Source organism: Hemitrygon akajei, chromosome 10, assembly GCF_048418815.1.
Source record: "Hemitrygon akajei chromosome 10, sHemAka1.3, whole genome shotgun sequence".
Classification (NCBI taxonomy): Eukaryota; Metazoa; Chordata; class Chondrichthyes; order Myliobatiformes; family Dasyatidae; genus Hemitrygon; species Hemitrygon akajei.
Genome location: NC_133133.1, coordinates 158,186,552 through 158,330,730, shown reverse-complemented (window position 1 = coordinate 158,330,730; position 144,179 = coordinate 158,186,552). Strand labels below are relative to the sequence as shown.

Here is a 144,179-nt window from a genome sequence, read left to right as displayed (position 1 = left end):
GTATGTTGGCTCCTCTTGTTCCACAGGTGATATGTTGGTGGTAGTTGTTCAGAAATTTCTTCAAGCTGGCCTGGTTGAAATCTTCTGCAGTGACAGGGAAGGCATCAGAGGGTGCGTTTTCATGCCTGCTGATTACGTTGCTCAGCTTCTCCAGTGCCCGCCTGATGTTGGTCTGAGATGGAATGTACATCGCTACCAGGATAATGCAGAAAACTTCCTGGGCAGATAAACTGGATGACATTTGACTGCTAGATTTTGCTTGTCGGCTGATCAGGACGGAGACAGAAACACCACGATGAGTTAATCATAAAGCATACTCCACCTCCTCTGCCTTTGTGGAGAATGGTGAGGCCATCGAGCTGCAGCACTGTGTCCACAATGGTGGGGGATGTTAATTACTGATGCTACCCTGACTGGCCCTTGCTGAATTGATACATTTCTTCCAGCTCTCTTTCTCTTACTGACTACAGCAGTGCAGCTCAGCACCCTGAACCCATAGTGTATCTTAGCCCCCAGAAACTGGTCTGCAGTTGAGAAAAATCAGGTATTTACAAAGTCAAAGACTAAATCCTAGACTTTGAAAAAAGGTAAAAGATTAGCTTTATTTGTCCCAAGTGCATTGAACCATACACTGAAATGCATCATTTGCATCAACAACAAACCGTCTGAGTAGGTGCTGGGGGCAGCCCACAATTGCTTCTAGCATCAACCTAACATGCTCACGACTTACTATCTCTAACATGCACTGTATGTCTTTGGGAGGAAACTGGAGCATCCGGAGGAAACCCATACGATTATGGGGAGAATGTACAAACTCCCTACCAACAACATTCTGCTCTGATTCTATTCATCTTTAAGAAGGTTAAATAATTTTGAGTAGCACTGCCATTGATGAATACTTTGCTGACAGGTGGTTTACTTACGGTCGCATCCTAATTTTTCTACTCTGCAAACCCTTTTTCACATTTTTGCCATTCTGACTCACTTCTTTTTAAATAGTCTCCTGAGTTAAGGGAAAATTAATTCTCTACTTCAATTCCATACATTGTGAGGTGATTAATGAGGCCCATGTGGGAGTGCGATCTGTACACTTGACCATAAATGAGGTGGGAGCTGATTGACCAAGAGGGCCAAATACTGGGGGTGTGGGGTGTGATTTTGGAAGTGTTCACTGAATATTTCATTGAATTGACTTGGAGATGCTTCCTCCTTCCCTTTGAGTTATCACAGGCAGTTAGGTTGCTGAAGATGTTGTCTTTTCAATGAGCCTTTGAGAAGCCCCTTATGTGTTTTACTTGGTCTACTGGAAATCCCTTACCACAATGGAGTTTTACTGAAGCCTCTTCCACAGTCTGATATGATCATGGCCGAACTAGCCTCAACTCTTCTTCAGTGCTAGTTCCTCAATTCTGCCATCTTTCAAATGTTCCTCTACCTTCATAATAAATATATCTAATGATCTGTTGTTCACCACCCCCAGCACGGAGAATTCCAGAGGTTCATCATCCTCTGAGAGAAGAAGTAGGGAAGCATCTAATTAGTCCTACTTTTTCTTGGACTATGTGGAAAATTTCCCATTGTTGATCCTAACAACTGAAACTAGATAAACGGTTCTTCCACCCACATCCTGTTTTGAAGTAAATCTTGTCAGCCATTTCCACAGGGCTGTGTGCTTACCCCTGCTCTGCCCACTTGATACTAATGATTGTGTGGCTAATTATTAATGCTGTGTTTAAGTTTTTTGACGGCACCACTATTGGAATCAAAGGTGGTGACAAATCGGCATTTAGGAGGGAGGTTGAATGGTGCCAAACAACAACTTCTCACTGAATGTCAGGAAGACTAAAGTACTATTGACAACAAGAGGGAGAAGCTGGAGCTCCATGCACCAATCATAATAGGGTGGTGAAAAGGGTCAGTAATTTTAAATTCCTTGGCGTTAACATATCAAAGGACCAACACCCAAGTGTCATCACAAAGAAGGCACAAGAGGTCCTCTACTTTCTTAGAAGTTTGTGTAGATGCTGTATTTCACCAAAAAAAATGACAAACTTCTATTGATGCTTGATGGTGCATCAATTTTATTGACTGGAAGAATGAACAACACTACATCCTGGAGAATGAGGCCGGGCTCAGGCCTCAATCGCCTTTGTACAGGGGTCTGTGAGAGGAGCCACAGGAGCAGTCCAGACAGGTATATGTAGTTCACCACAGATGCACAGTGGGGAGTATCTTCACTGGTTGCATCATAGCCTGTTATGGAAACACCATTGACCAGGAATGGACAAGGCTAAAGAAAGGGTTGGACTCAGCCCAATCCATCATAGGCAAAACCTTCCCCAGCTTTGAATACATTTGCATGGAGCATTGCCCCAAGAAAGCAACATCCATCATCAAAGACGTCCACCATCGAGGCCATGCCCTCTTCTCACTACTATGATCAGACAGGAGGTACAGAGGACTTAAATCCCACACTACCAGGTTTGGGAATCTGAACTGGTGTGGATATATTCAATCACATTACCTGAACTGGTACTATGACCTACAGACTCACTTTCAAAGACTCATATTCTCAGTTTTATTTTTTATTGGTGCAGTATGCTTTCTTTTACAGTTGCTCATTTTTCAGTCTTTATGTACAGATTTTCCATAAAATTCTATTGTATTTTTGCCCTGTAAATGCCTGCAAGAAGATGAACCTCAAGGTAGTATATGGTAACATACACTTAGTATGATAATACATCTATTTTGAACTTTGAACTTCTTCCGGCTCATGGTCCATATCTTTCCATGTGCCAATCTGAGAGTCTCTTGAATTCTTCTTATCATATCTGCCTCCAAACCACACTTAGCAGTGCATTCCAGGCACCCATCTTTATCTGTGTGAGAAAACTCACCACACCGATCTCCTTTGAACTTTCCCCTCTCACCTTGAATGCATGGTATCTGGTAGTGGCCAAGATAGCTCTAAGAGGAAGATACTGGCTGTCTACTTTATCTATACCTCTCAGGATCTTAGGGCCTCTTGTGCTGCTAAGAAAGCAACCTGAGATTTTCCCACTTTTCCTTAAAGCACATGCCCTTTCATCCAGGCAGCATCCTGGAAAGCCTCTTTGGGACCCTGTTCAAAAACCCTGCCCCTCCGTGTAACAAGTGACCAAAACTGAATGTAGTACTCCAGATGCAGCCTCACCAGAATTTTATCTAAAGCTGCTTTATAACTTTCTGACTTTGAACTCAATACCTTGACTGGTAAGCATGCCGTACGCCCATTTTTCATTGAATAAACTCACTTTTCTTATAAAAATAAGTTTATATATCCACCTCCGCCTGATCTCCAATGTTAAGAAAATGAATTTCTTGTACTAGAATACTTTGTATACTGACCTTTGATTCCTTTATCCAAAGGTAAAACACTTGTTATAGAAGCAGGATCCTTTAGCTTCAAACAGAAGCAAACCTAAAATTTTGATTCCGTCAGTTTTAGTACACACGCCTTATATCATTTTTTTCCTAACAAGTCTCACCCCCTGCAGCTACACAGTAAAGTCTTCTCCAGCTGCTACATTGCAAAGAATTGAATTTGATAAATAATGAAGATCTGACCATTAAGTTTGTAAGGAACGGAAGAAATAAAATAATTAGTGTTGAAAAGAGCAAATCAGTAGGTGTGTAGAGTTTAAAAGGGCACTTGGGCCTGCTGAGCTGCTGAAAGATTTCTCTGTCTCTAAAGAAAAATACTGCTTAGTATTTTCACCACTGTGTGACCAAAATAAGGGCTGCAAATTAGTTCATGCTCATTGAAGCTGTGTAGCACCATGCAGAGGTCTGTCTTTGGGAACATTTTAATGAGCAGAGAAGGTCATGAAAGTGTGACACCATTTTGCAGAGTCCCTCAGGAAGGATGCAGATTTCCTGTCCAGGCTGATTAACAGCAAAGGGTACCATTCTGCCACACAGCGGTGCGGTGTAAGTGTTTGCATCCTGCCACTGGCATAAAGGGTTTGTGTTACTGAAAGTGACAGAGTTATTTTTATACCACTTCTTCTCAGTTATATCAAAAAAAAAAGCCACCGAAAATGTGAGCTGGGTGAAAAGAGAAGCAGGACAATGGGCTCTACTCCTCACTGAAAGTTCTTTTTCTTTCAATCTGTTTAGACTCCAAATTCAATTTGAAAGGGTCAGCCTCATAGTTTGTACAGAATATTTCAAATTTATAATGATTTTGCCTATTAAAGAAGAGAGGCCAAATGAATTTTCAAAGTATTTTAGAAATATCTGAAGACCCAGAAACAATAGATTACAGTTAAATACTACTTGTGGTATTTGGCTGTCCAAGAGTGAGGAGACTTTCAAGTTCTTGAGTGTCAATATCTCTGAGGATCTAACCTGGACCCAACGTATCAATGAAACTACAAAGTAGGCACGACAGGAGCTATATGGAGCCATATTTCATTAGGAGTCTGAGGAGATTTGGTATGTCACCGAAAACACTTGCAAATTTCTACAGATGTGCCATGCAGAGCATTCTAACTGGCTGCATCACCATCTGGTGTGGGGGGGGAGGTGTTGGGTGTGTGTGTGTGGGGGGGGGGGGGGGATGCTACTGCACATGATTGAAGTATGCTGCAGAGAGCTGGAAACTTAGTCAGCTTCACCATGGGCACTAGCCATAGTATCCAGGACATCTTCAAGGATCAATGTCTCAAAAAGGTGGCCCCCTATCACCCTTTCTCCTTGCTAGCATCAGGAAGGAGGTACAGGAGCCTGAAGGCACACAGTCAATGATTCGGGAACAGCTTCTTCCCTCTGCCATTTGATGGACATTGAACCCACAGACACTACCTCACTACTTTCTTTATTTATATTTTTGGACTATTATTTAATTTAGCTATACATATACATACACTCTCTCACACACGCAGTGCAATTCACAGTTTTTATTCACTATTATTATGTATTGCATTGTACTGCTGCTGCAAGTTAACAAATTTTACGACATATGCTGATGATATTATACCTGATTTTGATTCTGACAGTCACATGCTGAGAAGGTGGGACAACTCAGGGAGAATTCTTCTTGATCCCAAAATGGAGTAGTTGCTCTCCTCTCTAATCCATGTTATCTTGAAACAGAAATAAAATTGGGCATTTTTCGAGTCATAGAGTCATAACAAAGTATGACTATGGCTTTATGGCCAACACGAGAGGGCACAGTTTTAGGGTGCTTGGAAGCAGCTACAGAGGAGATGACAGGGATATGTTTTTTACGCAGAGAGTGGTGAGTGTATGGAATGGGCTGCCGGCAACAGTGGTGGAGGTGGATACGATAGGGTCTTTTAAGAGACTCCTGGATAGGTACAAGGAGCTTAGGAAAATAGAGGACTATGGGTAACCCTAGGTAATTTCTAAAGTAAATACATGTTCAGCGCAGCATTGTGGGCCGAAGGGCCTGTATTGTGCTGTAGGTTTTCTATGTTTCTAAGTACAGCACATAGACAGGCTCTTCAGCTATTTTTAGTCCATGCCAAAATGATTTAAAGTTGCCTACTCCCATTGAATTGCACTGGGACTATAGTCCTCCATATCCCTACTATCCATATACCTATCCAAACTTCTCTTAAATGTTGAAATAGAGCTTGCATTCACCACTTGTGCTGGCAGCTCATTCCACACTCTCACAACCCCTCATGTTCCCCTTAAACTTCTTACCTTTCACCCTTAACCCATGACCTCTGGTTGTAGCCCCTCCCAACCTCAGTGGAAAAAGCCTGCTTGCAATTACCCTGTCTATACCCCTCATAGTTTTGTATACCTCTATGAAACCTTCTATGTTCTAAAAAATACTGTCCTAACCTATTCAATCTTTCCTTATAAATCAGGTCCTCCAGACCCAGCAACACCTTAGCAAATATTCTCTGTACTCTTTCAACCTTGCTTACATCTTTTCCCTAGGTAGATGACCAAAACTGCACACAAATTAGGCCTCATCAACGTCTTATACAACTCGAACATAACATCCCATCTCCTGTACTCAATACCTAGATTTATGAAAGCTAAAATACCAAAAACTTTCTTTACAACCCCATCTACCTGTGACCCCACTTTAAATGAATTATGGACCTGAATTCCCAGATCCCTTTGTTCTACCACACTCCTCAGTGCCCTGCAGTTTACTATGTAAGACCTACCCTGGTTGGTTCCACCATAGTGTAAAACCTCGCACTTGTCCACATTAAATTCCATCTGACATATTTCAGCTCATTTTGTCAGCTGATGCAGATCACTCTGTGAACTATTATAGCCTTTCTCACTGTCCATTACACCCCTAATCTTGGTGTCATCTGATCTAGTTAACCACATTGTCATCCAGACCATCGAATTGAATTGAATTGTATTGACTTTATTACTTATATCCTTCATATACATGAAGAGTAAAAATCTTTACGGTACATCTCCATATAAATGTGCATTGTGCAATTTATGATAATTTATAATAAATAGTGTGTACAACAGGATCGTCAGTATAACATAGAATTGCAGTTGTGTCAGCACGAATTAAGCAGTCTGATGGCCTGGTGGAAGAAGCTGTCCCAGAGCCTGTTGGTCCTGGCTTTTATGCTGTGGTACTACTTCCTGGATGGTAGCAGTTGGAACAGTTTGAGGTTGGGGTGACTTAGGTCCCCAATGATCCATCAAGCCCCTTTTCTACACACCTGTCCTTGTAAATGTCCTGAATCATGGGAAGTTCACATCTACAGATGCGCTGGGCTGTCCGCACCACTCTCTGCAGAGTCCTGAGATTGAGGGAGGTACAGTTCCCACACCAGGCAGTGATGCAGCCAGTCAGGATGCTCTCAATTGTGCCCCTGTAGAAAGTTTTTAGGGTTTGAGGGCCCACACCAAACCTCTTCAATCGTCTGAGGTGAAAGAGGCACTGTTGTACCATTTTCACCACACAGCTGGTATGTACAGACTGTGTGAGATCCTCAGTGATGTTTATGCCGAGGAACTTAAAGCTGTTCACCATCTCAACCCCAGATTCATTGATGTCAATAGGGGTTAGCCTGTCTCCATTCCTTCTGTAATCCACAACCAGCTCCTTTGTTTTTGCGACATTGAGGGAGAGGTTGTTTTCTTGACACCACTGTGTCAGAGTGATGACTTCTTCCCTGTAGGCTGCCTCATTATTATTTGAAATGAGGCCAATCAGTATAGTGTCATCAGCAAATTTAATTAGAAGATTGGAGCTGTGGCGACACAGTGATGGGTGTACAGGGAGTAAAGGAGGGGGCTTAGTACACAGCCCTGAGGGGGACCTATGTTGAGGGTTGGGGGGAGAGGTGAGGGAGATCACTCTTACCTCCTGCAAGCGATCTGACAGGCAGACCAGGATCCAGCTGCACAAGGCAGGGGGAAGGCCGAGGTCTCTGAGCTTCTTGTCGAGCCTGGAGGGAATTATGGTGTTGACTGCTGAACTGTAGTCCAAGAACAGCATTCTCACATAAGCATCCCTCTTCTCCAGATACGTAAGGACAGTGTGTAGAGCTGTGGCTATTGCGTCATATGTCGATCAGTTGTGTCTGTAGGCAAATTGTGGGGGGTCCAGTGTGGGTGGCAGCATGCTGCAGATGTAATCCTTGACCAGCCTCTCAAAGCATTTGCTTATTATTGAGGTGAGTGCGACAGGACGCCAGTCATTCAGACATGTTACCTTGGTCTTTTTATGACAAACAGCAAAGGACCAAGCACTGATCTCTGTGGCACACCACTAGTTACAGGCCTCCAGTCAGAGAGGCAACCTGCTACCACCACTCTCTGGCTTCTTTCATAAAGCCAATGTCTAATCCATTTTACTACCTCATCTTGAATGCCGAGTGACTGAACCTTCTTGACCAGCCTCCCATGTGGGACATTGTCAAATGCCTTGCTAAAGTCCATGTAGACAACATCTCCGCCTTGCCTTCATCCACCTTCCTGGTAGCTTCCTCAAAAAACTCTATAAGATTGGTTAGGCATGACCTACAATGCACAAAGCCTTGCTGGCTATCTTAATCAGTCCATGAGTATCCAAATATTTATATATCCAGTTCCTTAGTACACCTTCCAATAACTATCCCACAACTCACTGGCCTATAATTTCCTGGTTTATGTTTAGAGCCTTTTTCACACAGCTGAACAACATTTGCTATCCTCACTCCTCTGGTACTTCCCCCCTGTCACTGAGGATGACTTAACTATCTTTGCTAGGGCCTTGGAAATTTCTGCACTTGCCTTCCACAGGGTCTGAGGGAACACCATGTCAGGCCCTGGGTATTTATCCATCCTGATTTGCCTCAGGGTAGCAAACATCTCCTCCTCTGTACTCTACAGGGTCCATGAAGTTGATGCCACTTTGTCTCACTTTTATCGACTCGGTGTCCATCTCCTGAGTAAATACAGATGGAAAGAACTCATTTAAGATCTCCCCCAACACACACAAAATGCTGGTGGAACACAGCAGGCCAGGCGTCTGACGAAGGATCTCGGCCCGAAACGTCGACAGCACTTCTCCCTATAGATGCTGCCTGGCCTGCTGTGTTCCACCAGCATTTTGTGTGCGCTGTTGTTTGAATTTCCAGCATCTGCAGATTTCCTCGTGTAAGATCTCCCCCATCTGTTTTGGCTCCACACATGGTTTACCATTCTGGTCTTCCAGAGGACCAATTTTGTCCCTTGCAATCCATTTGTTCTTAACATATCTGTACATTCCCTTTGGATTCATCTTTACCTTGTCTGCTAGAGCGACTTCATGCCTTCTTTTAGCCTTTCTTTTTTAAGTGCTTTCTTGTATTCCCTATACTCCATAAGCACCCCATTTATTCCTACCCGCCTATACCTCCTCTTTTTTCTCAACCAGGGCCTCAAGGTCTTTTGAAAACCAAAGTTCCCTACACTTGTTATCTTTATCATTTGTTCTGACAGGCACGTACAAGCTTTGTACTCTCAAAATTTTATCTTTGACAGCCTCCCACTTACCAAGTATACCTTTGCCAGAAAACAGTCTGTCTCAATCCACACTTGTCAGATCATTTCTGATACCATCAAAATCGGCCTTTCTCCAATTTAAAATCTCAACCGGCAAGGCCAGACCTATCTTGTTGCATATTTACTTTGAAACTAATGGCATTGTGGTCACCGTATGGAAATTGTTCCCTCACACAAACTTCTGTCACCCGCCCTGTCTCATTCCCTAATAGCAGATCCAGAATCACGTGCTCCCTTGTTGGGACTTCTACGAACTGATGAAGGAAACTTTCCTGAACACATTTCACAAACTCTACCCCATCTAGTCCTTTTACAGCATGGGATTCCAATCAATATGTGGAATGTTAAAATCACCTACTATAACAATGTAGTTACTATGTAGTTTCTTGCAAGAGACTACAATCTCTTTACGAGTTTGTTCCTCTAAATCCCTAGGACTGTTGGATGGTCTGTAATATTGCCCCATTAACGAGGTCATACCTTTCTTATTTCTCAGTTCCACTCACAGTCCATGCTGACAGAGCAATACCGTGACATTTTCCTGACTAGTCATGCCACTCCTCCTCTTTTAATTCCTCCTGCTCTGTCACGTCTAAAGCAGAGGAACCCAAGAATACTGAGCTGCCAATCCTGCCCCTCCTGCAACAAAGCTTTACTAATGGCATCAACGTCCAGGTGTTGATCCATGCCCTGAGATCATCCGCCTTTCCTACAATACTTGCACTGAACTACAGCAAGGTGTGGATGGTAAACGGCAGCTTTCTTCCAGCCAGTGCTAATGTCTGCAGGGACATCTGGGCGGGAGTGGAATGGAATACAAGTCCAAATATTGAGCCAGATCAGCAGTCACCAGTGGGGTTTTGTGGAAATGGCTGAATCTTTATTGAATTACTCAAATTAGCTTAGTGAAAATTATTTTGAACAATTTGAGATGCCCATTTAAGAATCTGGGAAGCTCTGTGTGCTTGTCTCTGAATCGATTCAAAGTCCTCATTTCAAACAAGACTCATTCCTTGCAGCACCACAGAGAAGTCTTTCATAGCTGCCAGAATGCGCGGAATTGAATTTGTTGAATAACGAAGTTCTGGCCACTAGGAATGGAAGAAATTAAGGGGGTGCTATAAGACCATAAGACAAAGGAGCAGAAATAGACCATTCAGTACATTAGGGTCATTTTGTGTGTGTTTCTCTGGACCAAGGTACACAATACAGCTTACAAAACTCACACACACAAATCACCACAAAAAATTAACAAAGGATTGTGACATAATTTGTTCTAACATGGTTACAATTGCACTATATTCAAACAAGTTATACCAAAGTTCAGAAAAGAAATGAACTTTATAGGAAATTTTAAATGTAATTGAAATCTTTGCATTTCAATTTTTAGTCGCGACATTTTAGAAAATGTTATCCAGAGCTATCATGTTATTAAGCAAAACGGTCCTTATCCAATACCTTGTGTCCATTAATTTATGCATTGTTGGTGGCAGATAATTGAAATGGAGATAGATAAAAGCTGTCTGACTTGCTGAGTTCCTCCAGTGTTTTGTGTGTGTTGCTGATTAAACTGGTCCTGATACTAAGGATCTGGGCAAGGATCTAGGAAATACCAGGAAAATGAACATCCTACCAAATTTAACAGTGAGTGCACATTGGGTGGTTTTGGTATTTTAAATGTTCAACTTGGTGTCAGATTAAGTTGGTGGAGAGGTGCCAGACAAGAAAGGGGAACAAAAAACTGAAGATCTGTTCTGGGGCTAGGTGACATTAGGGACCGTGTCACTGAGGGAGGAGAAAGTGTTCAAATCAAGAAGGAACCATCTGATTTGAGATGGATATGAAATTGAGAGGAGTATTACATCAAGGGGGTGGAGAGTTAAACATCACCCTTATTGCCCTTGTGTGGGACTGGGACTGGAACTTTGAGCAGCTTGATTTAAAAAGTTGCACTCATCTTTAATGAGGCAATCGAAATTTAATTTAACCACAGCCCAAATTCTTGGTTAAAATTCTCTTTCATTTTCCTTCAAGCTACAAAGCTTTCACTGGACAAAAATCAGAATGCAGTCGCAAACTGGATATTGGTTTCCAGAATGCCAGGAAATTTGGAAGGACCCATGGCAACACTGGACGTCTTCTCAGTCCGTTCAGCAGCAAATTCCAGTCTTGTCCGCAGCTCATGGATTCCAGGACATTAACGCATGGAAGTCGGCTCGGATACCAAAGCATATTCTTAAGGTAATTCAGAATTACTCTATTAGGAAAAATCGGTACAGTTTGGTTCCTGATGGTTTTATTTTTGAATAGTTATTTGTAGTATAATTTGACTTGATTCCACTTTCGCAGTTCTGAAAGCAGTTATTGACAAGACTATGAAATAGACCTAAATGTTTGCTTACAATCATTTTATTTATTACTATTTCAAATTACTTGGAACTAGCAGTGGATATATATTATTTCTGTGAATTTATTTATGAAATCAGTCTGTGGAATGCATTGTTGTTTGCCATGTTTAAAGGTATCATTGCTCCCTGTGACTGAAACATGTTCTTTTGTATCTGAAATCGCACTCAAATGTCAACAGATGTTTCCAACAGAACACTAAATATAGAATTAAATTTTAATTTCAACTAAAATGACTGCTCATCTTGTGATCACCCTCCACCCACGTCGTTCTAATCTACTTGACATTTACAATAATGAAATAAAAAAAAACAGGAAACACTGAAAATACTTCGCAAGTCAAGTGGCATTGATGGGGAGAGAAACAGAGTTAATGGCTCAGCTTGATGACTTTCCTGAAGATTTCCATCTGTTTGCTTTTGATGCAGACGTTACAATTCCCTTTTTTTAAATAAAAAAATTGAGACACCTAAGCGTAGTAATCCTAACAATGTAAAAAGGTACTTACTGAGGAGACACACCAGCATGGAGTTATGGGCTGGAAACTTCTGTTTGCTAAAACTTTACAAGAACACTCTGCATGAAAAAAGGTCATCTTTGGTAACAATAGTACATTACATTTACATCCCCATCAAAGTTCTCACTCTCTGTATCTTTGGTGGAAACAGACCAAATTAAGCTTGATATAATGAGTGAAACCTGACCCATCTGAAAATTTGGGTGTATAAGGGTAAACATTCCACCAACACTGGAATCCTTGAAAGTTCAAAATTGATTGGAGAAATATTCTTCTCTATTCAAACAACCTCCTGACGAAGGGTCTCGGCCTGAAACATCGACAGTGCTTCTCCTTATAGATGCTGCCTGGCCTGCTGTGTTCCACCAGCATTTTGCCTGTGTTGTTTAAATTTCCAGCATCTGCAGATTTCCTCGTGTTGGTTCTTCTCTATTCATATAGTTACAGGGCTTATAATATTATCTGTGATGTTGCAAACATTACATACCTCTCCTTGAGACTTTGGGATGGGGCATGTGACGTGTTGTAGCCGGGACCATCTGATGACTGTCCTTTTCTCCTTGAAAAGGATCTCACGTCTGATCACATCCACCCCGTCCACAGAAGGCTACAGAAATTTGGCTCGTCCTCGTGAATCCTTACCAATTTTTATTTACGCACCATAGAAAACATTCTATCTGGACGGATGATGGCTTGGTATGGAAACTGGCTTGTATGTAACCACAAGAAATGGCGGAGAGTTATGCACACAGCTCGGCACATCGCAGGCACCAGTCTTCCCTCTGCCTCAGTAAAGCATACAAGATAATCAAAGAGTCCACCCACCACGGCCATCCTCTTTCCCATTCGGCAGAAAATACAAAAGCCTGAAAGCACATACCACCAGGCTCAAGGGCAGCTTCTTCCCCATTATCATTCGACTCTTAAACACACCGCTTGTATGATAAGATGGACTTTTGACTCATAATCGACCTCATTATAATCTTGCACTTTGATTTTGAACACCTGCACTGCACTTTCTCTGTTGCTCTAATGCTCTATTCCGTATGATTATTGTTTTACCTTGTTCCAAGTGAATGCACCGTGTAATGATTTAATCTGGGTGAACAGTATGAAGGTCAGGTTTTTACTCTATCTTTATATACGAGGGGTAATTGATAAGTTCGTGGCCTAAGGCAGAAGGAGTCAATTTTAGTAAACCTAGCGCATTTATTTTTCTTACATTTACACACTTAGTCCAGCGGTCGTGGAGCATACGGATCCCTTCTTTGTAGAAGTCGGCGTCTTGGACTTCCAGAAGTGGTCCACAGCATGGGGTGATTGATAAGATTGTGACCTAAGGTAGAAGGAGTTGAGTTATACAGCTCTCGTTATAGGCACATGTAGTTCAACTCTTTGAGTGAAAATGCAGAAAATTTGAAGTTAATAACTCATCTCCTTCTACCTTAGGCTACAAACTTATCAGTAACCCCCGCTGTGGACAACTTCTACAAAGAAGGGATCCATATGCTCCATGACCGCTGGACTAAGTGTGTACATATAGGAGGGGACGGTATTGAAAAATAAATGTGCTAGGTTTTCTAAAATTGACTCCTTCTGCCTTAGGCCACAAACTTATCAATCACCCCTCGTAGATATAACAATAATAAACCAATGCCAATATCAGGAGGAAATACTTCTTCACACAGAGTTCAGCAGGAAGTTGTAACACCCTCCCTTAAAAGGCTGTTAATACCTAGTAAAAAAAAAACTATCTTTTATCAGATTTTTCCAGTGATTGGTGTTAACTGAAGTCACAATATAGATCTTGTAAGATTTGAAATTTGACTGAATGTCAGAACAGAGAGGGGGCTGATTTGTTGTCTTTGCTCATTTGCATTCCAGTAGAAAATGGAGCAAAAGAGATATCAGGGCACAACAAAGGTTCAGTTGAAACCTCCAAGTATTTTGAATGTTCTGCTAGATTCTGTATTACTTGTGCCAAATTTGTAAAGAATCTCTTAACTCATCTGGCAGTTGCATTCACAACTGGCTGAACATATGATTGCGACTTTATAAATGCTGAGAAGCTATGATTCCCATACTGAAGCCACCAGCACAGTCCACCTGCCATTGATGACAACGAACACAGAAGGATGACATCTATTCATGTCTTTGTGTGCTTCAGTGCAACAAAATGTGGCCCTTAAATGGACAGTTTATTATTTAAAACTATTTGGATTAATGGTCATGGTAAAAATCAGACACATCAACGTGGATATCAGACAAAACTCAACTGAATTCTTTTTTGAAATAGGAACAGCGGAGAAATTACACCTGGGTATCAGGGGGAACAGTTTTTCCAAATTTATCCAGTTCATCAAGAGATGTTTAATTAATTTAAGTACTGTTGAAAAGAAGTAAGACTTTAACTAACAATACTTCAATAGAGAACAGAAATGAATCATACTCTGGATATTCTATATTAATATGTTGGTCTATAGCTGTAAGTTTAATCCTGCTTTTCCCTCGGAATGCCTCTGTGATGGTTCTACTCCATTGTAAATGGTTTACAAGTTGTCTCTGTTTTTCTGTTATGTAGGAAATTAATATTCTCAGATCAGAATATATCAAAGCCACAAGGTTAGAGTTATTTAGAATGTACTGATTCTGACTAAAGAGTATGTATTCATTATGGTCTCTCCTTGTAGCTGGTGAAAAGCTAACTTTTTCTTCCAGATGGGACGGACGGTTGGTATTTTGTAGAATCGTCACTGATTCTCTAGATTTTGCAGCTGTCCGGACTTGCTTCACCGTGCTTGATTACCAAGGTGTGAAGCCAAATGGAATCAAAGAGGGCAGATGATACAATACCAATCTATAGTTTGAAAAAGGGTCACTGATTCTGTTCTCAATCACACATTAAATGCAACATTAGATAGTGACCCATTCTCATCCACGCGTTTAAAATGATTAAGTTAGAGCCTCTCCTGCAGACATTGTTATGAATATTGAATGACATAACATGATTAATTCTCTAGAAATATGCAGGCCTGCTATCTATTCTATATAAGATGGCCTCTCTGGGCTTACCCAGGAATGTTCTTATCGTAAGGCCCTGAAAGGCCTCACTGAAGAGAATTTTGCATGAGGTTTTCTAGAGGTGCTAGGCCTTTAGGGAAGAATCCACTCTATTGTTGAAAAAGCTTCAATGCACACTGAAGAATGTAAAGTCTATGTTCCTTAATCAACGCACACAAAATGCTGGTGGAACGCAACAGGCCAGGCAGCATCTATAGGAAGAAGTACAGTCGACGTTTTGGGCCGAGACCCTTCGTCAGGACTAACTGAAAGAAGAGATAGTAAGAGATTTGAAAGTAGGAGGGGGAGGGGGAAATCCAAAATGATAGGAGAAGACCGGAGGGGGTGGGGTGAAGCTAAGAGCTGGAAAGGTGATTGGCAAAAGGGATACAGAGGTGGAGAAGAGAAAGGATCATGGGACTGGAGGTCTAGGGAGAAAGAAAGGGGGAGGGGAGCACCAGAGGGAGATGGAGAACAGGCAAAGAGTGATGGGCAGAGAGAAAAAAAAGGATGGGGAAAGGGGGAATAAATAAATAAGGGATGGGGTAAGGAGGAGGGGTATTAATGGAAGTTAGAGAAGTCAATGTTCATGCCATCAGGTTGGAGGCTACCCAGCTGGTATATAAGGTGTTGTTCCTCCAACCTGAGTGTGGCTTCATCTTAACAGTAGAGGAGGCCATGGATAGACAGATCAGAATGGGAATGGGACATGGAATTAAAATGTGTGGCCACTGGGAGATCCTGCTTTCTCTGGCGGACAGAGCGTAGGTGTTCAGCAAAACAATCTCCCAGTCTGCGTCGGGTCTCACCAATATATAAAAGGGCACACTGGGAGCACTGGACGCAGTATACCACACCAGCCGACTCACAGGTGAAGTGTCGCCTCACCTGGAAGGACTGTCTGACTGTCTGGGGCCCTGAATGGTGGTGAGGGAGGACGTGTAAGGGCAGGTGTAGCACTTGTTCTGCTTACAAGGATAAGTGCCAGGAAATTGGTGGGAAGGGATTGGGTGGTCTCCCTTGTCCATTCATCCCCCCCATCCCTTCCCACCGATCTCCCTCCTGGTATGAACATTGATTTCTCTAACTTCTGTTAATGCCCTTCCTTTTTGTAGGCACTTCCATTCAAGGGCATTGGTGTTTCCATGCCAGGTTGTGATGCAACCAGTCAATATACACTCCAACACACATCTATGGATGTTTGTCACCGCTTTAGATGACATGCTGAATCTTTGTAAACTTCTAAGAATTTAAAGGTACTACAGTGCTTTCTTCATAAAGGCACTAAGGTTGCTGGACAGAGGGCAGACCCTCTGAAATGATAATACTGATGATTTTAAATTTGGTGACCCTCCCTACTTCTGATCCCCTGATGAGGATTGGCTCATGGACCTCTGGTTTCCTCCTCTTCCAGTCAACGTCAGCTCCCTGGTCTTGCTGACATTGAGTGAGGCTGCTGTTCTGGCTCCACTCAGCCAGATTTTCAATCTCCCTCCCATATGCTGATCCATCATCATCTTTGATTCAGCCAGTGACAGGGGTGTAATCAGCAAGCTTAAATATAGCTTTGGAGCTTGCTTAGTCTCACAGTCATAAGTATCAAGCGAGTAGAGTAGAGGGATAAGCACACAGCCTTGTGGGGCACCTGGGCTGACGGAGATTGTGGAGGAGATGTTGTTACCAATCTGAACTGACTGGAGTCTGCAAGTGAGGAAATTGAGGATGCAGTTGCACAACGAAGTATCGAGGCCAAGGTCTCGGAGCATATTAATTAGTTCTGAGGGGATGATGCTATTGAATGCTGAGCTGCAGTCGATGAAGAGCATCCTGATGTATGCATCTTCACTGTCCAGATGTTTCAGGGTTGAGTGAAGAGCCAATGAAATGGCCTCTGCTGTGGACCTGCTGTGGCGATAGGAAAAATGGAGTGGATCCAAGTTGTTTCTCAGGTTGGTTTCATCACCAACCTTTCAGAGTGCTTTGTCACAGTGAATGTAAGTGCTACTGGACAATAGTTATTGAGGCAGGTTACCACTTCCTTCTTTGGCACCAGTATAATTGAAGCCTATGGTACACTGCAAAGGTGATCAATTTAGGCAGAAGAAACAAGTATTGAATATTTTCTTAAATAGTGATGAAATTAAGATGCTTTCTATTTGTTCATTTAGGTATATTTTATCCAGCTTACTTTCAGTGAATCTCTTCTTGGCTTCCTTCTGTTTATACAAGTGTGTAGATACCCATTCCTCAATCCCTGTCAGCATACTCAACAGCTGGCAAGGGCACAGTCTGCTCAGGGTACTCTTAGTTACGACTAAGTGGGTACAGCTCAAACTATGAAAATTGTCTACAAGACTATGCTCTTAATATTTCAGACAGCATATTTCCTCTCACCCACTGAATAACATGCCTTCATGTAATTAATGCTTTTTTTCCCCTCAGTAAGTGTAGTGAAAGTGAAAGTGAATTTGCTGCCCACGTTCTCAATAGAAAATTCATACAAAATGCTTCATTTTTCATGACCAAATGCTTCTCTCTGAACTACATCAGAAATATACCTTCTGCCTAGTCTGTGCAGTTGCTATAGGGGTGTCCCTGGCACCCCCATAAAGCAGACATTTTACTTCTTTTGTGTGCTAATTGCACCTTAGTTCCTGATTAAGACCCAACTAGATATTGGCTTGCTCTGGCTGTAGCAAAACAAATCCAAATTTCTACTGCAAATTGTCGAACAAATAATTCCTAAATGCTATTACCTTACTTGAATAGGATAGATGTTTATAAGAATATGTAATTTCTGCATATTTTTGAAAAAAGATACTTATTTCTGAAAAACATGTAATTTTTTTGAGCTTAGAAAGCACCATAGAGAGTCCAAAAGATGTCAAATCCAATACGGTTTAGATACTTCTCAGAGAACAATCTATTACTGAGTAATTTTCTATAAATTAAGTTATTCTATTAATATAAAGTGATGGATACCAACTGCTTTAATGTTTTTCCAAGTTGTAATGCTACCATTAAAGATTTTGTACCTACTGTAGATTCCCAGTTCTATCAACTCTGCACTCTCTTAGTGTTGTACCTTTACATTACTTCTCCTTGGGTTAAAATATATTTCTTTACACTTCCTTCATTTAAATTTTGTCAGTGCTGTCTATCCAAATTACCAGACTTCCAAACACACCCCTCAAGGACTTATTAAATCCACCAGTTTGAACATGAGACAACAGATAATTTTAGAGTTCATTTTACCTTCTAAGCAAGGATGGAGGAGGACTCTTTTTAACAGTACTCCCTAACTAATTGTGAGACACGTGCCAATGTCAAAATCAATGAAAGGCCACTTAAAGTCATGGGAAAAGACAGTGAAAAGTTATGGTCTAATTTCAGGGTGACCTCATGGACATGGTGGCACATGACGTGTGGCATAATTTGACCAATTTCGTTGTGTAGAAAAGATTACTAGGCTTGTTAGCATTCTCAAATGACAGACCATTAAAAGCACGTTGTTTTTGGGATCACTGAACAATTACTTGTGTCTTACCTGCTTAGTCATCATCAGACAATAGATCATACAGTTTTACTTTACATCTCAACATCAAGTAATGTTGCAGGAATAAATGAAGTTCGATGGCCCAGTCTTTTGGTGCCAGAAGGATTTCCAATCTGGCTCACTCTTATATTGTAACTTGATTTAGTGTAACAAAATTTATCCTCCTTTCTCTATCAGATTAATAATGTACCATGTCTTGTTAGAATATTTTATATGAAGTAAATGAGAATTTGAAGCAATGTGTGCTGTTTCTACGGATATACTTTCAAAGTTTAGTAATAAAACAAAAGTATAATCTTGATTACAGTGACCATTGTCCATAACTCAATCGTATTAATATTGGTATTAGTTTATTACTGTCACATGTACCAAGATACAGTGAAAAGCCTGTCTTACATACTGTTTAAACAGATCAAATTATTACACAGTGCATTGAGCAAGAACAGGGAAAAACAATAACAGTGCATTCCAGGTAAAGTGCAAGATTGTGACAAGGTAGATTATAAGGCCAAGAGTCCATCCTATCACACAAGTGATCCGATCTATTCAAGAGTCTGGTAACTGTATAGAAGCTGTCCTTGAGTCTGGTGGTATGTGTCTTCAGGCTTTTCTGTGATCTCTCTGATGGGAGAGATGAGAACGGAATCTGTCCGGGATGGGTGGGGTCTTTCATTATATTGGCTACGTTACTGAGCAATGCGAAGTTTAGACAGAGTCGAAAGAGGGGAGGCTGGTTCCTGTGATATAATGAGTATTTTGGTAGAATACCATAGACTAATGGTAGAACTTTCTGCAGCTTTCTCAGGTCCTGTGCAATGGCCCTCCAAACCAGATGGTTATGTAATCAGTTTAAATGCTCTCCACAGCACACCTGTAGAAATTTGTGAGAGTCATGGACAATATTTCTGTCTTTTCACAGAATGTAATGCTGCTGGCAATGTGCCATTTGTTATCCATCACTAATTGTCTCTGCACTAACCAGGCAGTTAGAAGTCAGCTTTAGGTCTCATCTTCGACAGATTAGGTATGACCTGAAGGATTAAGTGAACCGGCTAGAATTTATAATCCGGTAGTTTTATGGTGACTGTCTTTGAAACTATGCCTACTGTTGTGAAATTCTGGAGTTTATTTAATTGCTTGACTTTAAATTCCCCAGCTGCACTGGTAGGATTCTAATTCATGACTCTAGATCAGTCTTACAGACCTCTAGCTGCTTGTCTAGAAAAAACGAACCACAATGCTACTGGATGAGGTTGAAGTGAAGCATCCAGAATATCACTGTTGCTGTTTTATAATATTTAATTGTCTAGTTGGATGGAATCCTACTGGAATGGAGTTGTGAGCTTTTTGGAACAAGTATCTGCAACCCTCCAACTATTATTTCTTGCCAGACTTTCAACAGCATTTCTGATTCCGGCAGGTCACCATTTTCTATTATAGGGCGCTGGCAGGGTGAATGAGGGGGGTTGGGTGGATTGAGGTTAGGTGAGGAAGCTGCATAAGTCACTTTGTGTAACTTGTGACTGATGATGTATGCTATCATGGACATGATATTTTCATAAAATTACCCAAGTATGTAGGATTTCCTTGAAGTAATGTGCAGCATGCAAATACCCCCGTACTGTGTCTCTTACATTCATTTAACAAAATACAACGCATCAGCCGGAAAGAAGGAACGCAAAGAGTCACAGCAAACCAATCTGCTTTTTAAAAAAAGACACTTGTTTAAAGGTTTTGCTTCTTTATGAAATTTTCTTGAATGATGGGAAAGTACACAATAAATTCTCACAAGTTCAACCGATATAATTTTGGTTCATTGGTCGAATTTGCATTTGGGGATTCTGCCAATTCTATATCCAGTCAGAAAAAGAATTAGATTAACTACCACTCTCTAACGTGATGTGAAATTTCTTGTTTTGAAGCAGCAGTAGAGTTCAAAGACATAAAATTAATATAAAATTACAAAGTAAATAAATAGTGCAAAATAAAGGGGTAATTAAGGGACTATTCATGGGTTTCTCCTTCTGTCATTAGACCTGAGATCTAACAACAGAAGGGAAAATCCTATTTCTAAATCATTGAGCATGGATCTTCAGCCTCCTGTGCCTTGCACCTGATAGTAGTAATGAGAAGAGGGCATGTCCTCGATGGTGAGGGTCCTTATTGATGGATGCTGTTTTTCTGAGGCAGGCACCTCCTCTGGAAGATGTTTTTGATGGTAGTGAAGATTGTGCCTGTGATGAATTTGGCCAAGTCTGCAACCCTCCGCAGCTTCCCGTAATCCTGTGCATAGGATTCTCCATACCACGCGGTGATGCAACTGGTCAGAATGCTCTCCATCATACAAGTATATATTGGTAATCAGAAGAATTTCCCAGAATATTAGTCGAGAAGCAGTGATTGATAACTTACCCACAAAAGAAGTTGATGAATTAGTAATCATATTTGGACAAACTGCCATCCCCCGGTAAAATAGTTGCCTATAATGTAACAACCAAAAAAGCGCATTTGAACAGTTGTCGTTCCCCTTTTGAATGCAATTGCTACTGTGAGCAGAAAGAATCCAAATTTATTATCAGTTAATAGCTGAAATATTGGTTGGGCGTAGCGACACAGACCTCTGATTCCTTCCCTTTGTGTTATGGGTATATTGACCATACATTTGCAATGATCATAGTACTATGTGTGGATGCTCACACATAATCAAAGCAGTTTTAAACAATGAATATTACATTTACAGAAAGTGCAACATAGGTATAAAAGTTATGACTAGTTAAAATGAATACAGGACATTTTTTAGCTAAAATATCCAGTTTTACACAATAACAGGCACACAGAGAACTCTTCTATTTTTTTTAATCAAATTCTTTGGTATTTAAATAAGAAAATATATATGTATACATACTTCACTACTTGTATTTTCCTGATGTTTTAGCTCTCCAAATATATTGTACTTCCTGCTAATAGTTATCTGAGGTAAATTTCTAAACCAGAATTACTCTTTGCAGCAGGTGCTTGTAAAAATGCCTTCTCTTCAAGTCTTCAGTTCATTATCAATGTTTTAATCCTATTACTGCTAATTGAGTGAAGTTCGAAGTCTTTTTCAATGATGTTAAGTAAAATTTAAGTCATAATTAGAATCAAAGGGAAATACAGAACCCTGTTAATGCCAGTACTAAGCTCTCATCATTTTATTAACTCCTCTTATTTAAAAGAAAAATCATTCCCTTAGATTTTTGGATTAAAGAAACATAAATCTTATTTTTTTTGTGAAGTTTACAGTTAGATTTGTAGCATTGAATCAGAAGTAATGAGGCTTAATGTGTGCATTTGCCATATTAACAATGCATCAAATGCTTGAGAGTAGATATGAGCCAACAACCAAGCAGAGTGAAAGTTGTCAGAAGTGATTAACTATTCAAAATATCTGTCAGGAGAACGAGTCTAAAATAGAAATGTTTAGTCTGACACCCTTTTACATCTGGGATAATTACATTGTACCAGTTTTGTCTCTGTAAAGTTACTGTGCTGTTCCATGCAAGTGTAATTTTTTTAATGTAAAATCTGCTCAGTCAGTGGAGGGTCTTCTCCAAGAGGTTGTGCATGATGGTTTCATTTCATGCCAGTGGCAGTATAATTACAGTCTGGCATGAAAAAAATATGTTTAAGAAGTTCTCTGATCTCTGCTGATGTGAACACTTAAGGAGGATTTGGGTGGCAGTTTGCCTGGTTGACGTAGATTCAACGGTATTTTGAATCTGCTAGAACTGTTTTCAAGTGGGCCGTTTAACTGTATTTTCCTTTTACATTAAAGGGAAGAAATCATATTCAGTATAACCTAGTTACAAAAATTGTTCCTGGAATCAAGTATGGCTAAAGCAGAGTACTTTTTTTTTCAAAAAAAGAAATGAAATCTAATGAATGCCTGGTTTAAAATAATAATAAAGAAAAATGCCACTGTGGTTTCTGTTCTTCACCATTTTCACCATGTAAAGAAAGAAAGTGAGGATGCAATATAAGGAAGAGTATTGAGAGTGCGTATTGTAAAATGGGATGAACTAACAGAAGAAAAATCACGGGGTGTGGTCAAGATAGTGAATGACACAGGTGTGAAATTTGAGCTTGACACTGGGTGCTGTGCTACTATATAGTTGGAATGCCGGAAAACGTGAGGCCTGAACTTACTGACATGACAGTGAAATATCAAAGACAGGTTAAAATATTACCACAGGCCAGATCAAGTACTGTGGTGCTAGAAAGTTTGTGAACCCTGTAGACCTAAAATGGGATCCGATCTTCACATAAGTCCTAAAACTAGATAAAGAGAACCAAGTTAAATAAATAACTCAAAAATGTTATACTTGCTTAATTATTTAAGGAGAAAAATGATCCAATATTACATGTATTTATTGGAAAAAGTATGTGAACCTCTGGGGTAATGTCTTCCAAAAAAGCTATTTGGAGCCAGGTGTTCCAATCAATGAAATGAGATTGGACAAGGGGGTTGTAGAGGTGCCCTTCCTTATAAAAAAAAGACACACAAAATTAGTTATTGACAGAGCCTGCTCTTCTCAAGAAACATCTGTTTTTGTGTACCACGTACACAAAAACAACTTTCTGTAGACTTTAGAAGAATTGTACAGATGCACAAAGCTGGAAAAGGCTACAAAAGCATTTCTAAAGACATAAGTGCTCATCAGTCCACAGTAAGAGGAACTGTCTTTGTTGTGTATGTGTCCTGGTTACACAACAATACTATTAATAAAAACGCTGGAGACGGGAGCTAAGGTTCATGATTCTTTACTGGCAGATACCAAAATCGGCACACACGTCCAGATCAATACGCGCCTAATAGCTCATGCAGCAACATGTAACTAAAACATAAAGTAGTCCCTTATTATAACATAGGCTATACAACACAGTCTACAAATGGAGGAAACTCAATACTATTGCTACTCTCCCTAGGAATGGGCATCCTGCAAAGATCAGTACTGGGTCCATTGTTATTTGTCATCTGTACCATTGATCTGGATGATAATGTGGTAAATTGCATCAGCAAGTTTGCTGATGATACAAAGATTGGAGGTGTAGTGGACAGTGAGGAAGGTTTTCAAAACTTGCAGAGGGATTTGGACTGGCTGGAGAAATGGGCTGAAAAATGGCAGATGGATTTTAATACAGACAAGTGTGAGGTATTGCACTTCAGAAGGACAAACCAAGGTAGAACATACAAGGTAAATGGTGGGGCACTGAGGAGTGCAGTAGAACAGAGGGATTTGGGAATATAGATGCAAAATTCCCTAGAAGTGGCATCACAGGTTGATAGGGTCGTAAAGAGAGCTTTTGGTACATTGGCCTTTATAAATCAAAGTATTGAGTATAAGAGTTGGAATGCTATGGTGAGGTTGTATAAGGCATTGGTGAGGCTGAATTTGAAGTATTATTTGCAGTTTTGGTCACCAAATTACAGGAAGAATATTAATAAGGTTGAAAGAGTGCAGAGAAGGTTTACAAGGATGTTGCCAGGACTTGAGAAACTGAGTTACAGAGAAAGGTTGAATAGGTTAGGACTTTATTCCCTGGAGCGTAGAAGAATGAGGGGAGATTTGATAGAGGTATATAAAATTATGATGGGTATAGATAGAGTGAATGCAAGCAGGTTTTTTCCACTGAAGCTAGGGGGGATAAAAAACCGAGGACATGGGTTAAGGGTGAAGGGGGAAAAGTTTAAAGGGAACATTGGTGGGGGGGGGGGGGCTTCTTCACACAGAGAGTAGTGAGAATGTGGAATGAGCTGCCAGATGAAGTTTTGAATGTGGGCTCACTTCTGAAATTTAAGAAAAACTTGGACAGGTACATGGATGAGAGGTGTATGGAGGGATATGGTCCAGGTGCAGGTCAGTGGGACTAGGCAGAAAAATGGTTTGGCACAGCCAAGAATGGCCTAAAGGCCTGTTTCTGTGCTGTAATGTTCTATGGTTCTATCACACCAAGAGCACAATATGCAATGCTGAAGGAGATGAAAAAGAACCCAAGGGTAAGAGCAAAGGACCTGCTGAAAACTCTAGACCTTGCTAAAGTCTCTGTTCATGTGTCCACTATAAGAAAAACTCTGAACAAGAAGAACATTCATGGAAAGATACCATGGAGGAAACCACAGCTCTCAAAAAAAAAACATTGCTGTATGTCTCAAGTTCGCAAAAGACTCACCTGGATGTTCTACAATGCTCTGGGACAATGTTCTGTGGACAGAATAGATAAAAGTTGGACTTTTTGGCAGAAATGCATATTGCAATGTTTGGAGGGAAAAGGACACTGCATATCAACAACAAATCCTCATCCCAACTGTGAAGCATGGTGGAAGGAGCATCACAGTTTGGGGTTGCTTTGCTGCCTTGGGGCCTGGACAGCTTGCAATCGTTGAGTGAACAATGAATTCAAAATTGCATCAAGACGCTTTACAGGAGAATGTCAGGGTAGCAATCTGTCACCTGAAGCTTAATAGAAGTTGGATAATGCAACAAGACAATGATCCAAAAGACAAGAGTAAATCAACAACAGAATAGTTTTAAAAGAAGAAAATTCGTGTTTTGGAAAGGCCGAGTCAAAGTTCTGACCTTAATCGTATAGGGATGTTGTGGAAGGACCCGAAGTAAGCAGTTCATGCCCACCGACATCCCAGAGTTGAAGCAGTCTTGTAAGGAGGAATGGCCTAAAATTCCCCCAAGCCGATATGCAGGACTGATCAACAGTTACCGGAAACGTTTGGTTGAAGTTATTGCTGTACAAGGGCGTCACAGCATTTACTGAAAGCAAAAGGTCCTACAAGGTTCACAGACTTTCCAGCACCACTGTGTGCCATTAAGATGATAGCTGAAAGAAGCTAGCCTGAACGAGGATGCATCATATTTAGATGATTGAGGTTGGAACATCTCAGGGGGTACTGTGGTTAAGAGTGAGGAAATTTCCAAAAAATTGCTGACCACCTTGAATGGCCTACATGCCAAAATTCACATTGATCCTTATTCTTCATAAAAATTTGTCAGGTTAGCGCTATTCGAACCTATTAAGGAATCTGGATGTGCAGCATCTAAGGTGCGAGTATTAAATCATGGTGGATCCTTCAGGTTTGTGGAAATTGCAAGATGATTGTTAATCCCATCTCATCCCTGTAACAATGTCTCATTCTAAGAATTGAGGACGTTGCAATATGGCCCACAGAGCAACGTTCACTAAATTGGTCATGAGTCATGAATGTTAACAGATAGTGTTAGAGGATCAGGATTTTGACTGTCGACATACACAAGACCTTGTTCAATTATAATTCAGGGAATTCCACAGGCATATGCTTTTTCAGGTGAAAAAAGGGGCCAACAGCTATCTTTTCATCTCTAAAGAAATTTCTTTTTCTGAGCAGAATTTAGTAGGTCAAGTAAGCCCTTTCAACAACTCATCAACACAACCAAGGAAAAGGTTAAAAAAAAAAGACAGAGTTTTTAATGCAAATATGATAATTAGATTGCTCCGAGAAGCTATTGTACCACAAAATGACTCGTCATGTTTGCTGGTCCAAATGCGTGTCAGTTCTTTGTTGAGCCACAAGATGGAGCCTTGAACAGATTTGTTCATTTTGAACAGGAGAGTGAAAGGTGGGTGGTCTGACAGTCCAAAACTAGAAATAGAATGTAGAAATAGAAATCAAAAAGATTATTTCCTTTGGGCATCTATTTTTCAGCAACAATTGTTATGATATGCTCGTATGACATGAAACAGGACTATTAAGAATGTGTCACACTTCTCTTAAGCAAAATCTGTTGTCAGGTAAGAGAATATAAGTTGAAAGAATTCTTTATGTGAGATGTTATATAACTCCAAGTTATCTAATTGCTTATAATACCTCTCATTTATAAGCACTGCAATATTCGTATTTTCTTCATTGGCAAAACAATGTTAAACATGACAAAAGCTTCTGCCAAATATCAACTATGGTAAGACCACAATGTAAGAAATAAAATATTCTCCTCCCCTTAAAGTAAACTCGCTTTTTGCTTTTGCCACCAGCAAGGAGGTTTAAGAGCTTCAGGACGCACACCACCAGGTTCTGGAACAGTTACGCTGGACAACAATTCTTTTCCAAAGTGTTGCTTCCTCAGAATGTTTTTCTTTTGTTTGTGACAGACCGCTTGAAGCTGAACACAAAATATATTAAAAGATAATTTCAGACTAGTGCGTCACATAGGAATTTGGCGAAACAGGAAATTAACTTTTATTGAATATAATACATTCAATTGCATAACAGTGTTGATACTTTGCAATAGTTCAACAAAACTAAAAATGTTTTGTTGACGATTTTCATTTGTATTCAGTGTCTGATGCTTCTTGCTTAAGGGTCCAACAATAATTGGCCAGCATTGATGGATTCCAGTTGCCCTGATTAGTTTCTCCACGACCACAATGTCTTGGTGAAACCTTTCACCATGCTTGTCATTGACAGCACCAAGCAGGAAAGAAGTCTAAATGGGAATGCAGAAAATTAACCTTAAGTGACATGTTGTCCTTCACGGTTTTGCATGATTGAAGCATGTTCTCAACCAGCTGCACATGGTTTGGTGCTCTGTAGTTGCTAAGAAAAATTTCAACAGCATCCTTGAATACCTTCCATGTGATTTTCTCCAGATCCTTTAGAAGTTCTTCAAATTACCTGTCATTGATAAACTGTTTGATTTGTGGACCAGCAAAAATGCCTTACTTAATCTTGCCACCAGTTATTCGAGGAAACATCTGTCTCAAACATTGAAATCCTTCACGGAAATTTATAGCTTTTCTAAAACCTGTCCTGCTATGCAGCATCCACCCTGCCTAAACTTGTCCAGGCATGCCTGGACAGGATAGAAATTTTTCAGTTTACATTGTGGGCAACATTTTAATGAACTTGAATTATGAATTGAATTAACAAATACAGGTGATTTCAGAAAAATAGTGCAGGATAGGGAAATTTCATCGTGATTTTCGTGTACCTTACACATCAGAAATATTCAGGAAGCAAAATCTTTGTTGTCCAATGTTATTACCCCTCAATCTTGAACCAACAGAGATAACTTCATTCAACTTTACTCGTCCCATCAATGAACCTTTCCCACAACCTATGGACTCACTTTCAATTACTCTTCCTCATGTTCTTGATATTTATTGCATTATATATTATTATTATTTATTTGTTTTCTTTTGTATTTGTGCAGTTTATTGTGTTTTGTACATTGGTTGTTTGTCTTGTTGGGTGTGGTCCTTCATTGAATCTATTATGGTTCTTGGATTTATTGAGTAGATCCCCAAGATGATGTATCATAGGGCTGCATATGATGTGTGTGTGTGTGTGTGTGTGTACATACACACACACACACACACACACACACACACACACACACACACACACACACACACACACACACACACACACACACACACACATATATATATATATATATATATAAATACTTCGATAATAAATTTACTTTGAACTTCGGTGAGCAAGTGAATTTGGATCCCGACAAAAACTTAAAGGTAAAGATAGTCACTCATCATACCAGATTTGGGATGTAAACATACTTCAACAACAAGCCCTGATTGAAACAGGCCACATTAAAAGTTACTCTTTGCTCAAGGCTGTTAAAGATGCGTTACACTTGCATTGCATCATACTGTAACTTGAGGGAATGTGTATGATGCTAGCACTTCATTTTGAACTCGCCATTCCAGGTAATGCCTTTCTTTAGCCCTGTGCAACTGAACTAATTCTGGAGCAGAGAGAGCTCTATCCTCTCCACAGCCTCTCTGTCAGTCGTATTCAAGGAGGAAATCAACAAGTTACAAATAACCTGGTGTTCGATTGCTATTATCTTTTGCTCTGTTTGGTACATAGAGAAATTAGAAAAGACGTGGTGTGGTGAACTAGATATACCTGTCTGACTGCTCCTGTGGCTCCTCCCAAGACCCTGCTGACTGCCTCTGTGGCTCCTCCCACAGACCCCTGTATAAAGGCGACTGTGGCCTGCTGCTCTCCCTCATTTCCCAGGATGTAGTGTTGTTCTTCAGTCAATAAAAGCCGATATCTCACTTCCTAAGTCTCGGCGTGAGTTATTGATGGTGCATCAATTTTATTGACTGAAAGTTACAACATGGAAACCGCTTTACGCCCAGAACGCCTAGACTTGGACCCCCAAGACCCTGGAGCAGCTCTTGCCTTTGAACACTGGCTGGTGTGCTTCCAACCGTACTTAGAGGAGGTTCGTGCCACCGACTCGGCTGTTCGGCACAAACTTCTCTTCTCGAGGGTCGCCCCAAAAGTTTATTCGTTCATCAGGGACATATCCACCTACGAGGAGGCGCTTGCCGCCCTCCAAAGACAGTACCTGCGGCCAGTAAATCCAGTTTATGCACGGCACCGCTTGGCAACACGAAAACAGCGGCCTACGGAGTCGACTGCTGAATTTCTCCGCGAACTACAGGCACTCGCACGGGCTTGTGACTGCCAAGCGCTCACAGCAGAACAGCATAAGGAACTCTTGGTCCGAGACGCTTTTGTGACTGGGGTCCGGTCAGTGTGTATCCGCCAGCGGCTGCTGGAAAAAGCTGATCTTACCTTACGCTCCGCGATAGAGACGGCCGATTCGATAGAGGCTGCGCAGCGGTACGCCGAAGAGGTCCAGCCGCGCGATTCCCCGGTTCCGAGTGAATTCGCCAACGCCGCTGCCAGTCGCGGTATCTCAAACCCCACGAATTCGCCAGGTATGAAACTCTGTTACTTTTGTGGGCTTCTGAAACATGCCAGAAACAGCTGCCCGGCGCGCGAAGCGACTTGTTCCAGCTGTGGGAAGAAGGGCCATTTCGCCAAGGTCTGTAAGTCTAAACCGCGCCCGGGGTCGAGCAGCGCTGCGTCTGAGACCTGGGGGCCGCCATTTTGCATGACCGGATGTGGACAACCATCTTTGCCGGCGTCACCAGGCCCCGCCCCCGCCTCGCCATCTTGCATGCCCGGATGTGAGCGGCCAACTTTGCCGGCGTCACCAGGCCCCGCCCCCGACACGCCCCGTTCCACGCTGGCTTCCGTGACCCTCGACCAAAGCGCTCCGCACCAGCTCGCAAGGTCGATGATGGACATCCTGGTGGAGGGGCACAGGACTAGCTGCCTGTTTGACATGGGCAGCACTGAGAGTTTTATTGACCCGGCCACAGTGAAACGCTGCGGACTCGTGACAGGGCCGGTCCGTCAGAAGATCACCTTGGCTTCAGGGTCGCATTCCACAGACATCCGGGTGGGTTGTGTAGCGACATTGGTGGTGCAGGGCACAGAATATCGGAACTTTGCGTTCCTGGTCATGCCTCGGCTGTGCGCACTTGTGCTATTGGGGCTGGACTTCCAGAGCCATCTCGAAAGTGTGACTATGGCATATGACGGGCCTCTCCCACCGCTCACTGTCAGGAATCCTCAGTTTGGTGGGACTTCGCCATATACTCCGTTACCACACACACATACACACCGAACCACACATCCCGCCCAGCACCATGCCGATAGCTGTGCTGCTGACACTATTTGCAACCTCTCCACCCTCAAGATCCCTCCCCCATCGCTGTTCACCAACCTGACCCCCGACTGTAAACCTGTGGCAACTAAAAGTAGGAGGTACAGTGCGGGGGACAGGGCCTTTATTCATTCAGAGGTGCAGCGGCTGCTCAGGGAGGGGATCATTGAGCCAAGCACAAGCCCATGGCGGTCCCAGGTGGTCGTTGTTCGGACTGGGCAGAAAAATAGGATGGTTGTGGACTACAGCCAGACCATCAATAGATTCACGCAGCTTGACGCGTACCCCCTACCCCGCATCGCGGATATGGTCAACCAGATAGCTCAGTACAAGGTGTACTCGACAATTGATCTGAAATCCGCTTATCACCAGCTCCCCATCCGCCCAGAGGACCGCCCTTACACCGCCTTCGAGGCGGGTGGCAGGCTCTATCACTTTCTGCGCGTCCCATTTGGTGTCACAAATGGGGTCTCAGTCTTCCGGAGGGAGATGGACCGGATGGTGGACCAGTACAAACTGACGGCCACATTTCCCTATCTAGATAACATCACCATCTGTGGTCGCGACTGGTCGGACCATGACGCCAACCTCCAACGTTTTTTCCAGGTGGCCAATGCTTTGAACCTCACTTATAACAAGGACAAGTGTGTGTTCAGAACCACACGACTCGCTATCCTTGGGTATGTCGTGGAGAACGGGGTCATTGGCCCTGACCCCGACCGTATGCGCCCCCTGTTAGAACTCCCTCTTCCCACTACTCTCAAGGCCCTCCGGCGGTGCCTGGGTTTTTTTTCCTATTACGCCCAATGGGTTCCCCATTACGCGGACAAGGCCCGCCCCCTGGTCAAGTCTACCACCTTTCCCCTCTCTGCCGAGGCCCGCGCGGCCTTCAGCTGCATTAAAGGGGACATTGCCAAAGCAACGATGCATGCGGTAGACGAGACCATTCCCTTCCAAGTAGAGAGTGACGCCTCTGATGTCGCGCTGGCTGCTACCCTCAATCAGGAAGGCAGGCCAGTGGCGTTTTTTTCTCGTACCCTTCAAGGCTCTGAACTTTGGCACTCCACGGTGGAGAAAGAAGCCCAAGCCATAGTGGAAGCTATTCGGCACTGGAGGCACTATCTCGCCGGCAGAAGGTTCACCTTGCTGACCGACCAGCGCTCGGTTGCGTTCATGTTCAGCAGCCAACAGCGGGGCAAAATCAAAAATGATAAAATTTTGCGATGGAGAATAGAACTCTCCACCTATACTTACGATATCCTGTACCGGCCTGGCAGGCTCAATGAACCCTCTGATGCCCTATCCCGGGGACCGTGTGCTAGTGCCCAGCTCGACCAGCTGTATGCCCTTCATGCCCAACTTTGCCACCCGGGGGTCACCCGGTTTTATCATTTCATTAAAGCCCGGAACCTGCCGTACTCCCTGGAGGACATCAGGACGATGACCAGGGACTGCCAGATCTGCGCTGAGTGCAAACCGCACTTCTACCGTCCTGACACTGTGCAGCTTGTCAAGGCCACCCGCCCTTTTGAGCGACTGAGTATTGACTTTAAGGGCCCCCTTCCCTCCACCGACCGCAATGTCTACTTTCTCAGTATTATTGACGAGTACTCGCGATTCCCCTTTGCCGTTCCCTGCCCCGACACTACTACCACGTCGGTCATAAAAGTCCTGCGCCAGCTCTTCACTCTGTTCGGATATCCCTGCTATGTCCACAGTGATAGAGGGTCCTCCTTTATGAGTGACGAGTTGCGCCGGTTCCTGCTTGCTAGGGGCATAGCTACTAGTCGCACCACGAGTTATAATCCCCGGGGGAATGGCCAGGTGGAGAGGGAGAATGCCACAGTGTGGAAGGCCATACTTTTAGCCCTTAAGTCACAAGGGTTGCCGGTCTCCCGATGGTAGGAGGTCCTCCCTGAGGCACTCCACTCTATCCGCTCCCAGTTGTGTACGTCCACTAATGCCACCCCTCATGAACGCTTATTCTCTTTTCCCAGGAAGTCTGTCACTGGGACCACCCTGCCAGTTTGGCTGACGTCCCCGGGGCCAGTGCTGCTGCGTAAACATGCGAGGAGTAATAAGTACTCACCACTGGTCGAGAAGGTTCACCTCCTGCATGCTAACCCCAGTATGCCTACGTGGTCTTGCCTGATGGGCGGGAGGACACGGTCTCTGTCCGCGACCTGGCGCCCGCCGGAGCAGCAGACCACTACCCCGAGCACTCCACGGTAACTATGCACCCTGTACCCGAGGTGACTCCGCGCGCACCGTGCCCCACACAGACTCCGTATGCGTCTGTTCCAGGGACCTCGCTCACACGCGAGGGATCCCTGACACCTCCTGTTGGGACAGAATTAACCCACTCTCAGCCTCCGGAGCACACACCACCTCCGGCACCTGTGCCGTCATCACCTCCGGCTCCTGTGCAATTGCAGCCGGAGCTACGTAGATCGCAGCGAACGATTCGACCACCTGATCGACTTAACCTGTAAATATGCTTGGGAATTTTTTTTTAATCAAAGGGGGGGTGAATGTGGTGAACTAGATATACCTGTCTGACTGCTCCTGTGGCTCCTCCCAAGACCCTGCTGACTGCCCCTGTGGCTCCTCCCACAGACCCCTGTATAAAGGCGACTGTGGCCTGCTGCTCTCCCTCATTTCCCAGGATGTAGTGTTGTTCTTCAGTCAATAAAAGCCGATATCTCACTTCCTAAGTCTCGGCGTGAGTTATTGATGGTGCATCAAGTGGTAAGGTCTAAGACATGGGATCCATTGACATTTAGCTATGTGGATTTAGAATTGGAAGCCAGAGGGTGGCAGTAGATGGACTGTATTCTGCCTGGAGGTCTATGACTGGTGTGTTCCGCAGGGATCTGTTCTGGTGATTTTTATAAATTACTTGGATGAGTAATGTTACGTCCGTGGCCCCCTCCTTTTTGAGAATCGCAAGATCACTATTAAGTCAGTTCAGGAGACCCAGGAAATGAGAGAAAGACATGCGAATCCACAAAGAGTTTGGAATGTGTCCTGGCCTCCGAGAGGTGGAACCATTGATATCGGCTATTGTCTCTTGGAGACGGGATTGTGTATTGAATACTGTACGATGCATCGAAGCCCCTAGGCAATGAACCGAGGGGGGGTTGGTGGAGGGATTGCATCATCCCAACCTGATTGACATCTGAGACCCTGTGAGTCAGGATAAAAGAGGGTCTGGGGAACAGCCCCTTTAGACGCACCAGAAGAAACGCTAGTGATCCCGTAATAGCAAAAGCCGGTGGGAAGGCCACGTGCGTCCCTTTCCATTTGCCCCGGAATCGGTGGGCCTTTACCACGGAAGAACGGTTTTTAGCTAACAACGGGGAAATCAACTCCCAACAACTCTCGAAGGATTGACATCATAAAAGGAATGGGCAAGTTTTAACCCATCTTTCTCTCCAACCAAAAAGCTGCAGCTTGAATGAACTAAAGTGACTTTTATATTTCCATCGGACAATACATTATCCCCTAGACAACGATAGAGCTATTTCTTATTGATTATTATTATACCCGCGCTTTTAGATTTAGTATTGACAACGTATATTATCTGTATGTTTGCATTGATATTATTTTAGTGTATTTTTATCAATAAATACTGTTAAAATTAGTACCATCAGACTTCAACGGACCTCTCTATCTTTGCTGGTAAGTGACCCAGTTACGGGGTACGTAACAGTAAGTGGATGGTGAATTAGTAAGTTTGTAGACGACATGAAGGTTGGATGCGATTTGGGTAGCATAGAAGCCTGTGGATAGTGCAGAAAGTTGTCTTAAGGGTATAGGTAGGATGCAGAGTTGGGCAGGGATGTGTCAGATGGAATTCAGTTCTGAAAAATGTGAGATAATACACTTTGGAAGATCCAATATGAAGGTAGAATACAAGGCATGGTCCCAAAGGACTGGAAGATTATAAATATCACTCCACTCTTTAAGAAGGCAAAAGAAAGGAAATTACAGGCCAGTTAGCCTGATGTCAGTGGCTGGGAAGGTGTTGGAGTTTCTTTTTTTATTAAGGATGAGGTTTTAGGGTACTTGGAGACTAATGATGAATTAAGTCAAAGTCAGCATGGTTTCTGTAAAGGGAAATCTTGCCTGACAAATCTGTTAGAATTTTTTCAGGAAGTAACAAGCATGGTAGACAAAGAAGAGGCAGTGGATGTCATTTACTTAGATTTCCAGAAGGCATTTGATAAGGTGCCTCACATGAGGCTGCTTAACAAGATAACATCGAATGGCATTAAGGAAAGATACTGGCACCGATAGAGGAATGGCTGACAGGCAGGATGCAGCGAGTGGGAATAAAAGGGGCCTTTTCTGGTTGGCTGTCAGGGACTAGTGGTGTTCCTCAGGGGTCAATATTGGGATAGTTGCTTTTCACATTATTTCTCAATGATTTGGATGATGGAATCGATGGCTTTGTGGCAAAGTTTGCGGATGATGATATGGAGGTAGGTGGAGGGGTAGGTGGAGGGGTAGGTAGTGTTGAAGAAGAAATGCAATTGCAGCAGGACTTGGGCAAATTGGAAAAAGAGACAAAAAAGTGGCAGATGATATACAGTGCTGGGAAATGTATGATCATGCATTTTGGTAAAAGGAACCAACAGGAACAATAATGCAGACTAGTATCTAAATGGGGAGAAGGTTCGAACATCAGAGGTGCAGAGGGACTAGGGAGTCCTCGTGCAGGACTCCCAGAAGGTTGACTTGCAGGCTGAGCCTGTGGTGAAGAAAGCAAATGTAATGTTAGCATTTATTTAAAGGGGAATAGAATATAAAAGCAAGGAGATAATTCTGAGGCTTTATAAGGCAACAATCAGGCCACACTTGGAGTATTATTAACAGTTTTGGGCCCCATATCTCAGAAAGAATGTGTTGTCATTGGAGAGAGTCCAGAGGAGGTTCACAAGGATGACTGGGGGAATGAAGGGGTTAACATATGAGGAGCGTTTGGCAGAGGTAGAATGGACAACCAACAGCTTTTTCTGGAGGCTGGAGTGGGCAGTGGCCAATACCAGCTGACTTCCTTTCAAACTGAATGGAGGAAAGTTTAAGGGATGTCAGAGGCTTTTTGTTTTACACAGAGGTGGAGGGTACCTGGAACGCGATGCCAGTGTGGTGGTAGAGACCGAGACGACTGGGCCATTTAAAAGACTCATAGATAGGCACATCAATTGAAGAAAAGTGAGGGTTAATGGGCTGTGCAGAAGGGAAGTATTAAACTGATCACGGAACATGTTTAAGTAGTTCAGCACAATATCATGGGCCGAAGGGCCCATACTGTACTCTACTGTTTTATGTTCTAAAGTGCTGGAAATACTTAGAATACCATGCAGTGTTAATATTTCAGACTAACAACCTTGACTCAGAAGTTCATAGAGATGTTTTGAAATTGTTGTTATTTAAAAATACCATCTTGACTCCAAGGCAAAGTTGTTACAGATGGATTTACAGACATTCCCCTTAGATGACAGGAAGCTGCAGGTCAGGTTGCCAGAGAAGGGGAGGAAGAGACTGAGAAAAGTCTCTCAGTAGGATATACAACCCCCTCCACCCATTGAGATAAGGAAGCAGTTCTCCTCTTTCAACCTGCGTTGGAATTGTCCTTGAGATGTCTACACTTCAATAAGGATATTCTCACATGAAAGTCTCTATCCGCTGCACCGATAACTGCAACTCCAGTGGCAATGAGTTGCAAAGCCTTCAGTTCCCTGGTATTGTACCCCAGCATTTCTCACACTCCCTATCGGAGAGCAGAGTGTCGAATTGGCGTGAAGCCCTGCAAGGTTCTATGAGTGTCGGTAACCAAAACCACAATAGCACCAGTCTGGGCCTCAGTAGTCAGATTATTTTGCGATATACCATGAAATGTTGTGCTCTTTATCATGGTTAGGTACACCGGTATACCAGTGCAGTGCCACCACTTCTATATCTCCAAAACCCATGCAAGTTTGTTGCTGGACTCTTCTTATCCATGTGTGGATTTGAAGTCCTCAACTGAATCCTTTGCAGCGGAACTCAATTGCAACCTTGCCCTCCATAGAGAAACCTGGGAAATACATGCTTACAGTCTGCCTGCACTGCACTTTGCCTATCACGGTATAGTTTATTCTCCAGCTGTTATTGTTTCCCCTTGTGCTACCTCAATGCACTGATATGATAAAATGATATGTACGGATGGGATACAAAACAAAGTTTTTCATTGTGCCTCAATACATGTGATAATAATAAAGCGATTTACCAATTTAAGCTGCAGATTTGTTGAGGCCAATGGTTTACTACTTACAGATCTCCCATTTCAGAGTTCATCGAAATTACGATGAGTCAAATTCCAAGTATGCGACGTTAAGTGATAGGGCAACGTATCTTCCTCTTCATCTTCTTGCTTTTTAATCTCATTGTCACTTCTGAAAATGGAAAAAAATACTTAGCTGAGTCAGAGGTGCCTAGCTGCACATCTGCACTGTGAATTTGATGAGACTGTGAGGGTAAGCAGGCCCGGTAGACAATTAGTTGTGAAAATATGCTAACTGTTTTATTTTCAGCCCTGTCATTGTTCACCATTGCTGTAATGTTTGCTCCAGTCTAAAGAGTTTGCAAATTTGATTATATAAAATCTTGTCCTGCAGGAGAGAGAGAGGGAAGTGTGACAAGTGTCAGGCTTTGATTTATCAAAGACTGCAAATATGCAAAACATAATATGTTTGGAACTAGCACAATGAAAACTTGGAAATACTATTAACAGATGCATAAGAACTTAAAACTTTTGACATAAAGACAATGTCCAAAGGTACCCGGCCTGTAAGGCTATTTTTTTAATATCAAGATTAACTTACTAAATGATACACAGGGGAATATATACTGTACTTCCCTAAGTTAATATATATTTTGAATTTCTTGGTAATATAGACTGAGGAGGCCAGATTTTACAGATCATCCACTTCAGTTGTTTAATTCGTCTTTCTGATGGGCTCTTGATGCACTACAGAGATCTTCATTCCTTTGAAATTTTACATATCTTACACATGAATAACTTCTCAAAAAGCAAAAGTTTAATTTTCATTTCTCTGAAGAACAATATTTGTCATACAACAGTCTTCTAAAACTTACTAAAATGTTGACTTATACCTTTTGCTTCCACCAGTGCTGCTTATCCCACTGAGATCTTCCAGCAACCTTATTTGTTGCAGATTCCAGCATCTTTCATCTTCTAAAACCTATTTGGATTTATTATTATCACCATCACCCTTGGTTTTTCTTTTTTTACTTAGCAAAACTTAGTAACATGTTATCTACCTCTTCCCTGTGACCTTCATACTGGTCAGAAAGTGGTATTCCTACAACCTTCAGGTGGTAATTAGTGGCAAGGATTGTCTGCATCGTCTGTCATTCAGGGCTGTTAATACCAGTTAATTCACAGGATGCACTGCAAAGATGGGTTCATGGTTTATTAGGCTGGCAACTTTAATTCTGACTGTTGAACCTTTCAGATGGCAGCTGTATATTTCCACAACAGATAAAACCATATAAGGAGAGATTAAGGTGGAAGTTAGAATGGGGGAAGTAGAGGGCATGGCCTGTGCCAAAAAATTGCCAGGATCTCGAGCTCTGCCCAGTAACTGCTTTCTTTTGCAAGAAGCAGTCCAACATTGACAATGTGAATTGCCGACTGATAGACCGGTTGGGGCAAATAGCATTAATTAATCTATAGGGAGGCTAGATAATCTCCCGATGAAGAAAGAGGATACCTTCAGGAAGTTGGGTGATGGGTAGAAGTTCATGTGAAGCGTAAACACTTGAATGGAGTCACTGTAATAACTCTTCTAATTCATTGATGACAAAACACCAGCCAATTCAAACTGAGGAGTGCTCCTGCAGATTTAGCAGGAGCCAATTTGAGGGAAGCATGCAGGACAAATGAGCTCACTCAGCACCTTATGTAAAGGTCACTGTATTTTCTTCAGAATTACATTTTGTGGTTAAACTGATACATTTTTTTTTAAAAAACTGAGCTGCAAAGTGTGCAATAACAGCAAAAGTTGGATGGTTCCTCTTTCAATCAGTGTCACTCATTCTGTGTGTGTGAGGAAACGTAGCTCATGGACATCTTCCAGAGTTGCACAATACTCGGTGTGGTATACATTTAGCAGCCACTACTTACTTATAAGACCGTAATCCAGGAAGGATTCCAGTGGGTAAGGGACAACATTATTTTTTTAAAGAGAGCCTAAAAATATTCCTTTTTGATCAAAATGGGATGAAGCTCCTAATTTTATATAAATAATAATGGTGCTTCTGTGTGAATAGACAGCTGTTTTCAGTTTGGGTTAAAAAAAAACAACTAACAATGAAACTGCAGCAATTTAACTGTGGGTGTCTGGGTGTCAACTGTGGCTTGATTGGTAACCATTCTGAGCCTCTGAGTCAGAAGACTGTGGGATTAAGTTTCATTCCAGAATTTTAGAATCAACATCTAGATTTATGCTCTCCAGTGCTGCATATCTCCAGTGCAGATTGAGTCACTGCCTTTCGAATGAGATGCTGTCCTTGAAATTCTACATGATTGAACTTTATTGAAAGCTCAACTTTTACACATTAAGCATATAAGTTTAGGTAATACCGTGCATATGAATTGTGGTTGCTGGGCACATATCATGACATCAGTTGGTAGGTAATGCTAATTCAAAATGCTTTTGAGAGAGTTTGCAGTACACAAACTGTACAGTCGTGGATTGTGGAATTACTCCAACCTTCACTGCACTTTCCAACCTTCTCCCCCTCAAAGTGATCTACTCTTTCTTCCCATGGATACCCCTAAATCATCTAATCCTCTCCTCATAACCCTATGATCTCTTTGGACTTTCTCTTCCTAATTATCCCCTCACAACACTCACTCCTCACTTTTCTATACCACTTACTGTTGATATTCCCCTCTCCTTCATTCTTTTACAACATCAATTAATTTCTCCCTTTGACATTCCTTGAAGTCCCATTTTCATCTTTGGCTTCAACCAGTCCTCTGCCTAACTTCTGGACTTACCTAACCTTGAATCTTTTACTCTCTATGCCATATTGATGATCAAGGAGGCACGACCAACCATACGATTGCTGCAAGTATGTGTGTCAGACCCAGGAGCAGAGTTTCTGAAGCATCATGCTTGTAAGAACAATGGCAGCAGCGGCCTTCAGCTAAACTAGCATGAGTTCCTCACAAACAGGAGAAAACCTGCAGATGCTGGAAAAGCAAGCAACACACACAAAATGCTGAAGGAACGCAGCAGGCCAGGCAGCATCCATTGGAAAGAGCAGTCCGGCTGAAGGGTCTCGGCCTGGAACGTCGACTGCACTCTTTTTCAAAGATACTGCCTGGCCTGCTGAGTTCTCCAGCACTTTGTGTGTGTTGCATGAGTTCCTCATACAGCACCACTTCTACTTGCTCATTAAACTAAGATCTTCCCATCAGAAGGAAGCTGTTAAATTTAGTGGTTGTTTTAATAGAGGGCAAAGCTCCACTCTAATTCTGTTTTCTATCAAAGCCCATCAAGCATGTACTTTTTTTACTGAGTTAAGTATTGTATGTAATTAGTTTTGCTACAACAAGTGTATGGGACATTGGAAAAAAAGTTGAATTTCCCCATGGGGATGAATAAAGTATCTATCTATCTATCTGGTGTAGAGCTTCCACATTACATTATGCAATGATGTTCAGGCCTTCCTGCCCAAACTATGCTCTCAAGTGTGGACAAGTATAAACTTTAGTCAGTAATTATGGAGGGCCTGATCCAGCAGCACCTGTCCCATTGAACTAGATTACCATAATTTTTCAGAAGTCAAGTAACTAAGTTACACAAACTTTCACTCATTCAGTAGTAAACCTGTTCAGTTTATTGTGCCTTTATAAAGATAAGTTGAAACATTTCCATTTGGTAAGAGCGATCTGAGGTTGCAACTCAAACTAATTTTAAAAAAAGAAATGTATAGATTCACCAAATTATAGATGAAGAAATTTCTTCTCATTCTGTCCTAAATAGCAAATTATTTACTTTCAGATTTCAGACATCAATTCCACATCCACTCTATCAAGCCACAAAAATTTTGTATGTTCTAATTGGTCTTCTTTATTTCTGTTAATAACAATTTCTCCATCCCACAAATTACTATGGTGAACTGCTGCTGCACTCTCTCTTTAGCAAGCATATTTTTCATTGGTGCGGATACAGACCTAATCCCTATATTGCAGATGGCGCCTCACCAGGAAACTATACAGGTATACTGAGCATAAGACTCTCCTAATCTTGTAATAAAATCTACTGATTAAAGACCAGCAGATGGCTTGCCTTCCTAATTGTGGGTGTACTTGCATTGTAACCCCCGGTGATTTTGAGTACAAGAGCACCTAGACCTGTCTGAACATCAAATCTTTTCAATCTCTCATTATTTAATTAGGACAAAAGAGATTCTGCAGATGCTGGAAATCCAGAATAACACATACAAAGTGCTGGAGGAACTCAGCACGTCAGGTAGCATCTTTGGAAAGGAATGAACTGTTGACGTCTTGGGCCGAGACCATTCATCGGGGCCTGATGAAGGTGCTCAGCCCAAAATGTCAACTTTTTATTCTTATCTGTAGATGCAGCCTGATTTGCTGAGTTCATCCAGCATTTTGTGTTTCAGTTTGGAAGTGTGCTGCCACTCACACATTATCACTGGGTTGAAATTCTGAAACTCTGCCTGGGACTGCAGCAGTTCACCATCACCATCGTGTCACCTGCAGAAATTCTCTGATGACTCAGCAATAGTTAGGTATAAAATGGGAGGATGGGATGATGAATACAGGGCCCTGGTGGAGGACATTGTCAAATGGTACAAGCTGAATCATCTGCAGTAAAACAAAGGAGATGGTGACAGAGTTTAGGAAGACTAAGCCTGCACTGCTCCCTGTTACAATTGATGGTGAGGATGTGGATGTGGTGAGGACCTACAAGTACCTGGGGGTGCACCTGGATAACAGACTTGAGTGGAGCACCAACACAGAGGCTGTGTACAAGAAGGACCAGAGTCGCCTCTACTTCCTGAGGAGACTGAAGTCCCTTGGAGTTTGCAGGCCTCTCCTTTAAATGTTCTACCAGTCTGTTCTCACCAGTTCAACCTTCTCTGTGGTGGTCTGCTGGGACAATGGCATCAACACGGCTGATGACAACAGTCTCAATAAACTGATTACAAAGGCTGGCTCTCTTCTACAAGCTAAACTGGACATACTGGAGGTTGTGCTAGAACAAAGGACCCTCCGGAAAATCCTGGCAATTCTGGACAATGTTTCTCATACTCTGCATTCCACCTTGGCTGAACAGAGGGGCACTTTTAGTAATAGACTATGACAACTGCACTGCTCCAGAGACCACTATATGAGGTCATTCTTACCCTCGGCCATTAGGCTCTATAATGAGTCAACTTACATCCAGGAAAGTGATGATCCCCTCTTGTTAGGCTGTTTGAGGAAACTTATTTTTTATTCTCTCTTTTTTCTTCTAATATTTGTATATATGTATATCTGTACACTTGTAATGCTACTGTGACACTGGAATTTCCTTTGGGATCAATAAAGAATCTGTCTTCTCAGCAGTAATTGTGGATTGGCTATAAACACTGGTCAGATCAGCAATGTGGATCCCAGGTTTAAATAATAAATAATCAGTTTCTTTTTAAAATAACAGAATATCAGGGAAAGGATATGAGGAATCAAATTCTTTTTTGGGGGGTATGATATGGTTAATTTTGCAGCTGAAGAATAAGGAGTTAAATACAATTTAATGCACCATTGCAAAATGATGGCTTTGAACGTAACATGCTTATAATCAAAGAGAAAGCTGTGTGATTGGTGCCTTGACTGTGAATGCAGTGCAGAGGATGGGCAGTTGAACATCATCACTTGCCTGACAGGGCAAAAAGTCTCAACAGCAGAGAAGGAATTTTGGCATAAATTTGACTTGGACAATTCATCAGTCTCCTTCTTATCTATGCTTTTGCTGGAACCTTGAAGGAAACATTAGAGAAAAGAGTAAAAAGAACCTGGGATGGTGTACATAAAACACCCAGAATTAGATTAATTGGCATGGCGTTAGGTGGCTGGGCACAGTTGGGGAAAGTGTCAGTCTTGGAAGAATCCCCACCAAGTACAAGTGTCCATGCAATTAGCTGTTTGAACTCTAACCCTTTCAGAATAATTAATGAATAACAGAGGGGATCCAGGACAAAGACGTAAAGTGATTTGGTGAGTCCTTAGCAAGTAATACATCAAAGAATGTTGGTAATTGGCCCTGCGGCTTTCATTCTTTGCCCTATTTCTTTCAATTCATTGACTCAAAATAATGGGTTCATGTTCATTATCAACAGGTTTAAGCACTAAGATTCCCAACACGCCAACAAAGCTCTGATTGTGGTTGAGCTTGTGTCTAAGTAGCATGTGTAGACCTGAGTGGACATGCTTGAAAGGCAAACTGGTCGCTTAATAGCAGGCTTGAATCTCTTTGCAAGTTAGACCGCTAAAGTTCAAAATCTCTTCTTAGCCAAGATTTCCTAAACTTAATGATGTTGGAATACAGTTGGTATGGGCAGGTAGGTGTTGTTTCGAGAACTTGTCTGCATTTTAACAAAGCTGTGTGGACCATTCCTTATTAACTCATAGGAGTCTCCAGTGATATAATGTGCACTTCTCTGAACAAGCTATCTGTTGCTCTGTGAAGGCAATGTATGTAGTCTAATTAATTTTCTAATCGAAGGATATACAGAGTTTCAGCTGAACTTGGATTTTGCGTGGATCTCAGCATTTTATCTTTCTGCTGCTCTTGCACAAAATGCTCTGTGTGATGTGCGATGGTGAACAGTTTTACAGCTTCTCATTTTGCAAAGCCTCTTGTGGATTTGTGGTAAGGTGCAGTTTTGTAAGATTATCTCAGAAGAGTGAGAATATAAAAATTGGAACAGTTACAATTTTTGAATAAATGTTAATACTGAGAAGTAATACAAGTTAGTACCATTATCTAGGGATGGGTACATGATGCAAACCCCTGTGGTTTCAGTTTAATAATGACTAAACCCCCCTTCTGCAAACAATATATCACTGTCTGAAAAATAATATAAGGAAAACTATAATGCATTGCAGACTTTTTACGAGTGTTATAAATTAATTAGTTTTGGACTTTTAAAAACTGTCAAGGGTAAGAGAAGGAAACCTTTTGGTTACAGCTCTGCACATTTCTGTAGGGTCCAGAAGTATAAGTTCAGGATATTAGTCAATGTATAGACTCACATAATTTTAATTCCAGCTTTGCTATATTTTTCAGTATTCACCCAGGAGAAATTGCTAGTATTTTTATGTTACACCTTCTACAAATTTCAGTGCCCCAAATTATTTTACAGTTACTGTAATTCCTTTGCAAATATTAACTTTTGTAATGTAGGAATTGAAAATTAAATATATTCAAATAATTATGCATCTAAAGTCAGTTTTAACACTTCCAAATGTTGACATTCAGAAAGAAAAGGCTCTGCTTGTAGAGGAAGTTTCATTTATATAACCATGTTCTCCAGTAATATAACAGTGTTATAGAGAGCTGATATGTCCAAATATGATCATTTAATAATTGCAGTTTTATATTTTATTAACCCACTCAATAAAATGATGATACTTCCTATTGCAGATTTTTATGATGCCCAATTAAAGTTAAAACTTTCAACTGAATTCTCAAATCTTGTTTATTGTAGATAGTAATGGAAATAGTTCAATGTAAGATGGTTCTGAAATATGATGAGCACATCCTGCAAAGGCAGATCCTGGTCAGGCATTCAAGCCTTGGGTTTTGCGAGCAGCGAACTATTACATTATGAGGATTGTAGCGATTGCTGAGACGAATACTGGGGTCTCGCTCCACCCAACTAATATATTTATCAGGAGCGCTGCGTATGCAGGGCCCTTAGTATTGTCAATGGCCCCTCCCAATCATCCAGCAATCTCTTTGATCCCCTTAGGACAATGACTGTTAGAATGGGAAACAGCTTCTTTCCTCAGCTGCTTGACACTACTGAACTCCCCGCCACCACCCAGGTCTCACCATGTATGGAGCACCAGTAGGTTATACTGTTTAGTTTTTGACTTGTGTTGTAAACACACCTTATTATTTGTTAATTTGTTTGTGGTAATCTTACTCTATGTATTATACATAGTGTGTTGTGCACCTTGGTGCAGAGGAACATCGTTTTGTTTGGTAGTACACATGTGTATGGTTTAAATGACAATAAACTTGAACTTGAACTTAAATGTCCCACGCAGGACTGTAAAACTGGCAAATAAAGTTAGATCAAAGATCTGGATTTCAATGAATGGTCACACGTGCATTTGATAAAGATATTGACCTGGAAGTCCAGAAAATGATTGATAAATCAAATTCTATAGGTTGTGGCCGGCAAGATAGCTGTTGCCTTTTACTCTTAATGCCTCGAATACTATCTAGGCTGCTAAAAATGACATCGGTAATATACTTAGGTCTGCAGGGAGGCATTGTATCTTGGAAGTCGGCATGGCTCTCTGTGTTAACTTACTTCTCCTGGATGAGAGTGACATGAGGGGCCAACTCTGATCCAAAATAAGGAAGACACCTACATTTTCTTCCACATACTCAGATCTAGTGTGAATGAGGAGCATGGTAAAAGCAGAATTAATAAAAAAGCATTAAAAATGAAAGGAAATGAAAGACTTTTTGTGAGTTGATGTTCTGCATCCTCTAGTTTTGAAGGAATTGACTACAAAGATAAAAAACACACTGGTTGACATCTTCTAAAATTTCACAGACTTTAGAATGATTCTCCTAGATTAGAAAATAGTAAATATAACCTTGCTTTTTTCTACTTATCTATTGAGATACAGCGTGGAATAGGCCCTTCTGGCTCTTGAGCTGTGCCACCCAGCACCCACGATTTAACCTTAGCTTAATTAAGGGACAATTTTCTTTCAACCAATTAGCTTACCAGCTAGTATATTCTTGGACCATGGGAGGAAACCAGAGCTCCTGGAGGAAACCCATGCAGACATGCGGAGAACGTACATACTCCTTACACACAGCAGCAGGAATTGAACCTGGATTACTGATACTGCAAAGCGTTGTGCTAACCATTACGCTACTGTGCCAACCTATGAAAAAGACAGGGAAAAACCTGGAACTTTTGAACAGTTTGCAGATGTTACCTTGTAACATTAGCAGTAGAGAAGTTGGTAGAATCTTTTATAAAGCAAGTCACAACAGAACATTTATAATAATAGATTTATACAGTTAGTATTAATTTATGAAAAGGCAATGTCAGTGGAAAACTCTTAAAGCTTTGTTAAGCTTGAAACTAACAGAATAGGTGAGGATGACCCCAATTTCTTGTGGTTACTTTGGGCTCCAGACCCCTTTGATAAAGTTCTACACAAAAGTTACTAAACAATATTATAGGGAGCAAAATATTATCATGGCCTAAGTACTGAAAATAAGAAATACAGTACATGGGTTATTTTTGGATGATGATATTGTGACTTGTAGTGTTCTGTTGCATGCAAAATTAGGACCCCAGCTACTTAGATGTTATATCAATGATTTTGAGGAGGAGGGATCAAGAAAAATTGAAAATGGTGAAATGAAGGTTGATGTGCAGAAGGACTTGAATGCCAATGCACACAAACCATTGAAGTTAGCAATCACATATATTGCGAGAGGACGGAGATGTCTTACTCCAATTATATACAGCCTCGAAGATATTGCATCTGGAATATTAAGTACTGGACCTGTTCAATCATCCTACCTGAGGAAGTACTTATATATCTGCAATTAAGGGAGTGAAGTTAAAGTTAGGTTGATCCCTGGAAAATGGTTTGTTGATTTGTCAAATGAAGAAAAAATATGAAGACCAGGACTAAAGTCTCTTAAGCTTAGAAGAATGAGGAGTGAACTCATTGGTAGAAGAAGTGCACAGACCTACTTAAAGGGTCAAATCTCAAAACAGATGTTAGAGGGATAGAACTGTGCTGGTGAAAGCCGAAAATGCAGTGTCAGCGGACGTTCAATGACCTTACGAGCAAGGTTAAGGTCAATGAAGACTTCTCCCATTGAAGACTTGTCTCAAATTCTACTCAATGTACTTTACTCCTGTGATTCACCTATCAACAATATACATTACATACTTAGATCTTGGACCTAATGGTCAAACATTCCATTGGACACTCCCACAACTAACACTGCTACAAGCCTCATAGCCACAATTTGTGTAGCATAAATCCCTAATTCTTGCAGCATAAGATGATGTGTAGTTGGAGGTAAAAGTGGCTAACTTAGGAGACAACTATGTTACTACACTGGACAAGAGAATTCCACCCATGCAGGGGTGTCAAACTCATTTTAGGTCACGGGCCGGATTGAGCAAAATGCAGCTTCATGTGGGCCGGATCAGTCGGACGCGTGCGAACGCAGCTTTCGTTGCCTCCGTTTTTTCAGCCTGCTCTCATGTGTCTCAGTCTCTGCTATAACTACAAAGTGTTTCACTTTACAAATTCCGTTTCTTATGAAGAAGACTGCCGAGCAAGACTGCCGAATAAACACTAAAAACCCTGAAAACCTGGTACCTGAATAAACTCAGCATTAGCCATACCATACGCCATAGGCGCTTTGATTACTGGGGCCAGCTTTAATAGTAATTAGATATTATCTCGCGGGCCACAGATAATTCCACCGCGGGCCGGATTTGGCCCGCGGGCCTTGAGTTTGAAATATATGCATTACTGAAAGAGCTGTTACAGAGTTCGTCATATGTTCTATGGCTGAAAGAATAGAAGGTGACATACTCAGTACAATCTTCCTACTCACTTTCTCATCCTCCCACAATCTCTACAGTTTTATAAACTGCAGACTATCTAACCATGGAACTTTTCCTCATTTGAACAATAAAAACCTCATTACTCTGCATCTCCTGTAATGGGGTTAGATTTTTAAAAAAAGTGGGCGTCAATTACTATTTTATTGTTCGTTGATTCATTTCTACTGATCATTGCTTTGATGTGACTAATAACATGTGCTTCCAGAATTCTGTAAGCTCTGCAAGAAGTTAGGTGCCCAGAGTTGAGCAGATGCTCTGACTTCAGAGCTTTGTCAATGACAAGTTCTCTTCCGAGACTTTATGTTTCAACAAACATCCACCGGGAATAGAACGCATTAAGGAAGAGTGAATAGAGAGGAAGTAGAGAAAAGCAAACTGTTGTTGGAGAAAGGATTCTCCGTGACTGTGCCAAATGGTCTCCTTGCCCACAAAGTGAGCATCAACTTGTGAGGTGAACATGATTCACGGTGGAGGTCTTGATTGGTGCATGTAATTTGTTCACACTTTAGTTCAAACGTTTAGTCATCTAAGAAGATGCCGTAAGTCTCTAAGGAGTTAATTATTGCCATCAACTGGTAGATGCCAAGCTCTTTCCAGTTTGAGTAATGGAGGTTGCATACATACCGGGTTCCAAGAGAGGCAAATGTGTATGCTTCTCCTGTGCAAGTTCCAGGTTGTCAAGCAAACACTCACCAGGATGACATCTTCCTTATGGATTGAATTTGTGTAGTTTTGTGGTTACTGCATATCAACTCAGGGATGTATTGTAACAAGTAGGGTTTTGCATTGACGTTTTGATAACGCAGTTATGGGATCCCTGCTGCAGTCATGACACATTTAACTTGTTGTCAATACTTGAGTCTCCACAGAAAACTGTGTTATGAGTTGACAAGGACTACCCTGTGAGCACCACCCCTGACTCAGTGAGCAACAAATCAACCCGGTGGAACTAATCCTTTACAGAAAAGCCGTGCTTCCATGAAGTGTGACATAGAGCAGGTGATGCACAAAGATTAGGCTGGCTTGACTGATGCGTTCAGTGTCTGTCAGTGCTGGTCCTCAGATTCATGGCGGCCTTCTGTAGGGTCTGCAACCTCTGTCGGTCCAGTCACCAGATGAAGGTTGCATTGATATCCCAATTGACTGGACTGTGATACAGTGAGAAAGTCACATTACCAGCATCTGCCATCAGCTATAGCACACAACTTCCATAATGGAAATAGAGCTGCAACAATCCATCCATGGGAATTTTATCCATCCATCCATCTATCCTGATTAACATGTGAACATCAATTAATCCCTCTTGGACATTCATTGAAGATGTTTCTTTCTCGTGCTTTTCCTACCTTTGTGCAAACCTACAGTCTCCCCTGTGGCTGCTGGAGCCTCGTGATGGAGGATATAGCAGATAGCCTTGGAGATTAATCTGAAGGAGCTCTTAGCTGATAACCTCAAGCTGCAGCCTGTCACCGGGAGTGGTCCGGTGCTAACTGTTGAGCAACATGAGGCCCAGCAGTGGAGTGGCACTCTGACCGCACAGCTAATTCTCCCGCTCCAAAGCCACTATCGCTCCCCTGAGGTGGTTCCTCAAAAATGTTCATAGTCTGTTGAAGGAAAAGTTGCAAGAGTACTGTGACAAGCGGAGTGAGTCCTTTCAAGAACCACAACAAAGATCCTAAGAATCTATTTTTCCTCAAGTATTTCCCTACCACTGGATAAAGGGTTAAAGCTATACTAACGGTGGCAATTGGAATTCCAACTTAATTATCTTAATCACTGACTTCAACAAAGTTTACCATTCCAGCAAATAGACCTTCAAGAGGTCAGCACATCCCCACTAATGGTGTATTGGACCATTTTTGATTTAATCTGTATTAAGTCTTCTGTCTGAGTAGTTGCCTGCTGTGATGAAAGAATGGTGCCACATTAAATTAGTTGATTTTAATACTGATTGCCAAAACATTCTTTCACTCTGCACCTATCAGCATAGGGTTGTTAGTGTTTACTTGATTAGACATGTACAAAGGTCTGTGCATCTAAGCATCTTGAGTTCTGTACCAGCAAAATGTCATTCTCACATCTAATAGGTCTGAATGTTTAATGAGTAATCTGCTAGTGCAAGGCACAAAAAAATCTTTCAAGTCTTTGAAGTATGTGGCTGAGTATAATGTGTTTTGGTATTGATATGAAGAGCTTTTGCAGTGATTGCTTGTAATAGTAATATTAAGGAGAAGACACACTTTATTTTAAATACTGGGCATATCAAAAATGGTTGAGAAGTCTTTCAAAATTATTAACATTTAATATAATTTTCCAGCATTAAACAATCCAGATAAAAAATAGACAAATTGTTCATTGGCATTGCCATTTAACATGAAGTGCAAAATGGTTAGGTTATTACTAACATATTTTAGATCTAAGCCTTCAAAATATTTAGGAAAGATTTAGAACAGTGCATAGGAATAGGCACTTTGGCTCACAACGTTGTGCCAAATTAATTAAGCTAATATTTAAATGTCTAACTAAACTAATACCTTCTGTTTGTACTGTACAAGGTCCATTTCTACCCATTCTCTCCTATCAGATTCTCCAGCCCTGTATCTCTTACACCTATCAGCTTCCCAGCTCCTTAATTCACCCCTCCACCCTTCCCAGATTCACCAACCACCTTGTGTTTCTTCCTCCACCACCCCCCCCCCCCAACACCTTCTTACTCTGACTCCTCACCTTCTTTTCCTCCAGTTCTGATGAAGGGTCTTGGCCCAAAACATTGACTGTACTCTTTTCCATAGATGCTACCTGGCCTGTTGAGATCTTCCAACATTTAGTGTGTGTTGTTTTTATAAACTTCTATCTCGGCCTTGACTGAAAATAACCCAAGATTGTTCAACTCCTCTATATAGACATGCCCTATAATAGAGTTGGAATCCTGGAAAACAATTTTTGAACCTCCTCTGTAGCCTAGACGTCCTTTCTATGTTGGGGCAACCAGATTTGCATGCAATACTCTAAATCCTGACTTGAGTTAAATGCCTTAACTAATATTGACTAGCATGTTACATACCTTCTTTACCACACAATTGACTTGTGCAGCCACTTTCTGGAAGGTGTGGACTTGGACTTCATGATGACATTGTACATCAACACTGTTAAGGATGCTACTATTAACTATACATAGTAATTTCCCTTTCGTCTTCCAAAGCCTAACACCTTATACTGGTCAGATTAAACTCTATCTGCAATTGACATACATCCCGCTGTATCCTTTGGTAGTCTTCTACACTGTTCACCATGCCACCAATCTCTGTGTCATTAGCAAACTTACCAACTCAATCATTCACATTTTTATCCATATCCAAGTCATTCAGATATATCACAAACAGCAGAGGTCTCAGTCAGATTCTTAAGGAATCCCACTAGTCATGGAGTAACAAAAAATACTGAAGGAACTAGCAAGTCAGGCAGTATGGATGGGAATAAGCAGTTGACATTTTGGGCCGAGACCTTTCAGCAGGATTGGAAAGAAAGCCAGCAGAAACCAGAAGAAGAAGGTGCGGGTGGGGGAGGGAGTACAAGCTGGAAGATGGTTAGTGAAATGAGATGAGGGGGAAGTTGGGTGGGAGGGGCAGGGGGTATATATTAAGAAGCTAGTCATGGACCTCCAGCCAGAAAAGGCCATTGACCACTATCCTCTGTCTTCTATGGAAAAGCCATTTATGAATACAAATGGACCAGTCACCATGGATCCTATGCATATTAATCTTTTGCATGAACTTCCTTTGATGGACCTTGTTGAACGTCTTACAGATCCCACTGCTGTCTGTTAGGAGTTTGTACGTTCTCCCATGACCGCGTGGGTTTCCTCTGGGTGCTCAGGTTTCCTCCTACAGACCAAAGACGTACCGGTTGGTAGGTTAGTTGGCCATTGTAAATTGTCTCACGATTACGCTTGGGTTAAATTGGGGGTTGCTGGGCGGCTTGGCTCAAAGGACCAGAAGGGCCGACACAAGAAATCTATGTAGACAACACCCATTGCTCTATTCTCAGCAATCACCCTGGCCACCATTTAAATTAGTAAGACATGCCCTGTCCTGCACAAAGCCTTGCTAATTGTCCCTAATCAGGCCTTAGTCTTCCAAAGACTCACTGGCATATAATTTCCAGGACTATCCCTATTTCCCTTCTTGAAAAAAGGAACAACATTAACTCATCAGCAGTCCTCTGGGGATTTTACCTATCTCTGGAGAGCACAGACAGATCATGGTCAAGGCCTCAGCAACCTCCACACTTGCCTGTCTCAGTAGCATGGGATATGTTGCATCAGGCTTTGGGGACTTCTCCTTAATGAGGGCTGCACAGTAGTGTAGTGATTTGTACAATGCTTTACAGCACCGGTTGTAAGATTGGGGTTTGATTCCCACTGCTGTCTGTAATGAGCTTGTACGTTCTGCTTGTGACTACATCTTCCCACATTCCAAAGATGTACAGATTAGGGTTAGTGAGTTGTGGAAATGTTATGTTGGTGCTGGAAGTGTGGTGGCACTTACAGCTGCCCAGTGCAATCCTCGCCAATTTGATTTGACACAAACAATGAACTTCACTCTATGTTTTGATGTTCATTTGACAAGTAAAGGCAATCTGTCTCTCACTTTAATGAAACCCAACTATTACAAGAAACCCAACACCATCCCCTTCTTTATCTCAAAATGCCCTCACGGAAAATCATGTTCAACACTGATCTCACTATCCTCCATTGTCCTTCTGTGTGGTGAATACTGGTGCAAAATAGGATCCCACCACATCCTCCGCTTCCAGTCACAGGTTCCTTTCTTTATCCTTGAGTAGTCCTAATCTCTCCCTAGTTGCCCTCTTGCTCTTGATGTATGTATAGAATGCCTTGGGATACTCTTTAATCCTACTTCCCAAGGACTTTTCATGGCCCCTCCTGGCTCTCCCAATTCAACTCCTGAGTTCTATTCTGCCTCATGTATAGACCTCGTGGGGCATTTTCAATGTTTGCTTCCTAAATCTTACATATCCTTCTTGTCCAAGTTCATAACCTCTCTCATCATTTAAGATTTCCATAACTTGTCCTTCCTTCTTAATGGAATGTACCAGTCCTGTACTACATACAGTTAGTCGCAAAACTGCCTCCACCTATCAGATGTGGACTAGCCCAAAAACAGCTGTTCCCAATTAACTCTCCCTCGTTCATGCCTAATGCTCTAGTAATTTGTCCTGCCCCAATTTAATACTATTTTACAAGGTCCATTCTTATCTATATTCTTGGCTATCTTAAAACTTTAGCAATTGTTTCTTGCTCACAATTTATTTAGCTTCTGTTACTTCCGTCCCTAGTCATAACATTCCGCACAATGACATAATTGTGCTGATTGCACAAGCGTCAGACTAATGATTTCAGCACTTTTTAACAAGCAAAAGCTCCACAATTCTTGATAGTGCAAACTGTAAACAAGTAGGGTTGGAGGATGGATCTTCCTCCAGTTTTTTAATTGCTTCGGTAGCCATGATTGTAACAAAAATGATCACAGTGTGACGATTTTTAGGGATTGAAAAACTAAGGACCTTTGTGCCGGCCCTATTGCTATTGTTTGTGACTTCAGGTAGGAATTTTTAGTGAAGTGAACTCTTACTTTCAGTCAGGATAGTGTTCCATATTTTGTTATGAAAAGCTATGATGAAGTGTATATAAAAAATCCTGTGTGTTTTGATTGTTTTTGTATTCATGCTTTTTTTTTGCTGACTTCTGATCTAGCAATGAATATTTGAGTTTATTAGTTGGTGGGTTAGTGAAGAAGTTAGATATGGCAGTGTTGGTGGTTATTGAGAAAAGTTCTGGATTGACCCTTGGCCCAGTATTAGGGTTAGTCTATCTTTGCTATAATGTGGAAATCATTTTCCACATCTATTTAATCTATATTTTATTAGTCTTATTTTTGGAGCCGATGTCCCTGAAGCAGTAACTGGAACAGCATAGTATTGCCAAGCTAATAGCTGTTTTTAGAATGCACTCACACTTTTAATTTCCACCTCTGATTGAAAGTACTCTCATAAATGTTTAATTCTCATAAATAAAGAAGGAGGAAATTGATGCCCCAAGTTACATTAAAAACATAACTTGTGTATCCTCCAGATTGACCATGACCGTGCAATAGAAGTTGTGTTTCTGTTCTTCCTTGTTCTGATTATGTGATTATATCAGCTTTCATCTCAATTTTAGCTTATAGCTTGTTAGCTGGGCAAAAAAAATGACAGCAAGGATGTAGAATGCAGATTGCTGTGTGTATCTGCAACCACTATGAGCCGACATATTGTGAAGTCAGTTATTGTATTACAACTTTGTTGGTTAGTGTAAAACTGTATCAGGTCGCACTTGATTTAATTTTGCAATTAATATCATAATCATGACTGCCAGCAATTACTGAATTCCTCTTTAAATTTAGTTAAATCATATAATTGGTCATTTTAATTAAGGAACAAAGACATTCTTAATTAGTAAGTCTGACCTGAAATTATATAGACGAGCCTTTCAAACTTTAATCCTATTTACAATTTTCTGTTCCGGTATTATGAATAACTATGGTACCAGTACTTCAACTTGATATATTGCAATTTAAACATTGCCAAAGTATTGACATTTTATGTGCATGATACAGGATTTGTTTTAATTTATGATCTAAAAAAACAACAGTATTCTCTTTTTAATGTAAGCAGAAAATGACATGATTTTTAATAGTTCAGTGATTTGCTGCTGTTAGGTTTTCTATGTGGATGGTCACTATGAGTATTTCGGTTCTGGTGCAGGTTATTATCTCTGCACTGACAGGCTGGTGGCTGATCACCTTTGCTCTATGTACTCCCATTAAAGCCACCCAAATTTCTGACGGTTCCTAAATGAAAATATATCTTTGAATGTTCCATATTAAATGTCTTTTTGCTCAGATTTGCAATCGATCTTTGGCTCCTTACTACACTCTGCTTAAAATATAGGAATGTGTATTGGCTTTCCAAGGGACTGAGAAGTAAGTTTACTTTAGATGCTTTTACTTATTGTAAAGTATGGAGTATCTGTTGACCTTGTTATTTAAACCTTCACGTTCCTGTCCTTGTGTTTAAATGCCATGAAGTAAATCCTTTTATACTGAAAGAATAGACAAGACCTACTTTGGCATCTGATCCCAGCACTTTCATTTTTATGGTAGGTCTTGCTTCTTAGTGCTTCAAATACATCAGCTGTCAGTCAACATCCAGTACAAGATGCTTGTCTTTTCAAATGTGTACAATGCAGACGATCTGGAACATGCATCTTCAGAGTGAATTTACAAGGGCATCCTATGTTTTGGAAATACTTCTAGAACAGTAATATGTAATTTACTTGAAGATTTGTTTTAAGACTTATGGTAAAAGGTTGCTGTTCAGGGTCTTCAATCATCATGTTGTTGGCCAGTACATTTGGATTATAAATTTGTTGCAGGTTTAGATTGACATTTTGCACACCACAGTCCTGAGAAGATACCAGAATGCATAGAGAAAGAGAGAGGTTAAAAGAAGCGAGAGGGGGCAGTTGACATAATTTGCACGTCACAGTCTCAAGGAGACACTGGATTGTGTAGGGGGAGAGAAAGTTTAAACGAAGTGAGACAGCAGACTTTGCGCGACACAATTTCCTAGGAGACATTGGATTGCACATAATTAGGCACTTGGCAAGGACTAATAAAAAGTTAAAAAGTTAGGTTTATGTGGAGCAGCTATTGTGGGAACAGCCACTGTGTGAGTGGGGAGTTGAGGCTTTGGTTCATCGAAGATTTGGTGAGAAGAGCTAGGCCGTAGGTTGCTTTTTTCCATTATTTATTCTTTCTTTATTTCTTACTGTACAATTAGAGCTGTGGGGATGCCAAACAGGACACTGGAATCCTCCGCTTGCAAGATGTGTGAATGCAGAGACCTCTAGAGTCTCTGACAGCTACTCCTGCAAGGTGCATTCGCTGCAAGTTGTAACAAACTGTGTTGAGGAGTTAGAACTGGAACTGGATGAACATGGGGAGGCTGAGGGGTTGATAGATAGGACATGCCGGGAGGTAGTTACACCCAAGGTGCAGGACATAGGTAACTGGGTGACTGTCAAGAGGGGGAGCGGGGATAGGCAGCCAGTACAGACTATCCCTGTGGCAGTTCCCCTCAAAAACACGTATACCACTTTGTGGGCTGACCTAGCAGAGGAGAGCTGCAACAGTCAAGCGTCTGGCACTGTCTGGTGCAGTGGCTTAGAAGGGAAGTGAGGAGAGAGAGCTGAGCTGTACTGATAGATGATTCATTGCTTAGAGAACAGAATGGCACCATGGTAGTGTTTCAGTTAGCACAATGCTATTTAAATTCTGACATCATCTGCAAAGAGTCCATATGTAATCCCTGTGGAGTATGCAGGTGCTGTACAGGTGGATGGATTTAAACTAGAGTTGCGGGGGGGGGGGGGGGTGGGAACCAGAATGCCAGAATGTCAGTCGAGTGGTTATGGCGAAAGATGTTGATAAACTGACATAAAAGGTCAGTAATTGAAAAGTTGAGCAGCATGGGGATTAATATTCTGAGCTGCATGTACCTCAAAGCAAGGAGCAGATTTGTAGAGAGATTGCAGACTGTTGCAAGAAACATAAAGTTGTGACAAAAGGTAATATAAATTTCCACATACTGACTAGGATTCCCATGCTGTAAAAGTGCTGAATGGGAAAGTGTTTGTCAAACGTGTTCAGGAAAGTTTCCTTAGTCGGTGCATAGAACTAAGGGAGTGTGATACTTATTACGGAATTAGACAGGGAAGTTGAGAGAAGTTTGTGTAGGGAACGCTTTGCATGTAGCGATCTTAATGTCATTTGTTGCAGGGTAATTATGGAAAAGGATACGTCTGGGCCTCGGATAGAGATTATAAATTGGAGAAATCCAATGTTGATGGCATCAGAAAGGATAGAATGTTCTCTGGCAAAAGGGTACTTATAAGTGGGAGCCCTTCAAAAGTGAAATTTTGAGTTCTTATACTCTTGACAGAATAAACAGCAAGGATAATAGGCTTATGGAACCTTGATTTGAGAGATGTTGAAGCTCTGGTTAAGGAAAAGAAGGAGGCACATAGCAGGTATAGGCAGCCAGGAACACGAGGTACTTCAGGAGTATAAGAAATGCAAGAGTACTCAAGAAAGAAATCAGGAGGCTTAAAAGAAGGCATGAGCTAGCTTGCAGACATGGTGAAGGAAAATCTCATGGACTTCCACAGATATATTAAGGGCAAAAGGATAGCAAGGGACAAGATTGGTCGTCTGAAAGATCAAAGTAATAACTTATGCTTGGAGCCAAAAATGATGGGGGAGCTCTTAAGTGGATTTTTTACATTTGTATTTACTCAGAGGACAGACACAGAGTCTAGAGCTGTGATGCAATGCAGCAATGAGGTCATGGACCCTATACAGATTACAGAGGAGGAGGTGTTTGCTGTCTTGAGACAAATTAGGGTGGATAAATTCTCAGGGTTTGTGTTCCCTCAGATCCTGTAGGAGGCAAGTGCAGAAATTGCAGGCTCTTACAGGGATATTTAAAACAGGTGAAGTGACTGGAGGATTGGAAGATGGCTAATGTGGCTCTGTCGTTTAAGAAAAACTCTTGAGATTAAGCCAGGAAATTATAGGCAGGTGAGTCTGACATCAGTAGTGGGAAAGTTACTGGAAGGTATTCTAAGGGACTGGATATATTAGTATTTGGATAGACAGGGACTGATTAGGGATAGACAATATGACTTTGTCCATGATAAGTTGTGTCTAACTAGTTTTATTGAGTTTTTCAAGGATTTTACCAGGAAAGTTGATGAGATAAGATAGTGGATGTTGTCTGCATGGACTGTAGCAAGACTTCTGACAAAGTTCCGTATGGGAAGTTGGTCAAGGAGGTTCAGTCACTTGGCATTCAAGACGAGGTAGTAAATTAGATTACACATTACCTTTGTGGGAGAAGCCAGAATGTGGTAATAGATGGTTGCCTCTCTGACTGGAGGCCTGTGACTAGTGGTGTGCTGGGTCCATTGTTCTTTGACATCTATATCAATGATCTGGATGATAATGTGGTTAACTGGATCAGCAAATTTGCGGAAAACACCAAGATGGGGGTTGTAATGAACAGCAAGGAAGTCTATCAAAGCTTGCAGCAGCACCTGGACCAGCTGGAAAACTGAGCTGAAATACGGCAGATGGAATTTAATGCGAGGTGTTGCACTTTGGGGGGACCAACCAGAGTAGGTCTTGCATGATGAGCAGAAGGGCACTAAGGAGTGTGGTACAAAGGAGGGGTTTGGGAAAATAGATCCATCATTCTTTGAAAGTGGCATCAAAGGCAGATAAACTCATAAAGAAAGCTTTTGGTGTGTTGGCCTTCATAAATAAGTGTATTGAGTACAGCAGATGGGATGTTATGTTGAAGTTGTGTAAAACAGTGAGGCTTAATTTGGGGTGCTGTGTCCAGTTTTGGTCACCTGCCTACAGGAAAGGTGTCAATAAGATTGAAAGCATGCAGAGAAAATTTACAAGGATGTTGCCAGGATTTGAGGACATAAATTATAAGGAAATGTTGAATAAGTAGTGACTTTATTGCCTAGAACATAGAAGATTAAGGGAAGATTTGATAGAGTTTACAAAATGATGAGAGGGATAGCTAGGGCAAATGCAAGCAGTCTTTTTCCTGTGTTTGGGTGAGACTACAACTAAAGGTCCGGGGTTAAGGGTGAAAGGTGAAATGTTTAAATGCAACTTGAGGGGAAGCTTCTTCACTCAAAGGGTGCTGAGAGTGTGGACCGAGCTTTGTCAGTGCAAGTGGTGGATGTGGGGTTAATTTCAACATTAAAGAGGAATTTGGATAGATGCATGGATGAAAGGAGTATGGAGGGCTATTGTCGGGGTGCAGGTCGATGAGACTAGGCAGATTAATGGTTCGGCACAGACTAGATGGTCTGAAGGGCCTATTGTTGTGCTGTCGGGTTCTATGACTCTAAGACTCTAGATCTGCCATCTTGAGTTCAGTAGGTTCTTTTGATTCCTGAACAGGTACTTTTTCCTGAGCAATTCAGTTTTGTGAGAGCTGTTTCACAATGCATTACACCTACCTGTTGGATAGCCCAGGCATATTTAAGGAGTATTCTTTTGTAGACTTTAATTGATATTTGCATTTTGCATATATATAATTTCTTTAATTTCTGCATTTTAAACAATTGGTGAGCTAAGACTTGGCAAGAATTATTAAACTGCTTTATTTCAGAACAGGTGAACATGCAAAGAAGAAGACATTTATTTCCTTGGTATTCCTGTTACAATTGAAGTCAACAGAAACTCAGGCCTATTATTCTCCACTGGCTGGAGTTATGCTACCTAACATTAGAAAGTTGATGGTAGATTGGAGGTTCATCATCTTCATCTTCAGTAATTGCTAGTTAAATTAGTAGGCTGGGTCAGCTCTTCCCTGTATCATTAGTAAGCACTTTTACTGTTTCAGTGTTCATGGTCATACTTTCTCACATAAGAAATCAATCCACAATGATATCCATCAAGACCTGCCTAATATCCGGGCTTGACCAAACAATTATCAAATAACATTTTGCTTCACCGAATTTCAGGCAACTTCTCCAGCGAATCAGGACCTGAGCGCTTTAACACTCAGTGGGATTTCTGTTACTAAGTTCACAGCCACCTGTATTCTGGGTGTTGCGGTCAACCTGGAACTCAACTGGATAGACTCTGGTGATAATATTAAGGTGATTGGAGGAAAGCATGAGGGGGTGTCAGAGGTCAGTATTTTAGTCAGAGAGTGGTGGGTGTGTGGGATGCCTTACCAGGAGTGGTGGTAGAGGCAGATACTGTACGTTAAGTGTATATAGAAAACTCTTAGATAGGCTCATAGATGATTAAAAGGCAGTGGGAAGGATTAGATTGATCTTCAAGTGTGTTAAAGGTCAGTACAACATTGTAGGCTGAAGGACCTATACTGTACTATAATGTTCTATATTCTATGTTATAATGAAAGAAAGACACACAACTTTAGAATCCACCATCATGCGGAAGTTTGGCAGTCATGCTGCCAGGCAGAAAAGCTAATACTAAAAGTCAGTGGCCAGTGGTTGTTGGTAAAGATGCGTGTGAGAGTGTGTGTATAAGTGTGTGAGAGTATGTGTGTTGTGGAGCATGGGGGTGATATATGGCACGGGTTAGCCCTTTCCACTTGTTTGTGGGGGGTGGGGGTGGGGAAAGAGATTGCAGCATGGCAAACAATCAAGAGGAGGGTGAGGAAAGTGAGTGGGTATGATTTGGGAGCAGGATTATTGGAACTAGACAATTGGGATGGACTGTCAAGATCAAGATTTGGTAGATGATTTCAGATGCTAGCAGTCAGAAGTGCGAAACATTCTTGGGCATTTCTGTGGAAAGGTGATTACATTGTAGTACTGAAATTTAAATTGTTACAGGAATAGGAAGAATGTCACTGCTCCTCCTTGTGGACAACCAGTGCACTAGAGACACCTTCCTGCAGAATTTGGCTGCAACTTGCTCCAATCTGTTGTGGGACTGGAGCTGTGGGAAATGTAGTCAGCAGTAAAGTTGAATCATGTTCTAACCCCATTGTGGGACTCTGATTTTAATGTTATGAGAACTGTGTACCTAAGAATAAGCATAGCATGCAACTTACCAAATAAAAACAGTGTTAGCTTCTGTACATCACTCCAGCTGTATTAATTTTGTTTGTAGTTTTCTGAATGTGTAGGGTTGAGAGAACATTGATCTCTGTAACATTGTCTTCAGAATTGTTTTTCTGACATGTTAGATCTTTATCATGGAGAGTGTCTGTGATCTACTTTTCTCAAAAAGTCTCAAGTATAGTTCATTTACTTAAAACTGAGTTTGAATCTGATCTAAAAGTAGTCACTGTAAGAGGTAAAAATGGCAAGTATCCTCAACTTCTGGGGGTTATCTGAACAAATGAACACCGGAAACTTTTCTCATTATGTGGTAATAACTTCCTTCTTTCATTGATAAACTGTATCTTTTTAATTAATATTAATTTTTAAAATGCTACTGGAAAAAAACCAGAGTGCATTTGCATTAAGTTTGCTGTTGATGTAAAAGACACTGTGCAATGATTTACCCGTGTGTTGAAGAGCCCTGGGCTGACCTAACTGGAGTTGCTCTGAGTCAAGAATAACTTCTGCATTGATGCTTCAGTTGTAGTGCAAATGCATGCAAAGTGACTTCTAAAATATGGCCCATTCTGGTTAATTGGGCCATCAGTTAATTGGGACATCCATTTATTTGTGACAACTCTTAATGATCAAAACTTAATCGAGAAAATAGTCAGGATTACCTTCATTTATTTGTGACGCTATGTGACTTTAATTGAAGTACAAAACTGTTGACGAAGAGTTTCTTACTTGCGTCAGTTGTTGTGTGCACTTGCGTGGTGGTTAGACACTGCACTGTGCTTCATGTGGACAATTTTTAAATAGCATCAGTTGTGTGTGTTGGCCTTCAAAAAGCAGTGATTTTTGTCACTGATAGTTGGCTAGAGATAAGCAGTAAGACAATTCAGAACTGCTTTGCTCACTGCAGTTTCAATCATTGAGGCTTGGAGATACCAGAAACAGCCAGGAGTAAAAATGATCTCACTACTTCAACAAGTTAGGAACTACGAAAACTTTGAAGTTATCAACAATCATTGTGAATGTTACAAATAAAATGAATATTTGGAGGATGCAATCATTGAAAGCATTGTATGAAGGCAGTCCATCATCTACACCATGTGTCTTCGTTGATTTTGTTCACTTATCGTCAAAAGAATGCGATGCAGATGAATTCCCCTGTCAATAAGTATTAGGAACTAACACAGTTTTATACTACTGTGGCAGTGTTGGTAGTGTTCTAATTTGTTCTGTGTTTCATTTAAGTACATAATTTGTTACTCAGTTCATTTTTTAAAATACCTTTTTTAGCCTTTTCCACGAAACTTTGGTTAATTGAGGCAGCTGTTTAATTGGGCCAAGATGTATTGTCCTGATATGTTCCAATGAACTGGAATCCACTGTATTTTGAACTGCAACAAAAAAGGTGGGCTCTCCTGACTCTGATTCAAGGGGGAGTGAAGGAGAACAGGGCATGCTAAAAGTGATGAATTTTATTTTTAGGTTAATCGTATTTACAAATTATAAAACAATTCCCACGACATTGCATTCGATGTTAATTAGCACATATTGTAACTTCAGGCAACATTTTTTTTAGAAACAAACAATTCAGTACAGTACAGTTTTCATTAACAAACAATGCTGAGAACCTTTTCAACCAAGCAAAATATATTTTCAATGATTTCCTTTAAAATATATGTTTTTAGTTTGGATGAACTACTTTAACACACTTTAAGCTTTCCTCAATTCGAAGACTGTCGTGTCAGCAATCAATTTTAAATTGAAGTACAGATTGAGCACGCCGTACCCAGAATTCCAAAATCTGAAAGCCTCTGAAATTCAAATTTGTTTTGAGTGCTGACATTATGTCACAAATGGAAAATTCCACAGGATGCTGGGAAGGTTCCCCAATGGTGCGCAGGTCTCTGGTCTGGGAAGTGACCTCTCATATGTAATGAACAAGTTAATGAAAAATAAAAAGCCTCTGCATGAAGTGAAAATTGAAGATCTTGATCATATTGTATATTGGAAGAATGGATTCGTGAGTGTGGAAGTGAACATGTGCCATCTAACGGTATGCTGATCATGAAACAAGTAAAGATCTATCACAACAAACTGAAAATTGAAGGTAATTGTGAATATCCAGAAGGCTGGTTGCAGAAATTTAAGAAAAGGCACAGCATTAGATTTTTGAAGATTTGCGGTGATAAAGTGTCTGTTGATCACGAAGCAGCAGAGAAATTCATTGATGAGTTTGCCAAGACTGTCGCTGATGGAAATCTAACACACTGAACAATTGATTCAGTGCATAAGTGCAATGAACAAGTGTCAGGAACGATGGTGATTCCAAACAGCCACTGACTTCGGCCTGGACAATCGAAGTATTGTTTCCTTACCTTTCTGATGGTTCAGAGTACACATTGTTTCATGCATAAAATAATTAAAAATATTGTATAAAACTAACCCCCTCTCGCTGTAGTTGCTATGAAATGAGCAGCTGTTGAAAATGATGGTGGATATGAAGCCAACTGCAGTGCTGAAACTCAGTAAAGTCGAAAATGGGGTGGTCATTCAACTTGGACAGTCAGTGGAGGATGCCAGACTGTGCTTCTGCTGAAGACTGTTCACTCTGTGAGAATAAGGACAGTTGTATGTAAGTTGTACCTGTAATGAAAATGGATTTTGTATTTAGACTTGGGGCCCATCCACAAGCTATCTCATTATATAGATCCAGATATTCCAAATCTGAATTCTGAAACGCTTCTGGCACCAAGCATTTTGGATGTGAAGTGCTCAACTTGTATTCATAGTCTTTTACAAAATTTACTTCATAATGATTGATCTAAAGTTTAGATTCAGAAAATGTCCTCCAACCAAGCAGAGCATTTCTCATACTGCATACAAAATAGATGGACGGAATTCATTTGTTCCATCTCAGATTCTGATTTATTTATCACATGTACACTGAAACACACAGTGAACTGTGTAATTTGCATTAACAATGGCACGCTTAAGGATGTCTTAAAGTAATCCCTTATTTACTTCCTTATAATCTCTTCTCTCTCTCTTTCTCTCTCTTATGCACATTATTCCCCACATCCTGTGATTTTCTTACCACTCACATTTTCTAAACTACAGAGGCCAACTTGCCAACCAAGCGCCATGTTTTTGGGATGTGAATGAAACCATGGCACTAGGGAGAAACTCATTCAGTCACAGGGACAATGAGCAAACTCCACACAAGCAGCACAAAATATCTCCTGAAGAACATGCCTCCTGAATACCTATGCTGTCGTTCAGAATTCTTTCAATGTGAAAAGTGAAAAGAATGCTAAATTTGATAGTCTATAACTTAGAATAATGACTGATTGGCTATACAAAATATGAAGAACTTATGTTATATTTAAAGCCTTTTGTTTCATTTACTACAACGGCCTCTTTATCTTCATCTTCTTTGTTCTGACATTATTGTTCCACCTCTGCATTTACTCTGGCTTCTGTTCTTTGACCAGATATCATGCAGAATAAGAGATAGCTCGACAATATCAGTCTGGCACAGAAATCAGTCCCTTATCATCCATAAGGTTTCCCAAACTTCCAGATATACCTCAAGACAGAAAAGATAATGAAAATCGAGAAACATTAGAAACTGAAAATTTCAGACTAACAGAAAATTTTGGAAACAGTCAGCAGGTCAGGCAGCTGCTGTGAAAAGGGAAACTGGATTAAACTTTCAGGTCAAAAGTTCATTGTAACATGTTCTTTGGCACAGTAATAATGATATTACAAACCACGTTACTGTGCATGGTACAGAACATTAATCATTTTAAGCCATCAACAGTTGTCAGGCGTGAAAGAATATTGCACGATCATAATGTACTGATTTGGTATTTTACTTCATGATAACAAAATATTTAAATTTACTTAACATAAATCTTAAGGACTGCAATAATATAGAATAAGTGCTAAAAATTATGTATAGGTGATTGAAAGGAATACAAATTAGAATGAAGACACTTGTGAACTTCTGCATGGAGAGCATTGTAACTGGCTGTATGATTGCCCGGTATGAGCGGAGAGGGTGTGAGAAGGCATTGCCCAGGATTGCAGTAAAGTGCAGAGAGCTGCAGAATTACCGTAGTCAGTTCCAGCATGAGCAGTAGCCTTCGGGGTATCCAGGACATCTTCAAGGAGCAATGCCTCAAAAAGGCGGCGTCCATCACTGAGGACCCCATCACCCAGGACATACACTTTTCTCATTGCCACCATCAGGGAGGAGGTACAGGAGTACCAAAGGCACACACTCAATGATTCAGGAGAGCTCCTTCCCCTCTGACATCTGATTTCTGAATGCACATTGAACCCATGAACACTACCTCACTACTTTCTATTTTTTTTTTGTTACATTACTTATTTAATTTGACTATTTAATACATGTACATTGTATACATACTTACTGTAATCCATTTTTTCTCTCTCAATTATTATACATTGCATTGTACTGCTGCTGCAAATGTAACAAATTTCACAACATATGATGGTGATATTAAACCTGATTTTGATTCTGAAAAATAGTGAAAGGAAGTGGTATTGTGATGGAAGAGCCTCTTGGATTGAATGAAACAATCCTTTATTTAATCTCAAGCCAAATGTACAGTACATGCAGGGCAGAGGTGGGTCTTCCAAGGATCAAAATGCATTGTACCTGACAAATATTCTTGTAGATACACTTCAGTATAACCAGTCTGGATACAATCAATACTGTACTTAGTTTTGAGATCTACTTATGTTAAGTCACTGCCATATATAAACAATATTGTGTTAGTATTTGTTGCAATATCTAATTACAAGGGGTGATTGATAAGTTTGTGGACTAAGGTAGAAGGAGTCAATTTTAGAAAACCTGCCACATTTATTTTTCAACATAGTTCCTCCTACATTTACACACTTAGTCCAGTGGTCGTGGAGCATACGGATCTTGGACCTCCAGAAATTGTTCACAGACAGACAGTCATACTTTATTGATCCCAAGGGAAATTGGGTTTCGTTACAGCTGCACTAACCAAGAATAGTGAAGAAATATAGCAATATAAAACCATTAATAATAAAATAATAATAATAATAAGTTAATTATGCCAATTGGAAATAAGTCCAGGACCAGCCTATTGGCTCAGGGTATCTGACACTCCGAGGGAGGAGTTGTAAAGTTTGATGGCCACAGGTAGGAATGACTTCCTATGACGCTCAGTGTTACATCTCAGTGGAATGAGTCTTTGGCTGAATGTACTCCTGTGCCTAACCAGTACATTATGGAGTGGATGGGAATCATTGTCCAAGATGGCATGCAACTTGGACAGCATCCTCTTTTCAGACACCACCGTCAGAGAGTCCAGTTCCACCCCCACAACATCACTGGCCTTACGAATGAGTTTGTTGATTCTGATGGTGTCCGCTACCCTCAGCCTGCTGCCCCAGCACACAACAGCAAACATGATAGCACTGGCCACCACAGACTCGTAGAACATCCTCAGCATCGTCCGGCAGATGTTAAAGGACCTCAGTCTTCTCAAGATGGGTGATTGATAAGTTCATGGCCTAAGGTAGAAGGAGATGAGTTATACTGCTCTAGTTACATGCACATGCAGTTCAACTCTTTGATTATGCAGTGTTTGAAGTTAATAACATCACTTAATAACTCATTGGGGTGATTGATAAGTTTGTGGCCTAAGGTAGAAGGAGATATTAACTTCAAACTTTCTGCATAATCACTCAAAGAGTTGACCTGCATGTGCCTGTAACGAGAGCTGTATAACTCATCTCCTTCTACCTTAGGCCACAAACCTATCAATCACCCCTGCTGTGGACACTTTCTGGAGGTCCAAGATCCAGAAAGATCCATTTCCCACAATTAGATGCAATATGTTGACCCAAGTTTATTCCTCTATCGACACCTTTACAATAGATTTTCAATACATCTCCAACAGCACATCTCACAAAGCATTTATGAATTTATAGTGAAATCAATTGAAAGCATTATACCACTTGAAATAAAGAAATTCCAAACTCCAAACAGACAAGAAATGAAGGGATCTCTTGTCCTCTCTGACTGTACACTTGACATTTGCACTTCATCTCAAGATTTTATTCCTCAAATTTTTCTGAATTAAATATCACAGCTAAGTTGGTATGCTTAAGATTTTGTTCCTCAATTAAACTTAAATCTACTAATCTGATGGTGATGTTTAATTCTGAAAAAAAAATCTTTCATTATGGTTAACTCCATGTTGCTTGCCTCTGTGTGAAGTAGGTAAATCTAATTCTTTGTAAACCATACACAACTATGAGATATTTCAATTAGAATTTACATATGAATATGAATTTAGTTATGAATATCTCATGTAAATAACCTATGGTAGAGCAAAATGCAGCTTGATCATAGACTGATTTCTAAATACTAACAAAAGAAAACTTAACTGGAGTTTCTATAGATTACTACTAATGTTGGCTTGTTGAGTGGTAATGAAAGTTGTTGATTTCATCTTCCTTAAATTCTCATGCACCACATAACAATAGAATGGTGTTAGATGAATGAATGACAGAGAAAACATATTCTTGGCAGGTGGAATATGCAAACAAAGCAATACACAAGATTGTTGTGCAGCTGTACAGCTTTCAATAATACAAGGACAAAATTATCTTCAGGCAATTTCCCAATTAGAAAATTAGATTAAAATTAATAGAACCTACTAAAAGGAAACATAGTTTTCCTTAGAATATTGAGTAAATTAGATTTTTTGAAAGGGTTGCACTGAAGGTCAACTAAAAGGGATGTTGTGACTGAAATAAAGTGCAGTATTGAACTTAAGCTGTGGCAGTGATATCTCAAGCCAATGGACTATTATCTAAATTCAAGCCAAAATTAAATCGACAGAACTCTCATAAAATTTTATTAAATCTTATCACTGAGCTTCAAATCCAGTTGTGTAATGAGTAAAAATTCAAAGGACAGTGACAGTATTTAGAGCATATCAACCATGGAAAATCAGTTTGTAAGATTGAATAATTAGAGTTTTAAAAATAGAACTTTGGACAAATCTTTGGGATGGTATGAAGAATTTGAAATTGTCTGCAAGTTGAAGAATGTTAGGGAAGAAATTTATTGGCACCAAGGGTCTAGCTGACCCTGAATATTGATTAGGCAAGTTTTTGGCACCCGTTACTCACTTCATAAAGTTAATATCAAGTCACTTCACTTTTGCCCAGAGTGTCCTAAGTGGCAAGAAGGTGATAAGTAGGATACTGTGGAGCAGAGGGACTATACAACTTTTCATTGGCTGATGTTCAGTGAGTGCATAAAGAATTAGACAGACAAACCACTCAGCTTTGCATTATTGAACTTAGCCAAAAAAGCTCATCACACCATCACTCCCAGTAGTGCTATGTGACCCATTGCGAATGCAACCCAACTACACCGTGCTGAGTTAGCTGCATATTCTGATAAATACTTTGGTACATAGTGGGTCTAGCTGCTCAACACTCGGAATGACAAACAAAGCAGTCAGCATGTGTGGAGGGAGAGGGAGAGACATACAGAGTTAATATTTCAGGACAGCAGCATCTCATTTAAGTAGGGAAGAGTTAGAAATTAAACAAATTGAACAGTGCAGAGAAATAGAAAACAACCAGAGAGAATTAAAGTGAAAGTTCATAATGAGGTGAAAACAGAGAGAATCTCAGGTGTGGGTGTGGATATTTACAGTAACTACATGCCTACTTTTCCCCTTTTTAATTCAAGGAGACATCAAGACATAAAATAATGTAAAGATGCCACTAAAGGAAATAAATTTCTATTCATTGTTACATCAACCCAGCCCAGACATCAATGCACGAGCTGAACAAGTCAACATCAATAGCCAGAGATTGTTAATACCCTAATTATGTCATGATGGGTTCCTCATACTTTATATTGTGTTTTAAAATCTATTCAGAACTTCTCTGCTAATGATGCCAAAAATTCTAATCCGTGGCATATCCTGAATAGCCTCAAAGTTCAGGTAATGTTGCCCGCCACTTATTGGATCAAATAACCATGCTCTTGAAATTTAAAGATTCCACCATTAATATTTGTGAACAGCCAGGAGTTTAGTTAAACAAGACTTGTTAATCACAAACAAGAGAAAATCTGAGACTGCTGGAAATCCAAGCAACACACAGAAAAAGCCGGAGGAACTCAGCAGGCCAGGCAGCATCTATGGAAAAAAGTACACTTGGGGGAGGGATGAAGATAAGAGCTGAGAAGCGGGACAGGATAGTGAGGGATAAAATTGGTCCCTTAGAGAATCAGAGTGGACAGCTATGTGTGGAGCCAAAAGACATGGGGGAGATTTTGATCAATTTCTTTTCTTCGGTATTCACTAAGGAGAAGGATATTGAATTGTGTAAGTGATCTAGGAATAATGGTGCATAGTTCCCTGAAGGTGGAATCTCATGTGGATAGGGTGGTGAAGAAAGCTTTTAGTATGCTGGCCTTTATAAATCAGAGCATTGAGTATAGGAGTTGGGATGTAATGTTAAAATTGTACAAGGCATTGGTAAGGCCGAATTTGGAGTATTGTGTACAGTTCTGGTCACTGAATTATAGGAGAGATGTCAACAAAATAGAGAGAGTACATAGAAGATTTACTAGAATGTTACCTGGGTTTCAGCTCCTAAGTTACAGGGAAAGGTTGAACAAGTGAGGCCTTTATTCTTTGGAGCGTAGAAGGTTGAGGGAGGACTTGATAGAGGTATTTTAAATTATGAGGGGGATAGATAAAGTTGACGTGGAAAGGCTTTTTCCATTGAGAGTAGGGGAGATTCAAACAAGAGGACTTGAGTTGAGAGTTAGGGAGCAAAAATTTAAGGGTAACACGAGGGGGAATTTCTTTACTCAGAGAGTGGTAGCTGTGTGGAACGAGCTTTCAGTAGAAGTGGTAGAGGCAGGTTCAGTATTGTCATTTAAAGTAAAATTGGATAGGTATATGGACAGGAAAGGAATAGAGGGTTATGGGCTGAGTGCGCCCTGAGTGGGACTAGGTGAGAGTAAGCGTTCGGCATGGACTAGAAGGGACAAGATGGTCTGTTTCCATGCTGTAATTGTTATATGGTTATATGTGATTGGTGAAAGAGATACAGGGCTGGAGAAGGGGGAGTCTGATAAGAGAGGACAGAAGGCCATGGAAGAAAGAAAAGAGGGGAGGAGCACCAGAGGGAGGTGATGGTGAAGGAGATATGGTGAGAGAGGGAAAAGAAGCTGGAGGAAGAAGCCAGAAGAAGCAGGATCGCCCAGAGGCTATCCATTTTAATTCCACCTCCCATTCCCATTCCAATATATCTATCCATGGCCTCCCCTACTGTCGTAATGAGGCCACACTCAGGTTGGAGGAACAACATCTTATATTCTGTTCTGTCTGGGCAGCCTCCAAACTGATGGCATGAACATTGATTTTTCAAAGTTCCAGTAAACACCCCCCCTTCACCATTCCCTGACCCCCTTTTCTCTCTTTTACCATATCTCCTTGCCTTCCCATCACCTCCTCTGGTGTTCCTCCCCCTTATTCTTTCTTCCATGGCCTTCTAACCTCTCCTATTAGATTCCCCCTTCTCCAGCCGTGTATCTCTTTCACCAATCAACTTCCCAGCTCTTTACTTCATCCCTTCCCTTCCTGGTTTCACCTTTCACCTTGTCTTTCTTCCGCCCCTTTCACCAGCTTTTAAATCTACAGTTCATCCTTTTTTCTCCAGTCCTGCTGAAGGGTCTTGACTCGAAACGTCAACTGTACTCTTTTCCATAGATGCTGCCTGGCCTGCTGAGTTCCTCCAGCATTTTGTATCTTTTTAATACAGTGACTACAGAGCAGGTTGGAGCACTTCTAATGTTGCCTTAGCTCTTGAACATGGCTTGGAGGAATTTACAAAATAATAGAATGGTGCTCCTAAACCAGGTTTACTTGCATTGTAAACTACACGTTACTTAGGTAAAATGAAAATAATCACTAATGAAGATAAGACTTTAGATCTGGTTAAATCATGTGCCTGTCAGCACGTAATTAATGGGTACAGCATGTACTGATGACATCATAACATGCGCAGGTATGTGGGGAAATGGCACAAAATCAGGTTGAATTATGTCAGGAGATGTTAAATTAATTTTACTGACAGAATGGATCTCTACTCAAAATGGGAGCAAGCACTTCAAAACACATGAAAGACTTTGTGCAAATTCTACACAAAAATCAGATGCAAGTAAGTCCATTTTCTAATTTGAACATTGACTTCTCTAAATTCCGTTAATGCCCCTCCTCCCCTTCTTACCCCATCCCTGACATATTTAGTTGTTTGCCTGTTCTCCATCTCCCTCCCCCCCCCCTTTCTTTCTCCTGAGGCCTCCTGTCCCATGATCCTTTCCCTTCTCCAGCTCTGTATCACTTTCGCCAATCACCTTTCCAGCTCTTAGCTTCATCCCACCCCCTCCGGTCTTCTCCTATCATTTCGCATTTCCCCCTCCCCCCACTACTTTCAAATCTCTGACTATCTTTCCTTTTGGTTAGTCCTGACGAAGGGTCTCGGCCCGAAACGTCGACAGCGCTTCTCCCTATAGATGCTGCCTGGCCTGCTGTGTTCCACCAGCATTTGGTGTGTGTTGTTTGAATTTCCAGCATCTGCAGATTTCCTCGTGTTTGCTCTTTAAGTCCATTTTCTAATTTTTTCCCCTTCATTTTGTCCTTATAGTACTGTATGATAAGGAAAGCGCCAATGGACAAGATGCATTAATTGAAAAGAATGTGCGCTAACCAGAATTTGTAAAATTTCTGATTTCTTATATTATATGTTTGCTCTCATATTTCCTTACAGCCCAGAAGGAGACCATTTAGAACAAACCCAACCAGTTCTATTCTTTCTCACATGCCCATCAACAACTCTGCTCCTCGTCCCTGCACAACCACCACTTTTGCAGCCATCAGTCTACATTATGGACGTACTGCGTATCAAGTAGCCAGTTAACTACCAGCCAGTAGTTAAGTTGTAGGAGGAAACCAGGGCGTCTAGGGAACACACACATATAGTTTGATATATAAACTGAGAGGTGAGAATGCATCCAAGGTTACGATGAACCTAATATACCACATGAGGAAATCTACAGATGCTGGAAATCCAAAGCAACACACACAAAATGCTGAAGGAACTCAGCAGGTCAGGCAGTATCTGTGGAAAAGAGTGAACAGTCAATGTTTCGGGCTGAGAACTTTCTTCAAGACTGAGATGTCTGAATTAGAAGGATGGGATGTAGGGTGGGGGGTGGGGGGTGGGAGGGAAAGAGGCTAGCTGGAAGGTGATGGGTGAAGTCAGGTGGTTGGGAAATGTCAAGGGATGGGGAAAAAAGAATCTGATAGGAGGGGAGAGTGGACAATAGAAGAAAGGGAAGGAGAAGGGGACCCGGGGGAAGTAATAGGCAGGTAAGAAGAAGTGAAAGGTCAGAGTGGTGAATGAGAGGGTATTTTTCTTCACTGGTTGGAGTAATCGATATTCATGCCATCAGTTTGGAGGGTACTCAAATGGAATACAAGATGTTTCTCCTCCACCCCGAGGGTGGCCTCATCTTGGCACTTGTGCAGCAAATCAGATAAATATGTAAAATATCGGTTGATTCTCATTTCTTAATTTACTTGTTTTAAATTCTGAAGCATTTTTATGAAGATTCCATTTTAGTGGCATTTTTAGTCGACATTGAACTGAAAACAGCACACTGAAAGCTGTTTGACCACACCCCTAAAAACAGAGATTACAGGAAGCTGGTGTAACCTAAGATAAGCTTAAGGCAGGAAAAGGGGATATGAGCACAAACAAACTTTCAGCTCCTGTTTTCAAAGGAAGTGGCAATGACAAAAAATAAAAGCGAGGAGCAGAGGAGTCAGTAGGCAGTCCATACATCAGGCCACCATGCAGCTGCTTGGGATGGTTAAATCTTGGTACTTCATATGGGAAGTCCCATTACTTGAAAGTACTGTGTCATTTCTTTCTCATCACTTTCTGGATTTCAAGCGTTATTTAAAAGAAAAAAAAAACTTAAGGCCTATTTCTTGTCTTTTGCAACTGGACTTTACACTTAGCGATGCTAAGATTTTGATTAAGGTCTTAGTATTGATTTGCCTATTTGGATCTTCCGATGCTTCAGTGAGTATGAGCTGATGCATGTCAGAAGTCCACAATTCCAGCTGGTAGGTAGCACATATACCAGATACTTTATTTGCAGATTCTGTTTCACAAATAATGATAATTTTCTGCCTTAAAATGTTATAACCTTACCTTCATAGGAGCTGCAGTTGATTTCTGCTTTGACAAGAGTAGATAAAGGTACTCTATTGGGGAAAAAATGCCTTCTGACTGAATAGCACTGTGAAAGCACCAAAAGAGATTAACATACAATGATACTTTAATTTGGCTATGATTTTGATGAGTCACTTTTAGTTTTGTGCACACACATTGGCTGAAAGTACTGTTATTATGTTTTTAAACTACTTTGCTATGAGAGAGCAGAGATTAACAGTAGTATACTGATATTGGGGAAGTGAATTATGAAAATAACTTATACATATCATTTAGCTAGAATGTAAAATAATGCTAGTAAAATTTAATTAATATTTAGTTCATTTTTATATATCCAGTAAAATAGCATTATGTGGCCAGGTTTAAAATTAGCCAAGATTAAATTAAATCATCTAGGCAAGTATATGTTATATTAATGCTTCTGAGAAAATGATACAAAGCAAAATAGTTCTATTTTGATTCAACAGATAAAGATTGGAATTTAATCAAAGTAGTCACCACAAATATTTACTGGAGTGTAAAAGATTTAAAACCAATTTATTGTAATCTTATTAAACAAACTACTACTTAAGTAGTTTCAATACAGCCTGGAATTAAAAATATTGAACATTTTTGAACTATCTGTAGGCTAAGTAAATTATTAACAAAAGTGAATACTTGAAGTTAGATTGAAAGTTAAATTTCAACCACATTGAAATTAGTACATCCTGAATCTGAAAAGTAATACACAACTGCTACATACATTAAGCAAGAATGTGAAAAAAACATTTGAGGAGCTTCTCTAGAAACTACAAGAATTTCTTTAATTTCTTTTTATAGATAATCACCTAATGATTTCTTTTGGCATATTAGAGGAATAATTCAGTCACCTTTATTAGAGTATTAAAAATCTAATCAACTATCTTCTTAAGTTTTTCAGATATGTGAGTAAGTCAAATGCCACCTTGAGATCAATTGATTTGTTAGGCAATGAAACATCAGCGAAATTAATAGCAGGCAATGTACGCGGATGGATAATTTTGTGCCTTACTGCTAGGAAAGTAAATGCAGGACCTACCTAACTATGAAGTTCTAGCATGGTAGAGCACAAAAACATTGATGTTATTATTGGAAGAGAGAAAAGAAAAGCACACCTGGTCTGAAGAATGAACTTCGGCTTAAGTGAGTGGAAACATGTAAATGCAAAAGAAATTGCTGGGGATAAACTGCATCTGTCATTTCCCTACCCATATCTGCAAATGATCTACAATCAGTGACCACTTTATTAGGTACATCCGCTCATTAATGCAAGTATCTATTCATGGCAGAAACTCAATGCATAAAAGCATGCAGACATGCTCAAGAGGTTCAGATGTCACTCAAGCCCAAATATCAGCATGGTGGAAAAGTGTGATCTAAGTGACTTTGGAATGATTATTGGTTCCAGACACGGTTGCTTGAGTATCTCAGGATTTGACCATCACTTGGGATTTTCATGCATTGCCATCGCTAGAGTTTACAGGGAACGCTGTGAAAAACAAAACAAAACAAAAATAAAACTTCCAGGGAGCAGTAGTTTTGTGGGCAAAAATGCCTTGTTAATGAGAGAGGTTAGAGGAGAATGGCCAAACTGGTTCAAGCAGGCAGGAAGATGACAGTAATTCAGATAAGCATGTGTTAGAACACTGGTATGCAGAAGAGCATCTCTGAATGCACAACATGTCAAACTTGGAAGTGGATGGGCATTTGCAGCAGAAGACAACAAACATACGCTCAGTGGCCATTTTATTAGGTACAGGAGGTACCTGATGAGGTGACCACTGAGTATATATTGTATACCACTGTATCCTTTAGTAACCTGCATTATTTATATTGCCACCAATCTTTATATCATCTATAAACTTACTATCCACCCATCCTCTCTTAGTTAACCTCTTGCTCTTGATTATGTATGGAATATCTTGGGATTCCATTGCCTTGGATTTTTCATGACCCTTCCTAGTTCTTTTAATTCCCTTCTTGAATTCTTTCACAGCTTCTTCAGGTTTTCTGTTTGATTTTTGCATCCCAAACCTAATATTTGCTTCTTGACTCAAGACATTTCCTTTTTCTCCTTGACTAAATTCACCACCTCTCTCATTATCTAAGGTCCCCTTACTTTGTTAACCTGGCCCTTTCGTTTTACTGGAACTCATCAGTCCTATGAGCACCTACACTCTGTCCACCAGAAAAAGTGGTATCTACCAGTGGTCACCCATTTTAATTCCACTACTCATTCCCATTCTGATCTGTTATTCCATGGGCTGCTCTACTATTGCAACGAGGCCACACTCAGGTTGGAGGAACAACATCTTGTGTTTCATCCGGGTAGCCTCCAACTCAATGGTATGAACATCAATTTTTTTGAACTTCCCGTAATGGGTTCCTCCCCACTCCTCTCCTTCACCATTCCCCATCCCCTTTTCCCTCTCTCAACTTATCTCCTTGGCTGCCCATCACCTCCCTCTGGTGCTCCTCCCCCCTTTTCTTTCTTCCATGGCCTTCTGTCCTCTCCCATTGGACTCCCCTTTCTCCAGCCCTGTATTTCTTTCACCATTCAACTTCCCAGCTCTTTACTTCATCCCTCTCCCTTCAGGTTTCCCCTAAGACCTGTTTCTCTCCGCCCCCTCTCCACCTTTTAAATCTACTCTTCATCTTTTTTTTCTCCAGTCCTGCCGAAGGGTCTCAGGATGAAACATTGACAATGCTTTTTTCCATAGATGCTCCCTGGCCTGCTGAACTCCCCCAGCTTTTTGTGTGTTTTGCTTAGATTTCCAGCATCTGCAGGTTTCCTCTTGTTTGAGTCCTGTACTCTGCACTGTTAGCCTTTAAAATCTCTCTACATGTGGACTTGCGGAAATACATCTGTTCCTAATTAACTCCCCCTGGTTCTTGCCTAACACTATCATAATTTGCCTTGCCCCCTTTTAATACTCTCTGGTGTGGTCCATACATACCCTTGTTTACAGCTAAAAGAGTTGTGATCACTATTTCAACAAGTCGTTCAGATTGAACTGGTGATAATGTGAAGGTAACAGCAGATAAAGAACAATCAGTGTTTTCTAGATTATCAATGAAATAAATCAGATTATCCACAGTATTGTGAAGGATGCCTCCCATTGTCCCACAATCTCTTTGACCTTCTACTGTCAGGCAGAAGGAACTACAGCGTAATAACAATGACAGGCCTGGAAATAGCTTCTTACTCCAGCCTGTGAGACTTCCAAACACCCTGCTACCTCCCAGTGCACATTACCTATGACTGTACGAGCAGCATTATACTGTTGTATATTTAACTTTATGTCAATTTGGACATCTACTGATTATTTTTATTATCTGTTAATATTATTGTGCTCATATTATTTTATGTGCTGTATGTGATATATATATCTGCTTTGCACTTTGGTCCTGAGGAACAATGTTTCGTTTAGCTGCATACACATGTATGGTTTAATGGCATTAAACTTGATCTTGTGAAATACTCAGCATTTGTAGGATCCTATAAATAGTATGAGTGGCATGTACAGGAAATGGGCATTTTTCTTCTCAATAACATTTCTTTCATACATTGCAAATAATGTTTGAAATTAAGATACAACTTAAGTTGGCAACCAAAATCTTAATATTAATAACTCTTATAAAATGACCTACAAAGCGAAGATCCACAGTTTGAATCTGATACTCAAGATATCATCAAAGAAGGAAGAATTCCATTCATAAATGGAATTCTGCCTCCTGAGAATCTATATCATCATCTCACATGCTGTCAGGTCTTGACGAGGCTAACTGGTATTGTCAATAGCTAGGTAAATTAAGATTTCCACCTGACAGATAAAATGATGAGTTTGAAGAAGGTTCATTTGTCATTATTACATTGAAAAATATATAATCATGGCACCAATAGAGTACTGAGAGCAACTCTTGACATCACACTTGCAGGGCTTTGGAGGGAGTACAAAGTAGATTCACCAGAAGGATGTTTGGTCCTTAAGATTAAACTCCAAGGAAAGATCAGAACACCAGAAAAGTATTCCACAAAATTCACAAAGGTTATCAGGTAGCCAGTTTGAAGTTTTCAAATTATTAAAAGGAGCCAGTTTGTCACGTACCCCGTGACCGGGTTAAGAATCAGCAGAAACGGAAAACACTTTGGAGTCTGGTATTACTATAACTAATAGTGTTTATTAGTAAAGTAAGCAATACAGGACTATAAAATGCAAATATATGAAACAGGTTAGCAATGATATATACAGAAGTGTGGAAATAGGAATCAAAACCAAGCTCTTTCAGAGCTAGGGGTAAATGGATAGAGTCTTACAATATGATGCAGAGTTCAGTTTGGTTCAGGTCGAGGTAGTTGTGTGAGTATTGTTGGAGACAGAGAGAGAGAGGGAGAGGGAGAGAGGGAGAGAGGGAGAGGAAGGACGGGGGGGGGGGGGGGAGAGAGAGAGAGAGAGAGAGAGAGAGAGAGAGAATGCCGTTCCTGTTGTCTTCCTGTTATGATCACCAATTATGACCATACCACATACGACCGTTCTACCGTTCTTCTGTGGTGGACCTGTTACCCAGGCGAAGGTGGACACACAAACAATTCCCCACCGGTCGCACCTTTACACACTGTGAGCCACTGATCAATTCCCTGAATCGCTCCTCCAAAACGCTCACCTTCATGTGGGTGCACAAAGCTTGTTCAGTGTCCCGTGATGTGTCTCCCTGTGTTGTAGCAGACCTGTTTTTTATCACCACATGCTGGACACCGGCTGTCCATCAACTGGCTCCCATTTTGGGCCAAAACGGGACTCCTGATGAAGGGTTTCGGCCCGAAACGTCGTGATTACCTCCTCCCATAGATGCTGTCTGGCCTGCTGAGTTCTGCCAGCATTTTGTGTTTTTTAGAGTGAAAGTTGTTCACTTTAAAATGTGTGACCGATAGATTTTGTTACCCACAAGTGTCTCCTTTTAGATACATAAAGTAGATAACAGTTCACATTAACAATGAAGATACTTTATTAGACAGAAGAAATGCTTACAGTGAGGGAGAACATCCTTGTGTGTGGTGACTGTTCCTTTACAGGTAGAGCAGTTCTGTCACTTCTACACTGAGACACTGTGGTGATACACAGAAAGCAGCTGGTCACATGCCATACTTAAAGGAATATGCACCCAATATTATATTAAGCAAATCTGTTACATTGGAGGAATATGATTATTAAAGGACCCAGGACACACTCTCTTCTCATTACTACAATCAGGAGGATGCAGCTGAGCTTGAAGACACACACCCAATGTTTTAGGAACAGCTTCCTCTGCTCTCCTATCATTTCCAAACAGCCCATGAACCCATGAGCACGACTTCACTATTTAGCTCTCATTTCGAGCAACTTACTTCTCATTGTAATTTATAATAATTTTTTTACACATTGCACTGTACTGCTGCAACAAAGCAAAAATTTTCATGACCTAGGTCAGTGATAATGAGCTTGATACTGAATCTGATTATGGTTAGCAGATGGAGTTAACCTGCCGGGCAGTTATATAACTGAATGGTGGAACATTCAGTGAGTTGGTGGGGGAACAGAACCACACATAAAATCTTCATAACTATCAGGTAAAATGAAAGCTATGCTGACAACTTGTTATCCTTGTTTTGCACTATTGTCTAAAATGTATCCTGCTAAAGTTATCCAAGGAACACCTTGTTCTCTTCTCCAGTCCGATGCATGTGAAGCAGGGCATTGAAGGATTGGGTTCCATTCTTGGTATATGGGATTAATGTAGATGTGCAAGAAGGTTGAAATGTACTTTATGAGCAATTTCTGTAATATGCAACTCTGTGATTGAGGTTTTGTGTATAATTCCAACAGCAAGAAGAAAAAGAATGAGGGATCAATCATTTCTCAATCAAATTTACTCCAAAGTGGGAAATCAGAAAGGTAAAGAGAGGTTATGAGATTTATTTGGCAGAAAAGGTTAGGGAATATTCCCAAGAAGTTCTATGCTTTAGTCAAATAAAAGAATGGCTAGGGAGAGAGGAGGACCCCTTGGAGATCAGCAGGGCTGCTTATGTCTTGACCTGCAGGAGATGTATGGCATTTTTAATGAATATTTCTCCTCTGTGTTTACTGTCAAGAAGGTTGTGGTTGTTCATGAAACAAGGGAAACAAATGGAGATATTTTGGAGGACATTCATATAACCAGAGAGAAGGTATCTGCAGCCTCACATTGCATTAAGGTGGATTCATCCACAATACCTGACCAAGTGTATCTTTGGACTTTGTGGGAAGCTAGAGAGGACATTGTGGAGGCCCTGTGGAGATAATTGCTTTATCATTAGTCACTGGTTAATGTTGTTCCTTTGTTTAGAAAGGGTTGCAAGGATAAGGCATAGTATTACAGCTGGTCAATAGTGGAAAGATTCTGGAAGGGATTCTATGGGACAAGATCCACCAGTATTTGGACAAACAGAGCTTGATTAGGAAAAGTCAGCATAGTGAAGTCATGCCTGACAAACATTTTAGAGTTCTTTGAAGAAGTAATCTGAAAAGGTAGATCAGGGTAGGAGAGTGCCTATTTGGACTTTTGAGAGACCTGCAACGAAGCCCCTCACGGTAGACTGGTCTGAAAGGTTTGGTTCCATGGAATTCAGGAGAGCTGGTTATGTGGATTAAAAAATGACTCAAAGATAGGAAATAGAAAATGACGGTTGGAGGTTGTTCCTTGAAATAGAAAACAGTGACTAATGATGTGCTACGGGATTGGTGTTGGGACCTTTGGTATTCATTACTCATATAACCGATTTGATCAGTAAGTTTGCAGATGACACAATAATATTAGATTAGATTAGATTAGATTCAACTTTATTGTCATTGTGCCGAGTACAGATACAAAGCCAATGAAATGCAGTTAGCATCTAACCAGAAATGCAAAATAATAGTGTTATTTACAAAATAACTGAATAAAAAGTAAGTGCTACAGCACACAAATATAGAAGTTCTGAAACAGTACAGTATGGGTGCAATACTGCTTAGCGCTGTGATGTGAGGTTCAGCAGGGTCACAGCCTCAGGGAAGAAGCTCTTCCTGTGCCTGCTGGTGCAGGAGTGGAGGCTCCTGTAGCACCTACCGGATGGGAGGAGAGTAAAAATCCAAGGTTAGGGTGAGATGCATCCTTGTTAATGCTTTTTGCCCTGCCCAGGCAGCGTTTATGGTAGATGTTCTCAATGGTGGGCAATTGGGTGCCAATAATCTGCTGGGTGTTTTTCACCACCCGCTGGAGTGCTTTGCGGTCCAGTACAGGACAACTGCCATACCACACTGAGATGCAGTTGATGAGTATGCTCTCAATGGTACAGCAGTAAAAGTCCATCAGTATCCTGGGACAGAGGAGAGCTTTCTTGATGCTCCACAGGAAATAAAGGCACTGTTGTGCCTTTTTGATCAGGATGGAGGAGTTCAGGGACCAGGTGAGATAATTGGAAATGTGGACACCAAGGAATTTGAAGTTTGATACACGCTCCACTACAGCTCCGTTAATGTAGATGGGGACATGAGTGCGGTTCCTAGCATGTCTGAAGTCCACAATGATCTCCTTGGTCTTCTGGGTGTTAAGGGCCATGTTGTTGTCGGCACACCATGCGGCCAGGTGCTGGACCTCGTCCCTGTAGGCCGTCTTGTCATCCCCTCTGATCAGGCCAACCACTGTGGCGTCATCTGCAAACTTGATTATGGAATTAGAACCATGTACAGGAATGCAGTCATAGGTTATAAGTTGTTGATAGTGAAAGGAAGTTCTTGTAGATCACAAGGGGATCTTGGTCAGTTCAGGAAGCAGGCCAAGGAGTGGCAAATGGATTTCAAAAAGGTAAGTGTGAGGTGATGCATTTTGGAAAATTAAACCAGCATAGGACTTGTGCTATGAATAGTAGGGCAGCTGGGAGTGTAATGGAACAGAAAGACTTAGGAGTACTTGCATAGCATGTTGCCAGTGGTGTCAGGTAGCCAAGATGGTGAAATAGACATGCTGGCCTTTGTCAGTCAGTGCGTTGAGTATAAGGGTTGAGACACTATGTAATTGTATAAATGGTTGGTGAGGCCGCACATGGAGTGCTGTGTGCAGTTTTGGCTATGCTTTTTATATGAAAGATAGTGTCAAACTGCAGAGTGTAGGAAAGAATTAAAAACATGTTGCCAGAACTAGAGGGCCTGAGTTATAGGGAGAGGTGGGCCAGGCTATCTCTTTATTCCTTGGAATACAGAAGATTGAAGGAAACCTTATCGAAATGTATAGACAAGCTGGATGGTAATAGTCTTTTCCCAGGGTAGGGGAGTAAAAACTAGGGAGTATAGATTTAGGGTAAAAGAGGAATAGATTTAAAAGGAACAGTGGTTGGTGACTATGTGGAATGAGCTGTCAGAAGAAGTGGTAGAGACAGGTACAATAGTAGTATTTAGGAAGCATTTGGATCATTGCATGGAGGGGTGGGACAAAGAATATGCTCTGAAAGCAGAAAATTGGGACTAGCTGGTGGGAACTGTGGTCTGTGTGAACTCGTTGAGCTGAAGAGCCTGTATTGCTCTATGACTCGATGACCAAGATTATATAGTAATGTGTAAATTTTTTAATAATGTAAAATGTTGACTGCAAGCTAAACCATTGAAAATTACTGAAAGCAATAACTATTTAAATTGAAGTGTACAAATGGAGAAAAATTGTCATGAATACTTTACGGGTAGATTGATTCTTATAATAATGAGGCATGAAAATATTGTATTGTGTAAAGCTACTCATGCAGTTGACCTAATTTTAGTATTCCGTGTGTAAAAGAACATTTTGAGATAAAAATTATATCTTCTAAGAATCCTTAGATAGCTGATATTACTTTATGAGGATTCAATGGATCGAGCAGCCAAGCATTAATATACAAATGGACAAAGTTCAAGTATTTCATATTGTATTTTTTGATTTCAGGGTATTTATAATGAATAATGTAAAAGCCATGTGTTGGGACTGGAAGACGTCATAGACAAATGTGTTATGTTAAAACAGGAATTAAACTACATCTCACAAAATGCTGGAGGAACTCAGCAGACCAGGCAGCATCTATGGAAAAGAGCACTGTCGACATTTTGGGCCGAAATCCTTCGGCAGGACTGAAGGGTTTCAGTCTGAAATGTTGACTATACTCTTTTCCATAGATGCTGCTTGGCCTGCTGAGTTCCTCCAGTGCTTTGTGTGTGTTGCTTGGATTTCCATCATCTGCAGATTTTCTCGTTTGTGATTAAACTACATCTCATGATTCTCAAGTATTTTCAAAGAAACAAGTACTGGCATGGATCTCACTCAAAATGCTGGTGGAAAGCAGCAGGTCAGGCAGCATCTATAGGGAGAAGCACTGTCAACGTTTCGGGCCAACTCGTGTGTGTTGCTTGAATTTCCAGCATCTACATATTTCCTTGTGTTTAACTGACATGGATCTAGTCTGTTTGAAATGTCCCTTTCCTGATGCCTGTAACCCTATTCTACCATAAGTTATTACTTATTACTTAACGTTTATTTCAAATAACTCACCTTTAAAGTCATCCATAGCTTAAATGTTATTGTGATATCATACTTGTGCAGGATGGAAAAGCATATAGGAAGAAACAATATTGATGATTAAATATTAATAGGTGATAGAGACGTACTCATATGGCAACCACGCATAGCCGTATTGCAACCATACATTCTCACATGGCAACCTAAGTAGAGGCAATAACATTTTTGTATCATTATATATAGTGACGTATCCTCGCTGCTCTGTGATGTTTACTTTGCTCTCCACAGTAGTGAGGCTGTGAGCCTGTGCCGGCTTCCCCGGGCTTCGTGTCTGCGAGCTACGCGACGATTTGCCCGGCTGAGTGATGAACTGAGGCTGAGGCAGTGGGCCTGCTCCAGGCTTTGTGTCTATGGACTCACTTTCACTCTGAATGCTGTTGCTTGCTTTTATCGCACAATTTGTGTTTTCTCCCCTCTCTCTATACATTGTGTGCGTGTTAGTCCTTCTTATAAATGGGTTCTTTTCGGTTTTTTGCTTTGTGTTTGCTGTAAGGAGAGAAATATCAAGGTTGTATAATTTATGCATACTTTGATAATAAATATACTTTGAACTTTGAGCCTTTGAATCTCACTTAATATAACGGGGGTGGGGGGGGGATGGTGGTGGAGAGTTTCATATTTTTACACTCGCTCTCTCTGTCCTTAGGATATTGACTTCTTGTTCAACATTCTTGTGTCTGAACTGTCATTCAATAAGATCATGTAATTCCACCTCATTCAAGTGGAGATTCCAGTGGCAAGCTTGAACAATGGCTCCATGGTGCTTCCCAGCTGAGCTCAATCAGTTCTCAGTGGGAGTCATGGGAAAGTCATCAGGGTAAAAATACTGGCTGATTTATTCCTGGCTCATCTCGGATGCACTGAGGCCATGTGGAGCACTACTACTCTCATGATGGCTAAAATTAGTAATCTTAGACTACAGCTTGAAGGTGCATTCTTCTGGTTCTTTTCACCACCATTGTTACAATAACTGCCCTTTGCCAACTAAAATATCTCAGCACTTGCTCTTTTTTGTGTGGATGGTTCTATTTTAATTATGCTTTCAGACTTAATACTTAAGAGTCGCGTTATGTAACATAATCCGTGCAGCATATGTCAGGAGATCAGCTCTTTAAATAAAGCAATTATTTGTAACATTTTAGTCAATATGATACATCAAAACTCCATCGTTCACTGAGTTAAAAGTTAAACTTTTTTCTCAGTGCAGCCTCTGTAGAGTCACAGTGCAACGCAGGAGAGAAACAGGCCCTTCAGCCCAATTTGCCAATCCAAGCTTATCTCAGTTTCCCACATTGGCCTGTAATCTTTCCCATCCATGTACCTGCCCAGGTATCTTTTAACATGAGTCAAACACTTCCTAAGGCAGCTCATCACATGTATGTAGCACCCTCTGACTGAAGAAGAAGCCCTTCAGGTCCCTTTTAAATCTTTCCTTTCTTAAACTTTGGTCCCCTACTTTTTGATTCCCTTTCCCTGGGGAAAAAAGACTCTGCATTCTTGCACTAACATTTTATATCTTGATTGCTTAAAGACTCTTAAAACTCTGTTATTATTTGAGTTGAATATCAGTGATGGAGAATCCGTACTGGGTTGGGTAATGATGAGGACATTCCTTTTCTTCTCTGTCCCTGAATGGGTGAACTAAGAGGCTGCTTTCCCTCGTTCTGGAAACCCCAGCCACAAGACCTGAGCTCTGTATCTATGCAGCCATATCTTCTCAGAAATTAGCACTCCAAAGAGTGCTATATGAGGTTATTCTTATCCTCAGCCATTAGGTTCTATAAAGAGTCAACCTAAAGCCGGGGAAGTGATGACCCCCTCCTGTTAGACTGTTTATGGTGACTTATTTTTAATTCTTCCTACTTCTCTTCTAATATTTCCACAGCTGTGCACTTGTAATGCTACTGAGACTCTGTAATTTCCTTTGGGATCAATAAAGTATTTATCTATTTCAGTGACCTAAGACCTGACCACTTATTCTCCCAAACTCACAAGAGTGTAGTACTAGTCTGCATGATCCCGTTTCGTATGCCAAACTTGCCATGCCAGAAATCAATTCAGTGAACTTTATATTGCAAATATTAAAATCCAGTACATTCCTGGTTTTGCATCTGTTTCAATGCATAACTATGTGACTTGTTTGCCATTAATGCATTTACTTTTAAAAGTGCTTTGGTTAACATGGAAGCCATAGTTCATAATTTAACTTTACCTCATTGAGTTTGGCCTGGATTTTGCTGGGAAATGCTGGTCATTTTCTATGAATACCATTAGGTTTGAGATTTCTGTGCTGGAGTCCAGCAGTAGATTATAATTTTATGGCAATTCTACAGCATATATAGAATATATTAAAAATCTGCTGGAACACTAGCAACCCAATTCAGAGATTTCATTGGAGGGAATGGCTGCTGGGGACTGAGTAAGTGTTGGCAGTTTTAGTTTCTTTTTAAGCAAGACACTCAAAATGCTGGAGGAACTCACCAGGCCTGGCAGCATCTATGGAAAAAAGTACAATCGATGTTTCGGGCTGAGTCCTGCCAAAGGGTTTTGGTCCGAAACGTCGACTGTACTTCTTTCCATAGATGCTACCTGGCCTGATGAGTTCCTCCAACATTTTGTGTATGTTGCTCGGAATTCCAGCATCTGCAAATTTTCTCTTGTTTGTTAGTTTCTTTTTAATTATCTGAGTTCGCTCAAATGTTTTTAAATGCTTTAATTTTTTACCTCTGTATCTTTTAAAATGTTGGTCAATTCTTTCAGTTCAGTCAACTGATACCTAAAACTTCAAGAATATTTGTATTTTCAGACACTTCCACCGGCAGAATTAACACATTTTCAAATTCAATGGACATTTAAAAAGAGAAGAGAGCATTGTATATGAATACTATATTTACTTCATTACAAGGACGTAAAAATATCAGAAATAGAAGCAAAAGATAGCCAATTGGCTTTCCAGACCAGCTTCCCTACTCAGTAATATTGTGGCTGATTCAATCATGCCTCAGTACCACTACATTTCAAATATCAATCAAATTCCCCCTTGAAAGTATTCTATTACGTCACCTCCATAGCTCTTTGGGACAGAGATAGGGTAGTCAGAGAGATTAAGTTCCTTTTCAGCTACTTTCTCCTGAACTAGTTCCAGAGGTCCTTGCTAGGGGAATAATGCCCTCAGCAATCATACTGTCAACCCCCTGCAGAAGTTTACATGTTTCAATAAGATCATCTCTTGCTGTTCAAAACTACATTGAGTATAGGCTCAGCTCTCCACCCTTCTGCCATCTTTGCTTCATCAATGTATATCTCTTTGCAGACTCCTTGTATTCTTCTCACAACTTGTGTTTTTGTATTGTTAGTTGATTTGACCATAGTGCATATCATTAATTCATGAAATTTTCAAAGTATAGATTGTAAATAGTTGAGGCGCTACACTGATGTTTGTGGCACCTGGTAGCTACTGACTGCCAAAGTTAAACTGACCCATTTATCTTGGTCTCTGTTTTCAAGTGATTTAGTCAGTTCCATATCCATGTCAACATATGGCACCTACTCCTATGTACTCTTGTATGAAATTCCTCATTAAATAGCTTATGGAAATACAAATAGACCATGTTTACCAGTTTCCCATTATGCACCTTGTTATGCCCTCAAGTATATTACAACGTAATTCTGAGAATGTACATTTTACCAGGCAGGACAGACTATCTGGTAAATATAGTCAAGAAAATAATTCACTGATTTTCCACCTCTTTGCACTCACTGATTTCCCAGTCTTGTTGCTACAAGACCAGAGTCTAATTTTAATACAATAATGTAAATGTTGTAAATAAATGATGTAACTGATTTTTTACTCATGCTACTGTTTTCTCATTATATGGTCATCTTTGCTTGTATTGTGCTTAATGTTTTTGCCAGTAATTTAAAAGTAGTTTCTCAGTTCAGCCACAAAATCTCACTAATAGTCTAATACATTAAGTAAAGCAGGGTTTCCCAAACCTTTTTGTGCCACGATCCCTAACATTAACTGGGGACCCCAGGTTGGGAACCCCTGAAGCAAAGGTTGCAACATTCAACTTAATTTGAAAAGAAATAGCCCCAGTCCCAGGACTTATTACTTCATAGATTATGCAATTTACAATCTCACTTTGGACCCCTGTTGGCTGCACATTTGCCACTTTGTCACCCTTGTTATCCTAGCTACCTGCCCCTTGGTTTATGTGAGTCATTGGGCATGGTGTGGTTTAAAGCGATTAAAGCATGCAGAGATGTATAGGTTACCTGACTGTGGGTGAAAAGAGTTTAGAGAGGTGAGACAAGAAGTGTCCTGCTTCGGGTGGTGATTGATCCTGCAACAGTGGCCCTGCTCTCTGCAGGATGTAATGTGTACATTTCAGTTCAGGGAATAAATCCAGATTGACACTTTATTGTTGTATTGAGAATACTTCATAGTTAGAACTATTTTGTGGGCAAGATGTTAAACTTAAGTTCTGTCTGATTGTGAAAGGTCATATTTTGATGTAGTTTGATGTAGAGAGGTGGAGTTACTTCCTACTGCTCTGGCTGATAATCACCTACAGTCAACGTTGTTAAAACAGATTATCCACTCATGGTGATACTGCTCGGTGGGAACTGTGTCTATGTAAATTGGTTTCTGCCTTTCCTGGACTATAGCAGTAACCACATTTTGAAGTACTTAACTGACCTCGAAGCATCTATATGAATGAAATCTTTCCTTATTAGTGGACAAACCAAATATGTTTATGAGATGAGTGGAGGAAGTGCAATGAAAGTGGCATTTAACATTCAAGAGTAAAAGTTACGCTGGAAAGAGATCAGGGGGCTCAGTAAGTTACTGTCATCCATGGCAAGTGTGAATTCTTCACCTCTGTCAAGGCTATCTGCACCTAAGCATCCCTTCACTGAGAATGAGGGTGAACTCGGTTATCATGCTTCAGTGACAGACACTTCATACATGCAGCAAGTGATATTTCAAATAACTCGAGCGCAACCCTGTTGTAAACACGAGTATCTCTCACTGCAGCCCACCGCAACCTATTCAGTTCAGCTTTGCTACCACTCTTGGCTGACAAAAGGCTGAAAGTTCATATCTCAAATGAAAAACAGCAAGGCCTTTTGAGAGATGGTATACTAAGCAGAGAAGTGAGCAGAAATACTAAACCTCAGCAGTGAAAAGCTTCAGTTTCAAGTCCAAAATCCTATTGTCTACATTTGGGAATACACCAGGGGACATGACAACTGCTGTAATTGTGACCGTCTTCACAACAGGAGATAGGTGACTACAGAGGGTTCATTGCCAAGGTCCCACTCAGTTGCTTCCTCTCAAAGGCTGAAGACCAGCCCCTGAATTCTACTGCAGATTCTGTCCTTTCAGGGGCACAGTGAACATCAATTTTATGCACATAACAACTCCAAGAGAAATGCAAGAAGCAGCACCAGCCATTTTACAATCTTATTAAAAGCATTTGACTCCATTAACTTGGATGGAATGTGGAATATCATCCTCAAATCTGATGCACTGAAATTCATCTCAATCTTACATTTGCTCCTGAGGGTTTGCGTGCTGTAACACTGAAAGACTCATCTACAACAAACCAGTCTCAGCCAAACAAGGCCGACTCATTGTCCTGACATTCTTCTCTAGCTTCCTTGCTTCAATCCCTGCAAAAGAAAATAGCAGAATCAAATCTCAACCTATCTTCCCCTCCTTCCCACCCACCTGCCCTGTTGGGCACTCATGCCTCATTGTGGAGGAGACTGGCATTCCCACGTTGTTTACATCAGTTAACCCAAGCCCCAAAACCCCCCAGATTGGAACCAAGTTATCCTCAGTCCTAAGAACCACACCAAATATGACACTTAACCAAGGATGCTTAAAAAGGCAATTGTGAACTAGGTATTGTTTAATTAACCAGATACGATTAGGGAGCTTAAGGTAAAGGAACCATTAGGGGACAGTGATCACAAGATAATAAATTCACCCTGCAGTTTGAGAGGGAGAAACCTAGAGTGGGGTATGGAGAGGATGATTCCAGTAATGGGAGATTTTAAGGCCAAGAAAGTGCAGCCTCAAAATAGAAGCACCTCCCTTTAGAATAGAGATGAAGAGGAATTTCTTTAGCTAGAGTGTGGTGAACCTGTGGAATTCTTTGCCACAGACAGCTGTGGAGGCCAGATCATTGGGTATACTTAAAACAGATGCATAGGTTCTTATTTAATAAGGATGACAAAGGCTACGAGGAGAAAATAGGAGAATGAGATTGAGGGGGATAATAAATGAGCTATGATTGAATGGTGGAACATACTTGATGGACTAAATGGCCTAATTCTGCTCCTATTACTTATGGTCTTATGGACCCTTTGAATACATTGCATTTCTTTTTTTGTAAGTACTGATCATTATATTCCACAGTACTATTTTTGTGCAGATATGTTCATGCATTTTATGTATTTGCTCTTCTTGGGCAGCTTTACTTTGAACATTAACTTTCTTCTCAGCTTGGGGCATGTTAGATCAACTAGCGAATTATACAAGTTATTTTATATATTGGAACTGCTATTTTTAGTTGCAAAATGCAGAAGTTATGCAGTTTGTAATAATGTTCCATGGAGTTATACATTTGGGCTATTTATTATTTAGCCACAAATCCAGTTTTAGGCTCTGAATTTTAGCATGGTAATTGCAGGCAAATGTCAGGAGGTTAGTTTTCAGATCAGAAGTTCGGTCAGCTGCCAATGAATGGATTCTTCTAATTTGTGTCAGCTGCAGAACTTTTAAGTATATTCTGCATTTGGCAAGGACATGGTTATTTAAAGAAGCTCATGGATACTGGGATAAGGAAATTTTGTAATTAGCTGCAGCAATTGAATATGTTTGTGGGTGATTATGCACTTAAACAGAAATATGGGTGAACTTAAACATACTGATTTGAGTTGCTTTTATGTTAATACAATATTTACATAAGGGGGTTTAGATCATTTCATTTACACACCTGTATCTGTTGGCGTGCTGTATGATGCAAACCATACTTACAAGCTGTAAGGAGCAGTTTGCTGAGGAACATGGGGATGAGGTTACAGCTTTAAGAATGAAAATCTTTGCTGATTGCTAAGTGTAGGTTTGGGTGTGTTGCTGCTTATCTCTTGAATCTATTCTTGAGATTATTCAGGTTAACAATTGAAGGAAGAGTGGTCACATGCCATCACACAATGCTGCAGCACTTGACACACTGACCAATCAGAATCAGAATTAGTTTTAATGTCACTGGCAGATGTCATGAAATTTGTTAACTTTGCAGCATCAGTACAATGCAATACATGATAAATATAGAAAAAATCTGAATTACTGTAAGTACATATATATATGTACATTAAATAGTTAAGTTAAAATAAGTAAAGCAAAAACAGAAATAAGTTTTAAAAAGCTGTGAGGTAGTGTTCATGGATTCAATGTCCATTCAGAAATCGGATGGAAGAGGGGAAGAAACTTCTTGAATTGCTGAGTGTGCACCTTTAGACTTCTGTACCTCCATATATACTTCATTATGAGTTGAGCAGATTTGGTTTGTTACCTAAAACACTGAAACCTTCTACAGATGACCATGGGGAGCATTCTGACAGGCTGCATCACCGTCTGGTATGGGGGGAGGATGGGGGTAGGTGGCTACTGGATAGGATCGAAGTAAGTTGCAGAACATTGCAAAATTAGTCAGTTCCATCGGGGTGCTAGCCTCCGTAGTATCCAAGACATCTTCAAGGAGCAGTGCCTCAGGCACACATTCTTCACCTGTTATTCTAACCCGTAGTTAGTCTGCATGCAAAATTGATCTGTAATGCCAATAGAAATTAGGGTACCACAGCCCATGGGAAAGGAATACAGAATTACAAGAAAACATTATTCCTGCAATGGGCAATGATGAAATTGTGCTGCAGTACTGACTTTTGCCATAGTTTTCCTATGATGAATGACATTAACCACATTTTTCTGACCCCTTAATGTTCTTAATTTTTAGTCCAATCTGATCTACCAGTCTATTTCTCTGAAGGTCTATCACATAAACAGAAAGGACAAGGTTAGGACAGGGTGGGCTGGAAATCAAAAATGATAGAAAAGAATAAGCTCTTTATGACTACAATGGGGCAAAGAACAACAAGGGTGGTGATGAAAAGAGAAGTGATGGAAATCGTGTTTCTATTAGACATCCCTCACTATTCAACTGCTTCAAGTCCTACTGCCCAATCTCCTCTTATTAAGCTCTGAGGAGAATAACACTTTTACTCTGACCCTGAAACAAAAAATAGACATTATATTCCAAAGTTTCAATTTCGAAGGCTGTACCATGATGAGCAACTATCAACAATTAAGCTTTGGTCTTCAGTAAACCACTTTCTCATAATCATAATGATCACTTATGTTAATTGCTGAACTATAATAGCTCAGTTTATTGGAAGCTGAACCACACAAATGCATTTTTATTATTGTGGACTTGACTCCATAATGCATACTTGACTCATCATCCATCTTCCATGAGAATTAAGCTCCTTCAAAGCTCTATTACCAAGGTACTAGGCACTATCATGTTTTCCTTATCTATGGTTTCAGTATATACTCACATACAGTACATTGGTATCTAGCCCACTAGCATGTTGCAAATTTGTGCTCGAATCTCTGTTCAGCCTTGTTCCTCTTGATGCTTTTAATGTCAAGTACCTTATTTAAGTACCTTGGATTTCTCCACCAGCGGAAACTATGGCCATTTGTGATGTCTATTGACTATAGTATTCAAAGGCAAAAAATATGCAGAGTTATCAATAGCCCATCATTTACCAAAGGCAATGCAATAAGCTCATAACTACAGTGTCTAGTACAATGTATCAAAAGTCATAACACATGCTCCACTCAATTCCAAAAGTTACATTTACATTTATCCTATTTTGTTCAGGCTTACACTTTTTCCAACTCTGCCTCTCGTTTTAAAGCCCTCTTTAGTATCTCCTTGCTTGTCCATGGTATAGCACCTTACAATACTTTATTCTTTTGGTGTAGTGTCAATTTTAGTCTTTTTAATGCTATACAAAATGGTTTGGAACCATTTCCAATGTTAAAGATACTGTAAATCCAAGCTGGATTTAATTTTAACAGCATTAAAATGATGAAAAAGCAATTAAACCAATGGTAAATTATGTTAAATATTTGACAAGTTTTGCAAGGTTCCTCCCTCTGTGCATTGTGCTTATAAAATGTGTGTTTAATATTTTGTGAGGGAAGAGTAGGACAAATCAGATAGCTCTTCAAAAGAGCTGGTGTAAGCCTGTTGGATTTCTTTTTTCTTGTATTATTTTACGTTTGTGCAATCTTCTGTTTTCCTAACCATGAACCAAATGTGAAATTCAAGATATGTAATGCTGTGAAGTGGTTGGGAAAAGTTGACAGACTAGATGGGGTGGAGGGCAAGATGTCATTTTTCCACTTTGCCTGAGATGGCAATTTTGGGATGTTGAAAGAATCAGTCCATGGCCTGAAAGTGCTCTAGCTGCTCTTCTTTGTCAAATATCAATGATTCCATAGCACAACGTTAAAGAAAAGCAGGGGAGTTATTCTTGATATGAGCACTTCCTATGACTAAAATTGGCTGCTGCATTTCCTATTGTATAACTGTTTTACAAAAATAACTTTATTGCCTTTAAATGCTCTCATAAACTCCTGAAGCAATGAAACTTCCAAGAAGGCACATCTTACCAACATTTTATTCTACTCCAATTGGAAGTCTTCAACCTAAAATATTTAGTTTTGTTCTCTTTTCACAAACATTGCCTGTTCTGCTGTGTTCATGACAGTTTTTGCTGTTATTACTCTAGTAATTGTTCTCTCTTTTGTATACATGTCAGCTATCCTCTGCCTTTATTGCATGTTTCAGTGCAATGTATTTTTTGTGTTACATATCCTGACCAGAACCATCAAATGTCATTCACATGATAAGCTATTCAATTCTGGAATTATTTTTGTGAACCTCTATTTCATTGTCCCCCATTAGTACCTCTCCAGCATTGTTTTCCAGTGGTCCGATAACCACTCTCACCTCTTTTTTACTCTTCGTGGATCTGAAGAAATTTGGTATCCTCTTTGATATTATTAGCTAGTTTACTTTTGTATTACATTTTTAACTTTTTAATGATTTTTTTTGTTGCCTTCTGTTGGTTTTTAAAAGGATCCCAATCCTCGAATTTCCCACTATTTTTTGCTCTATTATATGTCCTCTCTTTGGCTTTTATGTTGGCTTTAACTTCTCTTGTTCACCACGGTTGTATCATCTTTGATTTAGAATACTTCCTCCTCCTTGGGGTGTATATATCCTGTGCCTTCTGAATTGCTTCCAGAAATTCCAGCCATTGCTGCTCTGCCGTCATCCCTGCCAGTGTTCTTTCCTGATCAGTTCTGGCCAACTCCTCTCTCATGCCTCTGTATTTCCCTTTATTCCACTGTATTACTGATACATATGATTTTAGCTTCTCCTTCTCAAATTTCAGGATGAATTCACTCATGTCATGATCACTTACCCCAAAGGGTCCTTCTACCCTAAACTCTCTAATCAGTTCAGGTTCTTTGCACAGCACCCAATCTAGAATAGCTGATCCTCTAGTGGGCTTAACCTTGAGCTGCTCTAAAAAGCCGTCTCGTAGGCATCTTAGAAAGTCCCTCTCCAGTAATCCAGCACCGACCTGATTTTTCCAGTCTACCTGCATAGTGAAGACTCCTATGACTACTGCAACATTGCTCTTTGGCATGCTTTTTCTATCTGCCATTGTAATCTGTAGGCCACATCCTCACTACTGTTTGGGGGTCTGTATACAACTCCCATCAGGGTCTTTTTACCTTACAGTTCCTTCGCTCTATCCACAGTGATACAACACCTTTCATCCCTATGCCATATCTTTCTAATGATTTCATTAACTTTTTTATCACCAGAGCAACACCAACCCCTCTGCTTTCCTGCCCATCCTTTCGATACATTGAGTATCCTTGGACATTAAGCTCCTAGCTGTAATCTTTCAGTGAGTGATGCCTACAACATCACACTTGCCCATCTGCAACCGTGCTGCAAGTTCATCTACCTCATTCCATATACTGTGCACAGTCAGATACGACACCATCAGGCCTGTATTCACCCTTTTCAATTTTGTCCACCTTTTGAGTTGCAGCTCATCTTATTGACTGCAATTTTGTCCTATCAGCAGCTTCTCCTCACTACACATTGCTTCTGTTTGTAAACCAGTCACCTCATATTCAGCACCATTACCTGCCTTTCCTACAATACTACTTGCATTGAAACATAGGCAGCTCAGGACACTATTCAAACCATGCTCAACATTTTGATTCCTAACTTTGTCTGAGGTCTTACCAAAATCTGTATCCACAATCTCTCCACTAAATATTCTGGTACTTTGGCTCCTACCCACCTGTAATTCTAGTTTAAACCCCACCATACAGCATTAACATACTTTCCCACTAGGATATTAGTCCCCCTCCAGTTCAGGTACAAGCTGTCCCTTCTGTACAGATCTCACCTTTCCTGGAAAAAAGCTCAATGATTCAAAAATCTTATCCTACACCAACTTCTTAGCCATGTAGTAAACTGTGTAATGCTCCTAGTCCCAGCCTCAATAGCACGTGGCACGGGTAGCAGTCCTGAGATCACAACGCTAGAGGCCCTGCCCTTTAACATAGCATCTAACTCCGTGAACTTCCTATGCAGAACCTCATCACTCATCCTACCCATGTCATTGGTAGCTACGTGAACTACAACTTCCAGCTGTTCACCCTCCCACTTAAGAATGCTGAGGATTCGATCCGAGATATCCCAGATCCTGGCACCTGGGAGGCAACATACCATGTGGGAATCTTGTTCTGGCCCACAGAACCTCCTGTCTGTTCTCCTAACTAACAAATCCCCTATCACCACAGTATGCCTCTTCTCTCCCCTTCCCTTCTGAGTCACAGAGGCAGACTCAGTGCCAAAGATTCAACCACCGCAACTCTCTGCTTGGTCATTCCACATGCCAGTACCCAAAGTGATATATCTATTGTTGAGGGGGATGGCCGCAGCAGTATTCTGCACTGGCTTCTTATCCCCTTTCCCCCTCAGGTCACCAAGATTCCTGTGGGCTGCGCCTTGGGTATAACTACCTCTTTATATGTCTTATATATCACCCCTTCAGCCTTCTGAATGATCCAAAGTTCATCCAGTTCCAGCTCCAACTCCTTGACGCGGTTTGTTCGAAGCTACAGCTGGATATAGTTCTCACAATTGTAGTCGTCAGGGACACTGGAGGTCTCCTCCCACAAGAGCAGGATTTCACTGTCCTGCCTGTCATCCCTACTGTTGTAGCTGAGCAGATATAAAGAAGAGAAGGAAAAAAAAAACTTGAGCTTTATCGTCCTTTGCTTTCTTTGAGTGAAGCTTCTCTTCGCTGAAGCCTCAAAGAGCTAAAGCCTTATGATTACTACTCTATGTCAACTCTGACAATGGCCTCTGCTCTTGCCCCCTCCTTTCTTTAATTTACTCTTACTAATCAATCCCAAAAGCTAATTGTTTGCTGGTTAAATCTCTATTACAATGCTGTAACCTGCTCCTGCCTTTTAAACTTGGGCAGTGAACCTGATTGAAGTCCCCTCCTCTCCAACTTTCCGATGTCTGGATTACCTGCTGGTAAAAGCTCTACATCCTTCAGTAAAACAAGTCATTGGATGCTGCGGCTGAAATCCATATACCTTGGGTATCCCATTCACATCGGTGAAAGGGCCAAGAAGCAGATGACATTAAAGACAACACAGAAGTTTTATCAAACCTTTCAAAAGGTAATCAGATACAGTTCTGAAGGAAGTAAATAGTCATAAGAATATAAGAAAGGACCTGGAACTACAAATGATCAGATGGTTTTTACAGAAGTAAAACTGGTGCCACTTTGATGGATTGAGTGATCTACTTCTATGCTGCTAAAAAAACAATGACTAGTTTCTTTCTACTGTGCAAGTGGAACTATTTTATCTATTAAAAATCTTCACAATTTTAATAGGATACTTTAGAGTCACAGATTTACAGAGCACAGACAACCACATGGACCATGTTGCCTAGGGATATGAACCTGATTTCTGATTCTGATCATTCCATTTGCCTGCATTTGGCCCATATCTCTTTAAACTAGGGGTTCCCAACCTTTTTTAAGCCAATACTATTATGGAAGGGGTCTATGGACCCCAGTTGTGAACCCCTGATCTAAAGCTTTTCTAACCGTGTGTCTGGTCAAATGTCTTTTAAACTTTGTAATTGTACCTGACTCTACCACTTTCACTGTCAGCTCAAGCCATTACCCTTAGGGTGAAGAAGTTGCCCACTTTGAAATCTTTTCCCTTATCTTTATTCTACGGTCTTACACTCCCCTATCCTGGGAACAAGATTTTGACTATTCACATTATCTATGCCATATGATTTAGTATGACTTTATAAGATCACCCCTTAGCCACCAATGCATCAGGGTTAAAAGTCTCACCTGTTCAGTCTTTCAAGCATCATCCTAATGAATCTCCTCTGCATTAATGAGAAAAAAATCCCAGCAACTTCAGCCCCCTCTGTTGATGGTATCCTGCACTTTTCAAAATAAAGACTAGAACTAAGCGCAAATTTCACCTCTTGGGAATTAATCTGGAGAATCAAAAATTATAGTTATTAAAGAAAAGAAACTTCTTTAATTTTCATTAATACTAATTTAAACAAGATCTTCAAAGCCATGGTACAGTATTTTTCAGAAGATTAATGTACAATTTTTGAAATGTGCTCACAAGAAGCAGGAAATTGTAATTTGTATTAGAGATAATACTTCATTAAAGCGCAGAAATACATCTACTTAGTGCACTTCAGAAGACATTATAAAAATGACCTTGGGACCTGCTATTTTTACACTTGAATACAAAAGCTTTGCCAGTTCAGAAAGAGAAAGATGAATCTCCATAACGAATTAATCTCATAAATGCAGTAAAGCATCTGTTATTAGTCCAGTAGAAAAAAGGTCAGCATTTATATGGTATGTAGAAAAAATACACTTCAACACCAGTGTAGTTTTGTGGTAGGAATAAATGCGATGTCCTGAGGCTACTTACCATGTATTAGCTACTGCAAATCTAAGGAGCAAATTAAAAATGCACAATGTCATATATTTATTTACAGTAGAACTATACAGCACTGTTTTGAAGTCTGTGTTGATGAAAGTCTGGCCTTCTGTATGTAAATATAAGCAACAAAAGGAGCTATAGAAATGAGTAATAAAAATGACCAATACATGTTTTGAAAGAGGAAGAACAAACAGTGTATTATCCAGAAAGACCCTGGAGGAAAATGTGGCAGATGACAATTGGGTAAATGGTTGCTACTCAGTAACAAGGCAGGGGAGTGCTTTCTCGGTAGCATTCATGACAAATAGACTATGCAGAATTATTGCAGTGATCAAACTGAAGAAAAAGTGACGTCTTTCTAAATCAGGAACTCTCTGAAGTTGTTGTCACACTTATAATGGGAGAATAGACTAGTCTGTGCCAATTAGATCCTTTAACATTCCTTATCAGTTTATAAAGTCTTCTGCTTGGCTCTATCGCTAGCATTCTTCTGAAGTCTGACTGTAGAAAGATAATACTGGAGAGAGCTGAGGAACTGTTGTCCTCAACAACTTCAAGTGAACCACGTACTTCTGCGATCCAGAATGCCACACATTTCGGAATATGCATATTACAAGGTGAGAATTAGGTACATTTTCAGAATATTTCCAGCTGGTTATAGCAATGATTTGCTAAATTCATATATTTTAAAGCTTTTGCATGCAGACTGAAGCATTCATGATTCCCTCCCCACTCCCCAACCTTCTTTTCCACCTCCACCACCACCACCATTACTATAGTTCAGCAGTCTCTTAGTTTCTAGTGCTACAGTGATGCCATAGAAAAGGTTTTGTTTTTAGTATCGTTTCTAGTCTACAGCACATAAATTTTTAAGTCACTTGCTCGGAGATAAATCTCTGCTTTTCAGTACATTGCTCCTTTGGGGAAACAAAGGTTATTATCTTTGCTATGTTTAAATATCCAAATACTAATTTCAGTGATCAAACAGATTTTATTATACTGAAGAGTATGGAATTTAGATTCTTTTCATCATGTGTTGCAATACATCAAATAAAAGAAACTTTAATATGGCTTCGAAAGTAGAAATGAAACTCCTGGAACATCACAGAGTTGATATGTCATGAGGGAATCAGACATTATTCAGTGGGTTATATCTTTGAATGCACTCATGACTATGGTAATCATTGTTTTTTCTATTTAAAACTGTTTTTGGACATTCCCATACATCAAAGTAAAAGCAGAATAGTAGATTATGCTTATACACAACAATGATCTTCCTTGTTTTTCAGTGTCAACTCTGTTAATGTAAACCAAACATCAATATAGTAGACTTTGGAGAAGCTGAAGACTTGTTTTGTTTTCTGATGTTGTAGAGTGCTGGAGGCCACAAATATATTTGCAATGTGTAACTGTACACAGTGGTCCTGTGCTCTATAACCGTCGACATGCGATGTTAACAAGGTTAAGAAAAAACTTTCACACTATTTTCAACAGGTCCAGACACACCTGGAAAACTCGACAAAGTTTCATATCCACCAGACGCAGAGGCAGCAGGTGAAACAGTACCTGGCACTGGGCACCAAGCTTTCCAATCAGAGCCTTCCCATTTCTCACTCACATCCAGGAGAGTCTGTTGGGGCACCTCCTGTTATGAGAAATGGTCATATCCCCTCTGGCAGTGAAGGTAGTATGCCTGACAGTCCAGTTACACTGCTGTCCCTAGGAACCAATCATGAAAATGAGGTAATTTTTCTTTTACTATATTTGAGTGCTTTTCTTACATGCAATTAGAATGCAAAATTGTTAAGGGCTCTTCAGTGTTAATTTAATGTTGTATTAATGCTTGAAAATTGCATGCAGGGCCTATTTGAAGGAACATATGAACTTCTTGTCGGTCATGAAACAAGTTAGTTCATCTTTTCCTCTACATCATTCCCATTGTTATAATTTTAGAACTACTAATAAGGATCCAGCACAATTCTAATTTAGCTTGCGTACGTACTGAAATGTTTCATACTTAGGTGCTGTTTTATATAAAAATGACCAAATGACAAAGCTACTTATTTAACCATAAACAGGAAAGTGATGTAAAATTTTGCAAGCTCTGTAATTCCATCATTTGGCTGTGCATTATTCAAACTACATTGTTTCCATGATATAACAAAACCTCACAATGTAAGAAGAACTCAAGCATGGGCAGAAGGAACATTTCTGGTAATTTAAGAAGATATTGTATTGACCTCATTGGATTCCTTTAACTTAGAGTAATTTAGAGAGCAATGTGCAAGTAATCTAATTCCATCCACTTGGTGCATGAATCATATCAAATATGATTCTTCTAGTACTATCCCCATCTCAAATAACATTAGTACCATCCCCATCTTAAGTAAGATTAGCAAATATATTTTATTGAAGCCAAAACACTTTCAACTTGTAATAAATTTAGCTTAAGGTATGCTTTCCAACGTTTATATATTAACATGTTTGAGTTTTCATTATCTACAAATGGCGGGTGAAATACAGTAACAAATATAAGCTCAAGGCAGAAGGGCCTATGTAATTTCCCACATGTTGCACATTTGGGGATTTCTGATATTCTCTTGAAGAGTCAGTTATATTATTGTAACTGGATGAATGTTTAACTCCTAAATAGAAACATAGAAGTTTGTTAAAATTCCAATGTCTGAATTTCATTTCCTTAAAAGTAACTTGAACCAATGATAAATACCAAATTAAGTTCTGAAAGAAAGCATTTATAAAAATAGTTTCCAAATTGTTTTAAATCTATTTTAAACCTTCCTTGTTTTGCACTATCTTCATTTTAAAGGACAAATTGGAGACGTTTCTCAAGTTCTCAATTAGACCAACGTTAAACCATTTTTTAATGATAGATTTAAGTGGATAGGGTGTCTTTTGTATCATCTATTCTTTCTGCAGTAATGTTCCCAATCTGAAGCATTTCTTGGAATTTCATTGAATTTTAACCATTTTAATTATGATTTATTACTTTCAATGTTTGCTACTCTCACAGGAATTTAAAGGAACAAGTTTTAAATGTCTTATGATAATTTTCTCAGTAGCTTTTTGGACTTCTCTGTACCTTAAAATGCTTCATGGTCTATCATCACTGCTCATAGAGAAGAACGTGAGAATGGCCAAAGAAAATATTCTCATCCAATCTTCTCCATAATTCCTCTTCACTACCTCTCTGAGGGAACTGTCAAGAATGAAAACAACAGCAGAAGCTTACAGTCATAAACTTATATTTTTGTTTCATTAAAAGGTAGCTACAGAATGCGGAATTCCCATATCACTCTCTCCTTGTGCTGAATGACAAGCACACAAAATCTGCAAATTTAACAATAAGTTTACTAAACTGAGCTGAGGAAATGCTGAATTAAAGAAAAGCATGACATCAAACAGAAATATTGACATTAAGACATTTGTTAGATAAATGGATATATAGGGTATCTGTGTAAGTGATAAATATTTGTGCAATCGGACAATATCAGCAAGTCCACTGTGGAAAGGGTGAGCAATTTCAAGTTATTCTTTGTCAACATCTCAAAGGATCTATTCTTGGCCCACCATATTGATTTGGTCATGACAAAGACATGTCATTATTTATACTTCATTAGGAGTTGGAGGAGATTTGTTATATCAACAAAGACACTAACAAATTTCTACAGATGTATTGTGAAGAACATTCTGTCTGGCGACAACACCTTCTGATATGAAAATGCCAATGCTCTTGATTGAAAGAGGCTGCAGAGGGTTATAGACTCAATCAACTCTTATACAGTCACAACCCTCCCACTATAGAAGACATCTTCAAAATACGGTGGTTTAAGAAGCTAGCATCCAACACTCAGGACCTCACTGGGATATGCCCTCTTTTCATTATAACCATCAGTGAGGTTCAAATCAAATCAAATGGTTCAATTTAATATCAGAGAATGTATTGAGTATACAGTTTGAAATTTATACTCTTTGCAGATATCCATAAAAGAAGAAACATAATAGAATGAATGATAGAAATATCAGAACCCGAAAGCCCCCCCAATTGTAAAAGCAGCTGTAGAAGCATTGGCGTTTCTCCCCCCAATTGTACCAGCAGAAGCACAGACCCACTCAGCCCCCAACCCCCACCATGCAAGCAATAGTTCTCAGGAACCTTAAGACTTACACTTAGGGACAGCTTCTTCCCCTTTGCTATCAGATTTCTGAAAGGTCCATGAACCCAAAACACTACATCACTATTCTTCTTTTGCACAATTATTGTTCGAGTTTTTAAATGATAAATTACAGCAAGATAAGCCGTATTAGCCCTTGCCCTTCCCTTGGACAGCATCGGTGGCATGGAGAGGGGAGACTTGCTGCTTGGGCAACTGCCGGTCTTCCATACAACCTTGCCCAGGCCTGCATCCTGGAGAGACTAAAGCAAGACTTTCCAGGCGCAGATCCATGGTCTCAGGAGACTAACGGATGCCATCCACCAACTGTAAGATGTTCTGCTTGCATCGGACTGCTGCCACAAAACAATACATTTCATTACTGATGTCAGTGACAATAAACTAACTCTGATTCTGATACACTTCCTTCTGATATTTTGAATTTGAGGGCCTGCATTGAAGATTGCAGTCACAATTACACAAAAGCATGTGTTTCCCACAAATTATATGAAGACATTAAATTATCATCAGTAAATAGAAAAATAATTATATGTAAATACGGAAGTGAAATTATTTGAGAAGACAGTCAGTTGGGAACACCCCAATGACCAATTCTCATTGACTTTTGGACCAATGCCAAAATCCAACTATTAATTCACATCAACAATTATCCAAAGCCCCTGAATTAACTGCTTTAACAGATCTGTGTTATTACCTTGGCTAATGGCTCAATTTTTTTTTAGTAAAACCTATAAATTTGATTAGCGTTTATTAGTTAACCATGTAAAAACACAGTCTCAAAATGGAGGGGCATCCTCTTAGAACAGAGATGGGAAGAAATTTCTTTAGCCAGAGAGTCGTGAATCTGTGGAATTCTTTGCTACAGGCAGCTGTAGAGGCCAAGACTTTATGTATAGTTAAGGCAGAGGTTGATAGATTCTTGATTGGTCAGGGCATGAAGGGATACGGGAAGAAGCCAGGAGACTGGGGCTGAGAGGAAAACTGGATAAACCATGATGAAATGGCGGAGCCAACTCAATAGGCCAAATGGCCTAATTCGGCTCCTGTATTGTATGGTCTTCTGGTAAGTAAATAGCCACTACAGTGACTTTACACTGGGACTCTGATTTGTTTTTAATTGCCATTTTAAATGAAACTGTGGGCACCATATTCTGATTGTTGCTTTAACCTGCACATCACATTGACTTTTAGATGGACGATGTCATTGATGATATAATCAGCTTAGAATCAAGTTGCTTTAATGAGGATTCTCCCAGCTATATGGAGCCATCTTCTCTAATACACAACACAGTAAGTACTGACAAAGCATGAATAGACAAGTATAGTGACCAAAAGGCTGGCGGGGCAGTGTGTAGGGAAAACTAATATTGCAGCATTTTGTTGGATGAAGCAATCAATTGCAATGATTCTATGCCTGTTCCTGAAAGTAGGAATTTAAAATAGCTCGCTGAACTGTCCATTGCGCATAATTCCATGCCGTCTCCTTCTCCCCAACACTCATGTATTTAAAACAACACACACAAAATATTGGAGGAATTTGGCAGGTCAGCCAGCATCTATAGAAATTAATAAATTATCAACATTTTGGGCTGAAACCCTTCTTCAGGACTCAAAAGTTGATATTTTGGTCCACGACCCTTCTTTTTAATCCCATTTATATGCTGCATAGGCATCATTGAGACATTTCTGTTAAACCTGCTACAGTGAGGTAAATGCCAGAGGCATTGCTTTGTATTCAAGGGACGTGCTTGTGACCGTGTTAAATTCACTTGCTGATTGCTGCTACAGTTATGAAATTGTACTGATATTAAAGCATAAAATCAAAATTATGCTTTCAAAAATATTTCACTGAGGCTTTTTAATCCATTGATCAGACTGCACTTTGGAGTACTGTGAGCAGCTTTGGGCCCTTTATCTAAGAAAGGATGTGTTGGCATTGGAAAGAGTCAAGCGGAAGTTTATGAGAATGATCTTGGGAATGAAAGGGCTAACGTATGAGGAATGTTTGATGCCTCTAGGCCTGTACTTGCCAGAGTTTAGAAGAATGGGAAGAGGATCTCTTTGAAACCTATTGAATATTGAAAAACATAGAGAGAGTGAATATGGGGAGGATGGTTCCTTTAGTGTGGGAGTCTAGGACCGGAGGGCGCCACCTCACAATAGAAGAACATCCATTTAGAACAGAAATGTGGAGGAATTTCTTTAACTAGTAAGTGGAGAATCTGTGGAATTCATTGCCGTAGATGGCTGTGGAGGCCAAGTGATTGGGTATATTTAATGTGAATGTTGATAGGTTCTTCATTAGTGAGGATCTCAAAGGTTACAGGGAGAAGGCAGGAAAATAGGACTGAGAGAGATAATAAAACAGCCATGATGAAAAGGAAGAGCAGACTTGATAGGCTGAATGGCTTAACTTAGTTCCTATGTTTTCATGGTTTTGTACATTTGGAGAGAAGGTTTGCTTATTGATTGAATGAAAACTCAGCCAGGAAGCTTTTTACTTCATAAGTTTTGGTATTAATTTTTGCTGTATGAAAGCTCATGAAAGTTTATGGTGGTTAAAGCTATTCTGAAGACGTTTGTATGGACCGGCTGCCACACAGCCAGTGACCAGTAGTCTAAAATTCATCGAAACCATTTACAGTTTCTTGCAGATTGCTTTTCCCATTTATCCCAGGATCCCTTCAGACTTGCATCAGACAGCCAGCTTTTTTAATGTTCTCCTCTCACCTGCCCTATCCCCTCACCTGTAACTTTTTCAGTCAGGGAGCCAAGGAGTAACCTCAGCTCATTTCCAGGCATGAAGCTGCAGAAGGTGGCTCATCACCACCTAACCGTCACACTCACCAACTCATAACACGGACACGACTGAGTAGATCTGTGGCAGAACTCACACGTGAATCCTCGCTGGGGCAAGAATGTCTTGCAGTCAAGCCAAAGGCAAAGAGTAGTTAGTGCGCCATCTCTCCAGAGAGTGAAGTTATTCTGGTGGGCTCATGAGGAAAACAGCCTTTAAGCAGGAATTGATGAGCATGCACATTGATATGTTTTGGGCACTGCTCATGTCTCTGAAAGCTTTGAGAACCCACAGAGAGGGAAACTCTGTGTTGTCAATCCTCTCTACACAAACAGGAGGTCAATTCCCCTTTTCTTGGGGGCATAGGATCTGAGATATTTGTGACAAAAATCAAATAATTTGTATTTTGTTAAAAAAAAATTCAGGACACTGTTTATGCATGAAAATTCACATGTACATAATACAGAACAATCAAATCAATGTTTTCTTTACCAATTCTGCTATATTACTGTGGTGAACTACATATACCTGTCTGGACACGCCCCCCTGCTGACTGCTCCTGTGGCTCCTCCCACAGACCCCTGTATAAAGGCGATTGGAGGCACTGCTCCCCCCTCAGTCTCCAGGATGTTGTGTGATGGTCTCTTGCTGCTAACCGTGGTCTCTTGCAGCTAATAAAAGCTTATCATTCGCCTCCCGTCTCCGAGAGTTATTGATGGTGCATCAATTTTATTAGCTGCAATTTTAAAACATGAAGAGCATTTTACAACCAGATAAATTGGACATTGATCCTCAATCTCCTGAAGCAGCTATTGCCTTTGAACTCTGGGTTGCATGCTTCCAATCGTACCTGGAAGAGTAACTGAGCCTGCTATCATGCACAGAGTTCTCCTCTCCAGAGTCAGTCCGCGGGTATACTCCCTTATCAGGGACCTGCCGACCTACCAAGGGGCACTGGACGCCCTCAAAAGACAGCACCTGCGGCCGGTGAACACCGTCTACGCAAGACATCGCCTAGCGACGCGGCGGCAGCAACCCGTCGAGCCGAGCGCTGAGTTTGTCTGGGCCCTACAAACACTCGTGCGGGCCTGCAACTGCAGGGGACTGACGGCGGAATAGCATGCAGAGCTCCTGGTATGAGATGCCTTCGTTACGGGGATCAGGTCAGTGTACGTGCGCCAGTGGCTGCTGGAAAACACTGATCTTACCTTACAGTCGGTGATCGAGCTGGCTGACACGCTGGAGGCTGCTTTGCACAACGCTGATGCTGTCCAGCTGCGCGATCCCCCACCGGTCCCATGGATGCTGCAGACCCCGCCACCCGCCGGCGAATCGACCACAGCTGCTGCCAGTTGCGAGCCCGTGAACTCCCCGCAATCGACCATGGCTCCTGCCAGTCGCAAGTCCGCGCAGTGTTACTTCTGCGGACTCGAAAAGCACCCCTGAAAATGCTGCCCGGCCTGAGAAGCTACCTGCTCCAGCTGCGGAAAGAAGAGCCACTTTGCCAAGGTCTGTAAGTCTAAACCACGAGCGGGGTCGAGCAGTGCTGTGTGCGAGGCATGGGGGTCGCCATCTTGGTCGCCGCCATCTTGCCTGCCCACCTCGTGCGAGGCATGGGGGCGGCCATCTTTGTCGGCGCCACCTCGCCCCTCCTCCAACCCACGGGTGCTTACCAGGCACCAAGACGGCGATTCAACTCTGGCCTCCGTAACCCTTGACCAAAGCGCTCCACACCAGCTTGCAAGGTCAATGATGGACATCCTGGTGGAGGGGCACAGGACTAGCTGCCTGTTTGACACGGGCAGCACTGAGAGTTTTATTCACCCGGACACGGTGCAACGCTGCGGACTCGTGACACAGCCAGTAAGCCAGAGGGTCACCATGGCTTCTGGATCGCATTCCACAGACATCCGGGGGGGTTGTGTAGCGACATTGGTGGTGCAGGGCACAGAATATCGGAACTTTGCGTTCCTGGTCATGCCTCGACTGTGCGCACCTGTGCTATTGGGGCTGGACTTCCAGAGCCACCTGAAAAGTGTGACAATGGAGTATGACGGGCCCCTCCCACCATTCACTGTCAGAAATCCTCAGTTTTGTGGGGCTTCATTATATACCCCACTACTGACCACATGCACACACCGACCCGCACATCCCACCCAACAGCATGCCAACAGCCGCGCTACTGACACCACTTGCAGCCTCTCCACCCTCAAGATCTCTCCCCCACTGCTGTTCGCCAACCTGACCCCTGACTGTAAACCTGTGGCAGCTAAAAGCAGGAGGTACAGTGCGGGGGACAGGGCCTTCATTCAGTCGGAGGTGCAGCGGCTGCTCGGGGAGGGGATCATTGAGCCAAGCACAAGCCCTTGGAGGGCCCAGGTGGTCGTTGTTCGGACAGGGCAGAAAAATAGAATGGTCGTGGACCATCAATAGGTTCACGCAGCTTGACGCGTACCCCCTACCCCGCATCGCGGATATGGTCAACCAGATAGCTCAGTACAAGGTGTACTCGACCATAGACCTGAAATCCGCTTATCACCAGCTCCCCATCCACCCGGAGGACCGCCCCTACACCGCCTTCGAGGCGGGCAGCAGGCTCTATCACTTCCTGTGCATCCCCTTCGGTGTCACGAATGGTGTCTCTGTCTTCCAGAGGGAAATGGACCGGATGGTGGACCAGTGCCAACTGAAGGCCACGTTCCCATATCTGGATAACATCACCACCTGCGGTCACGACTGGCAGGATCACGACACTAACCTCCAATTGGAACTCCCTCTTCCCACCACCCTCAGAGCCCTCAAATGGTGCCTGGGCTTCTTTTCCTATTATGCAGACAAGGCCCGCCCCCTGGTCAAGTCCACCGCATTTCCCCTCTCAGCCGAGGCCCGCGCGGCCTTCAGTCGCATTAAAGGGGACATTGCCAAAGCAACGATGCATGCGGTGGATGAGACCATTCCCTTCCAAGTAGAGAGTGACGCCTCCGACTTCGCGCTGGCTGCTACCCTCAATCAGGCAGGAAGGCCGGTAGCATTCTTCTCTCATACCCTTCAAGGCCCTGAAATTCTGCACTCTGTGGTGGAGAAAGAAGCCCAGGCCATAGTGGAAGCTATTAGGCACTGGAGGCACTATCTCGCCGGTAAAAGGTTCACCTTGCTGACCGACCAGCGCTCAGTTGCGTTCGTGTTGAGCAACCAACAGCGGGGCAAAATCAAAAATAATAAAATTTTGCTGTGGAGAATAGAACTCTCCGCCTACAACTATGATATCCTGTACTGGCCTGGAAGGCACAATGACCACCTGATGCCCTATCCCAGGGAGCGTGTGCCAGCGCACAGCTCGGCCGGCTATACGCCCTCCATGCAGATCTTTGCCACCCTGGGGTCACCCGATTTTACCATTTCGTGAAAGTCCGGAACCTGCCTTACTCCCTTGAGGACATCAGGACGATGACAAGAGACTGCCAAGTCTGCGCTGAGTGCAAACCGCACTTCTACCGTCCTGAAAAGGTGCAACTTATCAAGGCCACCCGCCCCTTTGAGCGACTGAGTGTCGACTTTAAGGGCCCCCTTCCCTCCACCGACCGCAATGTCTACTTTCTCAAAATAATCGATGAGTACTCGCGGTTCCCCTTTGCCATCCCCTGCCCCGACACCACTGACACGTCCATCATAAAAGCCCTGCACCAGCTCTTCACTCTGTTTGGATATCCCTGCTATATCCACAGTGATAGAGGGTCCTCCTTTATGAGTGACGAGCTGTGCCAGTACCTGCTGACTAGGGGCATTGCTACTAGTAGGACCACGAGTTATAATCCCCGGGGAAATGGATAGGTGGAGAGGGAGAATGCCACAGTGTGGAAGGCCACACTCTTAGCCCTTAGGTCAAAGGGATTGCCAGTCTCTCGATGGCAGGAGGTCCTCCCTGAGGCACTCCACTCCATCTGCTCCCTGTTATGCACGTCCACCAATGCCACCCCTCATGAGCGACTCTTTTCTTTTCCCAGGAGGTCTGCCACTGGGACCACCCTACCAGTTTGGCTGACATCCCCAGGGCCAGTGCTGCTCTGGAAACATGCGAGGAGCAATAAATACTCCCTGATGGTTGAGAGGGTTCACCTCTCAGTATGCCTACGTGGTCTTACCTGATGGGCGGGAGGACACGGTCTCCATCCGCAACCTGGCACCCGCAGGAGCATCAGACCCCTATCCCGAACACTCCACGGTGACTATGAACCCCGTACCCACCGAGGTGTATACCCACAAGACACCGCGCACACCAAGCCCTACACAGACTCCTCACGACACTCCCATACCAGGCGCCTCACACACACATGAGGGATTACTGACGCCTAATGTGCTGACACCTCAAGTCAGGCCAGAGCCAGCACAACTACCGTCACCGGTGCAATCACTACCAGTGCTACGTAGATCGCAGCGACAGATTCGACCACCTGATAGACTTAACCTGTAAATATACTTGTAAGAAACTTCGCCCCATGGGGACTCTCTTTTAAAACAAAGGGGGGATGAATGTGGTGAACTACATATACCTGTCTGGACACGCCCCCCCCGCTGACTGCTCCTGTGGCTCCTCCCACAGACCCCGGTATAAAGGCGATTGGAGGCACTGCTCCTCCCTCAGTCTCCAGGATGTTGTGTGGTGGTCTCTTGCTGCTAATCGTGGTCTCTTGCAGCTAATAAAAGCCTATCGTTCGCCTCCCATCTCCGAGAGTTATTGATGGTGCATCAATTACTTAACATTAAAACATGTTCAATTAATACAACCAGTGAGCAAATAACCCAGTGGGATTTAATACTGATTCCAGTTAATGGTGCAAGGTTCCTAAACTATGGCCCTTCCCCACAATGTTCAGTGCATGCCTTAATCACATAGTCTGCACTTTAGTGCATGCCAATTGTGGTACTAAGTCATGGACTATAACTTCCTACGAATTATCATTCAGAATTATCCACAGTAAATTACAGAATTGCTACAGGAGGCCATTTAGCTCTGTCCACAAATACTATCTATTTGGGCATTCCATTTATTCCCGTTCCCCAACTGTTCTTCAAATTCTGTCCATCCTTTTCACTTTCAAAAGCCTTGATTGACATTCTGCTTCTATCACAGGTACTGAGCACCAGTTCACCATCCCTCCTTGTCAGTGGTGTTCCTCACATCTCCTTCTTTTCCCCTTTAATCTGCAATCAGTTCAAATCTAAGGCCCTTGACCCTTGTGTCTTTCTCCAATACACACAGTCCCTCTCCCTTTATCCTCTCTAAATCAGTCATAATCTTCAATGCAGTTATCAAGAATCCTGCTTTCAATGTTCCCTGCTTCAAGAGAACTTAATTCATGATAAACCCTTTGCCTGTCTGACTGGGATGCTTCAGTGGCTCTGTGAGTCTGCTAACTCAAAATAGCTTTAAAACGACAGTTTGAAACCCATACAATGCAATTTTCATTTAAGTAGAATGCAAATTGTAAATCTATGCTTCTACATAAAAAAACACATGTCTTTCAAAAGTTTCTATGAATTTCAAAATTATCTGTAAGTAGATATATTCTTGAAATGTTTCATAACCATTATGATTACTTGAGGGACAGAAAGCTGAGCATATATTGCAACTGTTCATTCTTTCTTACTATTACTGCTTCAAGGAGATTCAAAGAAAATTTGTCTCCTTTTGTTGTTCTTTGTATCTACGTATTATATCAACTCAGAGACTTATTCTGTTCCAAATTTGTCTCCAGCTCTTACATGAAGAAAGTAGAAGGAAATGAGTTGATTAGATTACTTTTTCAACAAATAGTAGGCTCCTAATTTATGTATTTATTATGTAGACTCTAAAGCGTGTTGGAAGTATCTATCTAAGATGCCTTAGGAGAGAATCAAAAGATTAGAGCAATGATGCCTATCATGAACAGAATATAGTACAACCAAAATGATCTTATGTGCATCTTGGAAAGAATATATCTAGCAGAAGAAGAGAATAAAAGATAAAAGCAGTTTAATAATCATATTGTTTGCCATAGCAAATCCTAAGAAGCAACCATGGATGTTCCTTCAATTTATCAGGAGTGAAACACTGATTATTTAAATCCTTATCATTCTGTTTAACTGCTGTTGAAATAGTTTCTTGTATGCCAGTAAATATTAGCAATTGCATTGCTTGACCTAACATCAAAGAACATAGCAGCCTGCAGGAGAATGAGTTTACCAATTATACTTTGCAGTAGATCAGTGTTAAAGTCCAAGAAGTCAGAGACCACTTGTTTATGTGAACTAATATTCAGCACATGTACTATAGCTGCTGAGCACATCACTGCTCGGAGAATGAAGGAAAGTTAAAATGAAGGAGAAGAGTAAAACAATCACTATTGTGGAGTTTATAGAATCACAGAAAATAAAACTGGTAAGAGCAGATTTTATTTTTAATATTTGGACTGCACTTCAAATAGTGAGAAGGTCATGTAAACATCTTATTGAAAAGTGAATCTAAATTTTTTTTGAGATAACAATAGCACAGAACATTACAAGAGTGCACAATCTTCATATTAATCAGAGTTCCAAAGTGCTGTATCATAAATAAAATTGTAGCAAAATTGTAGTAGATTTGTTTATTAAGTTAACTTTAAGAATTGGATGCCCTAGGAAGACTGAACACTTTTATTATTTCACCCGTTTAGCAGTTAGTGGAAAGAAGCTACTTCTTAAAAATGTGTTAGAAGAGCTTGCTGTTATTTTTTTTTTAAAAAGCTACAAAGGGCACGAGGCTATGATTTAAACAATTATAGTTCAAACGTCCACTTACTATGATGAACAGAGCTCAGGCACTGTGATAAGTGAAATCTACTGGGTGCAGAAATACTCACCATTTTAATTAATATGAATTAAATTGTAGTTGTTTTAAATGTTTTTTTGTGTGTCCTGGCAGGCCATCCAGCTTGTAAAGGTTATCAGTGGGTTATAAAGTAACCAAAGAACAAATAGGATGATAGTACCAGATATTTTTCGCTGTAAATATGGATAGTATTTTTATTTATAAATTTTATTCACTAGTTATACAGAAGAACAGAGTAAGAGATCATGAGATCTAAAATGTGATTTCTTTCTGCAATATTTTACAAAAAAATTCATCTAACCGGTAACCTCAACATAAGGCAGATAACAACAGCACAAATTTAAATATCAACACACACAAAATGCTGGTGGAACACAGCAGGCTAGGCAGCATCTATAGGGAGAAGCGCTGTCGACGTTTCGGGCCGAGACCCTTCGTCAGGATTTAAATTTAAATGTGTTCCTTTAATATCTGCCTTATGATGCAGTTACTTGCCCAAGGTCATGACAATTCTTTTCCATGTACAGCTATCTTTAACACAATATGATATTATTTGTAGGATAGAATCATCTTTTAAAATTAATTTAGGTAATTTTTTGCATTGCTACCGATTTAATTGTGTATATATTTCAGAACAATCTATTTTTCAATCTACTTTACATGGAGTTAAACAAAAAAGAGCTGTTTGGATTAAAGTTTCTTCTTTAGTAAAACTTCCCTGTAAAATAAATTGTTTGAAATGGTAAAATATTTCTTGGAATTCCACAGTGTGGAAATAATTAACAGATATTACAGAATTGCAGAAAAAAGTTTCGTGGGTTAAAAAGAAACCTGAAAGATATCAATAACAACATTTGTGACCAATTTAAACTGGAAACAACAATTCATGGTATAATTGGAACAACAGCAGGCGTGTCCTAGTACTAACTAATACCTATTAGAAACTTGCAACTATGAATATATTACATGACTTCAGGACATCCCACAGTTCCTCCTATAAATGTGACTTATTCCTTTCATTGTTGTAACCACAAATGCATCTAACCTCATTATGAGCAATTTATTCTCGATCTTCTTTAGTGCTGACTTTTTCCCTTTTGAGTTAAATGCTGTGGTTTAAAATGTACACTACATGGAGAAAGAACTTAGAGAAGTACAGCACCGTTCATGCTCTTTGACCCACGATGTTGTGCTGACTATTTACCATTCTTCAAGATCAACGTAAGCCTTCCCTCCTACATTGCCCATCATTTTTCTTTAATCCACGTGCCTAACTAAGGCTCTCTTAGATTTTACTGATGTATCTACCTCTACCACCACCCTGGCAGCGCATTCCACGCACCTACCACTCAGTGTAAAAAAAAAACACTTTCTCTGACATCCCTCTTATACATTCCTGCCAGTACCTTAAATTTATGCTTCCTTGCATTAGCCATTTCTTCCCTGGAAAAAGGTCTCTGTCTGTCCATTTGATCTAAGCCTCTTATCAACCTGCACACCTCTATCAAGTCACCTCTCATACTCCTTAACTCCAAGGAGAAAGCCCTAGCTCAACCTTTCCTCATAAGGTAGGTTCACTAATCTAGGCAGCATACTGGTAAATCTCCTCTGTACCTTCTCTGGAGCTTCCACATCCTTCCTGTAATGAGGTGACCAGAACGGAACACAATATTCCAAGTGTGGTCTAACCAGGGTTTTAGAGAGCTGCAGCATTACCTCTCAGCTCTTGAACTCAATCCACTGATTAATGAAGGCCAATACACTGTACACCTTCTTAACCACCCTGTCAACGTGCACTCCAACTTTGAGCAACCTATGGACGTGAACCTCAAGATCCCTCTGTCCCTGCACAGTTAAGTTTGTTAAAATATTTTTATGTTTAAAATGTTATGATAATTAAACGGAATTTTAACGGCTTTCTTGAATACTTCTAAATGCCAGCAACATATAGAAGCATTTCAAAGTGCTTGACAGCATTGATTGTCAGCATATTCAATCTTGGAGTTAGTTGTTTCTTGTGTAAGATTGTTTTAGACACCATCACATTATAGTGTTATGCAACACATGCCCCAGCTGCCATGTAGCCCTGCCAGTTAGGATTCAATTGGCATTTAACAGCAGATTGGTGTTGGCAGGACTGGAAAAGATGAATTTGGAACTCACATGTATCCTCAGTGGGGTACTCGCTTTAGGCAGTATGTTCTGACACACTTCTTTCAGTCCTACTTGAAAGATTCCACTTTATGCAAATCTACAGGGCCTACTCTTCAAACGTACTTTGATTTGAAAACAGCATTGAAGACTCTTACGTACTACATGAATTTAAGCTCATTATTTTTCTCTGTCTGCTTCCTACTTTGAAACCATAAGGTAAAACTTTGTTTATACTGATGCACCACAAACGGCTGGAAATTCTCACAGGCGTTTCTATGCAAAGTGCCGATAATACATGATTTTGCCCAGAGATAAATAATTCTGGAAAAAATAAACTCTATAGCCCTGTAGCTAATCATATATACCAGAAAGCTCCCTACCTTACTAATATCTTTTACTGATTTAATTAATTCCAGTTAGCATGCTACATTTGGTAAAAATACTGGACTATCCACATCTAATCTAGATCTATTAATCCACTCAGTGATGCCCACACAATCAAAATGGCTGATGACAGCGGTTTAAGATAAAATAACTTGTCTTATATTACTTACTCTATTTACCAATTACATACTGATACTCAACCAGGTACATGATTGTTTTAGAATATAATCTGCTTTGAAATTGTATTCAATGGTTATCTAGTTTAATATGAAATATTTCTGATGCAACTAAATATAACTACCAACAACTAAAACTGAACAAGATATATTCAGACAAATGATAGTGAATTTATCCAGCAGCAGAACATAATAGGCAATAACCTGCAAGGCTTTGATGAAGGTTTACTGTTCAGACAGGAATACTTCTTTCAGAAGCATCCAGGTTTACTCGGAGAGGTCCAGAGTCCAGTTTTGGTCATGGATTAGCTGTCTCTACCCCATCATCTGCCCCTGCATTGTGTTGGTGGATTCTAAATGGAATTCAATGGGGCAGTGCAAAGTCACATACATGTTCCAGATTCTAGAATGGAAATTGTTCTTGGTTAAACCTGGTCCCATTGAAAAAGCAGCCCCATTGAAAAGCAAGAGCAGATTAATAGGAGAATGATAAGTAAATTTGTGTTAGATCAAAATCAGTTTTTTAACTATGCAATGAATTAAGTGCATTTTGTGCTATTATTAGTGCTTTTAGTTATAATTTTAAAATACATTCAGTTTTAGTGACACATTTGTCAGCCAGACTGTGTGGGGTGTATGGAGGGAATTTGGTGCCTGTCAAAACATTCTGGGAACTTGCAGCCTGCTACTTATGCCAAGGGTTTCCTTCTATTGAACCATGTGGTTCTGTTTTGTCAGAGAGCTGAGAGTTGGTAGCAGTGATGACATTGTATTCCAAGGTTAGGTCAATAGTGATCTTGATGTTCTTGCCAAAAGATTTGCCCCAACCCACATGGATAACTGCTTGTGTACTGATCAAGGCAAATCGAAATAAGATCACTAAAAATTATTTCTCAACTGGATCTTCCTGTACATCTCTAAATAAGTCTCTATTAGCATCTGTTCTGAATAATAAAAGTGAATTAAGATCAGCTGCTTGAGATATAAATTTGATGTGAATGAGGCAGTTAAGCATTGAATAAAAGCACAACATGTGGTATAATAATAGGCTAGACAATTTGAACTTGATGAAATTAATGTGGGTAGGGGGTGTGAAGCTGAAGGTAGTAACTTGATGTGTTTAGAGATTCCTGTTTTCTTTTTAATTCAGCACATTGTTCTGGTGTTCATTTTGCCTGCACCATGCCCCATCTTTTTTGGATAGTTTCACTTTCATTGATCCAATATACTGACTGAATGATAGCTGAGAACAGTGTTTGCTTTAATAATTGCACTGGGGGTGTGGGGACAAAAGCATAGATTTTTAAATAGTTTCAACTGTGTCTTGTGAAAAATGTGACAAGGTGAGTGGAAGTTGACTCATTTTTAAAGGAGTTGGTAAACATTATCAACACAATATGGTAGGTTATACTTACTACTTCTTGGGATTCAATGGTTCTTAATCTGAATAAAATTTCTGGTCTTGTGTTTCCTCCTCCTACCCCCCCCCAACCCAGACTAAAACAAATGCAAAGATGTTATACACAATTTCAAATTTCAGTCAATACCTTCTTGATACCTTATATGGTTTACTGTCTTTTCTCTCTCTTCTAGTTGCCATTGTCCAGCAGTATTTTAGATGTCTATGGAGGTGATCAGGGTATGAATGGAAGTAATATTGGACTCTCTGGTAGTTCCTGTTCTACTAATCTTCCAGTGAAAAGGGAAATTGCAGTTACACATCATGGAAGTAAGTATCTTATTAACCAGTATATTATAAAACCTTAAGAGTGAAGAGGCTCCATCTAGTAAATCTCTGCAAAACTTGTATGTTAAGCTTATGCTTTGGGAACAACACATCACATATTTGTATCAGTAGGGACAAAAAGTTAACTACACTACTTTCAGAAGTGGTTTCTTTCTCTTGAAAATTGATGCAAACCAAATTAATTTTTGCTATGGTAGAAAGCATACTTTCTGCTTACTGGCAACAATGAATATTGGTACTATTTCTGTTATTACTTTATGGTAGTAAATCTATTTGACACAATGAGATCATTTCTATAAAATATAATCCATTTAGTTTACTTCTGTGTGCTACAATCTTGATGCATGAGATACTAAGCATAGTTCGATAACTTAGAAGGGTGATTCCTCATCTTTGTCTTATTTTTATACACAAAGAACCACCAAAAATTCTCCAAGTTTGCTTAAGTACCAGGACTGCTGGCAGAGAGCCATCCCTTCAGTCATGTTTTGATCAAGATGGTATAACGTTTTCTCCAGGACACTTTAGTTGACCCTAGTAACAATATTTAGCTACTGCTCTGTGTTAATATTTTTCTCCATGTTTCCCATTTTGATATTTTTAAACTTATTACTTCCTTCAACTCCAATAGCAAAAGCTATTATTGTAAAGCCTGGCTCCCCAAGTGATCTTCAGCAGTTTTTAGTCCTTGTAAAAAATACAATTGAATATTGAAATACATTCTGGTTATTGGGGGGGGGGGGGGAGCTAAATTCTAATTATTTACATTGTCCTGTATATCCCAAGCTTCTGTTGATGAACAGCCCTGAAAGTTTATGGATACAGAATTCCTCCCCCTCAACATTTGTATTATAAATGTATATGTTGTTGCCCATGTTGTATTTTATGTAAAATACTCTTCTAATTTCGCTCTCATCCCTCAGTCTTCAGTTAATTTTGCATTTGACTGTGAATGTCACAGGATGTGTACTTGGTATCATGTTACTCTGCAGAGTTTCAGATCTTCAGTCCCTAAAATGTTTAGAACTTGTATTAAGAACACATTTTTGGTGTTGGTGGAAACTGGATCATTTTGAAATGACATGACATGTGGAATATAAAAAAAACACATCTGGTGATGGATGTAGACATTGGTCCATAACTGGGAACATTCTCATCACATTTTCACCTTGTGACAGAATGCATATAAAATATTATCCTTCATTTGGAAGCCTTACTACTTTTGACTTGACATCCTGCACGTGTGCTCTCCCTCTAACCTTGCTTGTTTCTTTATCTTGTAGAGACTTCCACTGAATTTTAATTTTTTTCTGGCTTAAGCTACAAATATGCCAGCATACCTTTATTATCTCCTCTACACACTCTCAAGATGTAAAATTGTGCTTTCTGTTATAGTGTTGATTAAAGCTTTTGTTTAGATCAGGGGTTCCCAACCTGGGGTCCATGGATCCCTTCGTTATGTTATGGGTCCATGGCATAAAAAAGGTTGGGAACCCTTGGTTTAGATGTTTCCAAAACTGAAGACCTTTTTTTGCTTGTTGTACTTCAGTCTTCCGCCTGATGCTCTCATTCTGGCTGGTTTTTCGCTATTCTTTTAAATCCTGTACAAAATAGCTTGCCTTTTATTTCTCTGTTTCTTTGAAAGAACATGGGAACTCCACATAATTTCCTCTTCAGAGGCATAGTTTGGAACTGGCCCATTCTTGGAAATGAAGGGCTGTTGAAATTTCATCCATTTTCCCTTTTTCTTGCATGCTTTCAGAGCACTTTAAAATAAAATTAATCAATTATAGAACAAAAATTCTATTGCATTCCATTAATTCAACATGAAAAGATGGTTTGTTTTTATGGCTACATTTAGTAACCAAGAATAGGATCTTCTGTTTAACATTTTAATTGACATCATACTGTATTAAAGCCTAATGAATTTAGGAAGCCGGGTGATTGCCTCCTCGATAATTTAAATCAATTCAGCGGTCTTTCAGATTTGGTTTATTTAGAACACTACCTTATTATGAAAATTTACAATTATACATTTGATGAAGCTTTTTGTTGGTTAACTGGATTAAGAGTGGAAGTTGTAGCCACAGAATCCAAATATCTCTCTGGGTAACTTTGTAGTGTAGGACTGGGTGAAAGTTGGTGAGTTTTTGGAATGACTGTAATGATAAAATTAAATAAGATTACGGAGTTATTACAAAAATAACTTGTCAAGATGGCTAATAAGGTGATGGCAGCCTGAAAAAAAAATCATGTGATGTGTTACATTTAAAATATAACTCGTAGTCACTCAAATCTAACCAAGTTCTCATTAACTGCTGCAGATGCTGAAACACATGCACTAGTTAAAGAAAGGCAAAAGAAAGATAATCACAACTTGAGTAAGTGTGGTCACTGTCACTCATATATAAAATGGTTTTACTTGGCATCAGTGCACCTGGAAATCAATAAATGCTATTAATCAATCTATGCAACTAATTCTCAACAGTTGAACGAAGACGAAGATTCAATATCAATTATCGTATTAAAGAGCTTGGTACCTTAATTCCAAAATCAAATGATCCGTGAGTATTGATGCCTTTTATGAAAATCCTGTTTCAAATTTTAACTGCATTTATACAGAAAACTAAGTCAATGGCCTTTGATGAAGGAGAGGGGTAACCTTCTGGGCACAAAATGTAGAGACTGGAAATATTAGACCACAAGACATTGGGATGAATGAACAATCAAGGTCCTATTAATTGATGCCTTGGATGTAACAGATAGAATATCCTACTATAGTGTTTCCAGGCACATTGAGAAAAAATATACCAATTGCTTGGTAACTTCATTCAATGCTTTCTTCTGTGCTTCAGGTTGTGGCTTTCTAATTTCATAGAAATTTCCTCCCCTTTACTCAATGAAAATTCCTGATTCTTGTTTTAGAAACTGCTGGTGTTTCTAAAGTGCACAAGATGGGTAGTGAAGGGAAACTGTTATGCACTATTAATTTTTACATTTAATTCCAACTAGTTGGGTTTCAAGGGATAACAATATTAAGTGCAGTCTCTGTGATATACTAGAATGCTTCCCAGTGTGATTGATTTTTCTGTAATGGGGTAGTCTAATGAAGCTAGCATCGTGGAGCAATGCGAAGCAGGAAGAACTCTAGGTTGGATCGTGCCTATGGAGGGAAAGGGACAGGTGATGTTTCGCACTGAGACTCTTCATCTGGACTGAAAGATGAAGGGGAGCAGTCAATACTGAGGAAGCATTTGATAGGGGTCCATAAAATCAAGACAGATTTAGAAGGCATACATGGTTGAGAGTCTCTTCATGTCAATGGAGAACAGTGATTGAAATGTGAGGTAACATTGTAGTTGCTTTTTTTTTGTAGTGTCCTTTGTTTTTGTTAAACCAAAGCAATTTTTAAAAAAATTATCTGTAAGTTTCTCTTCAAATTTGTTTTATTGTGGAGTTTTAAGGAAAGAGTGGATGAATGGAGCTGACTAGGCTGTCCTACAAGGATGTGGTTTATGATTGAATGAATTGGTGCGAACAATAGATCGGAAACCATATTGGACAGGATATTTGACCTTCATGCAGTTAATACTCTTTATATTGTCTATAAATTGGGATCCACTAAAGAAAATTCCAAAAACAAAATGCTACAGATAGAAGAAGTACTTTAGAGTTCAAGAAGAATTTGCAGAGAGAAATAGGTCATACTTCTGGACAATGACCTTTCAAAGAGAACATAAGGTTAGAGAAACCAGTTTTGACAAGCAGGGAATGGGGAACTCGGAAGAGGAAATAAAGGACAGCCTATCATCAGAATGTAGGAGATTGATGATGATGAAAAGATGAGAGAAAACAGTGTGAGTAGCAGGATTATGTAAAATTTTTGAACAATGTTGCTTGGAAGGATGTAATTTAACCATGATTCCATTCAAAAGAAAATGAGCATTGATAAGACCATGTGTTTTAAGACTTGATCTTCTGTAAATGCCAGATTGTAAGAAATTGCTGAATTAGTGTATCCCATTATTTCCTTGAGGCTTTAAAATGTTAACAAAGAATTCCAATTCTCACATTATCTTTTATTCATTCCAAAGCAGCTGTTCAATATTTTAAAGTTTGATATTAATTTGATTACATTTTTCCTTGATTAAAATTCTGCTAAGGCAGACTTCTCTAATAAAATATTACTTTTTCATCTGCAGTGACGTGCGCTGGAATAAAGGCACCATTTTGAAAGCAAGTGTGGAGTATATTAAGTGGCTTCAGAAGGAGCAGCACCGTGTCCGAGAGTTAGAAAACAGGCAAAAGAAACTGGAGCAAGCTAACCGAAGACTGCTGCTGCGGATTCAGGTTTGCAAAGAGCCTAGAGTGCTGTACATATCCAAACATTTAGACTGGATAGGAGGAACACCAGTTGACCAAATTGTGCAGTTATAACTTCTACATTTGTAGAAGGAACTACTGGATTTTAATATTTTTATTTAATAAAATGTTATGCACAAGGTGTGTATTGCTGGCAAATCTACCATTTACTTTTTAAAGTTGCCTTTTGGCAATCTTGAACCAAACAGTACTGGTGAATATCATTGGTGCTGTTGTATATGGAGCATCTGGATTTTGACCAATTGAAGCAATGATTCTAAATTAAAAGTGTGTGTGACTTGTAGATGGTCTGAAATGTCTTCTATGGTAGAGCACACTAATTTCTGGTCAATTAGATGTTGAAAATTTTGAGTTGAATTATCTTTTCCATATGGTAGACAGTGGTGAAGAGAGTGAACTTTACTGTTGTGGATTAGTTGATAATCAAATAGATTGTTTTGCCCTGATTTTGTGTGAAGTTTCTGAAATATAGTTGAAGTTGTTTTATTTAGGTGAATTGAAACTATTTAGTCAGAATTGTTAATTTTTATATTTATAAGAAAAATGATTTAAGATGATTTGCCATAGAACAAGGATAGATCTGATGGGATCCAGTGGATGCAAAATTTCTCTGAACGGTAGAGAACTTCTGTGATTTTATTTGTATCTCTGATGGGATCACAAAGCTCATTGCCAAGACCCTTTTTGTTTGTATTATATGCAAATAGCTTGGATGTGAATGACACAGAGCTGTAGATAGTGCTGAAGGTAGTCTTGGGCTGTAGGGAGATTCACTCTGTGGGTGGAAAAACTGGCAGGTGGCATTTACTATGGATAAATGAAGTGATGTATTTTGGGAATATTGAGGTCTAGACATGTCTCATGAAAGGCAAGATCTCTGAATATTAAGAAAGAGGGTCTTGGGAGTACTAATTCATAGACAGTTGAAGGTGGCAACCTGGATTAAAAAGTCACTTTTGTATATTAGCCTTCTCTAATTGCAACATCAAATGCAAAAGGTAGGGAGGTTATTATCCAACTTTTTATAACCTTGGCTGAAGTATCACATGCAGTTCTGATTGTCAATGTATAGGAAGGATGTGAGGCCTCTGGAGAGGATGCAGAGGGCATTCAGGATTGACGTGAGACTAGAATTTGGAGCAAAGAACAAAACGTTCTGGAGGAGCTCAGTGGATTGAGGAGCATCTATGGGGATGGGGCTGGGGGGAGGAATTGTCAATTCAGTCTGAGATCCTGCATCCAGAATCTGGAGATGGAAGATGGTATAAAGAAGATAGGGGCAGGAAGGGGCAAGACATGATCTAGGAGGTGATAGATGGACTGGAAATGAGTGAAGGACCGTGCCAGCAATATGGTTCCAATTCTCACTGCTGTTGATAAGGAGTCTGTCGTCCCTATGTCTGCATCGGTTTCCTCCGGGTACTTGGGTTTCCTCTTCCATTCCAAAGATGAATGGGTTGGGGTTTGTAAATGTTGGTGCTAGAAGCATGGTGACACTTGTGAGCTGCCCCCAGAGTGGGTTGGTCTTTGACACAAAGTACATTTCCCTGTATTTATATAAATGTGACAAATAAAGCTAATCCTTATTCTACAAACATCAGAAGATGGGTATTCTGTTAGCCAATCTGTCGTTGACTATTTTCCCAACCTATAGTATTTAGCCAGTGAACTTTTGAGGTGGTTTTTCCAGTAATGTAGCATTTCTGTGTCTGGTTCAGCAATGTTTTGAAGCCCCACTCTCCTGTCCTCAATCTTTACCCATTTTATTTAGAGATGCACTGGAATATGCCCTTCCAGCACGGAGGCCTCACCTAGCATGGGACAGTTTACAATGACCAATTAACCCACCCGGTACATCTTTGGATTATGGGAGGAAACCGGAGGAGAAAACTAGAGAGAATCCATGCATTCTGGGGGAGGGAGGGTGTTCAGAGACTCCTTACAGAGGACACTGGGTTTGAACTCTGATGCCCCAAGCTGCAACAATATTGAGCTGTTACTGTGGTGCCGTAGTTCCCTTTTTAACTGCCAGGACAGAATACTTTGTCTCCATCTCCACTGCTGCCCCCTGGCAGTGCATTCCAGATTCTAACTATTTGCTGTGTACACCATGTTACATATTTTGGGGTCCTTTTGCAGGTTGCTTTCCTTGTTTTTCTTTATCTGTTATCAAAGAGGAAGGTTTTTATAAATGCTGCTTGTGCTTCATAATTTTGTTAGCTCATTCTGTTCCCCACATGCAGCAGCCACCTCCCTTTCATCAACAATTTCTCTTCTATGAAGAACTAAACCAGCTTCTACACTAAGTCCATCCTTTCTTGAATTATTCTAAGTGATTGTTTCTAGACACGTCTTTCACATCTTTCCTAAAGTCTAGTGTCCAGAAACAAAGACGGTATTTCAGTTCTGAGCCTCAATTTATAAAACAGATTTTATTAAGCTACCTGCTCAGTCTATCCTGTCACTTTCAATAATTCATTGCACTAATAATCCCACATCTGTTTTGTGGTCATTTGGAGTTGTGGCTTTTAGTTCATCTTGTCCCTCTTCAAAACAAGATGTTGCACAGCACTGAATTCCATCACCATCCTGTATCTCTTTGAAGTCTTTCAATATTACCATTTGTTCATTTTGCTTCCACACTATGTAATTTGGAAATTGTATACTGAGGTTCAAGGTATTAAAATGAGGTCCCACTAGTAACGTTTGGAATACACAGTTCATATTAGACCATAAGACAAAAGAGCAGAAGTTGGCCATTTGGCCCATCGAGCCTGCTGCACCATTTCATCATGAGCTGCTCCAATCTCCCCTTTAGTCCCATTCCCCTGCCTTCTCACCATAACCTTTGATACCCTGACTACTCAGATACCTATCAATCTCTGCCTTAAACACACCCAATGACTTGGCCTCCACTGCCACCCGTGGCAACAAATTCCATAGATTCACCACCCTCTGGCTAAAAATTTTTTTTCGCATCTCTGTTCTGAATGGGCGCCCTGCAATCCTCAAGTCATGTCCTCTTGTACTAGACTCCCCCACCATGGGAAACAACTTTGCCACATCTACTCTGTCCATGCCTTTCAACATTCGAAATGCTTCTATGAGGTCCCCCCTCATTCTGCTAAACTCCAAGGAGTACAGTCCAAGAGCGGTCAAACAGTCATCATATGTTAACTCTCTCATTCCTGGAATCATTCTAGTGAATCTTCTCTGAACCCTCTCCAATGTCAGCACATCCTTTCTTAAATAAGGAGCCCAAAACTGCACACAGTATTGGTCATCTTTTCATCAGAACTGGGAATAATAAGAAATCAAAAACACAAGAAAATCTACAGATGCTGAAAATGTCGGAGGAACTTGATAGGTTAAGCAGCATCTATGGAAATTAGTAGATGATGCACCATCAATAACTCACTCTGAGACGTAAAGGTGAGATATCGGCTTTTATTGACTGGAAGAAGGAACAAGCAGTGAGTGACCACTATACTACATCCTGGAGACAGAGAGGCTGGGCTCAGACCTCCATCACCTTTATACAGGGGTCTGTGGGAGGAGCCACAGGAGCAGTCATCAGGGGGCGTGTCCAGACAGGTATATGTAGTTCACCACAGTAGAAGTCCATGTTTCAGTGCTGAGAAGGAAGGGAGAAGATTCCTGAATAAAATGGTGGGGGAGGAGAGAGACTAGCTGGACGGTGATAGGTGAAGTCAGGTGGGTGGGAAAGGTCAAAGGCAAGATGAGAAGGAATCTGATAGAGGGGAGTGATAGAATCTGAAGGGGGGGTACTCAGGGAAGTGATGAGCAGGTGAGAAATATTAAAAGGTCAAAGTGGGGAATAGAGGAAGGGGGGGTGTTGAATTTGTATCAAGTTGCATCAAAAGGCTGGATGGAGTGAACCACATCTGATGGGCAGGAGAATCTGACTGACATCAGGATGATTGAAATTGGATGTTGAAGACTGGCGTTTCAAGAAGATCTTAATAGGTGATGTCAACTGATGTGAAGTAGCAGAACGAACGGGAGAACTGGAAGTGAGATGGGCTTGCATGGCTGAGTTGACTGTATTTTCTGGAATATCCTGAAATTACAGTAGTCACATTTGTCCTGCTAGTTGCAGAATCTGCACTCTTCAATCAAGGCTGAATGTAAAATTAACCCGAGGGAGCTCTAGAGAGTTTAACACAGCTGGGGAAAGTTGGATTTCTATTTTAAAATATTTTGTATAGGTTACAAATTGGATGTTAACTTGCTGTTTTCTCAAGTACAGCAATTTGAAAGGTAGGGGAAATCTTTTCAATAGGAGCATTTTTTTTTCTTTCAGTATTCCTGATATGGGGGAGCTTTTAGAATCCTTGCCCTCTTTTTCACAAATGTGACCCTCTCTTAATTAGATTTGTGAAGTGGAATTATTGGAATTGTGGTTTTTATAATGTGTAAATACGTGTTAACTTCTGGCCTATACCACACTTGAATTTAGTTGCTCCACCACCCAGCAGTCATGATTTGACTGTCAGCCTCCATGCCCCCTCTTTCTAAACATTATTGACTCTTTCCTTCTAAAGGATATTCTAGGTTTTAGTGAGTAACACATAAAATGCTGGAGGAACTCGGTAGTGGAGGCTGCATCTATGGAAGGCAATAAACAGTCGGCATTTTGGGTCGACAACATTCATCAGGCCTAAAACCTACCTCCTTTGAGTCACCTTTTAGACATCAGACCCTGCTGTGTTTAAAAGCATTTTTTGAATTGATCTTATCCCATCTTGAAGCAAAAAGACTGCAGACGATAGAAATCTGAAACAAAAACATTACCGGTAATCTGGAAATACTTGGGTTGAGTAACATCTGTGGTGGTGTGGGGTAAAGAGTCGATGTTTCAGGTTAGCCCTCGTGTTAGAACTGTAAAGTTCCTGACAAAATGTTAACCACCTTCTGTCCATAGATACTGACTGATCTGAGCAATTCCAGCACTCTGGTGCTATGGTTTCTCCCTGTCCCAGCAACATGTTGGTTGGCATCTGTCTTAGTCACTGTACAGAGCTGTGAGTGGTAGAATTTGGGGAAACACGGTTGCTTTAGTTTTCCACTGCCACCCTGAAGTTGCAATTGGTTAAGTAAAAGGTATAGGTCCAAAAGTTCAGCTCGTACTTTGTGTGTGGGGGGAGTTGCATTTTGTTTTCCCGCTGCTCCAAAACATTGCTAAATGACTACCTGTTCTATTGTAAATTAAACCATATTATTCATATGGTCAGATATCATGGGAGGCCTCCATACATTAATCATGCTGAATTACATTCCTTTGTTTAAAGATGAGTTGCGGTATCCTTTTGCAAATTTGAACTGAATTTCTGAACAACTGAATTTCTCTTTAAAATTTTAGGAGCTTGAAATGCAAGCTAGAGCTCATGGTCTGCCCACCATGTCATTGGGCCTTAGTCCAATGGAGTTGGCTGCCCAACTCGTCAAGCATGAATCGTGCCAGGAGGACAGTGGCCCTGATTATCTACAGCAACCAACTTTGCCTCAGATGTTGAGTGAACTCAATGAAGGGTCCTTTAGCTATTTGGACCCTTTGTCACATTTCACAGACTTATCCTTCAGTGCTGCTTTGAAACAGGAGAACAGGCTTGATGAAGTTCTAATGGACACCACCATCTCAGTGGGCACAAATCCTTTGTCTGCGACATCACCTGGAGCATCGAAAGGAAGCAGCAGGAGAAGCAGCTTCAGCTCGGATGATGATAAACTGTGATCAATATAGTGATTCGCTAAGGGACTCTGATCATTTCATTTATCAGGAAAATTATTAAAACACAGATGATTTGCTTAACTACTGATTCTCTGTGAGCCATTTGCACATTGGTATTTCAAATCTTCACTAAGGGTTAGAATCCCTTTCCTTGTAATGTTTGTTTCATTCTGGTGCTGCTAATACTAGTCCTTCATGAGGAAAATAAAAGTTTCTAATGACCAAGTAGAAACTGTGCATTTTCAGAATCAATAAGAAATTGCTAATTGCACAATTAACAAGGAACATAAATGTTCAAAACTCTTCCTTCCTTTATTTTCAAATGGCCTATTAAATCATGTACTGCTGTTCCACTGAGCGGGAGAATTTTATTTTCTGGGTTATTTTAAAAAAAAAGCTTTTGTATAAAAGCAATGATTAATCAAATATTTTTGAGGTAGCAGAAGTATCTGTCAACACCAAGTCTGAAAAGCACACATTAAACTATATCATGTACTGTGGTTGTCTTCCTGACCCATCAGGTTTGTTGTGGATGCAAAGTGATTTCATGAAGGATATGATGGAAACGTATTTTGCCTAATACAAAAAAAACATGTTTAATGTGTGTTCTTAAAAAAAACAAAAATTGAAGTCACAATTTTGTTTTGTCCTATTTGGTCAAGCTGCAATCTTTTGCTCTGCGGGCAAGATTTTTGGTTTGGTTATTTCTTGCTTAATGGGGGTGTGGCGCATTGCTTCCCATTTTTTTTTGTTATTTAAAAATAGCAATTGAGCAAAAGGGATATAACTTTTTTTGAAAATAACTCGATTGACATTTCTATGGTAATTAATCCACAGACATGGGGAAATTCTATTGCATGCTTGCCCATGTTTGGAGTATCTTCAGTGTACATAAATTTGTCAGAATGACAATGCACTAATGTAGTGCAAAAGGTAGCAGATACTTCAGCTTTTAAGTTGTTAGAGGTTGCAGAAGATGTGGAAAATAGTTCTTTGTTTATAGAAGTTTACTCATCTGTGTTACTTCTACAGTTTTCTGTTCCAATAATGATTAGATTCTAGAGGTTAAATTTTAAACTTTGGAGTTAACCTATCTTCCAATAATTTCACTGTTCCTGTAAAGCATTTTCTCTACAATAAAATGCTTTTATCAGGTGATAAAACAAATTTCCCCACTTTTACTTGTTGGAGCTATTTAAAAACAAATTGGTGAATTTCTGAACTTCATAAATTTTGTTGCAGATGGAAAATGGGGGGGGGGGTGCAAAATCAAATGTTTCTTAACTAACTGAACAACTTGCAACTAACTGCCTCTTCAGTTGAGTAAGTTATTGAATTTAAAGAATCCCTAGAAACAAGGAACTGAGAGCTAAATGAGTCTGGAAAAAGTGAGGTCAGAGGGAGGCAATTTCTAAGAAGGGTTTTAAGAAGAAACAGAAGCAAGAGAAGTTGGGGAAATTCAAAGCTGAAGTCCAAATTGCCAATAGATGTGTTTATATATTTAAAAACAGGAAAAGCCAGATGTGGAGAAAAGCAAAATTCAAGCTATGTTTTGAGATTGGAGGAATCTATAAATCTAAGGTGGAGTAAGATTTTTTTAAAGGGACCTGAAGATGAGAAAGAGTATTTAATCTAGTAACTTGGAAGCAAGTTGGGTTGGCAAAAATAGAACAGGGGTGGTGGGTAAGATGAAGATTGGAATATAAGCAGAAAAGGTTCAATAAAGCATTAATTTAACTGCTGCTAAAAAACCTTGTTCCTGCGCATGAACAAAGTTTTGTATCTGTGAGAATACTTTGGTAAACAGGAGTCTGAAACTTGTCTCTAAGTAGATATAATGGTATTCTGTGTGGGGCAAAGGGATGACATCCTTTTTGATTGCTTATTATTGCTTCCCATTAACAGAAGATGTACGCAGGAGTATATCATTTGCCCCTTTGTATCTTATGATCTCACAAATGCTGCTTTTAATTTTGTTCTCATCACTTTCCTCATCCTATTCCTTAGTATCATAAAATATCCATTACTTTTATTTTTGAATGCACTCAACATTTATACAATCTAGAGGTTAAAAACAATTGCAATAATACAAACAATAGCTATTTTGCTTTTGTAGTCCAAAATGGCTGATCTCTTGTTTGGATTCAATGCTGCTTGCTCTTGAACTCTGCTCCCCTTGTTTAGGAAGGCTGTCCTTCCAAGAAAAAAATCTGGAATTTTTGAAAATAAAATTAACTAGTTTGGACTGTGTGGGAATAATTTTCTCATTTACTGTACTACAGAATGAGACAATTGATTTTCATATAGCCAGTCTTGTATCACGTTGCTTTGTACATCTTTCTAATGAAATATTTTCACTTGGAGAATATTTTTTCATCTTTATCCTGTTCTGTATAAATGGGTTTACATTTGTTACAATGCAGAGATTGGTTTTGAAAATGAAGGAAGAGTTGAAGATTTTTGTCAGGTTTTTTTTTAAATGAGTAGGGCAAGCATCTTGAACAAGGCTTTTGTCTTAAGTATTGACAATCATTTGTATTTTTGGCTGATAGCCTGTATTCAAGGCTACAAACTATTTACAAAAATGTACTGTCATTGTATTACAACATTTGTATGAAATAACCCTTTGTAAGATTTGTACATTCATCTTTTGTGGAGAGATTTTGGTACTGAATTTTTGCGGAAAAAATCTGTACATAGTGTCTGTTTCTGTCACCAGTGCCTCTGAAATATTCCTGAAGGTAGTAAATTCTTCAAAAATAGCACTTGAAACTTGTGATCATTTTTTCCCCTTGAAAAACCCAAATGCCTATCATATGATTCTTCCTAAAATATGTCAATATTTGTATATCCATTCAATTTGTTCTTGCTGCATAACAGTACTACAAACACATGTTAAAGATGAGGGCAATTCTTTTGGCCTCCTGAGGAAAATTTTACTTTAAAAAAAAAATCCTAAGTATAACTTGTTCCCTTTTCAAAGATTCTTTATGGATTTTTTTTTATTAACTTTGTTCCACAAAGGCCATAGGCTTGTGTAAAGCTTGGAAGTTGATCAATGAACAGTTCCTTAATCGTGTTGCGAAATTTTTGATCTCTGCTCTTTATATCAGCATAGATAAAACAGATTATTTCTTTTCAGCTAGGTGGGCTTTTGTAGAAGTGTAAGTTAGAAATACTTTTTGAAGTGCTCTTTTTTTGAATTTGGGTAAGATGTGTATTTGATCTGAGATAATTTATCATGATTTAAATGTGACTACAAGAGAGAGAAAGAAAGACAAACGAGAAAATCTGCAGCTGTTGCAAATCCAAGCAACACACAGAAAGTGCATTTTTGTGTGTTGCAGGGAAAGTAAGACATGCAGTACCAATGGTGTGGATAGGAAAAGTGACAAGGTTCTGCAAGATGAGTTCAGGGAATTAGGTGCTAAATTAAGGGACAGGACCTCCAGGGTTATGATCTCTAGATTGTTACCTGTGCCACATGCCAGTGAGGCTAGAAAGGGAAAGATCATACAGGCTATGGAGATGATGCAGGAAGCAGGGTTTTAGATCTTTGTATCAGTGGGGTCTCTTCCAGGGAAGGTGGAACCTGTAAAGAAGGGATGGTTTGCACCTAAATTGGATGTGGACTAATATCTTGCAGGGAAGTTTTTCTAGCACTGCACAGGGGGGTGGGTGTGGAGGGGATACTGGGGCTTTAAACTAGATTTTCAGGAGGATGAGAACCAGAATGCCAGAACAGATAGTCGAGTGTTTGCGGGTAAAGATGTTGTTGGGAAGTTGGGAGTTGAAAGGTTGAGCGGCATGGGACTAACGTTCTGAGTTGTGTATATTTCAATCCAAGGTGTATTGGAGGAAATGCAGATGAGCTTGGGGCATGGATCAGGGAGTAGAACTATCATATTGTAGACATTAGTTAGGCTTAGCTGCAGAAGGGGCAGGACTGGCAGCTTAATGATCTGGGGTTCTGTTGCTTTAAATGTGATGGGGAGGGATAGCACTACTAGTAAGGGAAAATGTCATGGCAATGGTCAGAGAGAACAGACTGCAGAGCTCGCCTAATGAGGCTTTATGGGTAGAAGAAAGGGATGACCACATTAATGGGATTATATTGTAAACCACCTAAATGTCCATAAGATTTAAAGGATCAACTTTGTAGAGAGATCAGGTTGTTGCAAGAAACATAAGATTGTGAGGGTAGGTAAATTTAGCTTAACATATTGACTGGAACTCTCATAGTAAAAGTGCTGGATGGGATAGTGTTTGCCAAATGTGTTCAGGCAAGCTTCCTTGATCAATACATGGAGGTATCAACTAGTGAGAGTGTGATACTGGATTGTCTATTACAGATTGAGACAGGGCAGATTATAGAAATTTGTGTAGGAGAACACTTTACATCTAATGATCATAATACCAGTAGCTTCAAGATAATTATGGAAATCGATAGGTTCAGTCTTCAGGTTGAGATTCTAAATTAGAGAAAGGCCTACTTTGATGGGATCAAAAAGGATCTGGCAAGTGTGGATCGGGGCAAGTTATTTTCTGACAAAGGGGTGCCTGGTAAGTGGGAGAACCTCAAAAGCGAAATTCTGAAAGTACAGATTTTGTATGTTCCTGTTAGAATAAAAGGCAAGGATAATACGTTTAGGGAACCTTGGTTCCCTAAATAAGAAATAGAGGTCCTGGTTAAGAACAAGGAAGTGCATAGGCAGGAAGGAGCAAATGCAGTACTTGAGTAGTATAAGAAATATTGCAATACTTAAGGAAATTAAGAGGGCTAAAAGAAGGCATGGTGATGCTCTAGTGGACAAGGTGAATACGAATCTCATGGGGTGCTACAGAAATGTTAAGAGCAAAAAGAAAGGACAAAATTGATCCTTTGGCATATCAGATTGGCTATCTATGCATAGAGAGGGGAGAAGCCTTAAATAGATTTTATTGCATCTGTATTTATTTGGAGATTGACACGGTCTATAGAAGCTAGGCAAAGCAGCACAGAGGTCATGGACTGTATACAGAATGCAGAGGCAAAATAGGATGAATAAATCCCCAGAACCTGACTAATTGTTCCTTCAGACCCTGTGGGAGGCTAGTTCAAGGGCCCTGACAAAAATGTTTAAAAAGTCCTTAACCACTTGTGAGGTGCTGGAGGATTGGAGGATAGTTAATATCATTTCAATTTTTAAGAAATTATAGGCCAGTGAGCCTGACATCAGTGATGGGAAAGTTATTGGAAGGTATTCTAAGGGACCAGATATATAATTATTTGGATAGACAGGAAGTGTTTAGGGATTGTCAACATGGTTTTGTGTGTGGTAAATTGTGGAGTTTAGCAAGGCCTTTGACAATTCCTGCATAGGATATTGGTCAAGAAAGTTCAGTTTCTTGACATTTAAGATGAGTTAATATGGGTTAGACATTGGTTTCATAGGAGAAGCTAGACAGTTGCTTCCCTGTTTGGAGGCCTGTGACTACTGGTGTGCCACAGGGACTCGTGTTGGATCCATTGTTATTTGTCATCAATGTCAACGATCTGGGTGATAATATAGTAAAATGGATCTGCAAATTTGCAGATGACGCCAAGATTGTGTGTGTAGTGAAGAGCGAGGAAGACTGCCAAAGCTTGCAGCAGGATCTGGACCAGCTGAAAAATGGCTGATGGTTTGACACGTTGCATGCTGAGATGCCAAACTAGAGTAAGACTCATGGAGTAATCAATGTATTGAGTACAGGAGTTGGGATGCTATAATGAAGTTGTATAAAATGTTGTTGAGGACTAATTTTGGAATATTCTATGCAATTCTGGTCACCAACCTACAGGAAGGATGTCAATAAGATTGAAAGAATGCAGAGAAAATATACAAGCATGTAGCTAGGACTTGAGGACCAGAGTTATAGGGAAAGGTTGAATAGGTAGGACTTTATTTCCTACAGCCTAGAAAAATACAGGGAGATTTGATAGAGGTATACAAAATTATGCTGGGTATTGATAAGGTAAATGTAAGAAGTTGGGTGAGACTAGAACTAGAGGTTATGGATTAGGTGAAAGGTGAAATGTTAAAAGGGACGTGAGAGGGAACTTCTTCATCCAGAGAGTGGTGAGAGTATGATTGAGCTGCCAGTGGAAGTAGAGAATGGAGGTTCAATTTCAACATTTAAGGGGAATTTGGATAGGTATATGGCTGGTAGGGGTATGGAAGGCTATGGTGTGGGTGCAGGTTGATAGGTCTACGCAGATTAATAGTTTGGCACAGATGAGACGGACCAAAGACCCTGTTTCTATGCACTAGTGTACCATGACTCTAAGTAAGAAATACCATCACCTACACTCTTGAATTTATGAGGATTGCTGATGTTACACTGGAATCAGAGTCAGAATCAGGTTTAGTATCACTGGCATACGTTGTGAAATGTGCTAACTTTGCAGCAGCAGTCCAATGCAATACATTGATAATATAGGAAAATAAAACTGAAGTACAGTGAATATATAGATATACAATATATTGAATAAAAAGTTTCAAAGGTTCATTTATTCTTGAATATGTATACAAGTCTGAAATTCTTCTTCTCCGGATAGCCACAAAACGAAGCACAATCATCAACCCCCAAATCCCTCCTCCCCAAACAAAAACAGAACAGGCACCTAAATCCCCCTCCCCTGCACACAAAAAAACCCAAGAAAGATTAGGCAAAATACACAGAATATAAAAAAACCATAAGACTGAAAAATATAGTCTAAATCCCAGGTCCATATCCAAAACGCAGAAAATGTGGGTAACATTCACTGGGCACAGTGGCAGTCCCTCCCCTCTCTGGCAGTAGAATGATCTCCCAGTGATCAATAAGCAGTCTGCTCTCACTGGCAGCAGAGTAACCTCACCAGCGATCAAAAGGCAGTCTCCTTTCTCTGGCAGTAAAGCCATCCCCAAGTGATAAAAAGAGAGGAATCCAGTGCTCAAGCCTTCTTTACCACAGACTCAAAATGTAAATTAACCTTCTGGCCGTCTCACACAAAAAATCCTGAGTCCCTGTGCACCACTAATGTTTGAACCTTTTCCCCATTTAGATAATAGTCTGCACTTTTGTTGCCTTACCAAAATGCATTACCATACATTTCTCAACACTGTATTCCATTTGTCGCTTTTTTGCCCATTCTTCCAATTTGTCTAAGTCCTTCTGCAATCGCATTACTTCCTCGGCACTACCTACCCCTTCACCTATCTTCGTATTATCCTCAAGCTTTGCCACAAAGCCGTCAGTTCCATTATCTAAATCACTGACAAACATTGTGAAAAGTAGCAGTCCCAATACTGACCCCTGAGGAACACCAGTAGTCACCGGCAGCCAGCCAGAAAATGCCCCCTTTATTTCCACTTGCTGCCTCCTATCTGTCAGCCATTCTTCTATCCATGCCAGTATCTTTCCTGTAATGCCAAGGGATTTATCTTGTCAAGAACCTCATTTGTGGGACCTTATCAAATGCCTTTTGAAAATCCAAGTAAATGACATCCACTGCCTCTCCTTTGTACACACTGCTTGTTACTTCCTTGAAGAACTTGAACAGATTTTCCAAGCAGGATTTCCCTTTACAGAAACGATGCTGACTTAGACTTATTTTATCATTGGTCTCCGTACCCCGAAATCTCATCCTTTATAACCATATAGCAATTACAGCACAGTAACAGGCCATCTTGGCCCTTCTAGTCTGTGCTGAACGCTTGCTCTCACCTAGTCCCACCGACCCAAACTTTATGATCGACTCAAACTTTCCCGACCATTGATGTTAGGCTAACTGGTCTATAATTTTCTTTCTTTTACCTTCCTCCCTTCTTACAGAGTGGAGTCACATTTGCAATTTCCCAGTCCTCTGAAACCAAACCAGAATCAAGTGATTTTTGGAAGTTATTATGCATCTGCTATCTTTTCAGCCATCTTTTTCAGAACTCCGGGATGTAGTCCATCTGGTCCAAGTGACTTATCCACCTTAAGACCTTTCAATTTGCCTAGCTCTTTTTCCTTTGTAATAGGAATGACACTCACTCCTGCTCCCTGACACTCATGGACCTCTGGCACACTACGAGCATCTTCCACAGTGAAGACTGATGCAAAGTGCTTAATAAGTTCATCTGCCATTTCTGTTTCCCCCATTAACACCTCATCAGCATCATTTTCCAGTGGTTGAATATCAGCCCTCACCTCCCTTTTACTCTTTATATAACTGATAAAACTTAGTATCCTGCTTTAAGTTATTGGCTACATGCACAACACACTGGAGGAACTCAGCCGGTCGGGCAGCATCCATGGAAACGAAGAGTCAATGTTTCGGGCCGAGACCCTTCATCAGGACTGAAGAGGGAGGGGGCAGGGGCCCTATAAAGAATGTGGGGGAGGGTGGGAAGGAGAAGGCTGGTAGGTGCCAGGTGAAAAACCAGTAAGGGGAAAGATCAAGGGGTAGGGGAGGGGAAGCAGGGAGGGGCTAAGCAGAAAAGGTGAAGAAGGAATGTAAGGGGAAAGCACTATGGGTGGTAGAAGGAGGTGGAATCATGAGGGAGGTGATAGGCAGCTGGAGGAGGAGGCAGAGTGAAACTGGGTTGGGGGAAGGGAGGGGAGGGAATTACCGGAAGTTGGAGAGTTCAATGTTCATGCTAAGGGGCTGAAGACTAACCAGATGGTATATGAGGTCTTATTGGCTAGTTTACCCTCATATTTAACCTTTATCCTTCTTATGGCTTATTTAGTTACCTTTTGTTGGATTTTAAAAACTTCCCAAACATCCAACTCCTTGCTCACTTCTGTGACCTTATATGCCCTTTCCTTGGCTTTTATGCAGTCCTTAACTTCCCTTTTAACCATATAACCATATAACAATCACAGCACGGAAACAGGCCATCTCGGCCCTCCTAGTCCGTGCCGAACTCTTAATCTCACCTAGTCCCACCTACCCGCACTCAGCCCATAACCCTCCACTCCTTTCCTGTCCATATACCTATCCAATTTTACCTTAAATGACACAACTGAACTGGCCTCTACCACTTCTACAGGAAGCTCATTCCACACAGCTATCACTCTCTGAGTAAAGAAATACCCCCTCGTGTTTCCCTTAAACTTTTGCCCCCTAACTCTCAAATCATGTCCTCTCGTTTGAATCTCCCCTACTCTCAATGGAAACAGCCTATTCACGTCAACTCTATCTATCCCTCTCAAAATTTTAAATACCTCGATCAAATCCCCCCTCAACCTTCTATGCTCCAATGAATAGAGACCTAACTTGTTCAACCTTTCTCTGTAACTTAAGTGCTGAAACCCAGGTAACATCCTAGTAAATTGTCTCTGCACTCTCTCTAACTTATTGATATCTTTCCTATAATTTGGTGACCAGAACTGTACACAATATTCCAAATTTGGCCTTACCAATGTCTTGTACAATTTTAACATTACATCCCAACTTCTGTACTCAATGCTCTGATTTATAAAGGCCAGCGTTCCAAAAGCCTTCTTCACCACCCTATCTACATGAGACTCCAACTTCAGGGAACTATGCACTATTATTCCTAGATCTCTCTGTTCCACTGCATTCCTCAGTGCCCTACCATTTACCCTGTATGTTCTCTTTGGATTATTCCTGCCAAAATGTAGAAACTCACACTTCTCAGCATTAAACTCCATCTGCCAACGTTCAGCCCATTCTTCTAACTGGCATAAATCTCCCTGCAAGCTTTGAAAACCTATCTCATTATCCACACCTCCTACCTTAGTATCATCGGCATACTTACTAATCCGATTTACCACCCCATCATCCAGATCATATATGTATATTGCAAACAACATTGGGCCCAAAACAGATCTCTGAGGCACCCCGCTAGTCACCGGCCTCCATCCCGATAAACAATTATCCACCACTACTCTCTGGCATCTCCCATCTAGCCACTGTTGAATCCATTTTATTACTCCAGCATTAATACCTAACGACTGAACCTTCTTAACTAACCTTCCATGTGGAACTTTGTCAAAGGCCTTGCTGAAGTCCATATAGACTACATCCACTGCCTTACCCTCATCAACATTCCTCGTAACTTCTTCAAAAAATTCAATAAGGTTTGTCAAACATGACCTTCCACGCACAAATCCATGCTGGCTACTCCTAATCAGATCCTGTCTATCCAGATAATTATAAATACTATCTCTAAGAATACTTTCCATTAATTTACCCACCACTGATGTCAAACTGACAGGTCTATAATTGCTAGGCTTACTTCTAGAACCCTTTTTAAACAATGGAACCACATGAGCAATACGCCAATCCTCCGGCACAATCCCCGTTTCTAATGACATCTGAAAGATCTCCGTCAGAGCTCCTGCTATCTCTACACAAACTTCCCTCAAGGTCCTGGGGAATATCCTGTCAGGACCTGGAGATTTATCCACTTTTAAATTTCTTAAAAGCACCAGTACTTCCACCTCTTTAATTGTCATAGGTTCCATAACTTCCTTACTTGTCTCCCACACCTTACACAATTCAATATCCTTCTCCTTAGTGAATACCGAAGAGAAGAAATCGTTCAAAATCTCTCCCATCTCCCTCGGCTCCACACATAGCTGACCATCCTGATTCTCTAAGGGACCAATTTTATCCCTCACTATCCTCTTGCTTTTAATATAACTGTAGAAGCCTTTCGGATTTACTTCCACCTTATTTGCCAAACCAAACTCGAATCTTCTTTTAGCTTTTCTAATCTCTTTCTTAAGATTCCTTTTACATTCTTTATATTCCTCGAGCAATTCCTTTACTCCATGCTGCCTATATCTATTGTAGACATCCCTCTTTTTCTGAACCAAGTTTCTAATATCCCTTGAAAACCATGGCGCTTTCAAACCTTTAACCTTTCCTTTCAACCTAACAGGAACATAAAGATTCTGTATCCTCATAATTTCACCCTTAAATGACCTCCATTTCTCTATTACATCCTTCCCATAAAACAACTTGACCCAATCCACTCTCTCTAAATCCCTTCACATCTCCTCAAAGTTAGCCTTTCTCCAATCAAAAATCTCAACTCTAGGTCCAGTCCTGTCCTTCTCCATAATTATATTGAAGCTAATGCTATTGTGATCACTGGACCCGAAGTGCTCCCCAACACATACATCTGTCAGCTGTCCTATCGCATTCCCTAACAGGAGATCCAACACTGCCCCATCTCTAGTCGGTACTTCTATGTATTGTTGCAAAAAACTATCCTGCACACATTTCACAAACTCTAACCCATCCAGCCCTTTTACAGAATGAGCTTCCCAATCTATGTGTAGAAAATTAAAATCTCCCACAATCACCACCTTGTGTTTACTACAACTATCTGCTAACTCCTTACACATTTGCTCTTCCAACTCACGCTCCCCATTAGGTGGCCTATAATACACTCCTATTAGTGTTACTACACCTTTCCCATTCCTCAATTCCATCCAAATAGTCTCCCTAGAGGAGCTCTCTAATCTATCCTTCCAAAGCACCGCCATAAGATTTTCTCGGACAAGCAATGCAACACCTCCTCCTCTGGCCCCTCCTACTCTATCACACCTGAAGCAACTAAATCCAGGAATATTTAGTTGCCAATCACACCCTTCCTGCAACCATGTTTCACTAATAGCTACAACATCATAATTCCAGGTATCAATCCACGCTTTAAGCTCATCCACCTTTCTTACAATGCTCCTAGCATTAAAATAAATACATTTAAGATACTCTCCACCTCCTCCTCTCTTTTCATCCCTAACAATGCATTCAAATTTATTATCCTTTTCTTTCTTCTCCCCTACATCTTCGGGCTGAGCGCATCCCTTCTCCATCACCTGCCTTTCCTCCCTCACACACTGTCTACTTACTTGCTCTACTGGTGAACTAACCTCCTCTCCCATAGTTTCCTCAAATTGATTCCCGCCCCCATCTTACTAGTTTAAAGTCTGCCCTGTAGCCCTAGCAAACCTCCCCGCTAGGATATTGGTCCCCCCAGGATTCAAGTGTAACCCGTCCTTCTTGAACAGGTCACGCCTGCTCCAGAAGAGGTCCCAACGATCCAGAAACTTGAATCCCTGCCCCCTGCTCCAATCCCTCAGCCACGCATTCATCCTCCAACTAACTCCATTCCTACTCTCACTGTCGCGTGGCACAGGCAGTAATCCCAAGATTACTACCTTTGCGGTCCTTCTTCTTAACTGCCTTCCTAACTCCCTATACTCTCATCTCAGGACCTCTTCCCCTTTCCTACCTATGTCATTGGTACCTACATGTACCATGACCTCTGGCTCCTCACCCTCCCACTTCAGGATATCTTGGATGCAATCAGAAACGTCCTGAACCCTGGCACCAGGGAGGCAAACTACCATCTGGGACTCCCGATCACCTCCACAGAACCGCCTATCTGAACCCCTGACTATCGAGTCCCCTATTACTATGGTCCTCTTTCTTCTATCCCTACCCTTCTGAGCTACAGGGCCATCCTCTGTGCTGGAGGCCCGGCCACTGTCACTTCCTCCAGGTAGGCTGTCCCCCCCAAAAGTACTCAAACATGAGTACTTATTGTCAAGGGGTACAGCCACTGGGGTACTCTCTAGTACCTGCCTCTTCCCCTTCCTGACCGTGACACACCTTTCTGCCTCCCGTGGCCCCGGAGTGACCACCTGCCTGTAACTCCTCTCTGTCACCTCCTCAGTCTCCCTGACCAGGCGAAGGTCATCGAGCTGCAGCTCCAGTTCCCTAACTCGGTCCCCCAGGAGCTGCAGTTCGGCGCACCTGGCGCAGATGTGGACGTCCGGGAGGCTCGAAGACTCCAGGATCTCCCACATCTGACACCGAGAACAACAAACTGCCCTCACACTCATACTTCCTGAATAACTGAAAATAACAAGGAGAACTAAAAGATAAGCCTACTGTGCCCTCTTCCACCTAAGCCCTCTGAGCCCAAGCCCTACACTCTGCTCCTGGCTCACTCCACTGCCCGCAAATGAAGCTGCCCGCTACTTAAGGCTGCGTTCTTTTTATATCTTCCCTCCTTCCCAGGCCTCTTTCACGTGCCTGCGCAGTCCCGCCTCTCAGAACTCCGATCTGAGAAGCAATTTGAAAATGGCCGCCGCTGCACTTTCTCTCAAAGCCTCGCTGTCTTCTTCCAAAAGAGAACTACCTCACTCTTTCTCTCCTTTTTATATCTTCCCTCCTTCCCAGGCCTCCTTCACGCGCCTGCGCAGTCCTGCCTCTCAGAACTCCGATCTGAGAAGCAATTTGAAAATGGCCGCCGCTGCACTTCCTCTTCAAGGTTACTTACCCTTACCTCTCCTATGCCTTCAGCCCCGCCAGTGTCACTGTCCATTCCACCTGGGCAAGCTCCTCTCTCATGCCTCCGTGATTCACTTTATTGCATTGCAATATTGACATCTGACTTATGCTTCCCCATCTCAAGTTGCAATATGAATTCAATTATATTTTGATTACTATCTCCTCCAGGTTCCTTTGCCTTAAGCTCCCTAATAAACTCTAGGTTATTACACAACACACAATCTAAGATAGTCTTTCCCTGAGAAGGCTTAAGCACAAGCTGCTCTAAAAACCCATCTCATAGCCATTCAACAACTTCCCTCTCTTGTGATCCGATGCCAGCCTAGTTTTCCCAATCACCTTGCATATTGAAATCCCCATTATGATTGTTTTTTAAAATTAATTTTTATGTATTTCTACAAACCAACTACAAACAAAAAACCCAACAACAAAGTGAAGATTAATACAGTGCAAAATAAGTGTATCAATTATATAATTCATAACAATAAGTAAATAGCACCCAGAATAAAGTCATATAAAGTTAGTATCCTTCCCACTCTCCCACTATAGAACTCCAGGCCAACCATTACAATATGTTAAAAAAAAATTGGAGTGTTCAACCCCACAGAGCTGTAAATATAAATAAAAAACAATAATAATGCCTACTACCAAAACTATAATGTAATTTCCATCGGAAAGAAACCATAAAACTTACAGAGAGAAAAAAAACTGAAAGTAAGGCATTAAATCCCTTTACAATTGTGATATTACCCTTATTACATGCCCTTTCTAGCTCCCTTTGCAGTCTCAACCCCACTTTGGCTACTATTTTGAGGCTTATATATGATTCCCATTATAGTTTTTTGACCCTTGCAGTTTCTTAACTCCACCCGCATAAATTCAACATTCTCTGACCTTATATCACCACTTTCTAAAGATATAATTCCATCTCTTGCCAATGGAGCCACACCACCGCCTATGCCTTCCTGCCTGTCATTTTGATACAAAGTATATCCTTTGATATTAAGCACCCAACTATGACCTATCACCCACGATGTAGTGGCACCCACAATGTCATACAGATCAATCACTAATTGTGCCACAAGTTCATCCACCTTATTCCGAATACTATGTTCATTTAAATACAGCACCTTCAGTTCTGCGTTCTTTGCCCCTTTGAATTCTGCCTCGGTGATAAAATTTAACTCTTCGCTCTGTCTGCATTTGCACCCAATCATTGGTTTGATATTACACCTATTGTCTACTTGTAAACCTGCTGGCTCACCCTCAGCTCACCCAAAGCATTGGAAAGGAAAGGAAATCAGCAAAATGAAATCAACTATGTAACTACTACTAGGTTCAAAGAGTTCAAGTAAGTGAGAACTTCGCTGGGAGGAATGAGTGATGTTGATGGGGCTAATTGTTACCTGGACGCTATATGTACTATAAATGGACAAACCAGTGACTGATACCACTTAGAATGTGCTTTAAAAGTTGTATAATATCGGCCTAAGATATCAGTTTGTTTATTATTAAAGTGTGCAGGGAGAAAGTTGAACTACAAATTGAGGAAAATATTGCAAATGGTTATCTAGCTCTGAATGAATGGTAGCGAATACAATGGAACTTCTAATTTAGTACTGAACAACAATTTTCTGGAAATATTTCTGGACAATTCTGAGGATCTTGGACATGGAAGGCACACATAACTTAGAACTACAGGTAAGTCATCATACCAGTCGGTGGCCACAGGCCATTCATCAACGGTGAGCCAGCTCTTTAATGCAACTGGGCAAGGCTGGAGGAATGCAGACAGAGATCAGGAATCAGAAGGTAATGACATTAGATCCATTAAAATTGTCAACACTGCTGGTCTCTCAGCAGCCCTGAAATCCAAGCAAGCAGGCTTCCTGAGGTTGTCGAGTATGTGGTGACTTGGTCTGGGAATAGTTGGCAATCGGAGCTAACTTCCTTCAGAGTGAAATTGGTACAATTAGTACAGTTACTCGTAATTAGTCTCACCTGAATGATCTGATGGCAACACTTTTATGGGTCAAATTTAGCTGCATGTTCCTAAGCTAAAAGGCTTCAAAACTGAAATGAAAGATATTTAGAAATGTATTTTTTACACAACTAAACATTATGAATTATACCACTGTTCTGTTACTCAGCCGACCATGAAGTAAAGCAACTAATCAATTCACGTAAAGCAGAGGTTCCCAACCTGGAGTCCACAGAACCACTGGTTAATGGTAAGGGCCCGTGGTATAAAAAGTGTAAGGAACTCCTGATGTAAAGTATTTATCCTCATTTGTAGATTAAGTGCTTTGTGAGTCCAGGCAACAGAGGATGGGGTTATTCCAGTCAGACTTGTGCTATTGGACATGTAGATGACAGCAATGAATCAACAGCAAAATATTCCTTATTTGTAATAATTTGCAATTTTGAGCCTCGTGAGATTTACTGCAAAATCCAATTAATATTGGTGGCTGAATGTTTAGAATTTACTTGTATGTGCGTCTGTGCAGCTGTTTTAATAATGATCAGTGAAGATACCGACAGGATGTACTTAGAAGCCATAGATGATGTTGTTCCAATAACGTTTCAAATCTTTCAATCAGTTCTTAAAGGTATACTCAATCATGCTATAAAACTCTCCCAGCTGAACTTCCTCCTGTCATTGCAAGTGGGACAATAGTGGCAGTTGCCTCTACTCCTCCTTCCTCACCAGCCTTCAGGGCTCAAAAAAATCCTTCAAGGTGCTTCTGCTGTGGCCTCCTCTATATTGCTAAGACCTGTCATAGATCAGCGGTGGGGTTGGGCACTTCATCGAGCACCTTTGCTCAGTCTGCCACAGAAAGCGGGATTTCCTGATGACCACCCAATTCAATTCAACTTCCCATTCCCATACGTTGGTCCTTGCCCTCCTTTACTTCCTCGATAAGGCTACACTCAAGTTGGAGGTGCAACACCTCATATTCCATCTGGATTGCCTCCAAATTCTCCCTCCTCTCACTTTGTTTCTTCTTCCATTCTCATTCTGGTTCATCTTTTACTCTTTCTCTTCTTCATACCTGTTCATCACCTCCCTCTGGTGCCCCTTCTCCTACTCTTTCTTCCACAGTCCTCTGTCCTGTTCTCTCCTATCAGAATGTTTATTCTTCGGCCTTTTACCTCTTCCACCTATCCTCCCCCCATCCACCCCAGATTCTTTACTCCCATCCAGCTTGTACTCCTTCCCCTCTCCTCAGCTCCTAATTCTGGCTTCTGTCCTCTTATGACCAGTCCTGATGCAGGATCTCATCCTGAAATGCCGATTGTTTATTCCCCTCCATTGATGTTGCCTTACTTGCTGAGTTCCTCCAGCATTGATTGAGTGTGTGTGTGTGTGTGTGTGTGTGTGTGTGTCTCTCTCTCTCTCTCTCTCTCTCTCAAGGTTTCCAGCATTTGCCGAAACTTGCGCCTATAAAACTTTATTTCAAGTTCAAGATTTTCTGGTTTGACATTACAATTTAATATTGTTTATTCTTTTAATGTTTTAGGTATGTTGGTACACTTCATGAAAAAGCAAAAGCTGAAGCCTGCTGCTTATTTGTCCATGGAAATACTTTTAAGAGATGCCTGAATGTGCCAATTTGTTATAATCTTATACAAGAAGACATGTAATTTAAAAAGACATTTAATAACATTGAAATTGGTATCATTCAATATGGCAAGCTTTTCCTACCGTTAATATTCACAAGATTCACAAAACAAAGGAGCAGAAGTAGGCCATTCGGCCCATCGAGTCTGCTCTGCCACTCCACCATGAGCTACACTATTCTCTCATCTAGTTCCAATTTCCGGCTTTTTCCCCATATCCCTTGATACCCTGACTAATTAGGTATCTATCAATCTCTTCCTTAAACACCCTCAATGATTGGGCCTCCACAGCTGTGTGTGGCAATGAATTCCATAAATCCACAACCCTCTGGCTAAAAAAATTTCTTCTCATCTCTGTTTTAAATGGGTACCCTCTAATTCTAAGACTGCGACCTCTTGTCCTGGACTCACCCACCAAGAGAAACAGCCTTTCCACATCTACTCTGTCCAACCCTTTCAACATTCGAAATGTTTCTATGAGATCCCCTCTCATTCTTCTATACTCTAATGAATACAATCCAAGAGCTGACAAATGCTTCTCATATGTTAGCCCCTGCATTTCAGGATCATCCTCGTGAATCTTCTCTGAACTCTCTCCAAATATGTGTCTACTTTTATAATTGAGTGCTTCCAAGATGGATAGACAGATTTCAGTAGTTAGAACATAAACTAGGATCATATTGTACATTACATTTTTTCAAAATTCAGAATCAGGTTTAATATCACCGACATATGTCATGAAATTTGTTAACTTTGCAGCAACAGCAGCATAATACAATACATGATAATAGAGAGAGAAAACAGTGAATTAAAGTAAGTGTTGCAAAAAATAGGAAATGAAATGTAGAGGTTGTGTTCAGGGGTTCAATGTCCATTCAGAAATCTGATGTTAGTAGAGAAGAAGCTGTTCCTGAATCAATGAATATGTGCCTTCAGAATTCTATACCTCCCTTCTGATGGTAGCAATGAAAAGAGGGTGATGGGGGCCTTTAATGATGAACGCTGCCTTTCTGAGATTCCACTCCCTGAAGATGTCCTGGATACAATGGAGGCTAGTGCCCATGATGAAGCTGAGTAATCTTACAACTGTTTGCAGCTTACTTCGATCCTATGTAGTAGTCTCACCCCTCATACTAGACGATGATGCCCCTAGTTAGAATGCTCTCCACGGAACATCTGTAGAAATTTGTGGGTGTTTTTGGTGACATACCTAATCTCCATAAATAATTGATATCTGGGCGTTGATAACAAAGCTCATATTAATTTTCTTTATCAGCTACTTTTGAGAAAGTGGTGGAGAACAGCCAACTTGCTGTTTCTGCTGTGGTCTGAATGGTAAGCAGATTTCCTGAATGCTCTCACCAGGAAGTCCTAAGCAGCTACAGTGGTGATGATGAAAGGATGGTGATATTTTGTCCAAGTTAAAATGCAGGGTGACTTGAAAGGGAACTGGGAGGTAGGAACTGCCATCTCTGACACCATCAATGCTGACTGCTTATTCAGTCTTGTAGAAGTACTAAGATCAATCCCGAGGTAGTACTCTTCTAAGTTGAAGATTATATATTGATACCATTTCAATTCCTCCTTGCCTAGTTTCTTATTCATAGGCTATGTGCTTGTTCTTCAATAATTCCACTGTTCCTCACAAATTTCTGTTACTTTGTGATTTGTAGTATAATTTAATCTTCAGGATCTTACAAAATATCTACAATCTACCTCATACAAAATCGTATCACAAATGTGTAAATTTAGTGAATCAGAATTGTTACCTGAGGTTTGCTGTTTCCTGCTGTTGCTTGCGTTGACACTTTAAAACTGGCTGAACATCTGCTCTGCTATTCATAAGGCTTTCCAAAAAACATTGCCTAAGTGCCTCGTGAAATTTGCAGATGTAGTCAAAAAATATAGATTAAATTATTTAAAAGACTAATCTTGCGTTACCTGAGGTAATTTTTCAACTGAATGCTTCAAAATGGCATTTTCATGATGATACCATGGACAATTTAACTACAAAAAAATTACTGTCTGCTTATGAGTTCATTATTTTCAGCATTTCAGCCAATAGCTTTGTTCTCAATTTCCTAATTTCCTAGGGTGTTTATTTTAAAAGAAGTAAAATAAAGGAAATATTATATGAAATATCCAGATTTTTCCCAAGGAAAGCTTGTGTTTACAAACAAAATTGATACATCTGCTCATTGGTTATACATGAAAGAAACTTAAATGATGGGCAATTGAACACCTTAGGCATCTATCCAATTGTAAATGGTAATAATCATATCAACCAGCCAGAAACACTGCAACTCTTGACATGCAACTTATTACTGAGAGCAAAACAGGGATTGCTTTAATCTGCATCTCGGTGGAACAGAGATGGTTCCTGATGGACTCAGGAATATTTTGTAACATGTTGGAAGCAGTACAAGATGTGAAAAACAGATTAGAAGTGAAGAACTGGTGGATGGTGTGCTGTTTTCTTCAACGAAACAAGGCATTCTATTTATAAAAGTTTCTTCTGAACCATATTAATTGCCATCAGCCACAGGAAGCAAGTGGTAATGCATTGCAAATTTGACAAATGCAACAAAATATTCATATGTGGATTAATTACCTAAATTGAACGAAGTGAAAAGGAAATGGAATGTCATGGAAAGATGTCCAGATGCAGAAATACTGGTATATTACAAAATACAAAAATTTTAACTTGATAAGTGACTCATTTATTTAGCCTCTCATTCATTTTGGAATTTTCTGAAGTGTTTTGTGGCCATTGAAATCTTTCTCTACTGTTGTAAAGTTGCAAAACCCAATTTTATGCAATGCAATCTCCC

At 40.6% G+C, this 144,179-nt stretch overlaps 1 protein-coding gene across 4 annotated transcripts; it reads left to right on the top strand.

The window, feature by feature from the left end:
* The first annotated feature begins 38,260 nt into the window (after window positions 1-38,260).
* On the top strand, window positions 38,261-127,132 carry tfec (transcription factor EC). 4 transcript variants are annotated; one of them, XM_073059500.1, is made up of 8 exons: window positions 38,261-38,373; window positions 97,462-97,710; window positions 101,352-101,450; window positions 114,112-114,247; window positions 116,590-116,646; window positions 116,754-116,829; window positions 118,468-118,615; window positions 124,032-127,132. In XM_073059500.1, exons 2-8 carry the CDS (start codon window positions 97,618-97,620, stop codon window positions 124,401-124,403), a joined length of 981 nt encoding a protein of 326 aa, XP_072915601.1. In that variant the 5' UTR covers window positions 38,261-38,373; window positions 97,462-97,617; the 3' UTR covers window positions 124,404-127,132. The 4 variants fall into 4 exon arrangements, with proteins under 4 accessions (XP_072915601.1, XP_072915602.1, XP_072915600.1 ...); XM_073059501.1 differs by lacking the exon at window positions 38,261-38,373 and adding an exon at window positions 52,559-52,707; XM_073059499.1 differs by lacking the exon at window positions 38,261-38,373 and adding an exon at window positions 71,961-72,061.
* The last annotated feature ends 17,047 nt before the right edge of the window (window positions 127,133-144,179 follow it).

What these genes read in the sequence shown, in the direction of transcription:
- tfec (XM_073059498.1), top strand. Translation starts at nt 96,552, where the DNA reads ATGCCACACATTTCGGAATATGCATATTACAAG. An exon ending in GAACCAATCATGAAAATGAG is followed by an intron (nt 97,711 to 101,351) that starts GTAATTTTTCTT and finishes ATTGACTTTTAG; the next exon opens with ATGGACGATGTCATTGATGA. An exon ending in GAAAGATAATCACAACTTGA is followed by an intron (nt 116,647 to 116,753) that starts GTAAGTGTGGTC and finishes AATTCTCAACAG; the next exon opens with TTGAACGAAGACGAAGATTC.